General features: G+C 42.8%; 1 protein-coding gene across 1 annotated transcript; it reads left to right on the top strand.

The window, feature by feature from the left end:
- The first annotated feature begins 36,270 nt into the window (after nucleotides 1–36,270).
- Nucleotides 36,271–140,186, top strand: LOC126354365 (juvenile hormone esterase-like). Its single transcript, XM_050003949.1, has 10 exons — nucleotides 36,271–36,610; nucleotides 72,661–72,798; nucleotides 93,921–94,065; nucleotides 98,479–98,664; nucleotides 120,980–121,173; nucleotides 122,031–122,187; nucleotides 124,778–124,944; nucleotides 133,187–133,331; nucleotides 139,156–139,291; nucleotides 139,839–140,186. Exons 1-10 carry the CDS (start codon nucleotides 36,386–36,388, stop codon nucleotides 140,017–140,019), a joined length of 1,674 nt encoding a protein of 557 aa, XP_049859906.1. The 5' UTR covers nucleotides 36,271–36,385; the 3' UTR covers nucleotides 140,020–140,186.
- The last annotated feature ends 3,993 nt before the right edge of the window (nucleotides 140,187–144,179 follow it).

Raw genomic sequence — 144,179 nt, 5'->3', positions numbered from 1 at the left:
TACAAATATGGAAAGTCAGCTGCTATTTTATTTAATTCGTCGTCTTTCGGCTCATCCGGATCAGCTTTTCCGTACAGTCTCGCGAACAACTCTTCATTTCTGCGTAAGTACTATATTCTTTATACACAGTTACCTGTCTCTCATATATCAGTCTTCGTCTTCTACAGTACCTGTCCATTCCTCGGCCACATTACCTCATCTTTCACCTAACAATAAGTGCCAAACAGACTGAAATCCAAAAAGGGCACATCGCATTTTGTATTCAGTTGTATGTCACCTATTTATTAATTATTATTTAACAGTGATGAATAAAGTAATTTACTCTGAGTCAGTAACAATTTGTCATTTTTGTCTGTCCCCTTTTGTGCAGCTTTCGTTTCAAATGAAACCTTGCTACGGGATTTAGAACTAACAGCTACAGACTGATTCCTTTGTCGCTATCATAAATCTCCACAACAGAAGACCATCACTGAGAAGATATACGATTTCTGCTCCCCAACAGGAGAATAGCCTTCAATACTCTGAATTAAGTATTACTTGATCAACTTGATCTTATCATTTAACGGTGACTTCCACTCTGCGTAGATATCATTTGTCTTAGTCTTTGTGATTATATGACAACAACAATGAATAAGTAATAACCTAAACATATGGACATATTACTGCGATTTAAAAGTTAGTTTATGTCGTTATTATTCAGATAGAAATTAAGTAATCAAAATTCGACGAGCGATCATATTATTTACTCCAATTCCTTTATTTCCCAACCTCACCCCGGGATTTTTTTCGCTAAAGTTTTCTGTTAACCTACACGCATTTTCGCAGTTTGTATTTCTCGTATCCAGCAAAAAGGATAATGTGAGGATGAAGGAAGTTGACACACCAAGGAAGAAAGAAATAGCTCTTCCAAAAGTAAGTACAAGATGGAGATTTGAATGGATGACTATTGAATATTAAGTTACCCAAGAGGAAGCCGTCATGATATTTTTAGCAGAAAACTCAATGAACTGGAGCAAGATAACCGAGCGGGGTGGCGCAGTGGTTAGACACAGGACTCGCATTCGGGAGGACGACGGTTCAATCCCGCGTCCGGCCATCCTGATTTAGGTTTTCCGTGATTTCCCTAAATCGCTCCAGGCAAATGCTGGGATGGTTCCTTTGAAAGGGCACGCAGACTTCCTTCTCCATTCTTCCCTAATCCGACGAGACCGATGACCTCGCTGTCTGGTCTCCTTCCCCAAACAACCCAGCCCAATACAAGGAGCAAGATAGCTGGTTGTCACCAGCTGCCATTCACATAACAACTGCAACCACTTAACTCATCCCTACATTAGACATACCATCTCCTTCATCGCTGCCAAGTGTGATGATCGGAAGAACCGCCGTCTTCGTCCACTGATGTTTTAATGTTACCGCTCCAAAGAGAGAGTTTTGTTGCTTCTGTTTTGTGGTCCTTATGGTACTGGTTTCCTCTTGGTTACTTTCTCCTTATACCGGTGAAGCCATCACTGGCTCTCTGCAAAAGGTCCAACATGCAGTCAAGCGGGATAACTGAACAAAAGTTATTTCAGCCACACTATCTTTGTGGTGCCATAATCTCGCCTCCCACGTAGGAGATACAATTGGTGTACTTATATTGCCTACGTAGTTGAAAAATGACGTCATTTTAGTGTATGACAGGGCGACAATTATTTTATTTATTTCTAATGTAGTTTTTCAAGAGACTTTGAAACGAGTCTGTGTCTCTACTGTTTCGTTCCCAGTTGTACTCTGACGCCACATTCAACTGGAAAATGGATGAGGCTATCAGGAAATACCTGTTTTCCTATGAGGGAAAGTACAGTTTAGAATGTACTTTAGCAGGCCAGAAAGCAGACATAGCTGAGATTATTTTTATGAACACTTTATTTTGACGTAGACTAAATAATATAACCCAACTCAAGTCATTATTAAGGTTTACTTGGATGCCAATACCTCACAACGAGTACGTGTTGTTCAGTATGTGAAACTGAGTTATCCTGGAACGCATCAAAAACGGTGGAGCTTTAATGGCCATTGTGCTTGTGAATTACTTGAAATGGAGCCGTGAAACAGTGACAAGTTGAGGAACTTTGCACATAATCTTATTCGTAAGAATATTTTCACAAGTGTAAGGTCTTCCAATAGTTAACTGAATTAGCCACAAACAGAATGATCGAAAACATAGAGAACAGCATCCACGAATATAAGAACCTATGTGGATGATCTGAATCAATTATAAAACAGTCTACATGCCAAGGCATGTTTATTAAATTGTGACCGGTTTCGATTATCACATGATCATGTTCAGGCCTTCAGCCATATTGACCGTGCATTGATTAGCACCCGCTAAATGACAATAGCCGCCTGCTGCAGCTCGATCATCACATAATCATCTTTAGACCTTCAACCATGTTGATGGTTCCCGCTCCATGCACAGTCATTGTCCATCAATACGGTTGAAGAAATAAATATCATCGTTTAATGATCGAAACCGGTCACCTTTTAATAAATGTGCCCTGCGAACTAGACTGTTTTGTAATTAATTTCAAATATTACACTGTGATCGCTGACTTTCTCCAACGATGAATTCGAAAGTAATTGTATGAAAGATGTTGGTACGATTGTTATTTCGCACAAGTTTATCAAATTTATGCTAGCATCTCGTTTTCCCAAGTGTCAGTTACACAGATAGTGGCATGCTTGAGGACAGAAACTAGGACGAAGAGAGCGACGGCAGACAAATAAGGTAGGAAACATTATTTAATGGCATCGAAGCAACATTTATCAGTATTGACTATTGACAGGTTTAATAAACACCATAGAATGAAGTTATCGCGTTAGTAAATGTCCATTTTTCTTTCGTTAAGTGACTTCACCATTACTTTCTGTTCACTATAGGGCCCCCGTGCAGAAGAGTTGGCCAAGGGTGGCAAAGAGACTTGATGTACACAGCTTTGCCGAATCATCTTCAGTCATTTGTCATCATCACGATCATCATTATCATCATCATCAGCCATTTGCTATCCACTTTCCTTTAGACTTACATTATTCTGTTAATATATACCATTCTATGAGGAACTGTTTTTTTCTCGTTGCCTGTTGTTTGTCCTTTTTTTATCTTGAACTTCAACAAAGAATTTCCGTGACTGATTTACCGTACATTACAATGGCTATTTGTCTCTAGTGCCTCGAGTTTATTTTCAACACACTCTTGTAGTGTTGATAATCTACTGAACCATTTGTTTGTTTTCTTGTCTCTCTCTGTAATGACCAATCGGTCTCTCGATTTTCACTAAGAAACCTGTAGCGCTTTGCTTAGCAAACTGTTGAGGAAGATTGCACCTGTTCTCTCTTTAAAGAGACATAGCTTAAAGATTAACCTTAAGAGAGTGTTGCCACTACGAGAAATGGATTGGTGGAGAATATTGAGTCCATCCGCGAGAAAAAATAGTTAAAATTAGCTTAGCTTCCGAGTAACAAATTTCAGTTGGCTAAATTAAAGATAATATGTTTAAGTTGGCAGAGCAGCTAGCCCCTCAGTTAACTATACCCCATTTCTATTTCAGACACATGAAGTGCGATATTGATAGCACATTTAATTGAATAGACCGTAATATTGCCTGAAACACTTGTGGACACTAAGAAGGCCCTCCACATTCCTCTTTTCGGCGGAGTGTTCGTTACAGTCCTGACATCATGGTGCAAGGGTATCGAGTGCAACACAGATCTACTGCTTTCGGGACTATATGGCCACGTATTGTCAAATGTGAAAGCTCCTCGCAGTAGTCTTTAGCATGGAAATGTCCAGCGTGGCTCTTTTTAGGTTATCCCAGCCGGAGTTGGTTATCAAGCGGCAGGTGATATTGGAGCCTGCCCGGCGGAAAAATTTGGACGGCGTACTTACAAAGTCGCCATTATCCAGTTATTAAGGTCTGATTCGCAAAATCCTCTGTTTTGAGACGTCAGTTCTCAGACGTCAGTGATCAGTGCTTAGTCTGTAGTCTTTATTCGTCCAATTCGGTGAGCTACCACCACGCCGACATGTAACTGCTTCACGAGACGTGAATCCGTCCCATCATTATTCTGCCATGCCTCATACTGTTTTTCCACTCTGTTTGGGCTCTTTAAAAGTGTGCCCTGGGGTACCAGCTGTAATAGAGCAATGTGCTGCACCTACGTCTTCCGTATAACGTATGTGTGACTCCGTGCGTGTGTGTATGTGTGTTCCATTATGCTGCTTCTTTTAATTAAATGAATCTCATTTCAATAGCTAGCTGTTAACTGGAATACGCATTTCAGTCACATTAGTTTGACTCCAGTCCATGTTCGATGTCAGTGTGCAATAACTACTCATAGACGGCAGGTGACAACGCTAGAAGCCGTGTGTCGGTCGGGGCGTGAGAATATTGCGGTCTTTGCCATAAAGCGATATAGCTTATCTCCAAAAGGGTGTGATAATTGGCTGTCAAGACTAAGGGTGGAAGTATTTCCGAAACTGCTAAGTATGTAAACTGTTCGAGTGCCACCATAGTTAAAATACATCGTGCATTCGAAAACCGGCGCCGATGCAACTGTGGTGCACCGCGGGCCATAACTAACAGAGGTGAACGGCGGCTGCGGCTATGTGTTTGAGCAAAAGAACGTGCAACTGTAAAGCAACTGAGCGCCCAGATGGACCAAGGGGCCACTAGTAGTATATCCTTAACGACCGTTCAGCTAACGGTGCAGCGTATCGACCTCTGTAGCAGATGCCTTGTTCACACACCCATGCTGACTACCTTTCATCGGCGGCGATGGCCGGAATTTGCACGCCAGTACCGACACTTGACTTCCATAGACAGCAAACTGGTGACTTTTCGAGATGAATCACGTTTTATGCTCTATCGGGCAGATCGCCGTAGGCGTGTACTACGTGAAACGCTGGAAGCAAAAAACCTGCTACAATCGTCGGAAGGGACCGAGTTGGAGAAGGGAGCGTTGTCGTCTGCAGAATGTTTGCTCTTCATTCCCTGGCTAATCTTGTCACTCTGGAAGGCACAATGGATCAACAAATGTATGCTCACCCCTACATGCAGGTTGTTTTTCTCCTGGGCACGATAGTACCTACCAGCGCACAATGCACCGCGTGCGTGGTTGGAAAAGCGCCAGAATGAGTCTACCGCAGTCTTCTGGGCACTACATTTCACGCGTGTAGGCCCAGTCGAGAATCTGTGGGACCACTTCGTTCGGACTGTATGCTCCACAGATCCTCAGTGCAGAAACCAGGCGCAGCTGGCCACGGCACTCGAATCGGTACAGCTTCACATCCCCGGCAGTACCTTCCAGAATCTCATTAACTTTCTCCCTTCACGTCAAATATGGATACTCAGGTTTTTGGCAGGAGGTAACATCAATGTGGCTGAACAGCATATATACTGCATACACTTCTGGTAGATCAATGATGTAACCAATCCTAAACTCTGTTATAAAACTCTTGTTGTTGTTGTGGTCTTCAGTCCTGAGACTGGTTTGATGCAGCTCTCCATGCTACTCTATCCTGTGCAAGCTTCTTCATGTCCCAGTACGTACTGCAGCCTACATCCTTCTGAAACTTCTTAGTGTATTCATCTCTCGGTCGTCCTCTACGATTTTTACCCTCCACTCCGCCCTCCAATATTAAACTGGTGATCCCTTGATGCCTCACAACATGCCCTACCAACCGATCTCTTCTTCTAGTCAAGTTGTGCTACAAATTTCTCTTCTCCCCAATTCTGTTCAGTGCCTCCTCATTAGTTATGTGATCTACCCATCTAAACTTCAGCATTCTTCTGTAGCACCACATTTCGAAAGTTTCTATTCTCTTCTTGTCCAAACTATTTATCGTCCATGTTTCACTTCCATACATGGCTACACTCCATACAAATACTTTCAGAAACGACTTCCTGACACTTAAATCTATACTTGATGTTAACAAATTTCCCTTCTTCAGAAACGATTTCCTTGCCATTTACCAGTCTACATTTTATATCCTCTCTACTTCGACCATCATCAGTTATTTTGCTCCCCAAATAGCAAAACTCCTTTACTACTTTTAGTGTCTCATGTCCCAATCTAATTCCCTCAGCATCACCCGACTTAATTCCACTACATTCCATTATACTCGTTTTGCTTTTGTTGATGTTCATCTTATATCCTCCTTTCAAGACACTGTCCATTCCATTCAACTGCTCTTCCAAGTCCTTTGGTGTCTCTGACAGAATTACAATGTCATCGGCGAACCTCAAAGTTTTTATTCCTTCTCCATTGATTGTAATACCTACTCCGAATTTTTCTTTTGTTTCTTTTACTGCTTGCTCAATATACAGATTGAACAACATCGGGAAGAGGCTACAACCCTGTCTCACTCTCTTCCCAACCACTACTTCCCTTTCATGTCCCTCGTCTCTTATAACTACCATCTGGTTTCTGTACAAATTGTAAATAGCCTTTCGCTCCCTGTATTTTACCCCTGCCACCTTTAGAGTTTAAAATAGAGTATTCCAGTCACCTTTATCAAAAGCTTTCTCTAACTCTACAAATGCTAGAAACGTAGGTTTGCCTTTTCTTAATCTTTCTTCTAAAATAAGTAGTAGGGTCAGTATTGCCTCACGTGTTCCAACATTTCTACGGAATCCAAACTGATCCTCCCCGAGGTCCGCATCTACTAGTTTTTCCATTCGGCTGTAAAGAATTCGCGTTAGTATTTTGCAACTGCGACTTATTAAACTGATAGTTCGGTAATATTCACATCTGTCAACGCCTGCTTTCTTTGGGATTGGAATTATTATATTCTTCTTGAAGTGTGAGGGTATTTCGCCTGTCACATACATTTTGCTCGCCAGATGGTAGTTTTGTCAGGACTGGCTCTCCTAAGGCTGTCAGTAGTTATAATGGAATGTTGTCTACTCTCGGGGCCTTGTTTCGACTCAGGTCTTTCAGTGTTATGTCTGACTCATCACGCAGTATTATATCTCCCATTTCATCTTCATCTACATTCTCTTCCATTTCTATAACATTGCCCTCAAGTACATTACCCTTGTATAGACCCTGTATATACTCCTTCCACCTTTCTGCTTTCCCTTCTTTGCTTAGAACTGGGTTTCCATCTGAGCTCTTGATATTCAAACAAATGGTTGTCTTTTCTCCAAAGGTATCTTTAATTTTCCTGTAGGCAATATCTATCTTACCCCTAGTGAGATAAGCCTCTACATCCTTACATTTGTCCTCTAGTCATGCCTGCTTAGCCATTTTGCACTTCCTGTCGATCTCCCAGATACAAACAGCATTCATATCACCAAAAGACGGGCCATGAATAAACTATAATGCTACTCGAAAGACAAATGCTAGTGTCCACTATACAATTTATTATAAATAAAAGTCCAGCAGTAATAAGTGTCTTCTGGGCTCACAGTTGTAAAATAAGCGGACTTAACTGATATTGGGAAACATCTGACTGCTTCTGCCCAAAGTGGATAGCGCCATGTGAGGAATACCACACGATATGACGGACCTTATAAATCATACCAAAATCTAGAAGAAGCTCCTGCAATCGATTGATTAGCGTCTAACCTCAGTGGAGTAATCTTTATACTTCATACCAATAATTTTATCTCTATCTGTCCTAAGAATCCGTTGCCTTGGGCTTTATCACCGTAGCTAAATCGCTCAGGTTGAACGCAATGATGATATTCGATGTAACTGCCGCTGGTGACAAAGATGAAGACCGGCAAATGTGGTGACAGCTGCAACCGAAGACTTTAGACAGGGGACTGCTATCAATAACTGCTAAAGCAAAGCTGAATCTTGCCACTTCACTACCAGAAACAAACGCAGAACACTAAGTCCCAGCACAAGATAAAGTTCAGCAACGTGTTAAGCACAAGTGAACAACAGAAAAGCGCTCCCAAGGATTATATGCCAGATGCGCGATGGGGACTACCAACACAAAGTGGAGTACGGTATCGTCTTTAAAAGTACAACTGCTCTCTAAGACACAAGTTGTGTGTCGCACTGAAGCTAAAACAGAATTCTTTTGTGCACTCTCTAATGGACGGTGCATGTTGTTTGACCTATGTATGACTTCTCACAATTTCCGCTAGGAATCTGATACACACACGCTTTACGAAGCAGAAAATCGTCCTTTACAGAGCCGAGTAAAGCTGCAATCTTCGTGGGGGACCGGAAGATCACCTTAACACAGTGTTTCTCAAGAATACGGCCTAGCTTTGAGGAAAGAGCACCCACATAGGGCAAAACCGCACTTGATCTGAAAGAATTGCTTATGTTCTTTCCCATCGCATACCTGCATTCTATGTTTTGCATGGAATGCTCTACGAATTTGTTGCGGAGAAAATTCATTCGCTTTAAAAATTCTCTTTAGTTATGAGAGCCCCTCTTGCAAATTATCTTTATCGGATATACAGGGCGGCTGATGCACTAAGGTTCTTAAGGACACCTATGGTCTGTGAAGGGTGATGGCAGCTACTGGCATGTAAATATAGATTTGTGTGTGTTGGTTTCCGATATAACGCATGTCCTGATGTGCCATCAACTTTACGGCGAACGACAACATCCAAAGAGGGGAAGCAGCCGTCTTTTTCTGCTTCCGTAGTAAATTTCATACTAGCATGGATAGAATTCAGATGCTCAAGAAATCGATGTAATTCATCCAGCGCGTGCGGCCATACCACAAATGTGTCGTCCACGTACCTCGAAGTCTTCTACGAATAAATTGTTCCAGTGATATGATTGTCTGTCCTCATAACGGTTTTCGATGATGAGAGGTGCTTCTCGCTTTATCATGTAGGTATGCTCAGTCTAGCCTTCGCTTACCTATTGACTGTCCACACTAGTACAGAATATTTTCCTGTCTCGGGATTACGGTACCTGCAGTCCCTTTCCGCGTGTTGTCCACATTAGCTGGCCTAGCACATGTCAGGCAAGCCAGGTGACCTCCCATTTGCTGCCCTTGCGCTCGTCTCATGGACTGCGTAATTCTTTTGTTATCGACCCGCAGAGGACGTGTGACCCAGCTCTTCATACCGCTCCGTCATTGACCCATCGTAGCAATGTCCCAGCTGCGCCGTTCATTTCCACTCCCCTCAGCTGCCGTCTCGCCCAAGGTCGCATTTCGTCTGCTTGTATCTGTGTGTGACTGTCCGGCACCGCGTGCCTTCTTCATGTCATAATACTGCCCTTCATGATCTAGACTCACTAACATTAATAAATTTCATCAACCGATACACTTACAAACGATACAATGTCATACATACATAAATCATGAAGCAAAATTTAAATCAATACTTTACGGATTTATTTATAGAACTGAGGTTCCCTTTTTGCGGATGATTCCCGGTATGATGTACAAGATCTTGCAACATTACACATGCTCTCTTCAGTGGCTCCCTCCATGTGTGAACACACAAAGCAAAGCTTGTACATCAGAGGCCAGTGCGATGACAACTATAAATCAATCTGCCCAATGACTTGGGATGCAATGTATTTCCTTCATCGCTTTGGTGACGGAACTTTCATACCGACATGGAGTGCTTAAATTCAATGATTCCTCTCCATTTCTTATCGGGTCTTGACAGTACGTTTTCTCTTTCTTCAATTTCGACATTGCGTACGCTATCATATGCACGTTCTGCCATCTGTTCACAGCTACTGTCGGCACTGGTAATGTGTCCAGCAGTTCGCCGCAAGGGGCTGCAAATTTTTAACTCCACAACGCGCCATTGCAATACCGTGCGCTCCTTCCTTGCATCACGTTATAGTTGTGTGCAGACCCCTGGCGCATGCTACTCGCGAGTACCCTGCGTTCTACTAGACAATTTTGTGGATGAAGCTGTCCTGATGCTCTGCTGTAGTAGATCAGGCTTCTGCCAGAGAGAACACGAATTGGTTGCCAACAATTCAAACTAGCTCCGTCAGTGTCTGACGTGTCTACGTCACTTATCTCTCTTCCTGTAGCAGTACTCCGGCTCGTCCACGGTTTTATTTCAGTCTCTATCAGCTCTTTGAAACTGGATAGTTCAGCCGTCAATGCATCACTATTTCCAGTTTCACTCTTTCGTGACTAAGAATCCTCCATCTTTATTTGTGTTTGTTATCTGACAGTACACTCTTTCAGACTTTCGTGGTGCTGAGTACCTCTTCCCGCATTTCGCGTGCACTACATTTATCACCTCTCGCTATCAATTTCGTATCGTTTATTTCTGCAACTTCCCACTCGAGTTTCGTGCACAGTGCTATTACTACATCCTTAACTACACTCACCTCTCTTTTGATGGCTTTTATCTCCCCTTGACTTCGCTCTTTGCTTCTTGATCTCGTTTGGTGCTTCATTACTGACCATTTTGATTTCGTTCCGTGTTTCGGTATGCAGCTTTTCGATTTCATTCCATATTTTGGTATTGACCTTTTCGGTACCGTTCTGTGTTTCGGCCGGCCGAAGTGGCCGAGCTGTTCTAGGCGCTACAGTCTGGAACCGCGCGAGCGCTACGGTCGCAGGTTCGAATCCTGCCTCGGGCTTTGATGTGTGTGATGTTCTTAGGTTAGTTAGGTTTAAGTAGTTCTAAGTTCTAGGGGACTGATGATCTCAGAAGTTATGTCCCATAGTGCTCAGAGCCATTTGAACCATTTTTGAATCCGTGTTTCGGAAGTGACATTTTCGATTTCGTTCCTTGTTTTGATACTGAACCTTTTGATTTTTTCCGTATTACGGCACTGCTCTTATTAATCTTTGCAGATATATGTTCAAGATATTGGAGAATGCTCGACATGTCATCTCCTAATCCCTGTCCATCATTTTGTCGTCCTCTGTCTGTACTTGCTGAGGATCTCCTTCCCTCTTCCACTCCAAAATCTGCGTGTGCATAAAAGTCATCTCTGCACACGTCAATCAGACCGTTGTGAGCCAATGAACACGACGATGGTCCAATTTAGTGGGAGTAGTAGCTTTTTGTCCAACTGGGCTCCTGACATGATAATTTCTAATTTTAACACTTGCCTCTACGTGCCTTTGCTCTTCATCTTCACGGACCAAATGACCACCCAATGTATGTCCAAGCTGCTTGTCTTCACAAAATTCCGTATGATGAATATCCACTTCAAAAGTCCTAAGAACTTTTTGGAATTCTACCTCGTGGTCTTCCCATAGACTCTTCTTACAGTCACGCATGTCTTCCATTTCGGGACTGTTGATAAACTCTTTCTCCTGAGCTGCCATGCGGTCTGTATAGCTAATTAACATATGAAAGTTAACACTACCCTTGCAAAAATACCCCAAAGTAACCATTCTCTAATCTATGTCAAAGGTATAAATTTCGCGATACATTCAGCTGTCTGCAATCGTTCACAAATATGCGTTGACCAACAGTACAAATTTCATCGTCGTGATAACGTCCATTACAGCAAAAAGTTTTCATCATAAAGTACACTCAGTAGATAGAACAGGCAAGAAAATCGAGGCATGACAGAAGTCGTCAACCAGTGGGTTGATGCCCATCATTTTAACCTATAATATAAATACAACTTAATATTATTAATGATACTATTATGTGGCATTACAAGTACTTCGACGTAAAGTACGCCAATATAAAACTACGCAAGCAAACTTGGCTGTCACTTAGAACAAGCAATACATGTCTTGTGGACTCAAACGATTGTGAAATAAATGGACTAATATTGCAAAACTTCTTCCTGATCCTGTCCAAAGTGGACAACGCGGTCTGAGGAATACTACACAATATGACTGACTTTGTAAGTCATACCAAAATCTAGAAGTAGCTCCTGTAATCGATTGATTGTCATTTAACCTCAGTGGAGTAAACATTACACTTCGTCTCAAAAATGTGATCGCTAACCTTGGCTGTATAACCGTAGCGAAACCGTTCTCGCTGAACGCAATGATGATATTGTATGTCACTGCCACTGGCGACAAAGATCTAGACCCACAGATGTGGTGAATGCTGAAACCTTAGACCTTAGACAGGAGACTGCTATCAATAACTGCTAAAGCAAAGCTGCATCATGTCAATTTATTGCCAGCAACAAATGTAAGACACGAACTCCCAGCACAAGGCGGAATTCAAAAAGTCATAAGCGCAAGTGAATAACAGCAAACTGCTCCCAGCAACTGTATGCCAGATGCAAGACGAAGAATACCACCACAAGATGGAGAAGAGTATCGTCTTTAAACGTACAACAAAGTACAGTGCCCCAACTGATCTCTAAGACAGATGTTTTGCGTCGCACTGACGCTAAAACAGAATTTTTCTGTGCGCTTGGGAGCAAAGACAAGTAAATGTTCCTGCTCTTTCGAGAGCTGAGACAGAGTCTCCTGCTCCTTCCAGAGTTCAAACAAGACCCCAGTAGCTAAAACTGCCGGTTCACCATCTCACCTCTCTTTTCCTCCTGTCTAGGCACGAGCGAGAGACTTATAGCTTAGAAGCTACAGTGCATAATCCCTCTCTCCACATGCTAAACGGCTCCGGCCAATCGCATTCAAATTTTTGTCGAATTTTCCAGACAGCATACCTCCTACCAACGCTTTAAGCAAATCTGCCAATCCGTTACACACGACTCAAAAATTTGATGGGAAAATTCTGGTGTACGTACCAAAACAAAAGAGCTAACGGCTCGAGGAGCTACCCTGTCGGCTGACCGCTTCCAGTTCGCCATAGTGTTGCAAGAGAGAATTTGCGTCCGCTACAAGGCACCACTCAGACTGCACCTGTCTTTATGGAACAGTTCTTGCCAGTCATACAACGGCCGCACCCCTCGTAAAACTTTGTGCATTGGCCATCATCCGTGTCGGTGACAGCATTCGTACACTGTCTCGCGTTTCGGGAACCGCCCAAGGCGAGCGTTCATCCAAGAAACAGCTACTACCGCCTGAGACACCCCGCTGGGAGCCTTGCCAACCGCCGACTGTCGCTTACGCCCTTGGGCTCACAGCTGCGCTAGGCTTATGCACCCATTCTATACAAAGGCCCATGACCCAACAAATAAGTGAACTGCAAGTATTAGAATACAGGGTACCTGACGATGTCTGATATTCTTTACCTTCAATAAACTAATCCAGATGTCTGTTCACTATATAATCACATGTATATGAAAGGGACGGATCATTTATAATGTACCAAAATACTGCCCCCTCACAAAATGTACATTCTCAGGAAATCATTCTTCAAATTAAGGGCTATGTCTGGTGCTAGCCGACTTCTCTTGGCCAGGAATATGCCCTTTTCGCCAGTGCTATTCTAGTTTTTACATCTCCCTTACTCTATCTGTCGTTGGTTAGTTTGCTGTCTCATCGACTTTTATCCCCAAATCTGATGTCAAGTTTCTCACTGTTCTCACTTCTGCTACCTTTCATCGTATTCACTTTTCTTCGATTTATTATCAACCCACATTCTGTACTCATTAGACTAATCATTCCATTCAGTGATCCCCTAATTTTCCTTAACATTCACTGAGGATAGCAACGTCATTAGTGAACCTTATTATTCTTATCGTTTTACCTTGAATTCTAATCTCAGTCTTGGATCTTCCTTTTAGGTCTATCATTGCTTCGTTGATGTATAGATCGAACAGTGGGGGTGACAAACTACATCCTTGCCTTACACCTGTTATAATCCAACTTTATTCTTGGTTCTAGTAAATATTTCATACTATCCATCTTTCCTTATAGCTTACACCAATTTTTGTCAGAATTTCGAGCACCTGCACCAGTGTACATTGTAGAACGCTTTCTCCAGGTCGACAAATCACGTGATGTGTGTTGATTTTTCTTTAGTCTTGCTTCCTTTATCAACAGCAAAGTCAGAAATGCCTGTCTGCAGCCTTTACATTTCCTAAAGCCAAACTGATCGTCATCTAACATATTCTCACTTCCGTTTTCCATTCTTCTCTGTATCATTCCTGTCGGCAACTTGTATGCATCAACGGTTAAACTGTTTGTTCGGTAAACCTAGCACTTGTAGGTGCTTACTATCTTTGGAATTGTGTGGATGATGGTGTTGCCAGTCTGCAATAGTCGTTTTGCGGTCAATTTCCCCAATTATTTTACAAATTCCGATGGAGTGTTATCTATCCATTCTGTCTTATGTGTGGTTAAGTTGTCCGAAGATCTTTTAAATTCTGATTCTAATAATGGATCCCATACGCTTGTTCTGTCGACTCTTGCTTCTTTTTCTATCACATCTTCAGATAAGCATTCTCTGTTAGAGGCCTTCAATGCACTCTTTTCAAATATCCGCTTTCTCCTCTGCATCAAAAAATTGAATTCCCATTGCATACTAAATGTTACCGCCCTTGCTTTTGAGTTCACGGATGGTCGTTTTCATTTTTCGATATGCAGAGTCCATCCTTGGGACAATCATTTCCCTTTAGATTTCTTCACATTTTTCATATTGTCATTTCGCTTTACCTGCCCTGCTTTTCCCATTTATGTCGCAATTAAGGGACTTATATTTCGGTATTCCTGAATTTTCCTGAACTGTTTTGAACTTCTTTCTTTCATCAATCAACAGAAATATTTCTCATGTTGTCCATGGTCCCTTTGCAGTTACCTATCTTGTACTACAGTTTTCTTTCCAGCCTCTGTGATTACCCTTTCCAGAGATGTCCATTTATCTTCAACTAAAATGCCTGCAGAGCTGTTCATCTTCACAGTATCTATAGCCTCAGACAACTTCATGTGTGTGTCATCAATTCTTAGTCTATCGTACCCCACTTCGTTGCTCATTGATTCTGCCTGACTATTCGCTTGAACTTCAGCGTTTTTTTTTTTTCATCATTACTATATTGTGATCTGACTCTATATCTGCTCCGGGTTATACCTTACAGTCTAGTGTCTGGTTCCGGAATCTCTGCCTGACCATGATGTAATCGACAGTAACTGAAATCTTCCCCTGTCTCCCGGCTATTTCCAAGTATATGTCCTCCTCTTGCAGTTGTTGGACACATTTAGTGCCCCTCGGCTCTTATAACTATCGTCACATTTCTGTACAAGTTATAAACAGCTTTTATACTTTACGTGTTGAGATAGCAAAGTTACATTAACAAACCACTGAACTGATTAACCTCTTACATATGAAATAAATCTATCATTATATCATAACATAAAGAGCACGGAGAACTGAGGACTCAAGTATTTCGTGTTGAGATTTTCAGTATGCTAGCTTGTGCTTTTCTTGAACTTCACAATTTGATGGCTACGTGCTGATAATATTTGTAGGTTACCGTGACCACTTAGAATCGCACGAAAATTAGAAATAATCTCCTCACTGCCGTGCAGTTATTTTGTCCAGAAGGGTCACTTGACGTGATTATAAGTCGAGATTATACGTTTTTTACAATGGAGTCCTGGAAATTTAAGACTGTTACTTGCTGTAACTCCGATAAATGCTGATCTGATTCAGGGAACGGACGATTTCGATTCCCCCTTTCGTTCAGTTTGTGAAGGCGCCTATTTACCATGCATACTTTTAGTTATGTCGAACTACGTATCTATTTGCATTTAGTGGATATACCTTCCAACCGGCACGTTGCTGAATATTAATTCCATTATCATGCCTTCTCTCACCAGGCATTGCAGTCCTGCATACCTATATTGTATTACGTCAAAACTAATCCCGAAATTTGCAGAACTCTTTTTCCGAATAAAACCCCCTGTAAAAAATACATTCCAATACGACTCAATTTGGACAAACGTGTTACTCTACCTGTCTACTGCGTCGCCTTTTTCTTGTATTGAAACTTCCCAGTTTTCTCCCATCGAGTTTATTCCTGTCGGTAAATGGGTCTTACATCCAATAGTTCACGATAAAATTTTACAACAGTAATACTTCTTCCAGAATGAGATTTTCACTCCGCAGCGGAGTGTGCGCTGATATGAAACTTCCTGGCATGGCTAAGCCATGTCTCAGCAATATCCTTTCTTTCAGGAGTGCTAGTTCTGCAAGTTTCGCAGAAGAGCTTCTGTAAAGTTTGGAAGGTAGGAGACGGATACTGGGAGAAGTAAAGCTGTGAGTACCGGACGTGAGTCGTGCTTCGGTAGCTCATTTAGTAGAGCACTTGCCCGCGAAAGGCAAAGGTCCCGAGTTCGAGTCTCGGTCGGGCACACAGTTTTAATCTGCCAGGAAGTTCCATATCAGCGCACACTCCGCTGCGGAGTGAAAATCTCATTCTGGAACCATCCCCCAGGCTGTGGCTAAGCCATGTCTCCGCAATATCCTTTCTTTCAGGAGTGCTAGTTCTGCAAGTTTCGCAGAAGAGCTTCTGTAAAGTTTGGAAGGTAGGAGACGGATACTGGGAGAAGTAAAGCTGTGAGTACCGGACGTGAGTCGTGCTTCGGTAGCTCATTTAGTAGAGCACTTGCCCGCGAAAGGCAAAGGTCCCGAGTTCGAGTCTCGGTCGGGCACACAGTTTTAATCTGCCAGGAAGTTCCAGTAATACTTCTTGTTTGTAAACTTCAAGGACACTTACTCTTGTTACACTCTTAACTTTTAAATAAGTGAATAACCTTATAAGAACTTTTTTAATTAATGTGTTTTCTGATGACTGTAATCTGTACTAATTAAATTCTGTACTAATTTAATTCCTTCCCACAACTATAATTACATTTATATCTTCGATATCTGTGTATTAAAAAGCTTCGTGAAGGCTATGAAACTGAGACAGCCCTTTATTAGTGAACCATTCACTTTTCGTCACAGTAGACAACAAAGTCCAACCTCTAGAAGAACGGGAAGAGGTAGTATGGCTTTGCAGTGATAGCGGAAGTGTTTTGCTTTAGCGGTCAGCTATTAATGCGCCAAAGACTCGTTTAGTCTGCACGAGGGTTGGTGTGCATTCGTGTCGTGTGTTTTAGTTGTGGTATTAGTGAAAGAGATGTTCAAGCTTGCGAAAGTTAACGGGCAGTTAGAAAGCATGGGTGCTTCAGCGCAACGACAAGGCAAAAACGTTGTAATAAAAGAAAGAAAATTTGGTGGTACCAAAACATGGAAAGCTAGTGAGTGTGATACTGTTCATGTTTACGAACGTCATTTTGCACAATTATGTCATAGTTGACGACGGTACTACACACTACTTTCAGGTGAACCTCTTCTGGCTATCCGCTGTTACTCCTACCTGCTTTCTGCAAGTTATTTGGCGTTTTAATGGGAGGGTGCCATAGACAATGCTAGTATTTTTGTTTGTTCTGAGCATGTAGTTTATCGTTAATAATGCAGGTGAAATTAAGAAGGTGCCCCATGCCACTGCCCTTCCGTCAATCTATATCCTGTAGAACATGCAAATTTATGGAACTGTCAGTTATAGGAAGCAACATCGTTTTATCTTCCGCAGAGCACTAAAGGTGATATTGCCCAGTTGTGGACATGGATATCGTAAATGTACACTAACCACTTTATATATCTTCTATTAATTGAATTTTGAATGGGCTGAAATTTGCTGTCCATTTTATTACTATTCAAACTGCGACTAATCGACAGACGAGCTGAAAAATATGTTACAAATGTTTGTCATGGAGATGAGCTGCTTTAGTTATTTTTACACATTACTTTCTGTTCAATAACCAGTGAACTGACACAGAAACATAAAAAGAAGGTGAGATTAATGACCATACTGTGGACAAACTTCTCAGAAACTGGGTAAGCTTCGTAATTATTCTTAAAATAGGGAAATTGTTTAGCAGACCCATCACGAATCTGCAAACTTTCAGTACGTAGCATTGTCTTTACGCTATGTCGTCCATGTTGGACTGTTATACGCAACTGCGACTGTCTGTGAAAATAAAATTTCAAATGAAACAAGTATCTGCGGCAGACACTCTATTTGTATCATCCCACGACGCGTTTAGAGAGTTTAACCCTCTCATCTTCCGGTGGAACAATGATATGTTAAATTTGTAGCCTGTTGTTTGTTGTGGTTTCATTTTGCTATAAATTCCTATAATAGGCACTTGTGAGCGTAATGTAGCACTGATATTATAAATTTTAAAGTTACTTGTTGTAGGCTCCAGTGAAAAGAAACCTGTGGTTATCATAAATATACATTTTTAACTTACTTTGTCTCGTAGTTAGAAAAAATGTAGCATAATACCATTGTTCTACCTCAAGATGAGAGTGTAAAATCTCGAAAAGAGTCATGGAATGACATAAAAGAGATAATTATTGTATTTCAACTTTTGTTACTCAGCATTGCGCCGCTATAGAGGAACACATTCTTTTTTGTTCAATATTTACTCGAACATAGAAAATTTCGAAAACTTCCGTGTATAACAAACAGTGTACAGTACGAGCAGGCAATAGTTCAAATCGTGAATGTAATGTAGTTTAGTGGTTCTACATCCATAGCTGTTTGTGAAAGATATGTAACATTGCCACTCCCTGTTCGTCTACTTCAAACATTTCGTCCAGAACGGCAAAATATACTTCACCGTAAACTGAAATATTGTGTAAATTTTGTTACAGACAGGTCGCGTCGCGTAACTTCTGTATGCGATGAAACAAAGAAAACAAAATCGTTATCACATACACATGATAAAATTAAATTTTGTCCTGAATATTTCACACACTAACTTATAGGAATCCGGTAAACTGTTGCAGTGGCCAAGAATAGCTTCGGATCGAAAGCTGCAATACCTCCACATTGGCGAGACAGTGTAGCTTACGGAAGGCCTTTTCCAGCAGCGAGTGGACTTCTGGAGGTCGTCGCCTCTGAGGGAGATGGCATACGTGAACGCAATGAAGGATGAGCTATGAAAAGAAGTGTACGTATGTGTGTGTGGAGGGGGGGAGCGGGGGGGGGGGGGTTGTGTATGTGTCATTTACTAGCAATCATTTATAAGTAATAAATCGAAGAGATTCCTCAGTGATGCAAAGAAAGTGTATAGTATTTTGTATCTCTATACGGGAAAATAATCTCTTGGAACTGGAGTCGATTTCTGATATGATATTGGAAAATAAACTATTGGATTTGTTGTCCATGTACCTGGATGCAGCTTTTGATACCTCGGCAGACAGGAACTTCAATATTTTGAACATAGCTGCACAACAGCAAGTTTCTGTACAGAATAGTTCCTTCAATTTCAACATTTTCCGTAAGGAAACGTATTCAGATAATGTCATCCCTGCTTACTCAACTCATCCAAAAGCTCAAAAACTGGCGCTTTTTCATTCTGCCATTCACCGTATGGTAACTACTCCTTTATCACGTGCCGACCAACAAAAACAATTGAATGTCATCAAAGCGATTGCGGTTCATAATGGGTACAATCAGAATATGATTGAGTACATGTTCAGTAAGAAAACTTCCCAAAACTGTTTGAGTTTGAGCAACAACCTCCCCACTGATAGCAAAGAAAGGAAAAAATTTATTTATATTCCTTTCTTGGGCAATATATCGTGTAGGATAAAACGTCTTCTAATGAAAAAATATAACTGTAACGTCTCTTTCTATACAGAAAACAGTTTAAAGAGAAATCTTGTACATTCAGTAGAGATTGCTGGCGATTGGGTTTCCAATTCAGGGGTTTACAAACTAACCTGTAACAACTGTCCTTATTATTATATTGGTCAAACAGGCAGAGCTGTGAAAACAAGATATAAAGAACACTTATTAGGTAAAAAAGGGGCGAATATACACAATTCTACTTTTGCTGAACCCCTCCTGATAACCAGTCATACGGCAAAACATTTAGAAGACACTGTTATGCTACGCAGAGAAGACAAATGGCGTAGATTAGATGTGTTGAAGAGTTACAAATTTTCAAACATCTTGAGCTCAAGGACGGTAATATACTGAACGACCAGTTGAACCTTGCTTGTAGACAATTTCTCGAAGGCATTAAACCTGTACTGTTTACGGTATAACATTAATGCAGGTAACCTTAGTGGTTTATTTCCTCAGGAAGCTATGATGCACCTTCAGTGGTTTAAGCTCACTAACCCTTATGTAATGGTGGTTTTGTCATGATGTATGTTTGCTACTTCATCGACACTTATGTGATTTTGCCTGGCTCATAAATTTTGGTTTTCCCTTTGAATATGTATTAACAGGATCGTGTACCAGTGTTCGTAATTCTTTCTTGATAAGAGCATTTATTGTCAATTTTAAAGTTCTGACAGGTATACCGTTTGTGGACTTCACTAATATAGTAATGTAATTTTTTATATTTTGGCTGTATATGCCATTGGGCGTAAATTTCTCGGCGTAAGCGCCACCTGTTTTTTTGATGTATTAATACATTATTTGTACCAATGTCCCCACACTGTTATAACGGGAGTGTTAATTTCCTTCCTTTTTTATTGTTGCTTTACCTAAGGACGTTATTAATACTGATAATTTATATGTTGCCTTTGTACGCCAATTGGCACATGTTTCTCGGCACGAGCGCCACCTGCCCTGTTTTCAGAGTAACTACGCTCGCCAATTACACTCAGTCGGTTATCCATGAGCTATTTTATATTTACGTGACAAACCCTAATTCTAGGGCTATATTTTATTTTTCACACATGGATCTATGCCGACGATTGTGAAAACAGCGATGGTACGTTAGTCTTTACTAATGTAAAATTAAAGTACCAGTCGTCGTTATCATGCAAGAGTTCTCTAATTTGTGTTAAAATTTATTCTTGGCTTCAAAGTTTCAGAACAGCTTAATTCCCCTTGCTCCGCAATCTTCCTCTCCCTGGACCTCGAACGTACTTATGACTGCGTATGGCATTCTGGTCTCCTCTTCAAACTCCAAACCTTCGCCCTTTCCATTAATTACGTCCGTCTGATGGTCTCCTTTCTCTCCCAACATCCTTCCTACGTCACCATCCATAACTCGGATTCCTACACCTTTTTCCCTCCGCCGGTGTGCCCCAAGGCTCCGTCCTCTCTCCCCTTCTGTACCTTTTATATACGGCGGACATGCCGCCGCCGTCACTCCCCGTCCACCTTCTCCAGTTTGCCGATGACACCGCCTTCCTGGCCCTTGCGCCCACCCTGCAGCGTTCCCAACGCCTTCTCCAATCCCATCTTGACCGGTTCACCGCTTGGTGCAACCAGTGGTTGTTCAAGGTCAATCCCTCCAAAACCCAAGCGATCATTGTAGGCAAAACCACCCCTTCCTTCCGCCTCCTTGATTTCTATCTCACCGCCTATGGCCGTCCTATCGCCCTCACCACCACCCTTAAGTACCTTGGCGTCACCCTCGACCGTCGACTCTCCTGGACCCCCCATCTCCGGACAATTCCAAGCCAAGGCATGCTCCCGACTCCGTCTCCTCAAGCTCCTTTCCGGCCGCACGTGGGGTCTGGATCCCTCCACCATACTCCACACCTATAAATCCCTCATCCGCCCTATCCTTCGTTACGCCCATCCGGCCTGGATCTCCGCCGCCCCCTACCTTTTATAGATCTCTCCAAATCCTTGAACGCCATGCTCTCCGCCTCGCCTATCACATCCATCTCCCCTCCCCCACACAGATCCTGTACGATCTCATACCATTCCCCCATCTCCTCCTTTCCCTTGAAAGGATATGGATCCTGTACACCTCCTGCAAACTCGATCCTCCTCACCCACTTGTCTCGCCCATCCTCTCCAGCCCCCGTCCACTGCCGCGCCTGTTTTCCCACGTCCCACCCGGTCTCCATCTCTCCGGCCTCCTTACCGTCTCCCAAGATGGCTTCTGCCAGCTAACCCTCCCTGATGATGCCCTCCTCCCATCCATATACCCCTCCTACCAACTTTGATCCTCCCTCCCTCTTCCTGTGTCTGTCCCTTTGGGCACCCTCCCTCCGTCCTCCCTTTCTCCCCACCCCACCCCCTGGCTTCCCCTCCCCTGTCACTCTCTACCTCCTCCCATCTCCTCAGCCATTGGCATCTTTGTTCTCCCCTCCCCACCCTCTCCCCCCTCACCTTTCTTCCACTCTTGGCAGGTCCCCAGACTCGCACACGCTACGTGGACTTTCGCGCACCGAAGATCATCGCCATCTGTGTCTCATGTGTGCGACGTCGTTTTGTGTTTTTAGTCTCCGCCGTCACGCTTCTACGTTCACTTGTGCCGTCGGATTCATCAGTGTTCTGTGTGCCGTGTCGACGTGTTTTCAGTGTCGTTATCGTCGAGTGTGAACCGCTCCGTGTTTTTTGTGTATCTGTGACCACTATTCTTTAGCCCGTCACTATGTTCATTCTGTTTCTCCAACCTGTGTTCTGTCATTGTCAACACTATGGCTGAAGAGCGGAGTAGCATGCCGCTGACAGCCTACCTGACTGCATGGGTATTAAAATAACAATAAAGAAAAAAAAGGTTTCATACTTTTGTAATGTAAGCTATGATGTTCATTGTCCTTAGGCTACCTTCTGAAGAAGACAAATTTATATTTGTCGAAACCTAGGTAAATAATTTCTTTATCCATTACAACTGGTCGACTGTTTATAATTTTATTATTGTACTTATTTCCTAGAGCTCCACACTTTCAGAAGCATAAAAAATATCTCGTCTTAAGGACGAGTGAATATTCATAATTTTAACTTTGTTGCGGCTCGATAACGCGCTGCCTAAAAGCAGCGAAGCAGAATACTACGACAGCGAGTAGGAAGCTGGTGACGAGTGGGGTCGAGCGAGGTGGTGAGTCGTGTAAGCAGGGAGAAGCGCGGAAGTCCTGAGAGCGTATCTTGCTTGGAACTGAGTACGTAGGGGAACCACAAGTGTTCTGCTACGAAACTCAGCATTTTCTTTCTTAAATATTAGTTATTTAAGTTCACTTTTGACATAGCAAAGTACTAGGAGGAGCCCATGGGTCGTCAGGGCTTTAATACCATAGTATCGCTAGGCAGTAGGACAGTTAATTCAGTAGAAAGATACTGTTAAATTATGGTCGATGTACAAAGAGCTGCGAAGTTTTACAATGCAAGTAAGAGATCTTGACCACGCGCCAATCTCGCCACTCGGCGACAGGAAGTATCCGCACAGTGACAGTCGGCAGTATCATACTCTAGAAATTTATTTTTAATGTACTGCTTCAGACTATTAAACTGTTACTGTTTTACGGTGTCTGCTAATCAACGCATCGTAACGGCATCTCTGGACTCATTTCAATTAAATTAGCTACCTGCGTGTGCCCATTTCTAATCACTGGCAGCTTGATTGCACCTTCTTACGAAACCAGTGCTCTACAAGACCTGCTTCGAGGGACAAAATCTACGAGTGATTCGCAGGAAACAGATAGGAGGAAATTCCACTTACTGATTCATCAAGATAATCGACGAAAGGGTCAGCTTAACATCTACAGGCATAATCAGTTATAATGTACGGCAGCTATACCAGTTTCTATGATATCGTGGCTAAACCGAGAAACTTAACGGTTTGGTATAACGAGGGGATCTTACACATGGCATCCCTTGTGTTCGCAAAATGCTGTTAGAAACTCTGTGTTGTGGGCAGAGATACACATTGCAGATTTTGCACATCACATCCCTATGCTACTTTTGCAAGCCGAATGTCAAAGAAATACTATCGGAATGGCTACGTGCCATTCCGATAGCATTTCTTCGTCATTCGAATTGCAAAAGTAGCATGTCTAACTTCTCATTGGTTTACATATCTGCATGTGAAGGATGCTGAGGAAGAAATGACCTGCAGACAAACGACACAGTTCCTGCTTGATCTGCAGTTCAGACAGGTATAGAGTCGAAAGGCTTTATACAGCGACGTGGACCAGCATGAGCGTGTTTACAACGCAATAGCCGATTCGGGATGCCTTGCCATCCAGTTTTGGAGTATGTCTCGGATTATTTTCCGAAGAGTTTCAACCTCTACACAAACAAGCATTATATCAGTGTACTCGTCTTTTTAACACCTTTCAGATACCGCCAAAAAGCTGTATCATTCCATTTTAATATACAGGGTGGTCCATTGATCGTGACCAGGCCAAATATCTCACAAAATAAGCATCAAAGGAAAAAACTACAAAGAACGAAACTCGTCTAGCTCGAAGGGAAAACCAGATGGCGATATGGTGGTCCCGCTAGATGGCCCTGCCATAGGTCAAACGGATATAAACTGCGTTTTTTAAAATAGGAACCCCCATTTATATTACATATTCGTGTAGTATGTAAAGAAATATGAATGTTTTAGTTGGACCACTTTTTTCGCTTTGTGTTAGATGGCGCTGTAATAGTGACAAACATATGGCTCACAATTGTAGACGTCATATCTTGTGAACGTGCTTCGACGACCAATCCACCTGTCATGAAATATGCTGTTCAGTACCGCTTCAACCGCACGAGAGCAATGTGCCGGACACCCACCATCTTAGAAGTACATCGCCATTCTGTCATGCAGTGAAGCATCTTGTAGTAACGTCGGTAGAACATTACGTAGAAAATAAGCATACGTTGCACCATTTAGATTGCCATCGATAAAATGGGGGACAATTATCCTTCCTGCCATTATGCCGCATCATACATTAACCCGCCAAGGTCGATGATGTTACACTTGCGCAGCCATCGTGTATTTTTCGTTGCCAAATAGTGAATATTATGCCGGATTATGTTACCGCTGTTGGTGAATGATGCTTTGTCGCTAAACAGAACGCGTGCAAACAATTTGTCATCGTCCCGTAATTTCTCTGGTGCGCAGTGGCAGAACTGTACACGGCTTTCAAAGTCATCGCCATGCAATTCCTGGTGCCTATGCACCAGGAATTGGTACGGGTGCAATCGATGTTGATGTAGCATTCTCAACACCGACGTTTTTGAGATTCTCGATTTTCGCGCAATTTGTCTGCTACTGATGTGCGGATTAGCCGCGTCAGCAGCTAAAACACCTACTTCGGCATCATCATTTGTTGCAGGTCGTAGCTGACGTTTTACATGTGGCTGAACACTTCCTGTTTCCTTAAATAACGTAACTATCCAGCGAACAGTCCGGACACTTGGATCATGTCGTCCAGGATACCGAGCAGCATACATAGCACACGCTCGTTGTGCATTTTGATCACAATAACCATACATCAACACGACATTGACCTTTTCCGCCATTGGTAAACGGTCCATTTTAGCACGGGTAATGTATCACGGAGCAAATACCGTCCGCACTGGCGGAATGTTACGTGATACCACGTACTTACACGTTTGTGACTATTACACTGCCATCTATCACAAAGCGAAAACGTGGTCCAACTGAAACATTCATATTTCTTTATGTACTACACGAATATGTAATAAATCCTGCCTCGGGCATGGATGTGTGTGATGTCCTTATTTTAGGTAGGTTTAAGTAGTTCTAAGTTCTAGGGGACTGATTACCACAGCAGTTAAGTCCCATAGTGCTCAGAGCCATTTGAACCATTTGAATTTTTGTAATAAAAAATAGGGGTTCCTATTTTAAAAAACGCAGTTGATATCCGTTTGACCTATGGCAGCGCCATCTAGAGCGCCAACCACAGCGCCATCTGGTTCCCCCCTTCATGATAGACGGGTTTCGTTCTTTGCAGTTTTTTCGTTTCATGTTTATTTCGTGAGATATTTGAGCCGGTCACTATCAATGGACCACTCAGTATACTTGCTTCAGTATCTCGGTAGATACGTGAGTTTATATTCTTTACCACATTGCAAAGTACATGCCCCTCAGCATGCTAACATTTGCCGAAACCCTGGCTTCTACGTAAGGAACCGTTCACGAAATAGAAGGCGCTATACGTCTTACGTAACTGATCCTGTACAATCGACTCCAAAAATCCAAGATGTAGATGGTAACAGGAATGACACTGCACAAGGACGCTCCGTGGATCTGTTGACGGTAATCAGGAGCCAAGGTCTAGTCTCTTGGCACAGCGTTAGTGTAACACTGCAGCGAGTCGGCAAGTAAACAACCGAACGACGGGGCAGGCCCCGAACCAGGCGCGCAGCAGGAGACCTGCTCAAGGTTAACTGGCGCTGTAAGATACTGGGCGTCTCCCCACCTTCCCATCAGCTAACCCATTCTGTTGAAATAAAACCTCAAAATTCGGATTTAATTTGCTTTAAATAATATCAGATACAATGTTTCACAGTTGCTTTAGTAGCAATCGTGAGGTTTAATCTAAAAACTGAGAGCCAACAAAGAAACTGACAAAGTCTCAAAATTATGAGAACTACATCTATATCATACTGCGCAAGCCATCTAATGGTTTTCTGCCACACGGTACTCTGGTACCACTGCCGCAATCCCTTGGGAATTATAGTTGTCGATAAGTCTCTGTATTTGCCTCAGTTTTTCGAATTTTCTCGTCTTGATATTTTTTGGCGAGATGTATATGGGAAGAAGTAACATGTTTTCCGAATCTTCCAGAACAGTGTGTTCTCAAAATTTCTGTAGTTAACCATTCCGTTATGCACAACGCGTCTCTTATAAGTCTAGAGTTCGTTGAGCATCACTGTAAATCTCTCGCGCCGTATAAACCATCCCGTGACGAAACGCACCACTCTTCGTTGGATCTTGTCTGTCTCTTCTATCTGTCCTACCTGGTAGGGACACCAAAAAGATGAACAATACTCAAGTATTGGCCGAACAAGCATCTTTTTCTATTATCTTTTATGTGGTCATCCCACTTAACTCATTGTGGATAGTTGCTCCAAGATACGTTATAGTATACAGTATTCCCAGCAATTTGTTGTAAACAGCATAGCTATATAGTCTGTAAGTAGGCTGTTTAGGTTCTTATATTGGTAATGCCACCGCCACCTAGCACTCTGTATGAAAGTCACTGGCTGTGCTGAGTGCAGTCTGTGGCTGGGTGGCATTGTTGGGCAGTTGGTTGTTAACAGCACGTAGCGTTGCGCAGTTGGAGGTGAGCCGCCAGCAGTGGTGGATGTGGGGAGTGAGATAGCGGAGTTTTGAGAGCGGATGATCTGGACAGAGACAGTAAATTTTGTAATATTGGATATCATGGACTGATATAGATATTATGACTTTTAAACACTATTAAGGTAAATACATTGTTTCTTCTCTATCAAAATCTTTCATTTGCTAACTATGCCTATCAGTAGTTAGTGCCTTCAGCAGTTTGAATCTTTTATTTAGCTGCCAGTATTGGCACTCCCTGTATTGCAGTGGTTCGAGTAACGAAGATTTTTGTGAGGTATGTGACCTGGATAAACTGAAAGACGAATGGAAAAACTAGTAGAAGCCAACCTTGGGGAAGATCTGTTTGTATTCCGTAGAAATATTGCAACACGTGAGGCAATACTGACCTTACGATATCTCTTAGAAGAAAGGTTAAGGAAAGGCAAACCTACGTTTTTAGCATTTGTAGACTTAGAGAAAGCTTTTGACAGTGTTGACTGGAATACTCTCTTTCAAATTCTGAAGCTTATAAGGGTAAAATACAGAGAGCGAAAGGCTATTTACAATTTGTACGGAAACCAGATGGCAGTTATAAGAGTCTCTTTCAAATTCTAAAGATGGCAGGTGTAAAATACAGAGAGCGAAAGGCTATTTACAATTTGTACAGAAACCAGATGGCAGTTATAAGAGTCGAGGGACATGAAAGGGAAGCAGTGGTTGGGAAGGGAGTGAGACAGAGATGTAGTCTCTCCCCGATGTTATTCCATCTGTATATTGAGCAAGCAGCAAAGGAAACAAAAGAAAAATTCTGAGTAGGTATTAAAATCGATGGAGAAGAAATAAAAACTTTGAGATTCGCCGATGACATTGTAATTCTGTCAGAGACAGCAAAGGACTTGGAAGAGCAGTTGAATGGAATAGACAGTGTCTTGAAAGGAGGATATAAGATTAACATCAACAAAAGCAAGACGAGGATAATGGAATGTAGTCGAATTAAGTCGGGTGATGCTGAGGGAATTAGATTAGGAAATGAGATACTTAAAGTAGTAAAGGAGTTTTGCTATTTGGGGAGCAAAATAACTGATGATGGTCGAAGTAGAGAGGATATAAAATGTAGACTGGCAATGGAAGAAAAACGTTTCTGAAGAAGAGAAATTTGTTAACATCGAGTATACATTTAAGTGTCAGGAAGTCGTTTCTTAAAGTATTTGTATGGAGTGTAGCTATGTATGGAAGTGAAACATGGACGATAAATAGTTTGGACAAGAAGAGAATAGAAGCTTTCGAAATGTGGTGCTACAGAAGAATGTTGAAGTTTAGATGGGTAGCTCACATAACAAATGAGGAGGTGTTGAATAGAATTGGGGAGAAGAGGAGTTTGTGGCACAACTTGACTAGAAGAAAGGACCGGTTGGTATGACATGTTCTGACGCATCAAGGGATAACAAATTTAGCATTGGAGGGCGGAGTGGGGGGTAAAAATCATAGAGGCAGACCAAGAGATGAATACACTAAGCAGATTCAGAAGGACGTAGGTTGCATAAAGTACTGGGAGATGAAGAAGCTTGCACAGGGTAGAGTAGCATAAAGAGCTGCATCAGACCAGTCTCAGGACTGAAGACCACAACAACAACAACAAGTGATTTGTGAAAGGTATAGGTTAATGTTAGTCAGGGCCATTATTTTGTAGGGATTATTGAAAGTCAGATTGCGTTGCGCTAAAAATATTGTGTGTCAGTTTAGTGTTGATCAGAATAATGTAAGAGGTTTATCAGCACAGGAATTCATTAATTTTTCTAAGGGGACGTTTCAAACCTAAAGTAGTTCCTAAGTCAAAGAACACGGAATCAATCTGAGCGCCGTTGTCTACAGCGCTACGGACATCATGGAGGAAACGAGTGAGCTTAGTTTGCAAGATTTCTGTTTGCTGAATCAATGTCGATTTTTATAGAGATCTTATTTCTCCAAAAACTCTTGAGTATAAAATATGTTCTATACCCCCCCCCCCCCCCCCCCTCGTGCTTGACCGATCTTTTTTTCCGACTGCTTTAGGGGCTGATTTCGTCGGCCTATCTAGTATGGTTTACTTGAAGCCGAAGATGTAAACAATGGCACGCAGTTTGATGTAACAATTGAAAAAGAGACCTAGAAGCCTCTTCCATTTAGCGAATAAAGTACAGAAGAAACAACTTTACTTACGAATAAAATGATAATATTCGCTGAGGCATGAGCGATGTGTGCCTTTTTTAGCACTTTCCCTGCAGTGCGTATGTAAGATTTTGTTTCTAGTGGCAATTTGCAAAGAGATGGTGTTGATAATTAAGCGATGAACACCGAAGGAATACTTGAACATATTCTCATTAGTTGCAAATAGTGAGAACCTTACGACAGTCCCTTTTATTATGCAATTGCACGTTTTCGATCTGGATGAACGCTTCTCCCCCATTTTGGCTTTCTTCTCACTTGTGATGTGGAAAGTGAACAAACATTAATTAGGCAAATGTAATAATGTACACGAAAATAACGTCTGTGGATTCATTCACAATCCATTCTCTCATACAGTAAGAATATAAATGTTACGGTCAGCAGATTCAAACAGATATCGAAATCTAGAATACTCAGATTCATTTCTCTTTCTCCAAGGTGCAGAGAACAACTCTGCCAAAGACTGAGGAAGATGCTTTTTCCTCACCAATATGATTTATTCTGAGGCACTAAGCGTATGCTTCTGCCGCAATCTGAAAAAAGCATGAATTTCATAACAGTGTTAGAACTTAGAGTTGTGGGTTTGTTCTAAACTGTTTGCTTATATAGGAAGTTAAATCTTGAAGAAACGAACTGGTGTTTGCAAATAGCCAAGGAAACTGCCGGAGTAGAAGGAAGAATCTGCTCTCGAGCTTGATAATCTGTCATAACTATATTTAAAGAAAAAAATGAGCTCCTGTTGCTAGTTCATGAATTTTTATTGTTTACGTCCTGTTTCTGAATCCTATAATGCCATCATTCCCCACTTGCTTTCCTCGCACTTGATTTTATTGATAATATGTATTTCACCACCAGTTCATAAGTATTTCACAGGACTATCAAAACCCAATGGTACTCGGTCGCTGTAGCAGAACAGCTTTAGGCGTTGTCATGAGCCGCCAAGACTGTGTTCGTGTCCCCCTTGGTTATCGGTGTTAGTGATGTCTGTAGATTAAGCTACAATAAGTTAGCACTAAGCTGTCTCAAATGACCTCATTGTCAACAAGACGTAAAACAACAACGTAAAAACAACGTAGGCTTCGCATTTTTTGCTTCTCAAATTCAGTGAAACACGACAGTGATAATGTAAATCACCACTGTAGTAGGCCTAAAAGTGGATTTGAGAGAAAAAATATCAGATATTAGAAACTACTGCGAACCGCTAAAGTCAAGAAGGTTGTGTTGAGGTGCGGTTTGACTGTTAAGAAACTGACAGCTTGCGAACACTTTGGGTGGCCAACGGCATCAAGCTCAATATCCCTCGTATACCTCGCCACGGTCGACGCTAAGTTTATCGTGACTACCCTCAAACAAATTCGGCAGAAGAATATTACAGAGTAACAGTCTATGCTCCCCTACTGGACTTCATTATAACTGATTTACGAGATAGATTCTCTGCTGAAACTTTGGACGTGTTCAACCTTTCAGTTTCCAGTCCAGAAAGTGTTGCGAAGATCTCTGCAGGTGAAACTGAAAAAAATGCAGAGTCCCTCACCAACCGCTTCAGTTCGTTGCTTGACGTGGACAAAGGCATTTCTTTTCTTGTGTTACGGGATGAAACGTTGTTGTGGCGAGAGAAATGGAATCAAGAAAAGAAACGACAAAAAGAGCTTCCAACCATCGCCTTTGGCATATTGGCTAGATGTGATAAGGATGCATATCATATAATACGCAAGCTTTTATTGGTCCTGGCAACGCTTCCAGCGACAACTGCATCTGCTGAAAGATCGTTTTCCTCGTTGCGGCACCTGAAAACTTATTTAAGAACATCGATGACTGAAAACCACCTCCTTGGTCTTTCACTTATGCATATTCATTACCAGATTCCGGTAGATGCAGAAAAAGTAATTACAAGATTTTAAAAAAGTGGGCAGAGAAGGAGATTAGAATTTAATATTTAAGAGCAGTATTTTGAATATACATATGTAATATTAAAATTCATTTTATAAATATTTTTTCATTTTTATTTTATTTATTATTTTTTTTACAAGAAGAAAGAAAGAAATTTATTATTGTTATTATTTACATTCATGAGAAAAAACAGCTTATTATGAGCATAAAATGACGTAATTAACAATATGATTTCCTGAACACAATCAAATATCCTTTTATAGCTTTACGCAGTCGTTCTAAAATGGTTCAAATGACTCTGAGAACTATGCGACTTAGCTTCTGAGGTCATCAGTCGCCTAGAACTTAGAACTAATTAAACCTAACTAACCTAAGGACATCACACACATCCAAGCCCGAAGCAGGATTCGAACCTGCGACCGTAGCGGTCGCCCGGCTCCAGACTGTAGCGCCTAGAACCGCAATGGCCACTCCGGCCGGCTTTCCGCAGTCGTATCGTCATTGCTGCGTATAAACACATGCGCGAATTCGATGGTAACGTTCTGTCAAATAGAAGAAATTGGTGAACAAATTTCGAAGATTTAAGAATGGAAACAAATGAACATTAGCATTCATATAGAGTATTTTACATTAGCAGACAAACAGAGTATTTCAAATGCACGTGTCGTATTTGAAGAATATTTTTTAGGTAATGCAGTAAGTTATTCCATTAAACAATTAAACACACTTAACACGTAGCGATACACAATTAAACTAAAAACGGAACATATATATATATATATATATATATATATATATATATATATATATATATATATATATATATATTCCTGGAAATTGAAATAAGAACACTGTGAATTCACTGTCTCAGGAAGGGGAAACTTTATTGACACATTCCTGGGGTCAGATACATCACATGATCACATTGACAGTACCACAGGCACATAGACACAGGCAACAGAGCATGCACAATGTCGGCACTAGTACAGTGTATATCCACCTTTCGTAGCAATGCAGGCTGCTATTCTCCCATGGAGACGATCGTAGAGATGCTGGATGTAGTCCTGTAGAACGGCTTGCCATGCCATTTCCACCTGGCTACTCAGTTGGACCAGCGTTCGTGCTGGACGTGCAGACAGCGTGAGACGACGCTTCATCCAGTCCCAAACATGCTCAATGGGGGACAGATTCGGAGATCTTGCTGGCCAGGGTAGTTGACTTACACCTTCTAGAGCACGTTGGGTGGCACGGGATACATGCGCACGTGCATTGTCCTGTTGGAACAGCTAGTTCCCTTGCCGGTCTAGGAATGGTAGGAGGATGGCTCTGTGACGGTTTGGATGTACCATGCACTATTCAGTGTCCCCTCGACGATCACCAGAGGTGTACGGCCAGTGTAGGAGATCGCTCCCCATACCATGATGCCGGGTGTTGGCAATGTGTGCCTCGGTCGTATGCAGTCCTGATTGTGGCGCTCACCTGCACGGCGCCAAACACGCATACGACCATCATTGGCACCAAGGCAGAAGCGACTCTCATCGCTGAAAATGACACGTCTCCATTCGTCCCTCCATTCACGCCTGTCGCGACACCACTGGAGGCGGGCTGCACGATGTTGGGGCGTGAGCGAAAGACGGCCTAACGGTGTGCGGGACCGTAGCCCAGCTTCATGGAGACGGTTGCGAATGGTCCTCGCCGATACCCCAGGAGCAACAGTGTCCCTAATTTGCTGGGAAGTGGCGGTGCCGTCCCCTACGGCACTGTGGGTCTGACACACCGGTGTCAATGTGTTCTTTTTTCCATTTCCAGGAGTGTATATATGCGCGCTTATAGAGTATTAATGGTTTTATTTAGAATTAATTTTTTGGAACGCAGGTACCAAAAAATTTGCCAAGCCCCCCCCCCCCCCGCCCCCCCGCCCCGACCAACGTCCTGTCCACCCCTGGACGTATTGCGTATTTGTTTTCGTTTTAATGATTTCTCTGCTTCGTCAGCATATACAGCTGGCGTTGTCCTTCACATTCCCAGTCTTACACCAGGATTAGAGGGCAAATCTTTGACAATTTCAATATCTTGTGGTGGCGCAACGCCAGGAAAATCATTAAACAAACGTCGGATGGAAACCACGAAACGGAAGTGAACAGGCAAGAAGCCAATAAAACTATAGTAATCACTAATCCCCAGCTGCAACATGCAGACATATCAGTACTGCACTTGTTTCTACGATGGTAGTAGCAATTTACAATTAAAATCCGTTTGTTAAATTTACTCTGGAGTGCACTCAAAGCGCTTCAAAGTTCAAGTGCTGACATTTAGTACATATGAGTCAGTAAGAGTAGGGGTTACACTTGACAACCGGAATAAATGATTAATTTGTTCCTTTTACAGACACCCATCAAGACTCAGAGGCGACAGTCATTGAACAGTTCAAAGAAATCTTAAGAATCATATCAAATAGATATCCCACTCACACGTGAGGCAATATTGACCCAGCGACTTATCTTAAGAGATAGTATTTGCAGACTTACATTAAGCTTTTGACAATGTTGCCTGTAATATTGCCTTGGAAATTCTGGAGGGAGCAGGCGTGAAAAACAGGAATAGAAAGGCTGTTTGGATCTTGTACAGAAACACACGGCAGTTATAACAGTCGAAGGGCGAGGTTATAGCCTCTCCCGAGGTTATTCAATCTGTACATTGAGCAAGCAGTCAAGAAAAATTGGGAATAAGAATTTATGGAGAGTATATAAAAACTTTATGGTATTCCGATGACATTGTTATTCCGTTAGAAACAGCAAAGTGCTTGGAACAGCAGTTCTTCGGAATGGACAGTATCTTGAAAGAAGAAGATAAAATGAAAATAAACAAAAGTAAATAAGAATAATGGAATGTAGTCGAATTAAATCAGGTGAAGCCGAGGAAATTTGATTGGGAAACGAGATAAAGTAGTAGATGAGATTTGCTTTTTGGGTAGCAAAATAATTGATGATGGTCGAAGTAGATAGGATGTAAAATGTAGACTACCAATGGCAAGAAGAGTATTTCTGAAGGAGAGAGTTACGTTAACATCGAATGTAAATTTAAGTAAGTCTTTCCTGAAAGTATTGGTCTGAAGTGTAACCGTATATGGAAGTGAAACATTGATAATGAACAATTTAGACAAGAAGAGAATAGAGGATTTAGAAATGCGACGCTACAGAAGAACGCTGATAATTAGAGGAGTAGATCACTTAACTAATGAGGAGATACTGAATGGAACTACAAATACGAGAAATTAGTGGCACAACTTGACTAAAATAAAGGATCGATTGATAGAATGCATTATGTGACATCAGATCAGCGGTTTATTACTGGAGGGAAGTGTGTGGGGGTAAAAATTGTAGAGGGAGACTGGGACATTACTACAGTATGAAGGTTCAGAAGACTGTGGGTACTCACAGTTATTTTGAGATGAAGCGGCTTGCAGAGGAGAGAGCAGCTTGCAGATCTGCATCAAATCCGTCTTCGGACTGAAGACCACAACAGTAACAGCAACCCCACTCATAGAATTACACTTGGTGACTTCAATCTACGCTCAGGTATGTTGGCGAAAATACATGTTTAAGGACGGTGCTAGGAGTAAATCGTATTGAATGCTTTGTCCGAAAATTATTTTGAGCAATTAATTCAGGAGCCCATACGAAGTGTAAATGTTTGCGGAACTATACTTAACTTCATAGCAACAAATAATCCTGAACAAATATAGAGCATAATGACGGTTATGGCGATTAGTGACCACAAGGTTCTTGTAGCGAACCTGAATACTGTAACACCCAAATCCACCAAAAGTAAACGAAACTATGTGTATTTAAAAAAGAAATAAAGATCCGCTGGACGCCTTCCTATCTGTGTATCCGTAGATCATGTGTGGTTTCAGTTCAAAGAAGTAATATCTACGGCAGTTGAGAGATACACTGTACAACAAATAAAGCAATAAGGGATGGTGCAGATCTCTGACGGTTACACGAAACGGGTCAACACACTATTGAAGAAGGAATGAAAAACGAGTGCCAAAGTTAAAAGAACACAAAATCGCCTAAGAAACACGAACGTAATGAAAAGTAGCAGAAATGAGAGCAACGAGAAACAGGGTTGATGGTCACGGAATAGATGAGGTTAACGAATCGTGCTACATAGGCAACAGAATAACCAATGACGGACGGAGCAAGGAGGAAATGGTTCAAATGGCTCTGAGCACTATGCGACTTAACTTCTGAGGTCATCAGTGGCCTAGAACGTATAACTAATTAAACCTGACTAACCTGAGGACATCACACACATCCATGCCCGAGGCAGGATTCGAACCTGCGATTGTAGCCGTCGCTCGGTTCCAGATTGTAGCGCCTAGAACCGCTCGGCCACGCCGGCCGGCAGCAAGGAGGACATGAAAAGTAGGCTACCACTGGTTAAAAGGCCATTCTTGACCAAGAGAAGTCCATTAGTATCGAGCATAGGCCTTAATTTGAGGAATACATTTCTGAGATGCACTTTTGCAGTGCAGCATTGTATTGTAGCGAATTATGGATTGTGGAGAAACAGAAACAGAAGAGAGTTGAGGCATTTGTGGCCTGGTGCCACATAAGTATTCTGAAAACTGATAAGTAATGAGGAGATTCTCCAGAGAATATGTAAAACATTGACTAGAAGAAGGAACAGGAGCAACGGTCGCCTGTACCACACCAAGGAGTGTCTTCCCTGGTACCGGAAGGAACTGTTGAGGGGAAAAGCCGTAGCGGAAGTCAGAGATAGAAACACATCCAGCAAATAACTGAGGCCGGCCAATGAGGCCGAGCGGTTCTAGGCGCTGCAGTCTGGAACCGCGCGACCGCTAGGGTCGCAGGTTCGAATCCTGCCTCGGTCATGAATGTGTGGGGCGTTCTTAGGTTACCTAGGTTTAAGTAGTTCTATGTTCTAGGCGACTGATGACCTCAGAAGATAGGTCTCATAATGCTCAGAGCCATTTGAGCCAAATAATTGAGGGCATAAGTTGCAAGTGCTACTCTGAGATGAAATGGTTAACGCAGAAAGGGAATTCGCGGCGTACCGCTCAAACTGTTCAGGACCGGATGGCAAAAAAAAAAAAAAAATAAATAAATAAATAAATAAATAAATAAAAAATTTGGACTGCGAGACAAACTATACGAGAGAACACTAAATGAATCGTTGCTTGCTTCAGACGGCAGATTTCCCTGTCTATTTTCTTTATATGACATAAAAAGCGAAAGCAGTCGCTAACATCTGGCTCGTCAGTGTACGCAGCTTGCTTCATAAGCCGCGCTCTTCAGCAGCGCAAAGAAGTTGGCACGGTGGGAGGTACCTAGTTAGCGGCTCAGCGCCACAACGGAACACAGTTGCGCTGTCGACCGTTTTATCAGACGGGAGATGGCCGCGCGCCTGTACGCTTCGATGACGTCACTGCTGCTGCTGTTGCTGCTGCTGCTGGCAGGCTCGCTGAGCAGGGCGGGCGAGGGAGAGGGCGAGCGCGTGGTGCGGACCCGGCTCGGCGCAGTGCGCGGCGTCTGCAAGGCGTCCAGCGGCGGCCGCCGCTTCCTCGCCTTCTACAACCTGCCGTACGCCAGGCCGCCCGTGGGACCGCTGCGATTCAGGGTGAGCACTCAGAGATGGAGTCTTAAGAAAACCACAACAGCTGTTGTTTCAGGTGCATTAATTAAGCAGCGACCGGTTTCACCGTATGGGAACGCTGTCTGTTGACCAAGTGGGAGCTGTCACCTGAGGCTGTTGGTATAGAATGAAAACAACAGTGCGTTAATACGTGCACCTAACATAACAGCTGTGGTAGTTTTTTTGTGTTCGTATTAATCAGCTGAGGAAGTACAACGTTAGCACTACTCGAATGTGTCTCTTTGCTCGTGCATGGAGCCATAAAGAGCAGTAAGTAAGGCGACCTACATCATTCATAAGACTGCTATGCACTTTGTTGAGCACTTTACTACGCCAGCTGACGTACAGAGTGTAAGGAAAGCTTCAGGTATGTTTTATGGTCTTAACCACATTTAGGAGCACTTGATTACTAGTTCCGGCATGGATAAGCTGTCATCTTCAGAACCTCAGTGTACAGTGTATGAAATCATGCTGTACGATAAACCGCACGTTTTTCTTTGTACCATAGTGTAGGACTCACAGAGACTAAAACATTAAGCCCTTTATAAAATGTATACAGAGTGTTACAAAAAGGTACGGCCAAACTTTCAGGAAACATTCCTCACACACAAATAAAGAAAAGATGTTATGTGGGCATGTGTCCGGAAACGCTTAACATCCATGTTAGAGCTCATTTTAGTTTCGTCAGTATGTACTCCAACGTGGTCAAATTGTAAATTTTCACAATCAATATGTGTGAGCTGACGAGAATCCGCACGCAGTTGTGTGATCACGTCATCAACACAGATTTTCTGTGAACGTTTGGGCAGGCATTGTTGGTGATGTCTTGATTGGGCCCCAAGTTCTTCCACCTACGCTCAATGGAGCACGTTATCATGATTTCATACAGGATACTCTACCTGTGCTGCTAGAACATGTGCTTTACAAGTACGACACAACACGTGGTTCATGTACGATGGAGCTCCCGCACATTTCAGACGAAGTGTTCGTACGCTTCTGAACAACAGATTCGGTGACCGATGGATTGGTAGAGGCGGACCAATTCCATGTCCTCCACGCTCTCCTGACCTCAACCCTCTTGACTTTCATTTATGGGGGCATTTGAAAGCTCTTGTCTACGCAACCACGGTACCAAATGTAGAGACTCTTCGTGCTCGTATTGTGGACGGCTGTGATACAATACGCCATTCTCCAGGGCTGCATCAGCGCATCAGGGATTCCATTCGACGGAGGGTGGATCATGTATTCTCGCTAACGGGGGACATTTTGAACATTTCCTGTAACAAAGTGTTTGATGTCACTCTGGTACGTTCTGTTGCTGTGTGTTTCCATTTCATGATTAACGTGAATAGAAGAGAAGTAATAAAATGAGCTCTAACATGGAAAGTAAGCGTTTACGGACACATGTCCACATAACATATTTTCTTTCTTTGTGTGTGAGGAATGTTTCCTGAAAGTTTGGTGGAACCTTTTTGTAACACCCTGTATATGTCCTCGTAGCAGCACAATCATACATGTGTGACACATCAGGAAGTGACAAATGTATCTGAACTGACTGCCAGCACACGTGTGTGACTGTGTTGCGATGTTAATGTTTTACTCTCTTTCCAGCATGATTTCAAAACCTAAACCGAAGATCTGAAGACGGCATCTTAGCCCTGCCGAAACTACTAATCCAGTATAACTACATGTCATCAAGGCAATAAAAACTTCATTTTTTTTTCATTGAATTCATGATCGGTCTCCAGCTGACAATGCCAGGTATTCATGATATACAGAGTGTTAAAAAGAAAAGAAAGAAAAAAACCGGACGAGTGTGAGTAGGACTTGCTCTCTGAGTGTCCCGTAAAAATTTAGTTATGAATGTAGAGGGTGTTCAGAGACAGTCTGAAAAGCTTGTAAATGGACTTTCAGGGTACACCACTCTGTCCTCAGTCCTAATCCGTGTACGAGTATACCCTGTCTTCACGTGCTGGATAAGCATTTTAGCGAGGGGTAGGGGGTTATATAGTGCTAGCTATATTTTCCAGATTCCCTTTTGACACACTGTCAATCGGTAAAATTACTCACACAGGGGAGCAAAATAATGATTAGATTGTAGTCAGATCGTCCCGAAAGACAAATCACGATACCAAAAAGGTATTTTTGAAATAGGTATCATGACAACATTTTATTGGAGCTGTTTTGCGAATGAAACCTTTGATTAAAGTATTGGGATCTGTAACGAAGATTGAACATTAAAAATAACCCAAGAAACTTATCAGCAAGGAATGTATCTCTTCATCTTCAGTTTGTGACGTCGGCATGTGTACCTGAGATATCTTTGTCGGGTTTGGTTTGGTGTCGAATCCACTGAGAACAACTCTATATCTGAACTGTTGACAGCAACTCATTTTCTGATTACTGTCCTATTCATAACGAATCCCACTCCAGTTAAACCATTTTATGCAGCTGTTGATACTACAACATATTCGTCTGACCACAAATTCTTATCATCTCTCCAGTTCACTTCACTGGCCCTCACTGCATGTGTACTGAACCTTTGGAGTTCGTTTTTCAGATCTTCCTGCTTTCCTAGTATTTCAAAACTTTTCGAGTTCCATTGCCCCGACTAGTAGAATGTTATTCCAGTGTCGGTTATTTCATATTTCCCTCATAGTCACCTCCTCTTCGGCAGAGCTTCCCCTCCCCACTGGGGACTGATCCGGAATCTTATGCCAATGGAGAGATGTTCTTGATGATGATCATTACATGTCTCGTGTCCTATGGATTTCTACAGAGGATATATTCGGTCTCCAGGAGTGTCGTAACATTCTAGCAAGGAATGTATTATAGAATTCTACAGCTGACCGATGTAAAGAGATTCAGGTATATAGTTTTGTACGTCTGTACGACGACCACAGACAACGGGAAAGACTTGTGCTTTTTTCCAATCATTAGGAACGCTTCTCTCCACCACTGACCTTCGGTGCACTGCTGCTGAAAGAGGGGCAAGTTCTTTTGCATATGCTTTGCAGAATGGTGTTCCATCAGATCTAATGCACTTTCCTGTGTGGATTGATTTCAATTGTCTTTTTTTAATCCCAATGTCACTTATTACAATGTTTTTGTGACGATTTATAAGGGGAACAACAGGGCGATCAGTTTTGATACAAATTGTTTAGTATTTCGGCTTTCACTGTGTCATTCTCGTTTTCGATGCCACTATCGTGATGGTGCTTGGAGAGATGACGTAGATTCGTTAACTGATTTAACATAACACGAAAACTTCCTAGGATTTTCTGTCAGGTAGGTAGATGGAATTTACACACATCAAAAAACGTTTATCATTATTCTGGTTCCCAGAACTCCTGAAGATAGACGTTGACTGCGGATATTTTATCACAGACACAGACCTTTTGACTGTTCACAAATGTCACTAAACCTGCCCAAAGACGAAAATAACCATGCATGACCAGTGCTTATTAGACCCCCAGGTCTTACAGACAATCAGTTTCAGTCATTCCACCAGGGAGGAGTTAGTCATACTCAAAAGTATCCGAACGACCTGAATTTCATTTCGCCTGCTTCGCATGCAACCGGCATAACGCATCTGTCTAGCAGGTCCTCTAATCGCTCCTTGGTACAGTCGTTTGACTATTGAAAATGGTTCCAACAAGTCACCACTAGAAAACACTGCTCTGTATCGCAGTAACTCATGATGTAAAGTAATACCACGATGCTACAAATATCAGGGAACACCTTATCACAGATAAGACTGTCCTTAAGGCTTGTAAGCACACATTTATTACAATAAATGACATACCTGAAATGTTACCATTCTCATTATTACGACAGATAGGTAATGCACGTAGTAAGTTCGTCGTATTCATGATTTCCTCTTCAAAGTAACATTCAGTACTTATGATTTAACACAAAAGGATATTAAAAATTTAAGTTATCCACGAGCACCTAGTTGAGAATACGTATGAACTTCAAATGACACGACGAACCGTCTCGTTCTGCATATGGATTCAAACCCATGTCAGGCAGACTAAGCAAAGATTCCGTTACTGACGCAAACTGACAGTCATTCCTGATTAGGCATACAGACAGTGATATACCTCGATTTTAGACAGTATCAGTTAGCAAATATCATCTTTAAATTACATAACTTAAACACTGTTAACGGACGCGAATTCCTACCCAGCATGTCTTGTCCCTGTTAACGAACTACGAGAGATGGTAAATATCGCTTCTTCACAAGTAACTTACTTGTGTTGGACAGGGATTCGAACCAAGAACCTAATCGGATTAATATCGAAACACAACCAACTGTGACATATCGGATTTGCTTGCCAGTAGCTAGATGTTTTAACTGAAATGACGAGAAGAAACATTAATTTTCTCCTTCCCAGAACTCCAACCCGGAACCTATCGCTGTTATATTCTAGAGAAAACGAAAGTTAAATATGGGTTTGTTGCACCAGCAGTGACATGTGAGCATGTTTCAACTAGAAATAATATGACGAAGTGTTTAGTGCTCTCTGGGAATAGAGCCCCACACATATCGTTGTTGACTACACGCAAAGAGACGTCCGCTACCGAATTTTTCTCCACCAGCAGCACGGAATAACATCGTGAACTTACAGTGATCTCGCAAATAGTTCTGTGTCCCACTGGGAGTCAAAAACGTCAGATATCGTTAGTGTCGACAACGTATGAAAAAGCATTAAAAATCAGAATTATTATCCACCAGCAGATAGGTGCTCTCATGCTAGACCGTGATAATACATAATGAAATCTTTAGTGCCGGGCCAGGATTCGAACCCATTCACACGTAATATGTGGAGATGTTGAGGAATCTGCAGTTTTGAGCAAACAACAAATTGTAGCCGAGCTGTATTGCGACGAAGGGATCAAATTCCGCGTCAAGGGCGGTCTGAGTTGCATTCTCAGTTCAGAACCAATTTTGTCGACATACAGAAGCTCAGATAAAAGATGAAGTAAGTGTCCTGTGACACTACATAGCGTTTGTATCCTCACTAGAAATAAATAACTAACATAAGAAAGGTTAATGGTGATAGAGTTTCTACATGTCGCCACTCCAGACTTTATTGTGGTTCAACCTAACGTCTACTTGGCAGAGAAGGAATATCATCTTTAATGTGAATTTCAGACCACACTGCCATTATATCTTCTTCACTTGGTGTAGTCAAAAGAGAATGGAATCTTTCTCTCCCTATCTAAAATCATTGACAGAAGTGGTAATCGAACCCAGACCATAGGTATAAGAACCTACCATCACTCCAACAGATCACCAAACCCTGTTTCCTGTGACTCATTTTTCTATTTGCAACGGCGTTGCGCCACACTGGATGAGAATTCTGACACACAGGCTCCCTGTAGTAAATTGCAGCATGTTCAGTAAATTAATTTACTTGGTTGACCGAATCACCATGAACTAGCTGCCTCGGCTACCCAGTGCATACATTCGACTGTATTTTGTAATTACCGAAATAAAATCACGTAACTGCGACCTACACAGAAATGCCAACAGTGTAGGATGCACACATTATTTTTTTTTTAGTTTTATGTTGTGCTCGACTATCGGCGAGGCACGAAAACGCCTGTGAATGAGTTTCCTAGTTTTGAGTACCACGTAAATTAAAAAAAAAATAATAAGTATGAGCAATGTAAAACACGGAAGGGGCACCGTACCAAGGCATTCTGTCTAGATTTGTGACGTCTGCTGCATTAAAACAGTAGAGTAGCACACAGCGCGATTGGGTAGCAGGCATCAGATAAATCGCGAATGACGTCTAAGCTCTTCCCACTACGCAAATATCTGTGTGACAGCCATCAGACAATCCGCGAATGGCGTTTAAGCTCTTCGTAATAGAGAAATATCACAAAAAATTGACAAAATACAGAGTTGTGACATTTACCTAGCGATTACTACATACCCACGAAATACTGGCTTGGTACGTTAAAACATTCTTAAACTGAGAACACAGTCGGACATTTTCCTCGTCTTTTCTCATCTCTGCGAAAAGTCTGCTCGGAATTATTGTGTAAGAATGGATATGGCTACAAATGCCTTAATCGCACCTTAGGGAACTGCAATCATAATAAAGGTTTTGCTTTTCTAGGAAAGTTAAAATGTCAGTCTATCAGATTTCTCTGTTGATATTTACCTCACGCTGTATAGGGCCATCTATAAGTTATCCTGTACTGAGTTGCACTACTTATTATTGCTCAGTACTACAGGAAAGATAACTGCATACACACTATGTAATGTGATAAACCACAGTGGAAGTCAGAGCTGAGGGCAGAGCGCCAAGACAAAGAGGCAACCCAGAGCGACCGCATTTCAACCGCTCCTTCACCTCCTCCCTTCCCCCCAACTCCCCTGATTGTCGGACAAGCACGTTATTGTCGAAGAGCTGTGCAGTGGTATAACATACAGTTTGCGCTGATCGATATGGTATCGCTGACACTGCGAATCTGCTATTGCCGACCGACCATTTGACCTGTCTGCTTCCAGATCGTCCGCGAGTTCAGGCAGCCCAACACTCTTAACACCTGCACGAAACGGATCTGTGACTATGATAATAAGGTAGCTCTGCGTCTGGTAATGTATCGTTGGACTACTTGTTCTCCATGGATGGCACATCGCAGCCTGACGTGTTCACAGGGACAACTGTGTTCGCCAGCCAGCCATGTTGTAGGCCAGGCTGTAACGCGACGCTTTTCCGACACATCACCAGCAGCCAGTGCAGTAGTGCCAGTGTAGTGCTATCACCTTCAAGAGCAGGCCGGAGGTCGGCACACTGCCAGATACCGTTGCAACATTTGTGACTCACTCTCTGTCGACGCTAGCAGCACTCAAATGTGATGGATCTAACAAACAGCAGTGAAGAGGTATCGATGCACTCCCTTCTTCTGCCGCACCTGTATCCGTCTTCAATACCACATTACAGTTGATGTCAGAAGTTCTGCTGAACACGGACAACTAGAAGACAGCAGCCAATGCCATGGTTCGGCAGCAGGAACATTCTACGCAGCAGTTTCAGTATGTGCCTATTTTAGTGTCGTTTTGGGCATGTACGGTTGTCTCTGTATTCTTTCTTCGTCTATTTTTATGTTCTGAGTATTCGATTTAGTTATGGAGGTAGTAAGTAACAATACGAATGAAAAAGTACTAGGTCAGAGTGCGATTCAGCAGGTGATAGATAAGCACGAGGGACGTTCAGTAAATGAAGAGATACTTTTTTCTCGGCCAGTTTCGGTTGAAACAAATCGTAATTTGTTGTGGGACATCATCCAATATTCCTGTTTGAACGCCGGTAGTTTCATGAAGTTCTGATTGCTGGCAGCCCTATACGTAGCTTTCAAAATGCCGTCCGTAACGGAGGTGCCGTCCAAGCTGTGAGCTGTCATTGAGTTTCTTTTGCCGTGTAATCAGTACATCGCACATATTCAAAGGGACTTGCAGAATGCCTATTGAAACCCGTCTGTGAAAAAAAGCACGATGAGTTGGACGAGTCGTCTCTCTCATCTGTACAATGCGGTCCGCCACCGTTAGCTGAGTGGCCAGGGCGACGGAATGCTACGCCTAGGGGCCCTGGTTCGATTCCCGTCTGAGGCAGGAGATTTTCTCCGCTCAGGGACTGGGTCATTCTGTTGTCCTCATCATCCTTTCATCCCCATCTCCGACGCGCAGGTCGCCCAATGTGGCGTCAAATGCAATAAGAACTTGCCCTCGGTGGCCGAACTTCCCCGAATGGGAGACTGACAGCGCACAATGCCGTACACCCATTTCCATTTCAACAACGCCGCAGAATTCTGTCCGATCTCCCGCTTGCCAGCTACTATAACTCCGGCAATGTTGGAACGTCTGGACACTCTCGTTCGATGTGATCGACGGATCACAATCAAACACCTCATTTCTGAACCACACGTCTCTGTTGGTCATGGTGACACACTCGTCCACCAACTGGGGTACTCAAAGGTGTATGGCCCCTGTTTTACTAGCTGCTTAACAGAAGAAAATAAAGAGGAATGCACGAGCATCGGTGCGGAATTGCTTGCGCGTTCTGAGGCTGATCGTGACAATTTTTTGTTCGACATCATCACAATCGATGAAACATGGGTTCATCATTTCGAAACAGAAACAAAACGGCAATCCGTGGAGTGGCGCAGTACCACCTCAGCTCCATATAAAAAGTTGGTACCCGCACCCTAAACCGGTAGAAGCATAGCGACGGTCTTTTGGGATTCCGAAGGGATATTCTGTTTGCTACAAAGTGATGCAACGATCAACTCTGAAGTGTATTCTGCTACCATCAGGAAACTGATAAAACGACATCAGCATGTTCATTGCCACAAAAATACAAACGAACTTCTTCTTCTTCCCAAAGACAACGCGAAACCTCACACTAGTCGGTGCCCCAGAGAGGAGCTCGCAGAACGTCATTCGACCGTTGTCCCTCATCCACGCTACAGCCTGGATCACGCACTTTCCATCTGTTTGGCCCAATGAAGTAAGAATCCTTGGGAACGAGTGGATGATGGGGATTTTATTGATGGAGCAAGGCGTTGGTTCCGACGATGACTTTCTGGAGTGGTACCATCTGGACATACAGGCCCTGTCAGTGAAGAGGCATAAGGTCATCTTACTGAACCGAAACTAAGTTGAAGAACAGGATCTCGTAACCGAAAGAGATGGGAAGAACTGGTGTATTGTAATCCTGAATAGAACCAACCTGTTATCTGAATATGAATATGCTGTATTCCGTATTGAACAGTCAGTGTAGTTCGGTTGCAGGCAGATTTACGCCAGCTAAGGAAAGAAAGAAGGGAATGGTCACATCCTAATGAACCTATGATACTAGCAGCGCTTTAGTGCCACTCTGTTAGCTGGGAAATCAGGGGAAGATTGCTTCGTGTTTCTTGATATATAATTTAGGTACATCCACCAGTTTGGGAAATTGGAATAATGAGCTGTTATTTACACTTGCTTAACTGAAGTTTGTGGGAGATGCTAGGGCATATTCAATGTGCACTGGAAATTAAGAGAAACAAAGTCATCTTATGATTCGAGCGAAGAATTAGTGGACAAATAGAGGAAAAAAATACAACGAGATGCTACTGTGTGCAGTTTAACGGGATACTTGATAACCACAGGGATTTGGACTGCATTCATGAAATTAAATGGCTCTGAGCACTATAGAACCTAATATCTGAGGTCATCAGTCCCCTGGACTTAGAACTAACTAACCTAAGGACACCACACACAAAATGTCTTCTCTCAGAGGCAATTAGAGAGATCACCGGGTCCCAAGCCTTGTCCAGTTGAAAACCGCCATCACGATTTATAAGATTTTGCGCTAGGCGTATCTCCTCAGTTTCTTTAATTACTGAATCCCAGAAAGTTTCGCTGGCAGAAAAATCCATAGCGTGTCCTGTGGTAATACTGTGCTGAGCTACGGCCGACTTACTGGGCTGTGAAAGGGGAGTGTGGCGTTCGTGTTCAACGCACCTTTCATGTAGTGTGTGTGTCGTTGGACCGATGTAAGCTTTGCCACATTGGCAAGGAATTTTATAGATCTCGGCCTTCCGCAGACCCAGATCGTCCTTCACTGAACCAAGAAGGGCACTAATCATCACCGGTGGCCGGAAGATCACTTTAAATTGATGTTTCTTTAGAATCCTGCCTAATTTAGATGAAAGGTTGCCGACGTATGGAAGAAACGCCCTGGACTTGAATAGCTTCTTATCTTCTTGATTTTGTAGGTGGTCACGTTTCTTCCTTCTCAGCGCTGTTCTAATCTGATGTGAAGAGTAACCATTACCTCTGAACACCGACTCTAAATGTTCCGGCTCGTTTGTGAGGCTGTCTCCATCAGAAACAACATGAGCCCGGTGCACCAACGTTCTAAGGATGCCGGTAGTTTGTGCAGGATGATGGCAACTCGACTCTTGCAGGTAAAGGTCCGTATGTGTTGGCTTACGGTAGACAGAATGCCCTAATAACCCATCCACTCTCTTAGTAACCAACACGTCCAAAAACGGCAAGCAACTATCCTTCTCTACTTCCATCGTAGACTGGATGTTCTTGTGGATTGCATTCAGATGTTGCAGGAACAGTGGCAGTTCTTCTTCACCATGGGGCCGCACTACAGAAGTGTCACCTAAATATCGCCACAAAACTTTCGGTTTGAGTTCTGCCGAGTCTAGTGCCCTTTCCTCAAAGTCTTCCATAAAAAACTACCAAAAGGGAGACACTCACCTGAAGATGGCTGGACGATTGCCAGCCTAAATATTGTGGCAAGAAGTCAACGTGATCCGGCTGCAATCCCGAAATCTCATCGAACATTCAATACGCCGGGAAAACTTCAAGAATCACAATGTCCTGCATTGTTCGTATGGATTTTCCAAAGGTTGTGAATGAAGCAGTAGAAAGCGCGACAGCACTGGCAGAAACTGATGTGGTCATCAAAACACGGGAAGATAAAGTCACATTTAATACATATATAAATGGGTTAGATGTAGTCATGCAGGGCATATGAGGCATAAGTGCAAGGAACAACAGTGTCAAATATGTACACATTTAAGACGTTGTGAACGGAACTTCAGTAATAATGGTTTACAGAGACAGGAAAAGTGGTTAAGGGTGGACCTTCCCGCTGAGTCAGTCAGGGTGCGGTGTGTCCATCGTACAACGTTTCCATTGAAGGTTATCACATGTCACCTCTGTGTGGGAACAGCGAAAGGCATTTTTTTGACTGATTATGTGAGAGGACGGATTTGGAAATTATGATTACATACAGGATCTCAAGAACCTGTGGCAAATATGAGTATCCTAGCTAATGTACCAATAAACCCACTACACTGGAGATTAAGCAGCATAGGGGAGGGCGTCATGTTGGTTAACTCTGTTTAGTGGATTCACAGTTGAGCGGGGGTGGGGTGGGGGTTGGGGAGGGGGAACAAATGTCTGGCTTAATGCAGAAGTCCTCCCTATGATTGACAGAGGCTACCAAATCATACCCGATTTAGATTTCCTTGTTGTGCATCAAGCCAGAGGTGACTTAGAGCGGCATATAGTAGAACTGGACGCAACCCCATTTCATTTCGTTTTTACGGGCAGAAAATCATTACTGTCGCTAGGATAACTCCAGGCCAGGGGTGGCCACCTTAATTGTGTGCAAGATCCCTTAAAGGCAATTCGCGGAGTATAATACCGAAACGACTGGAAAATGAATATGGTGTGACGTAATGCCTGGTCTGCTTGTTAACTCTTAATCTGTTTTGAACCTTTGCTTGAGAACGAAAAGTCATAAAATGCACAATATTTTCCATGTCGTTGTCCTACATACAGGAAATAAATGGAAGCAGTGTTGTTCCTGTCACCAATGATAATTTTAATTATTAAGAGATGGATCAATCATTTTGCACTCTGATAGACCACCTGGAAGCATTGGAAGGGGGTTAGTTAGATAGGAATTCCAAACTAGTCCATGCAACGCTAGGGCAGCCTGTCAATTAACCATACTCAGGAAGAAAGTATCAATTCAAGAGAGATAGGAGAAGGTGTAAATGGAGAGACTATTGGAAGAACACATGGTGTTACTTGATCCTCCTGGATCATTACCTGCGACACCGCTAGCTTTCTATCTTACTCGAAATGAGAGTGAGTTGGCTGTCTACAGAGAAGTACACAGACTTCCACACTATTTGTAAACACTCGCAGAAGAGTTTATAAATCAACAACTTCACGATGTTATCATAGAAGAGAATAATAGTCCGTGGTCTGCATGGGTTGTCATTGCTCCAAAGACATCATCAGATGGCAGTAAGGCATTTATACGTTGCAGTGACTCTATATATAGGGTGATTATAATTAAAGTTAAACCGGTGAAGAAATAACACCACTGATCAGAATGACGTCAAACTGCAACGGAATATTATCGGAGAAGGGAGAAAACGTATGGCAGAAGAAAAATAAATAGTTACAAAATCTAGGAATAGATGGCATGTTGACTACAAATGACAAGTGAATAATACAACAACGCCTAAGGTGTAAGTTTGACATTAAACAAACTGTACTACTCAGGGTGCACGGGTGTACAGGTGTGATACTGTTAGCTACATAAGCCCCTAAGCCCATTCACCAAGGCAAGGTTATATCACATCCGATGGGAAAAATCGGTTTTTAAGTGTTCTGAGGCCGAAAACCGCATAAAAAGCATCACTCACATCGGTTTTAAATTGTCCTGAGGTCAAAAATCGCCTAAAAACATCAATGACAACGGTTCTTAATAATCCTGAGGCCAAAAACCGCATAAAAATCATCAATGAAAATCAAATCGGATTATTAATTTCGGTGTCTGTGGCGCAAAACATGTTCAATATGCTGTCGACCGTTTTCTGCAACAAGTTGAAATCGGGAAATAGCATCCACAACTGATCCAAGTGGTTCTTGGGCTACGTTCAGAATGTGTTGCGCAATGCGTGCCTTCAATGCAGCTAAGTTTTTAATCTGGAATACTGAACACATCTTTCAGATGCCCCAACGGCCAGAAGTCACACGGATTAAGATTAGGTGATTAGGACGGCCACGCTGTAGGGAAATGGCGGCTGATAATTCTAGCATTTCTGAAACCGCGCTTTAGCTGCTGCTTAAATACACTCCTGGAAATTTAAATAAGAACACCTTGAATTCATTGTCCCAGGAAGGGGAAACTTTATTGACACATTCCTGGGGTCAGATACATCACATGATCACACTGACAGAACCACAGGCACATAGACACAGGCAACAGAGCATGCACAATGTCGGCACTAGTACAGTGTATATACACCTTTCGCAGCAATGCAGGCTGCTATTCTCCCATGGAGACGATCGTAGAGATGCTGGATGTAGTCCTATGGAACGGCTTGCCATGCCATTTCCACCTGGCGCCTCAGTTGGACCAGCTTTCGTGCTGGACGTGCAGACCGCGTGAGACGACGCTTCATCCAGTCCCAAACATGCTCAATGGGGTACAGATCCGGAGATCTTGCTGACCAGGGTAGTTGACTTACACCTTCTAGAGCACGTTGGGTGGCACGGGATACATGCGGACGTGCATTGTCCTGTTGGAACAGCAAGTTCCCTTGCCGGTCTAGGAATGGTAGAACGATGGGTTCGATGACGGTTTGGATGTACCATGCACTATTCAGTGTCCCTTCGACGATCACCAGAGGTGTACGGCCAGTGTAGGAGATCGCTCCCCACACCATGATGCCGGGTGTTGGCCCTGTGTGCCTCGGTCGTATGCAGTCCTGATTGTGGCGCTCACCTGCACGGCGCCAAACACGCATACGACCATCATTGGCACCAAGGCAGAAGCGACTCTCATCGCTGAAGACGACACGTCTCCATTCGTCCCTCCATTCACGCCTGTAGCGACACCACTGGAGGCGGGATGCACGATGTTGGGGCGTGACCGGAAGACGGCCTAACGGTGTGCGGGACCGTAGCCCAGCTTCATGGAGACGGTTGCGAATGGTCCTCGCCGATACCCCAAGAGCAACAGTGTCCATAATTTGCTGGGAAGAGGCGGTGCGGTCCCTACGGCACTGCGTAGGATCCTACGGTCTTGGCGTGTATCCGTGCGTCGCTGCGGTCCGGTCCCAGGTCGACGGGCACGTGCACCTTCCGCCGACCACTGGCGACAACATCGATGTACTGTGGAGACCTCACGCCCCACGTGTTGAGCAATTCGGCGGTACGTCCACCCGGCCTCCCGCATGCCCATTATACGCCCTCGCTCAAAGTCCGCAACTGCACATACGGTTCACGTCCACGCTGTCGCGGCATGCTACCAGTGTTAAAGACTGCGATGGAGCTCCGTATGGCACGGGAAACTGGCTGACGCTGACGGCGGCGGTGCACAAATGCTGCGCAGCTAGCGCCATTCGACGGCCAACACCGCGGTTCCTGGTGTGTCCGCTGTGCCGTGCGTGTGATCATTGCTTGTACAGCCCTCTCGCAGTGTCCGGAGCAAGTATGGTGGGTCTGACAGACCGGTGTCAATGTGTTCTTTTTTCTATTTCCAGGAGTGTAGATTTGCAGTGTGCGGACGTGCACCATCTTGCATTAAAATGATCCTATCCACACATTCACGCTGTGGGAGAGTTGCAATGACGGTGATACGCAGAAGACACTCATATCTCTTACCAGTGACAGTACAGGTAACAGGACCGGAAGCACCTGTCTCTTCGAAAAAATATGGCCCTCTGGTAAATGATGCCGTAAACCCGCATCATAGAGGGACCTTTTCGTAATGAAGTGGTATTGGTCGATTTGCGTGTGGATTTTCTGTTGCCGGTATTCGACAATTCTGTGTATTAATATATCCTGTCAGATGGAAGTGGGCTTCGTCTGTCCACAAAATCCTCCACGGGAAACCATTATCCACTTCCAGGCGAGCAAGAAATTCAAAAACAAAGGTATCTCTTGCTGGCAGTTCAGCAGGAAGCATCTTGTGCACATGGGTAATTTTGAATGGATAGCAATGAAGGGTGTTCCGTAGGATTTTACGCACCGTGCTCACGGGTTTGTCCAATGATCGGGCGATTCTTCGTGCACGCCATTCGTCTCCTCCTCCATTGCTGTGGCTACTGCTTTCACTGTCATAGAACCAATTCACTTCCTTCCTCTTCCAGGTTACACACCCAAAGAACCTGTCTTTTCGAATATCCGAATCATTCTTTCCAGCCCCTCGGCAGTCATCGGACCAACACCTTCTTTCAAACCCTTCAGTGTCCGGAACTTCTGCAGAGCGACACACAGTCATCATTCCTGTAATAGAGCCTTACAAGCAGGGCGCGAGCCTGCATTAGGACAGTCACGGCGAACGTTGCAGACGCAAAAGGAGGAAAAGCCATGTAGCCTGCGTGTTTATTCCAACTTCAATGGGTCGTGCGCATGACAGGTGTTTTCATTTACATATTCTGACACATACGGCCCCACCTAGTGATCTATTTTCACACTATTGTTTTTCTTCTGCTGTAGGTTTTCCACCTTCTCTAATTATATTCCGTTGCAATTTGACGTCATTCTGATCAGTGGTGTTATTTCTACAGTGTTTTGAAAGTTTAACTTTAATTACGTGGCTTGACTGAAAAATAATGCCTCCACCTTCGTAACTCTTCAACAGCTGGCAGCATTGGTATGCGGCAGGTACTGGCTTGTTCCGTAGCCTCTTCTCTACAGCTCCAGTTGGCGGGAAGCCTTAGCATTGAAAGATTGTGTAGTAACAGTGTAAAGTATGGAACCCTGCTCAGACGGTCGGTCAATTAGATATAAGCAACGTGCAGTCATTGAATTATTGACAGCAGAAGATGTCAGCCCAAAGGCGATTCATCAGAGAATGAAAGCAGTTTATGATGATTGTGTTGACTGAGTACTGTCTGAAAGGAAAAGGGAAATGTAGTCCTGCATCATGACATTGCCAAACCGCACCCTTCACGTGCCATCACAGCAGCACTTCAGGGACTGAATCTCGCCACCATATGGGATCCTCCATACAGTCCAGATTTAGCACTGTTTGGCTTCCAGCTGTTCCCGATAATGAAAGACATCTGTGGGGACAACATTATGCTGCTGATGGAGATGTAGAGAAAACTGTGAGATTGTGGTTGCGGAAACAGAGTGTCGACATCTTCTGTGACGGCTTCAGGAAACTTGTTCATCATTGGCATAAATGTATCCAACTGGCTGGAAATTATGTGAAAAAGTGAATATTGGTAATTGAAGATCACATTCTAAGGATTATTTCTGCGTTTGATCTATTAATATATTCCCATCCAAATCCAATAAACGAAGGTGGTGCCACTACTTTTCATTCAACCCTCGTATAATCACCCTTTATATTTTAGCCAGAAAACTGTTAACATGCCAACCCTATGCCTAACGTAAAAGAGACTGCAGATAATCCAGCTCATTGATGTTATTTTACAATTATGGATCTGTGAAGTGGGTACATCTACATCTACATGATTAGTCTACAATTCACATTTAAGTGCTTGTGGTTCATCGAACCACAATCATACTATCTCTCTACCATTCCACTCCCGAACAGCACGCGGGAAAATCGAACACCTAAACCTTTCTGTTTGACCTCTGATTTATTTTATTTTGATGATCATTCCTACCTATGCAGGTTGGGCTCAACAATATATTTTCACATTCGGAAGAGGAAGTTGGTGACTGAAGTTTCGTAAATAGATCTCGCCGCGACGAAAAACGTCTTTGCTTTAATGACTTCCATCCCAACTCGCGTATCATATCTGCCACACTCTCTCCCCTATTACATGATAATACAAAACGAGCTGCCCTTTTTTGCACCCTTTCGATGTCCTCCGTCAAACCCACCTGGTAAGGATCCCACTCCACGCTGCAATATTCTAACAGAGAACGAACGAGTGTAGTGTAAGCTGACTCTTTAGTGGACATTTTGCATCTTCTAAGTGTCCCGCCAATGAAACGCAACCTTTCGCACGCCTTCCCCACAATATTATCTATATGGTCTTTCCAACTGAAGTTGTTCGTAATTTTAACACCCAGGTACTTAGTTGAATTGACAGCCTTGAGAATTGTACTATTTATCGAGTAATAGAATTCCAACGGATTTCTTTTGGAACTCATGTGGATCACCTCACACTTTTCGTTATTTAGCGTCAACTGCCACCTGCCACACCATATAGCAATCTTTTCTAAATCGCTTTACAACCGATACTGGTCTTCGGATGACCTTACTAGACGATAAATTGCAGCATCATCTGCGAATAATCTAAGAGAACTGCTCAGATTGTCTGCCAGATCATTTATATAGATCAGGAACAGCAGATGTCCCAGGACGCTTCCCTGGGGAACACCTGATATTACTTCAGTTTTAGTCGATGATTTGCCGTCTATTACTACGAACTGCGACCTTCCTGACAGGAAATAACGAATCCAGTAGCACAACTGAGACGATACCCCATAGGACCGCAGCTTGATTAGAAGTCGCTTTTGAGGAACGGTGTCAAAAGCTTTCCGGTAATCTACTTGAGATCCCCTATCGATGGCGGCCATTACTTCGTGCGAACAAAGAGCTAACGGTCAATTGGAGGTAATACTTGAAGATCGTCTGAAAAACACATTCTCATCTCCGTCTGGTAATTATCAATGTCATCACAAGGCTTTTGATGCTAAAACACTCTCGAGAAACCTTCGAACACCTATTAGATGGTGTATTGCGAGGATGAAAACCAAAGCAGTGCATGGTCTAGACGATACAGCTGTGTTCTCCAAGGACGCCCAGGAGCCTATATTGTGTTAAGACGCAATATTTGACCATTTATGAGCAGCGTCATTAACATAGCCCAGAAAAATGAAATTTTGTATTGCAAGAGTCTTTTACTTGACCCATATTTTTGGCCAGAATGGTGTACACATTGATCTACAACTTCAGCACGCCATAAAAAATTTCCCAGTGCCCACTAAAGAGAAGGAGTTGCAGCCACATCGAAGTATAGGCCACTTCTATAGAAAATACCTTCTAAAATTCGGTGAAATTGTAATAGCTCTCACACAGTTCTTAAAGAAAGGAGTAAAATTCCAATGGTCTTCTGATTGTGGAAGAGCGTTTCTGAAACTATAAGATTTAATGTCTAGTACTGCAGTTCTCACTTTTCTAGGTTACCAAAAGCGGTCTGTACAGCTGTGTAACAGCAGCAGTTTTCCCTTGGTATGAATTTTAAGACTGGAGATAAGCGCAAAAGCCCATTTAATAGCATGTGCACTGCGACGACTCATTAAGGTAAGGAAAAATAATTGAAACTACTGAAACGGAAATGCTAGTGCTAATATACAAAAAACTTCTATATGCTGTTATTTGTTGATAATGCAGCATTGAAATGGTTACAAGTTATTTAATTCGATGGCGTTACCACTGAGAGAATTCGATTCTCAAGTAAACACCGACCAGGAAAATCACTTGGAGGCACGGATAGTCTCAGTCACAAAATACAAACCTTTGATAGTGTTGGGATGGATATGGAAAAGTGGGGAGAAGCACAAATTGCTGCCTAGATGGTCAGTGGTGTGGTAGGCAGCTACAGGTCAGCACAAAAGACGGGGTTGCTGTACAGGAAGACAAGATGTGGGTTATGGATAGTGGTACCAACAGTTTTGTGAAACGAATTGTTGAGTCACGCTCATGATCCAATCGTCGTCGGACACGGTGGGTACTCTGCTATGGAATGCAGAATCGTACAGATTTACTGGGGGTACCAGACAAATAAGATGTCGACCATTACACCAAAATATTGTCCCTTTCTTTTCAGGAGCGTAACTCATTTACCTAAATATTACAACGCAGTGGTTATTACAGGCAGATAAACCGCTTCGGGTGATAGCTATGTACATACTCGGACCATTCGCTCATACATCAACAGGAAACTGTTACATGCTCAAAATAATTAATCATTTCTCGCGTTTGATGTCTATGATAGCAATACACAACCAGCAAGCAGAAACAGTGTCACAAGTGATGGTTAACCATTGGGTACCAATGATTGTGACATAGGAGACGTGATAACAGACAGAGGAATGACTATTATGTTGGGATTTAATTAAGCAGTTGTGCCAATTATTATGCCTCAAGATATTCAGGACCAGTGCATTACACTCAAAGGGGAACGGACAGGATTAGATTCCACCGTAAGATAGGAAAACTGGTGGGTTGCTATATCAAGTCATCACAACGATTGGGAAGCGATATTCCCTTATATAGTAGCACCATATAACTAAGAAATACATAAGAGTACAGCCTTATATCTTAACGTTTTCAGTGAGAACATTGTCTCCTTTTGATGATGATGATGATAATGATGATGTTTGGTGTGTGAGGCGTTCGACTGCGCGGTCATCAACGCCCGTACGAAGTCCAACTTCTTTCACAGTACAATTTTTTTCACAGTCCAACCTACCCACATTCACGAATGATGAGAGTGATGATGAAATAATGACGACAAAGCAAACACTCAGTCCTGGGCAGAAAAAATCCTCAACCCGGCCGGGAATCGAACCCGGAACCCCCTGATTGTCTCCTTTTGAGCTTTCTAGAACCTATCCAGGAAAAGATACATCATCAGCAATAAAAGTGGCAAGTTTAAAAAAATGTTAGGGGCCACGCTAAAAGGATAAACACTAAATTCTTGCAACGACACGAAAGCACACGTAATAAAAATCAGTATAACTATGTCGGCCATTGGATTATGCTAACCAAACCGTATGTATGAAAGGGAAAGACTAAAATATCTGTTACGCGTTACCAATGACCCTATCAAGTGACAGAAATGACGTCAGCTATCTATGTTAAATTAAAACTTCCAATGGGCACCACAGTGGTTGCACGCTAGTCGTGTCTGACCTTTTAAAGGTACTTCACAGGTACTGGAAGATTCTTATGAGGAGGGGAGGAGGGCGTTAGAGAGTGCAGTGCATGGGAAAAGGAAGAGAAGAGTAACATTAGGTAAGGAAAGCAGGACACTCCTACAATTAATCCTTCAAATTCCTATACATTTAGACCAGGTGCAGGAATAATAAACAGGATATCCTCTCCCGTTAGGGCACCGTACAGTTCTACTGAAAGGCTGGAGGGAGCAGCGACAGGCATCGAGCGACAGAAGAAACGAAGAGCGCTGGAAGCCTTGTCGTAATAAGACTATTGTGCAGTTTCATGGCAGCAGAAGCCACCAAGCTATGTTCTTTAACGAGTGTCAAATTGTTTGCACGATTGCCGGATGTAATAGTGTCAGATCATTAATGGACTCCAAGGTTGGTCTATAATAATTGGGCGGTGGAGAAATTTAGCGGTCAGAAGACACTTTTGGCAGTTTACAATTCATGATGGAAACCCAGACGAGATTCAGCGATTCGCAGGGAGAATATCAGTTGCTACAGTCAGCATGTACTCGATTACCTACGTCAAACTACTAAATTAGTCCCGCAAGCTTGATGAAAAAAAGTTGGCTTGATGCAAGAGTTCGAATCTTGAAAACCGGTTTTGCTGCAGCCGACAAAGAGGACACAGAAAAGACGAATAAGGCAGTACAGCACGGGCAAACAGAATCTAGAAGTCAAACAGGGAACTATATTCCTACACACTACACATCTCGTTAACCTTCAAAAAGATGCAGTAAGCACACAACACAGCTACACTTCTTGGCTACATCGCAAATGTGCCTCGTTCAGGCATCGGCAGATGGCACTAATCAAGAATTGGACGTACTTAGGGAGCATCTGGGTTTTCCGGAGACTGCAAAGTGCCGAAATATGTTCTTAGGACTTCGCATTACAAGGTATCGCCTTAACTCAGCACGGAATAATATGCAATCGTACATATAGCTAAAATATGATAACTGCAGTTTATTTAATGTGTTTTGTAAGTTATTGTGTATTAAGTGCTGTAAAGATAGGGTACGGAAGAAATGTCTTTTCACTCACTAATGGTGTAAGCTTTACCAGACAACAACCTACTGAGCGGCAACGAATGTGCTCCTGTATCTCTCCGCAGCTGACAGGCTTTGGTTCCCAAATACTTTTAGTCAATCCAGATATAGTCGGGCTTGATTGTGTTAGGTTCTGCAAGTCAACGTAAATGTTTGAATGCTAATGAATATCGTGATTCAATCGTTGGCATTACCGACTTTCGGAAACACTTTGTTGATCTTCCAAGCGATGTTTTACTCTGTGTTCCAGTTACCTGTGCTACTAGTTCTATATCGAAGAAGCATCTTTTTTCAATAACGTCCTGATAGTATGCTCTCCTAAGGAAGAGTGGATTCCGATTGTTGTACAATTTAGCACTGAGGTTGTAGGACGAGTCAAGTGAGAACGTTCTTTGGCTGGCCCTAGATAATTAATTCTGGAAATAGTGATTTGTAGTACCCCTCGTGAAGACAAGATCTACAACCAAATTAAAGATTTGTTATATACATGATGCGAACATTAATTTGAATGACGTTCAGCGTTATTTCACAACTTAAAAAATATCTGTGGCGAGCGACGAAAGATACTGTGACATACTTGGGAAAAATGATCGTTTAGATGCCAACACCTGGGAGGAAGAGCTTTCCTTTTCTCTGTTGAGGATGAGATTAAAGTGGCGGTGAAATAGTTTTCTTTTTGCAGGATATACTTTCGTTAGTAGTTGCGGCACGCTGGCACTCGTATACTGTGGCGTGCCATTGTATTCACATGTGGTAAATAACGATTTATGTGTTTCAGATTTGGTCCCAGGACCTTGTGGAAAATAAATAGAATCTCAAGGAAAATAAACTATAAAAGAAGGAAGGGAATTATAGACTCAGAATTAAAACGGATAGTTACGAGACATCGTAGGAAGGAAGGCTAGTATGATTCAGCGTAAAGAGCAGTTTTAGAAAGAAAAGTATGTCAAAGACACCCTTTGCGTTTGAAAGGCAAATACCTTTACCTTGTTCAGTTGTAGCTGTGAAGTCATAATAAGAGAAAAACATACTTAGGATAGGGTGGAATCTTTCCTACTGAAAGAAAATTAAGTAAAACTGAATTGTTCTTTCTCTCACTTGAAGTAAAGGGAAAACACTATACATATAAAGAAATGTAAACTAGAGTATTTGTCGTTGAAACAGCGTGCTACAAAATGTATCCCTGATTGTAAGAATAAGTAACTTTTTGTTTCCGTGGCGAAAATTTTGGAGAGCAAAAGGGAGAGTGTCTAGTTTTAATTTGCTAAACTGAAATATTTAAGTAGATTTCTAAAAGATAATTTCACATAGTCATACTAAAATAATTTGAGAGTTTTCTGATAAGTTTTTAAGTGTTTTCTTAGAAGAGAAGGAGTTGAATCAATTTCTGCTCTTTAGATCAGAGATAAATGGTTTTAAGAATGAGCTTAATTAGAATAGTCCATATACAACGTTTTCCATAATCCAGTACGACGATCAGTTCAGAAACGCTCAAATTAAAAAGAAAATAGAAAACTGATATTTAGTTTCATTTTGTACCGAATCTAGTAGTAAAGTTGTCTATTTTGGGCAGAACCTGGTTATTAAACTAGATACTTATAATTAAACTATACGGGAGTATTCAAGTCGCTAGCTTTCAACGGTACAGTAGTTACGCTTAAAGTGATTTTAGTAATTATTGATAGAGACGTAACTAATTTCAATGAACGAAGACAATAATTTCCTACGAGAATCATGAAGACATCAAAAGTGTAATTTTTTATTTTCTTAGTCTACAGCGGTGCGCTGCCATTAAGTAATACCGAGAGCGTGGTCAGAACGATGATCTCGTATTCGGAGGGAGGTTCAAACCCGCGTCCGGCCATCCTGACGTAGGTTTTCCGTGATTTCCCTACATCACTTCTGGCAAATGCCTGGATGGTCCCCTTGAAAGGGCACGGGCGACTTCGTTCTCTTCTAGGCGCGCAGTCCGGAACCGCGCGAGTGCTACGGTCGCAGGTTCGAATCCTGCCTCGGGCATGGATGTGTGTGATGTCCTTAGGTTAGTTAGGTTTAAGTAGTACTAAGTTCTAGGGGGCTGATGACCACTGCTGTTATGTCTCATAGTTCTCAGTGCCATTTGAACCATTTGACTTCGTTCTCCATCCTTTCTTAATCCTAGCTTGTGCCCCGTCTCTAACGACCTCGTTGCCGACATTACGTTAAACACTAATCTCTTCTCTTGTATTATGTATAGTTGCAGACGCCATTCGTCAGAAGTAAACCAGATGTCTAGTACCAGTTAGTACTTTCCTCTTACTAGGAATGTATCGAATAGTACAATGTGCTGGCAATCCCATAAGAAACCACGTACTTGGAATCTTTTATTAATTTTACAATATCAGCTACCGTAGAAAACTCGATTGCTGGTACATGCGGTTACAAAGTTTTGTATTGGGATGATGGGAGTAGCTGTTCCAGGGCTTATTGTTACAAAATTTCCCTTCGACGCTCTACAGAAATTGGCGACCCAGTTAACGATCACAAAGCTACACCGCACCCTTTCTGACAGTATTAAGCACGCATCAAAAACACTGAGTTACAGGAAACCCTATTGCGTGCTGTTCGCGATCGTTTAACACGAATACTACTTTCTCGGAATCAATTCCTACCAGAATTATGTAAGGTTCAAGCAGAATTACCTACGCTATTAGAGCTATTAACAGCAGTGGGGGAGGTATTTTTTTCGATATTGTATGGCTACTGTCGTTAGTACACAAGAGGTTACACAGCTGAAAATTCGAATACAAACATCATTAACTTGCAGATACTGCCGATTTCAATTTTACGCCTCCATACTAGCCTATTAGTCTGCGAAGCTCTTCAGAAGTCTCTACATTTCAATGTATACGAAATACGCTTGTATCCATGAACAGAGTGTCACCTGCCCTTGTCTCCATACAGGAATTAATGCACTACCGAGCCGGTAAATCAGCATCACCCCTTCGCAATGAGTACACACCGCCCCCAAGTCGTGTGAGTTCACCTTGTTCCGCTCCCAGAAATGTGCAACAGAATGTCCTGAAGTGGTAATTACAGAAAAAAGCAGAATTTTGGCAAAAAGTGGGTCTGAATTTGTTGTACTCCACGCCAAACACAGGGACCATCATCCTTGCTTGTTGAGAGTAAGGACGATATAGTGACACACAGCGCATAAGCCGCAGAGTCAACGAATGTCAATCAACAGTACCTGATGTGATATTTCTGGACCAGCTTTTCGATTATCCGACACAATTATTGGAAGCATCACCACAAATATCACCCACACATTAATTTATCTACGCGACCCATCCTTTGAAATTCTACCCACTGAAAACCTGACCTGTATGGCCCAAATTCCTTGCTTGCCAACCTTCAACCAGCAGGTTAAAACTAGTACTAACAGCAACAACGAGAATCAGTTTGCCGAAGGCCAGAATCAGTCACATAAAACAAACTCTGTGTATGAGCAAAGGGCTACTAATTTAAAACATGAAATATGTTTGTGCAAATGTCGCAGTTGATGAACCAGATGACGCAAAGTGTAGATATTTGTAAATAAATCAATGCTTATGGTACACCCGGTTTTCAGTGGTAATCCGGAAAGCCGGTTTTGTCTTATGGGGGAGGAATAGTAACGGGACAAGCCACAGAGCACCAGGACCCGGGAATTAACTGAAGGTAGTCGTCAATCTGCTTGTTCAGCACACTCAGCAGCTCCGAGCTGCATCGGTGACTCCATGTACGTGTGTCAACACCCTTGGGGTGGACCGCCCTCCCTGAACCTCCAGTGAGTTCGCCAGCTACCAGGTGACAACAACTGGACCTCTGTCACCGGCATCTTTTCCAGACATTTCCTCGTGACACAAATGTAGTCTCTCCTGCAAAGTCAGCTCATAACAGCTGCATTTGAACCTTACCCCTCGGATCAGCAAGTCTTTCTCGAACAGCTGGGCAGTAGTATGACGTCAGTCTTTGCTGGTCAGCGTCGTATCGATGACAGTGCCACCAATACTGTCGTTGGACCTCAAACCTGTGTCCATTGCCTGAGCAATTGGGTATACGGGAGATTCGGCACTCTCCCACGTTCACGGAAGTAGGGTGTGGTGGACTAGCTGCCCCTGTCTCGGTCGAAGTATAAACAGAGAACTTCCTAGTCTGGCATCAGTAGTTGCGAATAGTAGCGTGATGTTTTCACAGTGACTACCGTATTCGACTGGCTGACCGCGCAGCAGGCCAGATGGTAGCGCGAGACTTCTGGGACATGTCAGCAGCAGTGCCACAGGTCGGCGCGCTGGAAAACTCCGTGGCGGCTGTCGACGACAGCAGTATCAAAGTTTAATGTGTGTGAATAAACATCAACGAAGCGGTTGTTTTATCTAAAAATGGCTCTGAGCACTATGGGACTTAACAGCGGACGTCATAAGTCCCCTAGAACTTAGAAGTACTTAAACCTAACTAACCTAAGGACATCGCACACATCCATGCCCGAGGCAGGATTCGAACCTGTGACCGTAGCAGTCACGTGGTTCCAGACTGAAGCGTCTAGAACCGCTCGGCCACACTTGCCGGCTGTTTTATCTAAGAATTGCCTTTTTATACTACACCTATACCCATCTCCGGCGGAGAACTGGTGCTCACTCTCAGCGAGCCCAGAGATCCCTTTACAGTACAGATAGAATTTCAATCCAGCCAATTTCTATGCTGCTTTCACTCGCTGCATTGCACTGCTTAAAATTTACAGAGTTGCGCTGCTTGACATTACCCAAGACTAGAGAAGACATAACTAGAGACACTGCAACCCTATATGGGGTTATCAATAATCACGATTTGATTTACTCTGCGCAGCTCGACGTATCACTCTGCCTTCACCTTTCCCCAAAAATTTTTCAGCTTCCCTGAACTTTGTCATCTTGCCCTGTAACTCTGTCAACTCGCGCCTAAAATGTGTCAGCTTGCCTCAAAAATGAGAAGAGCACAAAGATTACAAATTACTCTCTATACTTCTGGTGACATATCATAGAACATATACACTGATCAGTCATAACATTATGACCGACCCACTATAGACATAAACCCATCCAGGTGACAGCAGCGTCACCTGGAAAGTAATCACTGCTAGTCAGACACATACACGCTGCATGTAGTGTCAGTGAGCGTGTTGTCCATGTGGGCAAGGCGTGAGTTCTGTCTGTTTGATCGAAGGCGGATTTTGATGGCCCAGAGGCTCGGCAAGAGCATTTCGGAAACTGCACGATTCTTCGGGCGCTCGAGGAGTGCTGTGATGGGTGTTTTCAACACGTGGTCCAACCAAGGCGAAACCACGTGCAGATGTCGTGGGGTTGGGCGGTCACGCGTTATTTCTGATGTCGGACATCGTAGGCTGGGCAAACTGTAAAACAGGATGGGCGGCGATCTGTGGCCGAACTAACATTAGACTTTAATGCTGGGCAGAGTACGAGAGTGTCCGAAAACACAGTGAACCACACATTCCTACCGATGGGCCACTGCAGGCGACCACCAATGCATGCGCCAATGTTAACACTACGACACGGAGAATTATGACTGATATGGGTACCTGACCATCGACACTTGACGTTGGCGTAGTGGTGGAGCATTGCATGGTCTGATGAATCCCAATAACTTCTTCATCTTGCCGTCAGGAGGGCGTGAATCCGTCGTCTTCCAGGGGAACAGTTCCTTGACACCTTTAGAGCTGTATAGGGACAGCGGTGGCTCCACTATGCTACAGGATAGGGTCAGGTGGGCAGCCAACGGATTAGTGGGGCTCGTTCAAGGTACCATGACGGCGGAGTATCTTACACGGGTCGCACACTACGTACACCCCTTCATGACGATTATTTTTACCGACGCCAGTGTCATTTTTCAACATAATAATGCGCCATGTCACAGTGACGAGCTAAAATTGATGTACTAACCCCCCTCCCTCCAACGTGCCAGATCTGAACCCGATTGAACACATTTGGGATATGATGGAACGTGACGTCAGAGCTCGTCGCCCCACTCCCAGGAACGTACAGGAATTAGGTGACTTGTGTGAGCAGATGTGGTGCCAACTCCCACCGGTGACCTACTAAGACCTCATTGTTTCCTTGCCGCGACGTATTGCCGTTATCTGTGCCAAAGGTAAACCTACCGGGTATTTGGTAGGTAGTCACAATGTTGTGGCTGAGCAGTGTAGTGTTTCAAGCAATAAACTATCTGTCTCACTGAGTGGTACCACTAACAGTGGTGTTTGGCATTACTCTCGTATATTATTTGGTGGACTAATGGTGCACATAATCTCGGATGCGGCCTCTTACACAAGCCCACCTAAATTTTTTTATCATTTTCAAAAAGTGTCTGTCTGTCTGTCTGGTGGAGACCAGTGTGGGCGTTGTCTCCTTATGTCTCAGGCGTCTGATAACACACAGGCCAGATGAGTCTCCTATCAGATAGGAGACAAATGATGCATGTCAACTCGTTAATGTTATGTGAAGCACAAACAGTATATTAGAGCGAATGGGGAAGTTAAACAAAATAAGTACTGCAGACATAAATATTTTAATATAGTTTTTTCATATAGGCTTTTTTGTACAGTGTTTTTAGATAAAATACTTTTTTTTCCACACAGTGTTTTTACGCTCACCCGATTCATATTCAGTGTTTTTAAATTCAGTGTCTCTACATTCAATGCTTTTTACACATTCATTACCTGAGCATTTACAATTGATCACTAAATTTCCTTAGAAAAGTAGACTTTAAGATAATGACAACATATTTCAAGGAGTAAGTGAATTCACATCAGTTGCGAAGATGGTTGTTGCTGTTGTTGTTGTTGTTGTTGTTGTTGTTGTGGTCTTCAGTCCTGTGACTAGTTTGATGCAGCTGTCCATGCTACTCTCTCCTACGCAAACTCCTTCATCTCCCAGTACTTACTGCAACCTACATCTTTCTGAATCTGCTTAGTGTATTCATCTCTTGGTCTCCCTATACGACTTTTACCCTACACGCTACCCTCCAGTGACAAATTGGTGATCCCTTGACGCCTCAGAAAATGTCCTACCAACCGATCCCTTCTTCTAGTCAAGTTGTGCCACAAACTCCTCTTCTCCCCAATTCTATTCAGTACCTCCACACTAGTTATGTGATCTACCCATCTAAACTTCAGCATTCTTCTGTAGCACCACATTTCGAAAGCTTCTATTCTCTTCTTGTCCAAACTATTTATCGTCCATGTTTCACTTCCATACATGGCTACACTCCATACAAATACTTTCAGAAACGACTTCCTGACACTTAAATCTATACTTGATGTTAACAAATTTCTCTTCTTCAGAGACGCTTCCCTAGCTATTGCCAGTCTACGTTTTATATCCTCTCTACTTCGACCATCATCAGTTATTTTGCTCCCCAAATAGCAAAACTCCTTTACTACTTTAAGTGTCTCATGTCCCAATCTAATTCCCTCAGCATCACCCGACTTAGTTCGACTACATTCCATTATCCTCGTTTTGCTTTTGTTGATGTTCATCTTATATCCGCCTTTCAAGACACTGTCCATTCCGCTCAACTGCTCTTCCAAGTTCTTTGCTGTCTCTGACACAATTACAATGTCATCGGTGAAAATCAAAGTTTTTATTTCTTCTCCATGGATTTTAATATCTACTCGGAATTTTTCTTTTGTTTCCTTTACTTCTTGCTCAATATACAGATTGAATAAAATCGGGGAGAGGCTACAACCCTGTCTCACTCCCTTCCCAATCACTGCTTCCCTTTTGTGTCCCTCCACTCCTATAACCGCCAACTGGTTTCTATACAAATTGTAAACAGCCTTTCGCTCCTTATATTTTACCCCTGCCACCTTTAGATATTGAAATAAAGTATTCCAGTCAACATTCTCAAAAGCTTTCTCTAAGTCTACAAATGCTAGAAACGTAGGTTTGCATTTCCTTAATCTTTATTCTAAGATAAGTCGTAAGATCAGTATTGCCTCACGTGTTACAACATTTCTACGGAATCCAAACTTATCATCCCCGAGGTCGGCTTCTACCAGTTTTTCCATTCGTCAGTAAAGAATTCGCGTTAGTATTTTGCAGCTGTGACTTATTAAACTGACAGTTCGGTAATTTTCACATCTGTCAACAATGTCTTTGGGATTGGAATTATTATATTCTTCTTGAAGTCTGAGGGTATTTCGCCTGTCTCATACATCTTGCTCACCAGATGGTAGAATTTTGTCAGGACTGGCTCTCCCAAGGCCGTCAGTAGTTCCAATGGAATGTTGTCTGCTCCTGGGACCTTGTTTCGAATCAGATCTTTCAGTGCTCTGTCAAACTCTTCACGCAGTATCGTATCTCCCATTTCATCTTCATCTACATCCTCTTCCATTTCCATAATATTGTCCTCAAGTACATCGCCCTTGTATAGACCCTCTATATACTCCTTCCACCTTTCTGCTTTCCGTTCTTTGCTTAGAACTGGATTTCCATCTGAGCTCTAGATATTCATACAAGTGGTTCTCTTTTCTCCAAATGTCTCTTTAATTTTCCTGTAGGCAGTATCTTTCTTAACCTGTTGTGAGATAAGCCTCCACATCCTTACATTTGTCCTCTAGACATCCTTGCTTAGCCGTTTTGCACTTCCTGTCGATCTCATTTTTGAGACGTTTGTATTCCTTTCTGCCTGCTTCATTTATTGCATTTTTATATTTTCTCCTATCATCAAATAAAATTCAATATATCCTCCGTTACCCAAGGATTTCTACTACCCTCGTCTTTTTACCTACTTGATCTTCTGCTGCCTTCACTATTTCATCTGTCAAAGCTACCCATTCTTCTCCTACTGTATTTCTTTTCGCCATTCATGTCAATTGTTCCTTTATGTTCTCCCTGAAACTCTGTACAACCTCTGATTTAGTCAGTTTATCCAGGTCCCATCTCCTTAAATTCCCACGTTTTTGACGTTTCTTAAGTTTTAATCTACAGTTCATAACCAATAGATGGTGGTCAGAGTCCACATCTGCCCCTCGAAATGTCTAACAGTTTAAAACCTTGTTCGTAAATCTCTATCTTACCATTATATAATCTATCTGATACCTTATAGTATCTCCAGAATTCTTCCATGTATACAACCTTCTTTCATGATTCTTGAACCAAGTGTTAGCTATGATTAAATTATGCTCTGTGTAAAATTCTACCAGACGGCTTCCTCTTTCATTTCTTACCCACAATCCATATTCACCTACTATATTTCCTTCTCTCCCTTTACCTACTCTCGAATTCCAGTCACCCATGACGTATAAATTTACGTCTCCCTTCACTACCTGGATAATTTCTTTTATCTCATCATACATTTCATCAATTTCTTCAGCATCTGCAGAGCTAGTTGGCATATAAACTTGTACTACTGTACTAGGCGTGGGCTTCGTGTCTATCTTGGCCACAATAATGCATTCACTATGCTGTTTGTAATAGCTTACCCGCATTCCTATTTTCCTATTCATTATTAAAGCTACTCCTGAATTCCCCTATTTTATTTTGTATTTATAACCTTGTATTCACCGTGACGAGAAATCTTGTTCCTCCTGCCACCGAACTTGACTAAGTCTCACTATAAGTCTCTTTAACCTATACATTTCCCTTCTTAAATTTTCTAACCTACCTGCCCGATTAAGGGATCTGACATTCCACGCTCCGATCCGTAGAACGCCAGTTTTCTTCCTCCTGATAATGACTTTCTCTTGAGTAGTCCCCGCTTGGAGATCCAAATGGGGGATTATTTTACCTCCGGAATATTTTACCCAAGAGGATGCCATCATCATTTAACCATACAGTAAAGCTGCATGTCCTCGGGAAAAATTACGGCTGTAGTTTCCCCTTGATTTCAGCCGTTCGCATTACCAGCGCAGCAAGGCCGTTTTGGTTATTTTTACAAGAGAAGGCCAGCTCAGTCAATCATCCAGACTGTTGCCCCTGCAACTACTGAAACGCTGCTGCCCATCTTCAGGAACCACACGTTTGTCTGGCCTCTCAACAGATACCCCTCCGTTGTGGTTGCACCTACGGTACGGCCATCTGTATTGCTGAGAACAGCAAGGTCTATGGTTCATCGGGGGGGGGGGGGGGGGGGGGGGAGGGTGAAGATGGTAGTGACCTCAAATTACAATTTACATTTTTCGCATACATTTTCAGCAGCTGTTTACAGTCTATAAGGGGGTTCAAAAAAGAAACGTGCCTGAGGCATAATTACAGAAACTGGTACCTGTATGTTAGAAGTTATGACCCTGGTTGTTGAGACACTTGTCCCACTGTGACACAAGGCGGTGAATGGCTGTCTCATAAAAATTCACGTGGCTGCGATGTTAACCAATTCCGCACGTACAGCAGGACGCCGTCGTCCGAGGTGAATCAATTGCTCCTATGCGGACGATCTTCTTTGACCAATGTGGCACCCTTCTAATTGACTTCTTGCAGCACGGGGTAACAGTGAATGCCCATCGTAGCTCGCAAACCTTGATCTACCTCTTGCCTCTTCTTTTCGCCTGTGTTTTGTGAGAAATTTGCTGCTTTCTTTTTGCGCTTAGGTGATAACGGATTCAAGATAGGTGATACCAGATTCAAGATTGGTTCACCAGTAAAGTTTTGCAAGGATATTCCTGACATCGGGTAATTCTCAAGTGTGTTCTTGGATGTGGTCTTCCATCAATTTTATGAATATATCAGTGCAGTAGCGTCTGCATAAGTGAAGAATAAAATTCGTCATCTTACCCTCTCTAGAGGATCGGGGTGAGATGCCACTTTCAGTAACTAGAACAATGTGTTTTGAGCATGGAAAATGCGGATGGAAACATACACTACAATGTAGCCACTATGCTCAAAATGTTTAACACCTGCCTCTTCTACTTCATTCATGCGTTCATAAGGAGTTGAAAATATCTGTACATCATCAAAAAGCCGTCTGCTTTAGCTCTTACCTCGTCTTTGATTTTTAACAGCGGAGAGACAACGAAGGCAGCAATAAATGCTGCTGCATACCCGTCACATTACAGTTAGAGTGTGCCCTACACGATGATATCGACATTTGTACCACACTCATCAGAAATGGCAGGTTTACGCATCTTGTCCCTGATCCATTCTATGCTCGTTGAACTCCTGCACCGAAATCTTACTTCCATCGTTATCTGAATTTGCAATGCAATGAACATTCCTAGCGGATATTATAGAGCACTACACAGTTTTAATGGCCCCATTGACAATTATGCCAGTTTAAAAAAGATTTCTTCTGGGGCTGGAGAAAATTGTGGAGATCGCATTCAGTGCCCTTCATCTAGTCATATAAAACCGTCAATCGCCCATCCTTACTTATACCAAAGCGGCATTGACTTCTGCTCCTTCTATATCATATCAATCCATCAAAATCAGCGATCAGGATGCAGTATGCCTTGTTTTTTGTATCTCTGTACCATATCTCACTCGCATCCTATACCAGTTCAAGTTCCCCTATCTCCTCAAATTACTGGAGCACCTTCATCCTTCCTACGCTTCCTGTAGACTTGAGTCTGTAGCGATACACGTATTACAACCGGTACCAGTTTGTCAAAATCCATTTTCGTTTCATACATTGTGAATCTGTGTCTGTGGGTTGGGCACTCTGTCATAGGTACAAGCGAGTATGGCTTTTAGTTGGCTGCAAGCTCACTACATCTGACAGCAGTGGTGAAAATTAACGCAGTGAGAAATTATGCGCTAATATTGTATAGCAAGGTGCTGCTGCCTAGCGCCAAAGGTTTGAATGAATCCTTTAGATAACAGTTGTTAATGATGAACGTGTTTAGTTCCTAAATTATGTTGAATATGAATCAAACCATAGTATGTCATTACCAAAATGTGTATGTAATCAATGATAGTAATGTGCAACGAAATACAAATGACATCAGTTACTGTATTTAAACCCGGACATAGAAAGCGACACTATCTCGCAATTTCGTTAGTTTTGTGAGACGTTCTGTAACTGTCTTGGTGTAAAAGTTGCCTAAGTCAGCGTTTTGTGTGTAGACGGAGTAAGCCTCGGTAAATTGCGCAAAAATGTTACTTCAGGAATCGACGTTTATATAGCTGTCGTGCATCGTCGTGATGGAGTATTTTGGCTTAATTGATGACAAACGGAGAGAGGATGATTTTAAAAAATCACTGAGAACTTACAGGACCTTACAATAGAATAAAATTTGAATTGTTAACCTTATTAGAAAGAAATCAGAACGTATTTTGATACAAACCTGGGCTAGTTAAGGACTTTGAGTGCTGAATCGAAACTTTGGCAAATGATCCTTTTTTTGAGACCTAATTCGATTCTCTTGTCTAAGAAATAAGCTGTACAGACAGAAATAGATATAATGATTGAATGGAAGGGAGGAATGAATGAATGAAGCAACAGCGAATATAACAGTCCTGTCATTATTGTGAATAAGAAAGATGGGGATGCACGAGTGTGATTGATGCACGAACCTTAAATAAGATTGTCCAAAGAGGCGTAGACTAACTAGATTCTGAAAAAATTTCATAATTTCCGGGACTTAACAGGAATTGATTTAACTGTTGGGTACTGGCAGATTCCCCTGAACGCAAAATCTCACAAATTTACCGCGTTTTTACTTGCTAAAAAGTGTTAGCAGTAAAATTTGTCCCTTTGGTCTTAATACAACTGTTTCGGTATTTATCAGGGTTTCGGTATTTAATAGGGCTTTATATTCAGTATTATAACCGAAACTAAGTGCTAGATTGACATATTTGTCGACAACTTGTTGATTGCAGCAGAAGAGTGGCAAGAGCACAGCAGCTTGACACATTTGTAGACAACTTGTTGATCGCCGCTGAAGAGTGGCAAGACTACATCAGCAAGCAGGGGCATACCACTAAAACTGAAAAAGTTCCTGGGACATATCATTACCACTTCTATGACTGGAAAGGACCCAGAAAAATGACCTCCAACTGATAACAAAAATCATCTTAAAGCATTCCTTGGACTTTGCACATGGGAATCGTAAATTTGCAAAGGGGCAAGCATTTAACAGCTCCCATTAAAACAACCTACTTGGAAAGAATGGTGATCCATTGGGGCTTAAGAAAATCAGAATTAATTCAAAAAAATTAAAAATCGAATTAATGAGGACTAATGTTTTACATCATCCAGTATTAATGGAACCCTTTCACATGAATGCAGATATATGCGCATGTGCAATCGAGCCTGAAATTTTCCAAATACCAAAAGAAGCATGTAACAAAACAATAGCTTTCGCAAGTAGAACGTTAATTAAATTCGAAAGGAATTACACTATATCAAAAAAGGAAGCCTTGGAAATTATATTTGCTTCGAAAAAGTTCCTGAATTATTTATGGGGAAATCAAATAATTTTTATATACAGACCATTAAACACTGAAAGACTGCCGGTTCGCTTAGGAAACTTATTATATCAAACGGACTGAAAATTGTGTAGCAGATGCCTTATCTAGATTACGGGAAGATCTAAACTGTGTAATAACAGAAAGTAATGAAGACGGTACTTTCCAAATGAGGTTCATTAAAGATGTGAATGGGAAAAGTAAAACAGAACAGAGTTGTAAAAAGTTGAGGTATTACCAAAATGAAGATAAAGTTTCGAAATAAGTGAGAGTCAATTTTGATGGTGCATGTTATCCCCAAATTGCTAAATATTACCAGGTTTCTAAGGCGTATTATATAAACTAAAAAATCTGGATAGGGAGGATTGAAAACTATGTCCGCCATCTCAGTTCGAGGCAGCGGTGATAGACTACTTTCCTCTTGCATCATGACACTGTAGATTCAAAAAACATGTAGGAAAGCTTTCATGTATAATAGCAATAAGCAGTGATATGTCCAAGAAAGTAACTGACAGTATAAAGTCACGTGACATGTGACAATGAGCAAAGGTAGGGAACCGAATTAATTCAGATCCATTGCAAAACAACATAACGGAAGAGACACTGGACTCACTGTTCGTGTAATTATACGGCCCCCTTCCTAAAAATTCTGGAAATTTTGCATATGTTTAAATAATATTAGAAGTGTTTTCAAAATTTATAAAATTTTTCCCTACCAACAAGGCAAACGCTGAAGCATTATCGAATAAGATGTTAGAATACTTAAATACCGTAGAAAAACATAAACCAACGCTATCAGATAATAAGTTTCAGTTTATTTCGAAGATATGGAAAGAGGTAAACTATACAGAATTTATTACCACCACAACCACACACCAGAAGAAATTTTATTAAATAGTAAAAGTAAAAGAACAGTAGAAGAGACCTTAGAATTTGCACCACGTGCAGATTTGGGTCTGGATCGAAAACATAACATAATAAAAAGGAGCACTGTTTGAAAACGTAAGATGAATAATTTGGAATGAGGTGTTGTGGATGTTTCACGGGCGCATCCCCGGCAGGAAACATCACTGAAACATGGGGCATGTGTAACAATATTTCTGATATTGTCTATAATGCTCTTACCTAACTTCTTTGTCTGGTTTTAATCAGTTTGATTTCTGTGTCACCTTGCTCTTTCGTGTAACATCGACGTAAATGTTTTATTCATTATTTATGATAAATTATGTAATTGTAATTGATCTTTGGCTGTAATTTCGAAACTAATATACCGTCAAAGAATGTCAAAGTTAAAACTTTAATTCTAATACTGGTTCATGCATAGTGAAAATAGGTTTGTAGTCGAGTAAAACTTGGAGGCAAGTCCCTCGACAACGGAACTGTCTAGGCGGGAATAGAAAAGGTGGATACGGCAGTCGAACTGCAAGTCTCCTGTGTGGCATGAGTCAGTCGGTGGCTAGAAGGCAAAAAGTACGCATCTTGTGAGGTGAAAGGGGGGAGAAGAATTGAAAGATTGTATAATATAGCTTCGGATGCGGGTGTAATTCGGCTTATTATTCATAGCATACTTTGGTAAGCTCTGTACTAGCAGATACAGGTTCTTTCATTTAGTTACGGTCGTGATAAGTGTAAGAATGGTTATTGTTAAAACTGTGATTTGTATGATACAGCCAATCGCTTGCAACAGGTTTTGACTTGACCTGGTTTCGATAATGACAGTATGTGACTTATGAGAAAAACTAAAAGCAGCTACATGTAGTGGCAGATGCTAAAACTCAGACGTCAGCCAGTTACAAGTTTTTATTAAAACAGGACTTACTAGTCATAAACGCCATGAAGCAGCTGTTTGCATGCTTTTTTTCACTTCTGTAAAACCTGTCACAAGCCCATCAATCTCATAACAAAAGAAAAATAATACCTTTCCATGGTCAAGACAACCGTTTCGCACTACCAGCAAGAAACCATCGAATCCAGAGTTGTGACGCCAGGATTCGTAGATTGGTCTTGCTTTCAGGGCGACTGATGTATTCAGGTAGCAGAATGAGCTAATGCGGCTGTACGAATTTCTGTTTCTTTTTGTTGCAGAGTCCGCAGCCTCCAGATGCGTGGGTCCACATTCGTGATGCTACAGTGGCAGGGCCAGTGTGCCCACAAAATTCAGCCTTCTCTCCTTCACCGATTGGGACTGAGGACTGTCTCTACCTTAATGTGTTCACACCAGCGGTAAAGTATAGTCTCGATTGTGTTGCTTGGACCATAACTCAGAACTTTATTTTTATTATTGTGTGATAACACAAACTCTGTCCTTCTTTCGACCCATTAAAGCCGTCCTCCAACGGTATACATCTCTTATTGCGTTATGTCCCTTGTTTGTCAGCCATAAATTTTTGGAAATTTGTGTTAAGGTCTTATGGGACCAAACTGTGGGGTTCATCGGACTCTATGGAGATGTGTTGCACATTAGCGAAGATGAACGAATGGTCATAGCTCCTCAGGTACGCAATTTAGAGAGCACGTTTATTGGACATTTTTTCTCGTTTTTGTCCGCACTACCACCACTGAAAGTTACCAACCCTCCACTCTTCACAACACAAGAACCGGTACATGTATTCAGCTGTCAGAGGTATCAGAACGGTTTTCGTTTATTACTTTCGACTCTTTTGTTTCCGGTACAGAGATCCTTACTTCAAATTAATGCTTGCAAGGCCATCATTATATCTGATAATAAATCTAAATAAAATAATATTGTAGAAGATTCACAATTTTATGCTGTTCGATTGTAGAGAAAACTGAACAGAGAAAATGATGTGTTATCGACGATTGCGCTCAGTAAATTTTAACTCGAAACAAGAGGAACAATGGCGTATAAAACTCGTAGAGGAAAGCGAAGAATACGAGAATATGTTAAAGTTACTATTGAGGCTGTTGAGCGTAGTCAACATGTGTAAGCGGAATAATATACACAACGTTAGGAGTGGTGAAAACAGAATTAAAGAAGTTGAATGGTAGATAACTCCACGTCTGTAAATCTCAAGGCACGTTGTGTTGTGCAACATGGGGTGTTTGGGGGAGGGGTGTACTTCCTGACTCCCCACCTTTCCTGTTCGTTCATACGATCTTGAAGTCTATTTGTACCTTTATGGTCTTTGTGTGGAATATATGTAGGAGACAGCAACGCGTTAGTTGACTGTTCGAAAAACGTATGCAGTACAAATTTTAACGCTAAGTCACACCGTTACGCACAACACGTCTCGTTTAGAGACTGTTTCGGAATTTGAATTAGTAGCTCTGTATCGGTTCCGCTCTTGCTAAGACCCAGCTCAGGGCTTGGTTACCGTTCACTGACACAAGCTCCCTGTGCTCTAGATAAAATTTGAACTTTTCCTAGATGAAAATAACTGTTATAGCGTCCCACTCGTACATGAAGTTCTTGATCTCCTTTGGGGATAGTCTCTTCGGTGAGTAAGTGACTCGGTAGGGTTCACAGTGATGCTCTCGCAGGAGGATGGATGAAACACCAGAATTAGATACATCGTTTTAAACAGTGAATGAGAGCTCAAAATTGGGAATTGCCAGCATAGCAGCTTTGCTGAGATCCGTATTAATGGCTTGAAAGAAGGCCTGATGACTTTCATCACAGTTAAAATTCCTCGCCCTTTCTACGCAAGTTATTAAGAGGAGCTGTCGAACGGGCGAAGCTGTGCGCGGATTTACGAAGAAAACTGGCTGTTCCAGTAGACCTGGGCACCCATCTCTCATTCTTAGAGAAGGAAATATTCAAAAATCCCGAGTCCGCTCTTGGTCGATCATACCGTCTGCTGAGACCAGGTGTCCCAGAAAGAAATCTGCCCCCTAGCCAATGTGATTTCAGATAGCATAATGGTGAGCCCAGCTCCTATAAGATAAAGCAAGATTCATCCATATACTGAAGTTGCTCAACAAGTGTGAAATTATAAAGAACACCATCCACGTAATTAAAGCGAGACTTAAGCTTCAAATCACCCAGCACAGTATCTAAGATGTGTGACTGCAGCTCCGGCTAACAACATCAAAGAAACCCAGTTGCACACATACATATTCCAAATATCAGCGCACACTCCGCTGCAGAGTGAAAATCTCATTCTGGAAACATCCCCCAGGCTGTGGCTAAGCCATGTCTCCGCAGTATCCTTTCTTTCAGGAGTGATAGTTCTATAAGGTTCGCAGTAGAGCTTCTGTAAGGTTTGGAAGGTAGGAGACGAGTTACTGGCAGAAGTGAAGCTGTGAGTACCGGGCATGTGTCGTGCTTCGGTAGCTCAGATCGAATTCTCGCTTCGCGCGTAGGGCGACTAGGTTGTGCTCTTAGTTCCGCCTCAACCTTAGCGCAGCGTGTTTTCCTCCTGTCAGTTTAGTGCCGTGTTGGTCTCCGTGCGCGTCGCATCGCTGGTTGTCGGCTGGTGTTTGGTGTTCGTGCGGCCCTTCCTGTCGCGGCGTCGTCTCTCGCCGTGATGTCCACCATGGTTCCCAGGAAAGTTCCGCGTACAGGTACAGTCAGTTTTACCTTTGACAAATCCACGCGTCACGTCCAGCCCGGTTCTTTGGAGATACATGACTGGTTAGTCGATACAGTTAAGGTCACTACTGATCAGGTGCATACCGCATATTTCGACAGCGAATTATATGTGTTTTTTGTTAAGTTTCTTGACCCGCTCCAGGTTGATAGGCTACTTTCTCGTCATGGTTCTCAGGTACCCTTTACGTACCGTGATGGTTCCACTAGTATGGTTCTCTTGGCAAATGCAGAAGTGATATATACGAATGTTCGGGTATTTAAGCTTCCGCCCGAGGTTGACGACTGTTTTCTGAAGTCCGTTTTGCTTCCTTATTGGGACGTACGCCATATTCGAAAGGAACGCTGGTCTGCTCAGCACCGCTTACAGGTATATAGTGGTATTCGGTCGGTGGAAATGGTGGTCAAAAAACCTATTCCTTCTCACCTACAGGTATGTGGTTATAGGGTCCATATCACGTACAGTGGCCAGGAAGGAACATATTATTGTAATGAAACTGGTCATTTCCGTACTTATTGTCCGCGGCGTGTGGTGGTATTAAAACCTACATACGAACAGCGTAAAAAATTGACTTTAGCTGATCTTCTCCCGCACGGCTCTCGGACTGAATCGCTCACTGTTACTGAGGGACGCAGTGATCAGTTGCCCGACAACGGCCGTGATTTTCCCCCGTTGTCCTTGCGTAGGGATGTTGCTGCCCTTAAATCCGATGTGCCCGCGCTGATTTCTCACAACAAGCGTCGGCGAACACACGATGATGCGGCTGATGAATCTTCCTTATTGGCTCGCCCTTCCGATGGGCCTCCGGTAAAGGACTCTCTTTCTCAGTCGGAAATCGTGGATGAGGACGCCACAGGTGCTATCATGCCTTTGCAGAAGCTCCCTGACACCTTATCTGACGTTGTTCCTGCTGCCGCGGCAGCCTCTTCGGAGACGCCCGTGACGGAACCTGCTTCTGGTTGCCACGTGTCTTCTCCGGTTCTCTCTGACACTTCTCCTATTGACTCTGTTTCGCATCCCCCTTCTGGAATTTCTGTCGCCCCCTCTGGGTCACAGCCTCCTCCCATCAAACAACTGATTGATTCTCCAGAGCCAGTGGATCCCGTTGTTATTCACCAACTGTCCCACCGTGAACCCATGTCTGCGGACGAGTGGGATGTAGAGGCCTCTCTCCCGCAATGACACCGAATGTCTACATGATGCTCCCACGCAGCCGAACGCTGCAGCGTCGGCACCGCGGAGCCGCAGTCGAATCCGTAAACAGCCACAGAGAGCCGCGTCACGGCCGAAGATAAAGCAGTGGGAAGATGAGGGTTCTGTTTCGTAGTTTTTCTCTCTGTGGTTCAGCGCTTGTTTCTGGTATGATTACTTGTATGTTGCTCCGTCAGCTGACGGCTCTCTACCGATCTTTGTTCTTCTTTCTGGGTTGAAGTTCCATGCAAGCATATACATTTCTTACTCTGAATATTAACAGAATATGTTCTGAGCTTCGGCTCGCCGCTTTGCGACAGTTTATCTATCAGTCTGGGGCAGATGTTGTTTTTTTACAGGAAGTTCTATTCGACCAGTTTTCCATTCCTGGGTTCTCGACGTTTTTTAATGTCGCTTCCGAACTTTCTACGGGCACTGCCTTGTTTTATAGAGAAGGCATTCCGTTTATGAATTTCGAAGTACTCGACAGTGGAAGGGGGATCGGGTGCACGTTTTATGATCTCAGTTTACTCCTTCTTTATGCCCCTTCTGGTTCGGGTTGTACTACCGCACGTTCGAGTTTCTATAAAGAAGAAGTCATTTACCTGCTTCGTAAATCCCCGACAAAGATAATTTTAGGTGCGGACTTCAATTGTGTTCTACGGCCGGTAGATCAGTCTCCTAATTTTAATTTCAGTAAAGAACTCGACGACCTTGTGCGCTCCTTGCACCTGCGTGACGTGTGGGTTTCTCGCTATCCTACAGTTGTGCGACATACCTACTTTACTCCCACGTCTAGCAGTCGCCTCGATCGCTTTTACCTTTCCGATTCCTTGTGTGGGCAACTTCTGGCTGTTGATGTGATACCAGCCTGTTTTACTGATCATTGCGCTGTAGCCGTTACGTTTAATTACGAGCGACAACCGGTAAAATTGTTTCGTCCTCCTTGGATGCTCAATATCGCGTATTTGCAAGATACCTCCCTTGGTATCGTCCTGGAAGACATTTGGACTCGTTGTTCTCGTACTATGGACCGGTACCCGTCTATCGTGGCACGGTGGACACTGTATGTAAAACCACACATCCGTAGGGCTCTCATGCGTTTTGGGGCTGCGAAGGTGGCAGAAGATCGACGAACGCAAGAATTTTACTATTCTGTCTTACGTCAACTGTACGATAGTGCTACGCATGCTCCCCTACGGGTTACTGATATACAGCGCATCAAAGCCAAATTGCTGCAGCTCAAACGCATTCAAATGGAGGGCCTGCGGACGAGGTCTCAACCACGTTCCCTTCTACAAGAGGAACTGACGTCACTCTACCATCTAGTCCGTTTACGGTCGCGCCGGAAACGTGGGTGCCTTGCCTCCCTCACAACCGCTGACGGCCGCGTGTTCACCTCTCACCGTGACATTTCTGACTTCGTTTACACCTATTTTACTGATCTGTACGATACTCATGTCCCGGCGGAAACCTCTCTTGACGACTTTACCTCCTTGCTGCCTCGCGTCGTCACTCCTCAATTAAACGACGCCTTTCTGCGTCCCTTTCAGAAGGATGACATATATGATGTTGTTGCAGGATCGCAGTCCCGCAAGTCGCCTGGATTAGATGGTATTCCTAAGGAGTTTTATGTTCAATTTTGGCCGCTCATTGGTGACACCTTAACGTCAATGGTAAATGAAGTGATGCGGGGAGTCTCACTTCCTGCTCCTTTTCAGGAAGGCAGAATGGTCCTCCTCCCGAAATCCACAGGTCGACCTGCAATTGATTCCCTCCGTCGTATTACTCTCCTTAACTTTGATTATAAACTTGTCACTCGAGCAATTAATATCCGTCTCTCTAAGCTGCTCGATACCATTATTGCCGCCCACCAAAGCTGTGTGCCTGGTCGCACGATACTGACTTCCGTTCTCAAATGTCGCGATGTAATCTCGGTGGCGGCTGCCGCTAATATCCCAGGGGCTTTGCTTTTTCTTGATTTCCAAAAAGCGTTCGATCGCGTCAGCCATGATTTTTTATCGAGAGTGCTCACCGCTGTCGGCTTTAATAATGATGCTCGACAAGTCTTAACTAATCTTTTTACCGGTATCAGTGTCTCGGTGATTGTGAACGGTCACCCTACCCCCGGATATCGATCAGACGGGGGTTACCCCAGGGAAGCCCCTTATCCATGTCACTTTTTGTTCTATCCTTAGAGACCTTACTTCGCCATCTCACCATGCAATTACGTGGCTGGAATATATTGGGGGAAATTTTTGCAGTCCGTGCATACGCCGATGACGTCATGGTTTTAGTACGACATGCCGAGGACATACCGCGGCTTAAGGATACCTTGGATTCATTTTGTGGTCTTGCTGGTGCTCGCATTAATGATCGCAAATGCACGTTCCTGCCGTTGAGAGGCTTTGATCATGTCGTCATTCCTTGGGTGACGGTTGTCGATCGCCATAAGACCTTGGGGATCATAGTGGATCGTAATCCGATCAAAATGGCGGCACTAAATTGGCGTGAGGTTACGAGTCGTGTTCACGGGGCGATCCTTGAACATGACCGCAGTTCCCTTAGCCTCCTTCACAAGGCACGGGTTTTAGAGACCTATGTCTTCAGTAAAATATACTACGTTGCGCTGGTCTTCCCGCTTCCCGCGATGATGGCCCGCAGGCTGAAACAGCTGTCTAGTCGATTTCTGTGGCGCCGCCATGTCTTCCGTGCCCGGTATGAAGTTGTGGCCAGGCCTCGGAAGCTTGGAGGATTGGGTCTTTCAGATATCAAAGTGAAGACGTCCATCTTATTTGCCCGCCGCAATGTTTTAACCTGTACGCGGGCTCCGCATTCAGTCACCTCTCGTTTACTTTCCCGCCTCCGGCCGGCCAGTCTGACCCCTCCTGTTGATGTTGGACGGATTAATCCTAAATTGCGGCACATTCGTGAATACTTTGTACTTGTCCGTGTTCTGGGTGCTGATATACTTTCTATGACGCATATTACTACCAACATGCTACAAATCCGTTGGGGTACAGCATGTTTCCCTTCTTCTGTTGAACTTGCTTCCCCGTCAACGTCATGGAAAACGGTCTGGTCTCATCTTAGTCTTCCCATTTTGCCGATGGAGACTGTTTCAACGTGGTATAAGGTCATTTACCGTCTGATACCTACTGGTGATCGTCTTTTTCGTATTGGCCTTCGTCCGACTGATCGGTGTGAGGAATGTCATCAAACTGACACCTTACTTCACAGGCTAGTTGCTTGCGGACGGGATCATTGGCTCTGGGTCCGCCGTCAATTAGCTTTTCTTACTAGAGGGCCTGAAACCGCATTCCCAGACGACATCTTCTTACATCCGGACATCTCTTATTTTCCTCAGACGAAAACGAACACGATTGTCTGGCTCTTGGGTTACTATGTCCACTACGTCATTGAAGGCGGTAATGACCCAGATCCCCGCGTTTTTCACCATTACTTGTCAACTGCGCATTGGAAATGGCAGCGGTTACCACAATACCGAACGCTTTTTGCGAATATGCTTTTTCTTGTGTTTAACCGTCAAGGTGTTGAGTAAGTTCCGTTAAGTTCCCCTGTGATTCTTGTTTCTTCCCTGAGCTTGAGTCCCCTCCCTTGTTGTATTTTTTCGTAATTTTTTTTTCTCTTTTGCATGTATATATATATATATATACACCCAAATTCATACGGGTGGGATAACGGGTTGGTCTTCCCCTTCAGAAGTAATGTTTTATTTGTGTTTCAACTAATTTGTTGATTTTCTTTTTGCAGCTAATATTAAATGATGATTTGACTATGGTTGTCTGAATTCTCGTGAAATATACCAAGTCAATCTGATAATAATAAAAAAAAAGATGGTAGAGCACTTGCCCGCGAAAGGCAAAGGTCCCGAGTTCGAGTCTCGGTCGGGAACACAGTTTTAATCTGCCAGGAAGTTTCATATCAGTGCACACTCCGCTGCAGAGTGAAAATCTCATTCTGAATACAGATTCCAGTTTGTACAATAGGCAGTAACTTGTTTAGAATCTTCAGCCAACGGCATCTGGTAATAAGATCGGTGGTTGTCAAGCGCAGTCAATAAACACCCCCACACACAAAACCAAATAAAAATATTATGGAGGTCGAGAAAATGAAAGAATTCCAGAACTACTCTTTTTATTTATCACGCTATAGCCCCTAACCCCTTAGGCACAAGAAATATGGGGGAGCCACATGAGTAGGCTGAAGATCTAATCATCCCATCACAGAGAAAGCCATTCACTAATCCGTGTAAACTCTTCTTCCTGCCGGCTGGGGTGGCCGAGCGGTTCTAGGCGCTGCAGTCTGGAACCGCGCGATTGCTACGGTCACAGGTTCGAATCCTGCCACGGGCATGAATGTGTGTGATGTCCTTATGTTACTTAGGTTTAAGTAGTTCTAAGTTTTAGGGGACCAATGACCTCAGAAGTTAAGTCCCATAGTGCTCAGAGCCATTTGAACCACTTTTTCTTCTTCCTGGAAACGAAAACCTATACAAAGTTTACCGCACCAACATCTCATCGTTTGGCGGATCTTATAAATTTTGTTGGTAACCCTTAATTTACTAGTAAGAGCATCAGGAAAATGACAAACAAATACCAAAAGTTGATCAGTTTCTACCGGCCTTTGGTGACTAACCTTCAAATCCAAGTGCCGAGTTGAATACTGTGCACCTCCAGAAAACCTTCACAAGAACTTAACACTACCCTCTCACTAGGGAGGGTGAATTTGCAAAAGAAAACTCTATCAGGCTAATCAAGAACCAGACCAGTCCACTGTATGAAGTGAAACCCCAAACGAAGTTGCCACACAAATTAACGGGCCATGAGAAATCGTGAATTCTAAGCTTCCTGTGCAGTTTACCTAACAGAGATAACATTTATTCATTGACAGCCTAACATCTCAGATTTAAGGGCATCTTGCAAATTGCTCTAAACTCGAGAAGACAATTGTAATCCAGTACGGAGACGGGGGGAATCATACAAGGTGCATACGGGTTTCTGATTAGGCTCTGCACAAATCTAGGGGAATATCTGTCCTTTTATCACTCTAATATGTGCTCACGGCCTCGGCGGCGCAGGGGTATACCCTATTGCCTGTTTCTGATGGCGTCCACTGTTCCGCCGTGGCCCATACTTTACCGGACACTCGCACCTAAAATATCGCCCATGGCCACACCAGAAAGAAACCTCCGCCTTAGACTCTCTCGGAATGGTGATCACAGGTACCTTTCGGTTTATCTATGGAGATGGGCAAGACTCTCTAAAACCGCACGTTGTTCATCAGCAAGCCACATGCCTTTGATGAATGAAACGAAGGCCTCTAAGTCCTTAAAAATAGGGGTGTTCCGTGATAAGATCACTCGTAAACGATCATCTTTCTTCATGCCTTCTGATATATTCTTGTCGACTTCACCCTCTGCGACCTGTAGCTCTAACGCAGAAACCGTCCCGCAAATCTCTTCGATATGTGTTGTCAAGGTTTCACCAGGGGACTGCACGCTCTAGTAAAGTTTGCGCTCAATTTCACTTTAAATACGGGAGGATGATTCCAGCAGGATAATCCGTGTTCTCAAGTCGCGAAACTATCACTTCCCTGAAAATATTTTCAGCTGGATAATCCGAGACGCGGAACTATATATTCCCTGAAAATTTCAGAAAATTATCTGCTCAACAACCCACGAGTTATACAATATCTGGAGAATAGCACTTGAGGTACCCAAGATATCGGGCTGACACTCAAACCACGCAGTAAACCATAAGATAAACTCAGACTGCGCAACCTGTTCAACGGAAAGTTCGGCTATCCCATGAAGCAAATGGACAATTGGTGAAAGATACGATGGCGGGTCCATTTTCGGCTCGTACCCCTTCCAGACCCACTAAGTTGTGCTAACTCAATAATAGCCGAAGTGCGCTCTTCACTCACCCCCACCATGTCATCTAAGCGCAGAACACTCAACACAACTGCAATTTTGAAGTTGGGTAAGCAACACATGGCTTAAGATGGTGTTTTCCATGCTCACTTTTAGCTGTCTGAAATCAGTAACATGATTATCCGAATGAGTAACTTGATCCTGGACCCTACACACATGCAGTTTTGGTCGATTGACTAACTAGAAAAATTTAATGTTTTGACGCAACGCTACCAGAGCTGTCGCATAAGCAGTAAGTGCTGCATCTACCTTGCCGGTGCACTCAGGAGCGAGACTTAACAGTCGATCCATAACTGCACGCATACGTACTCCTAAATCAGGTCTGGTCGTGAATCGTCTCCGATAACCGAAGTGTTAAGGTGATCGCTCGCGACAAGCGGGAAATCCCGGTTCGTGTCCAGCCGGGCTGAAATTTCCGATGCTGTTATTCTGTGCGACAATCGGATGTTGCCCATATTTCGCAACTGCAAATACAATTCCTGTATTTAATATCGACTGCAGCCGCCGCAGTGTCAGCTACTTTGAAAGTGCACGCGTGTTCGAAAGAACACTGCATCATATTTTTACAAACACAGGCACTACGATATCGTATTTATCCGCCGATTGTAGGCTATCGACTTTTGATCAGATGTACGTGAATCTAAAGTAACTATCCGAATGGAGGTTAATGACACATGGACGATGACATATGGAAGTTTGGGTGGCCGCAGCTGTGTCCGAGCGGTTCTAGGGGCTTCAGTCCGGAACGGCGCGACCGCTACGGTCGCAGGTTCGAATCCTGCCTCGGGCATGGATGTGTGTGATGTCCTTAGGTTAGTTAGGTTTAAGTAGTACTAAGTCTAGGGGACTGATGGCCTCAGACGTTAAGTCCCATACCGCTTGGAGCCATTTGCACCATTTCTGAAGTTGGGTCTATACCTAAGAGGGCACGGGTAGCCGAAATTGTTATGCGACCGCTCGCTTCAAATGCATAATTCGCCAAAAATTCATCTCAAGGCACATCGTCAGATTTTTCTCCTTTTTTTAGCACCTACCGTATTCAGCACCTTATTTAATGATATCATCTATGAATAACTTGTACAACAAGACCTTTGTATTGTTTGTGCTCGTAATTTTGTTTCTCCATAGCAAGGAGTTCAGTTGGCCATTCTTTTTTCCTCGTTCATTTTTATGTGCGTGTTCTTTCATTTTTGTAAGAGCTGCGCCGAAGTTTTTAAATATGCACACAATTTTATTTTGCAGAATCGTACATCCATGTCGTTTCTTCCATGTTTACCGGATACCATGTATTCCATCTTTATCTATTTATTTTTAATCCCCATTTTGAGAATTCTTCTTGTCGTTTCCTGAACATGTAACTTGAGTCGTCTTTGTCTGCGCTATCAGGACCTGTCATCGGCGATGCGTGATGTTTCCCGTACTTGTTGTATTACTCTATTCCTGTTCCACGACATTTCCCTTCCATTTTTCAAAACTTCTTCTACGTATACTTTAAACAACGTCGGGGTCTTAGACCCTTAGTTACAATTCGCGGGAATTTTTTTACCTACTGTTACCATACTGTAACAAGCCCCATACAAGTGTCATCGTCTGGACGTAACTGTGGTCGATACCAAAATTTTGAGTTGCTAACCACAACTTTCTTATCGTATTGTATACATTCTGCAGATCAATAAATCTTAAGCGAATCGTCATTCCTAAATTCATTTTTATATTAATCTAATACACACCATCGAGTGGACCCTAGGCGCGGTCTCTATTACTGCCTGTCTATCTGGTCGTTGAGTGTTAGCATATACATTCGTGCACGCCTTCTCAGCTCACTCACAATGCTGATATGACCATCTCTATAGAGCTGTATACTCTTCTTCCACGGAGACGCACTGTACTGGGCATACTTTCTCGGGTCGGTCTTTACTGATATGTGATACGAGACTTAGGTGTTTCCAGTGACCAACACATCCACTCTCAGTAATTTTCCAGGCTTGCAAATCGGCCTCTGTCACTACGGATGGGGCACCCCATTGGAGCTCTGATGTTTTGCTAACAGTGGACAGCCTTTCGAACCTGTTGCCAGAATGGTTAAGGATACAACTATCCATCCAGTTCACACCATCACCTTCAGTTCAGAGATAGGCTAACCTAGAGCTCTCCAGTAGGGGGGACACCGATCATATGTTGCACGTTATAAGGCTCCGTGATATAGAAATTTCCAGGAGTCACAGGCCTGTTAGCCATTTTTGGTCAATTCACTTTCTATAAACACAGACTAATCTCAGGCCCTGTACATTTTCCACTGCGTTAAACCATTTAAAATCACGTAAAAGTTATTTAACCGAAGCATTTAGAGACTAACACACTACCAACAACCCATAACGAGATATTCAACTGTCTAGTGTGCCGATGCACATGATGGAAACATGCGCTAGTACAAATACAGTATACACAAAATACAAAGGAGAAAAACAAAAATTAATTCTGGACTTTTTTAGATAGCCCTAAATGTGGTACCAACAATAGTATCACAAAAAACCAAATCGCAAATGTCTTAGGTGCAATAACTCACTGACCACAGCTGGACAGCACATAGAAACATAACTAATGAGGAAAATAGTGTATATGCTATGGTTAAAATGACTTGTAAACATTAACATCGGATTCGAGTGTGTGTTATTAATTTCCACACGAGATAGTGCCAAAATCTTCGGGATCAAACTGGTGCGGACGGTGAAAGCTGCTAATATGTTTTGAGATAAGAGACCAACCGTCGGAAATAAAGCGTTTGAGTCAGAATCGGTGTAAGTGGCAGTACATAAACACATAAACTACAATCTTCTATGATGGGTGCATGATGGATATGGTTGCTGGTGTACCAAACACCTCCGGAAACTGAAATCGAACACGTTGTAGAACCCTAGATGCTTGTCTGATTGAGAAAAACATGCCTACTATTTTTGTGACTATAAAAAAATTTAATGTGCCATTGTGATCACTAGATTCAAATTGGTGGTGCCGCTTTGAACAATTGGTACGGACTAAAATTTTGACGCTGTCGACTCCGACATTTTTCTTGCCAAAATTATCAGCCTAAGCTTCTTACCAAGTGCAGTGCAATAATTTCACTCGTGCCTGACATCTCGCCAGAAATGCGTCGTGTCCGCCACTATAAAGTCACAATGGAGGCAGGTAGTATCAGGAATACTCCAGGATCGGTCCTATACTGACTTATACCATATGTACGCTGATGACCTCTAGTTGTCACACATGTACGCTGACGGCCTCTAACTGTATCTAAGTGCAAAGCCAATAAACCTAAAAACAGCTAACGAGATTCTCAATACCGATCTCTGAGCACTATTAAAATGGGCAGGGGATATAGGGCTGCAGTTCGACCCATCCAAAACCCAAGCTGTCTGGTTAGTTATTCTATGATGATTAGCCCGAAATATCGGGACTCCCAACCAGCTGTAACCCTAAATGGAAAATACATACCTCTCTCCTTCAGCAAAGACGCTGGGAGTAATAACAGATGAAAATCTAAATTGGTTATTGGTCTGAGCACGCACGTAACAACTGATGCCTTTTTACACATTGCCTACAGAAATATAAAAAGCTCTTCCTTCTCGACCTGAAAAATAAACTTGTATAATCACTTACAAGTTTATTTTTCAGGTCAAGAAGGAAGAGCTTTCTAAACTAGTATAATCACTTACACCCTCCCCCCCCCCCCATGAACCATGGACATTGCCGTTGATGGGGAGGCTTGCGTGCCTCAACGGTACAAATAGCCGTACCGTAGGTGCAACCACAACGGAGGTATATCTGTTGAGAGGCCAGACAAACGTGTGGTTCCTGAAGAGGGGCAGCAGCCTTTTCGGTAGTTGCAGGGGCAACAATCTGGATGATTGACTGATCTGGACCCGTAACACTAACCGAAACGGCCTTGCTGTTTTGGTACAACGAACGGCTGAAAACAAGGAGGTAAAATAGGAGTGCAGGTAAGCTACTACAAACAGCATAGTAAACACATTACTGTGTCCAAGATAGGCACGAAGCCCACGCCTACTACAGTAGTACAAGTTTATATGCCAACTAGCTCTGCAGATGATGAAGTTCATGAAATTTATGATAAAATAAAAGAAATTATTCAGGTAGTGAAGGGAGATGAAAATTTAAGTCATGGGTGACTGGAATTCGACAGTAGAAAAGAGGAGGAGAAGGAAACGTAGTAGGTGAATGTGGATTGGGGCTAACAAATGAAAGAGGAAGCCGCCTGGCAGAATTTTGCACAGAGCATAACTTAATCATAGCTAACACTTGTTTCAAGGTTCATGAAAGAAAGTTGTATACATGGAAGAACCCTGGAGATACTAAAAGGTTTCACATAGATTATATAATGGTAAGACAGAGATTTAGGAACCAGATTTTAAATTGTAAGACATTTCCAGGAACAGATTTGGACTCTGACCACAATCTGTTGGTTATGGACTGTAGATTAAAACTGAAGAAACTACAAAGATGTGGGAATTTAAGTAGATGGGACCTGGATAAACTGAAAGAACCAGAGGTTGTACAGAGTTTCAGGGAGAGAATAAGGGAATAATTGACAGGAATGGGGGGAAGAAATACAGTAGAAGAAGAATGGGTAGCTTTGAGAGATGAAATAGTGAAGGCAGCAGAGGATCAAGTAGGTAAAAAGACGAGGGCTAGTAGAAATCCTAGGGTAACAGAAGAGACACTGAATTTAATTGATGAAAGTAGAAAATACAAAAATGCAACAAGTGAAGAAGGCAAAAAGGAAAACAAACGTCTCAAAAATGAGATCGATAGAAAGTGCAAAATGACTTAGCTGGGATGGCTAGAGGACAAATGTAAGGGTGTAGACGCTTATCTCACTATGGGTAAGATAGATACTGCCTACAGGAAAATTAAAGAGACCTTTGGAGATAAGAGACCCACTTGTATGAATATCAAGAGCTCAGATGGAAACCCGGTTCTAAGCAAAGAGGGAAAAGCAGAAAGGTGGAAGTAGTATATAGAGGGTCTATACAAGGGCTATGTACTTGAGGACAGTATTATGGAAATGGAAGAGGAGGTAGATGAAGAGGAAATAGGAGATATGATACTGCATCAAGAGTTTCACAGAGCACTGAAGGACCTAAGTCGAAACAAGACCCTGGGAGTAGACAACATTCCATTAGAACTACTGACAGCCTTGGGAGAGCCAGGTCTAAGAAAACTCTAGCATCTGGTGAGCAAAATGTATGAGACGGGAGAAATACCCTCACACTTCAAGAATCCCAAAGAAAACAGGTGTTGACAGATGTGAAAATTAACGAACTTTCAGTTTAATAAGTCACAGCTGCAAAATACTAACACGAATTATTTACAGAGGAATGGAAAAACTGGTAGAAACCGACCTCGGGGAAGATCAGTTTGGATTCCGTAGAAACATTGTAACACGTGACGCAAGTCTGACCCTACGACGTATCTTAGAAAATAGATTAAGGAAATGCAAACCTACGTTTCTAGCCTTTGTAGACTTAGAGAAAGCTTTTGACAATGTTGACTGGAAGACTCTCAAATTCTGAAGGTAGCAGGGGTAAAATGCAGGGAGCGAAAGGCTATTTATAACTTGTACCGAAAGCAGATGGCAATTATTAGAGTCGAGGGACATGAAAGGGAAGCAGTGGCTGGGAAGGGAAAGAGACAGGTTTGTAGCCTCTCATCGATGTTATTCAATCTGTATATTGAGCAAGCAGTAAAGGAAACGAGAGAAAAATTCGGAGTAGGTAGTAAAATTCATGGAGAAGAAATAAAAACTTCGAGGTTCGCCGATGACATTGTAATTCTGTCAGAGACAGCAAAGGACTTGGAAGAGCAGTTTAATGGAATGGACAGTGTTTTGAGAGGAGTATATAAGATGAACATCAACAAAAGCAAAACGAGGATAATTGAATGTAGTCGAATTAAGTCGGGCGATGGTGAGATTAGGAAATGAGACACTTAAAGTAGTAAAGGAGTTTCGCTATTTGGGGAGCAAAAGAACTGATGATGGTCGAAGTGGAGAGGATATAAAATGTAGACTGACAATGGCAAGGAAAGCGTTTCTGAAGAATAGAGATTTGTTAACATCGAGTATTGACGTCAGGACGTCGTTTCTGAAAGTATTTGTATGGCGTGTAGCCATGTATGGAAGAGAAACATGGACGATAAATAGTTTAGACAAGAAGAGAATAGAAGCTTTCGAAATGTGGTGGTACAGAAGAATGCTGAAGATTAGATGGGTAAATCACGTAACTAATGAGGAGGTATTGAATAAAACTGAGGAGAAGAGGAGTTCGTGGCACAACTTGACTAGATGGAGGAATCGTTGGTAGGACATGTTCTGATGCATCAAGGGATTACCAATTTAGTACTGGAGGGCAGCTTGGAGGGTAAAAATCGTAGAGGGAGACCAAGAGATAAATACACTGAGCAGATTCAGAAGGATGTAGGCTGCAGTAGGTACTGGGAGAGGAAGAGCCTTGCACAGGATAGAATAGCATGGATAGCTGCATCAGACCAGTCTCTGGACTGAAGACCACAACAACAACAACAACAACAATCACTTATACTTACAATTATTGACTTCACCAAGTTATCCTGCAAGTCATTTCAAAGGAAAGCTTAAGGCACCCCTGGAACTGTTGAGAATGGCTGTGTTCGTTATATCTGTAATTCGATCATATTTCACCGTCATATGCACAGCTCCCCCCCCCCCCCCCCTATGAACCATGGACCTTGCTGTGGGTGGGGAGGCTTGCGTGTCTCTGTGATACAGATAGCCGTACCGTAGGTGCAACCACAACGGAGGGGTATCTGTTGAGAGGAAAGACAAACGTGTGGTTCCTGAAGAGGGGCAGCAGCCTTTTCAGTAGTTGCAAGGGCAACAGTCTGGATGATTATCTGGCCTTGTAACAATAACCAAAACGGCCTTGCTGTACTGGTACTGCGAACGGCAGGGAAACAAGGGGAAACTACGGCCGTAATTTTTCCCGAGGGCATGCAGCTTTACTGTATGATTAAAGGACGATGGTGTCCTCTTGGGTAAAATATTCCGGAGGTAAAATAGTCCCCCATTCGGATTTCAGGGCGGCGACTACTCAAGAGGATGTTGTTATGAGGAGAAAGAAAACTGTTGATGTACGGATCGGAGCGTGGAATGTCTGATCCCTTAATCGGGCAGGTAAGTTAGAAAATTTATCAAGGGAAATGGATACGTTAAAGTTAGATATAGTGGGAATTAGTGAAGTTCGGTGGTAGGAGGAACAAGACTTTTGGTCAGGTGAATACAGGGCTATAAACACAAATTCAAATAGGGGCAATGCAGGAGTAGGTTTAATAATGAATAGGAAAATAGGAATGCGGGTCAGCTACTACAAACAGCATAGTGAACGCCTTATTGTGGCCAAGATAGATACAAAGCCCACACCTACTACAGTAGTACAAGTTTATATGCCAACTAGCTCTGCAGATGACGAGGAAATTGAAGAAATGTATGATGAAATAAAAGAAATTATTCAGATAGGGCAGGGAGATGAAAATTTAATAGTCATGGGTGACTGGAATTCGAGTGTAGAAAAAGGGAGAGGAGAAAATGTAGTACGTGGATATGGTTCAAATGGCTCTGAGCACTATGGGACTCAACTGCTGTGGTCATTAGTCCGCTAGAACTTAGAACTACTTAAACCTAACTAACCTAACGACATCACACACATCGATGCCCGAGGCAGGATTCGAACCTGCGACCGTAGCAGTCGCACGGTTCCGGACCGCGCGCCTAGAACCGCGAGACCACCGCGGCCGACGGTGGATATGGATTGGAGCTAGGAAATGAAAGAGGAAGCCGCTCGGTAGAATTTTGCACAGAGCACAACTTAATCATAGCTAACACTTGGTTTACGAATGATGAAAGAAGCTTGTATACATGGAAGAACCCTGGAGATACTAAAAGGTATCAGATAGATTATATAATGGTAATACACAGATTTAGGAACCCGGTTTTAAATAGTAAGACATTTCCAGGGGCAGATGTGGACTCTGATCACAATCTATTGGTTATGACCTGTAGATTAAAACTGAAGAAACTACAAAAAGGTGGGAATTTAAGGAGATGGGACCTGGACAAACTGAAAGAACCAGAGGTTGTGCAGAGTTTCAGGGAGAGCATAAGGGAACAATTGACAGGAATGGAGGAAAGAAATACAGTAGAAGAAGAATGAGTAGCTTTGAGGGATAAAGTGGTGAAGGCAGCAGAGGATCAAGTAGGTAAAAACACTAGAGCTAGTAGAAATCCTTGGGTAAGAGAAGAAATATTGAATTTAATTGATGAAAGGAGAAAATATAAAAATGCAATAAATGAAGCAGACAAAAAGGAATACAAACGTCTCAAAAATGAGATCGACAGGAAGTGCAAAACGGCGAAGCAGCGATGGCTAGAGGACAAATGTAAGGATGTAGAGGCTTATCTCACTAGGGGTAAGATAGATACTGCCTACAGGAAAATTAAAGAGACCTTTGGAGATAAGAGACCCACTTGTATGAATATCAAGAGCTCACATGGAAACCCGGTTCTAAGCAAAGAGGAAAAAGCAGAAAGGTGGAAGTAGTAAATAGAGGGTCTATACAAGGGCTATGTACTTGAGGACAATATTATGGAAATGGAAGAGGATGTAGATGAAGATGAGATGGGAGATACGATACTGCGTGAAGAGTTTGACAGAGCACTGAAAGACCTGAGTCGAAACAAGGCCCCCGGAGTAGACAACATACCATTGGAACTACTGACCTCCTTGCGAGAGCCAGTCCTGACAAAACTCTACCATCTGGTGAGCAAGATGTATGAAACAGGCGAAATACCCTCAAACTTTAAGAATAATATAATAATTCAAATCACAAAGAAAGCAGGTGTTGACAGATGTGAAAATTACCGAATTATCAGTTTAATAATCCACAGCTGTCAAATACTAACACGAATTCTTTACAGACGAATGGAAAAACTAGTAGAAGCCGACGTCGGGGAAGATCCGATTGGATTCCGTAGAAATACTGGAACACGTGAGGCTATACTGACCTTACGACTTATCTTAGAAGAAAGATTAAGGAAAGGCAAACCTACGTTTCTAGCATTTGTAGACTTAGAGAAAGCTTTTGACAATGTTGACTGGAATACCCTCTTTCAAATTCTAAAGGTGGCAGGGTAAAATACAGGGAGCGAAAGGCTATGTACAACTTGTACAGAAACCAGATGGCAGTTATAACAGTCGAGGGACACGAAAGGGATGCAGTGGTTGGGAAGGGAAAGAGACAGGTTTGTAGCCTCTCATCGATGTTATTCAATCTGTATATTGAGCAAGCAGTAAAGGAAACAAAAGAAAAAATCGGAGTAGGTATTAAAATTCATGGAGAAGAAATAAAAACTTCGAGGTTCGCCGATGACATTGTAATTCTGTCAGAGACAGCAAAGGACTTGGAAGAGCAGTTTAATGGAATGGACAGTGTTTTGAGAGGAGTATATAAGATGAACATCAACAAAAGCAAAACGAGGATAATTGAATGTAGTCGAATTAAGTCGGGCGATGGTGAGATTAGGAAATGAGACACTTAAAGTAGTAAAGGAGTTTCGCTATTTGGAGAGGAAAATAACTGATGATGTTCGAAGTAGAGAGGATATAAAATGTAGACTGGCAATGGCAAGGAAAGCGTTTCTGAAGAAGAGAAATTTGTTAACATCGAGTATAGATTTAAGTGTCAGGAAATCATTTCTGAAAGTTAGTGTAGCCATGTATGGAAGTGAAACATTGACGATAAATAATTTGGAGAAGAAGAGAATAGAAGCTTTCGAAATGTGGTGGTACAGAAGAATGCTGAAGATTAGATGAGTAGATCGCATAACTAATGAGGAAGTATTGAATAGGATTGGGGAGCAGAGAAGTTTATGGCACAACTTGACCAGAAGAAGGGATCAGTTGGTAGGACATGTTCTGAGGCATCAAGGGATCACCAATTTAGTTTTGGAGGGCAGTGTGGAGGGTAAAAATCGTAGAGGGAGACCAAGAGATGGATACACCAAGCAGATTCAGAAGGATGTAGGTTGCAGTAGGTACTGGGAGATGAAGAAGCTTGCACAGGATAGAATAGCATGGAGCGCTGCATCAAACCAGTCTCAGGACTGAAGACCATAACAACAACAACAACATGCACAGCTATCCTGTCTGTGTGCAGACAAGAGCAGAGGTTTCCACACCCTCTGGCTTCTCCATTGTCTTATCAATGTACACTGTTCCCCAAATCTCTGGTCGAGCTTAACCCTCTTGTGTAAACAATGATGGCGGAAACGCCCATTCGCATCAGAGCAAAATCGTTTCTGTCGCACTGCATTGTTCACCCATTTTCTGAAAGCGATTTCCAGTTGCAGGAACCCGTCTCTGGAGAGAACTGTTATCGAACTGTGTAATAGTTAATAACATATCTATTAAAACAACAATAATGTTCGCCATTGTTCCTGTACGCGCTCGTTACATCCTTCTTTCCAAACTGATCTTCCTCATTTCCCAGTATTCTCAGCTTGTGCAGTCTCCTTAAATTTCATTTCCAACATCTGATTTGTTCATCCACAAAGTCTTTTTATATCTGCCAAAATCATTATTTTCATTATTGCCATTATTATTCTTATTATTATTACTATTAAGACTATTAGTAGCAGCAACAGCAATAGTACCAAGTACTGCCATTATTAACTTTATTAGTTCATAGTTAGTATTATTTACTCACATCGTCACTTTAGAGACTTAGAGTAAAATTGATATTTATGAGGTAACTATGATATGAAACATACTATATGTGAAAAACCCAGGTTCAGTGTAAGAGTGGGTCTGGCAGCCATAATCAGATGTGGTTATATAAATAAATAAAATAAACTGTTATTGTTGTTGTGAGTTTCAATGGGAAGGCTGGTTTGTTGCAACTCTCCACGCTAATTTATCCTGTGCTAGCGTCTTCATCCCCGATTTACAATTGCATCTTTCATCCTTTTGAACATGCTTACTGTATTTATGTCTTGTTCTACCTCTACAGGTTTCAACCCCTCCAGCCTCTACACGCTTCTCTCCAGTCCTAAATTGGTTATGCCTCAGAATGTGTCCTACCAACCGATCATTTCTTTTAGTCACGTTACGCCACAAATTTCTTTTATCCTCAAAGCTGCTCAGTACGAGTTGTACATAATCTTTCGCTGTCTTTTTTTACCCCTACACAGTTGGAATATCAAAGAGTGTATTCCTGGACTGTTGCTATAGGGTGCATATTACTGTTGTCAACAGAAACATTAATACTTCTTTCGGACAATCTTAAAGTTCTATGTGAAGGATCTCTTACATGTCGGCCTTCCAAATACAAATAGCCCCCCCCCCCCCCCAACCGGGAAGAGAGGTTAGAAGAATTAATTTCCGTATCGCGAAGAGGACACTTGCTTTTCAAACCTGAATATGTTCGTCTATTATCAATGTCATATTATTTGCGCAAAGCCTGTTGGGTGTTGCATGAAGTTTTTTGGAATCTTTCGGCAAATTAGTGAGATTACAGATGCTAACGTTTTACTTCCACAGCTGAATCCAAAGCAGCCGCTACCTGTGATGTTCTGGATCCACGGAGGTGGCTGGTTCGCCGGTTCCGCCGTATGGTATGAGCCTGACTACCTAATGGACCACGGCGTCGTCCTCGTTACTATCAACTACCGCCTCGGCCCTCTGGGTAAGTAAACTCAAAGAAAAATGGAATACCAAATGTCCGAAGCAGCAGTACTCAGTCACAAGTCTTCATGTGGACGTTTGACCTGGCAAAGCGATTTAACGTGTATTTGTTTAAGAGTACACATTTCTTTTTTGTGATGTCTACCAGAGTAAATTGTAAAAATATCCTCAGCTGTGGGCGTGGTCATATTTTATGAAGAAAACATGAGATTTATTGAAAGGATGTTCGACAGAACGAAACGATCGGAGTGTATGTACTGAGATACATAAATAACATATTTGATGCCCACTGACCAAAGAGAAAGCATCATTCAAGTCATAGTTGTTATGGTAACCGAAATTTGTGTGAAAGGTAGGAATAATATTAGTTTGGTAACACCGAATTCTTCGCTGCATGCTTGCATAGGTTGTTTTTGGCTTATTAGTTATCTAGTGATTTCTTCAATGCGCGGTAGTGCTTTGGCAGAACGTTCAGTCGTGTGCGGTGGGCTGTTAAGAAAAATCGTAAACCTATCACGTACGTAGGCGCGAGGAAACAGCTATGCCGTAGGTATAGTATTGTTTTAATATGAAGATAAATGCCCGTGTACCCAGAGGTCCAAATGATTGAGTTATGGAGAGCAATTGTTTCATGAAGAAACGAGCACGAGTCTGAAGTAAGTAGTATATTTCGTTACGTGCCCAAAGTACAGACAGTTTTAAGCGTCGTTTTGTAAGACTGAGACTAGAGCTAGAATTACATTTCGTATGGTATGACTGACAATAGAAGCATGATGGAAATTAAATCTCGCGAGATCGTAACTGTATTGAGCGTTGACTTGAAGAGTGGATGAAGCAAATGCAGTGTTCATACCGCATGCTTTTACTTTCGCATTGTACAGTTTACGGTGGCGCTGCCATTTGAAGTAAACTATGCTGCCCTACAATCAGCTAAGCTCTACTTTCCTTATAGTCCGATGCCTATTTTGGAGGGCGTATGTTCGTGAAGCGGGTTGAAGCCTCCACAGAGTACTTGGTAGCACACAGTTTATACATTGAAAGTTCTGATTTAGACAATGTTTACAAATAATTTACATGACACATACAGCACATGTGTACACATATCGTTGGGAATGAGTAGTGTTTGTGTGTCATGCCGTACAGGGTGACAATTATTGAATTGTATGAAATAAATCGCCATAATTTCTGAACAATTTGCGTTAGGTCGTTGAAACTGCACAGTTCTCCGCAGGGCATGATGGGAATTAATATGCGCATGAATGGTTTGGTTTATCGTCTAAGCCCACTTTCATGGATTCGTCAATAAGCAACACTGGCGCATTCTGGCAATTGAAAATCCACATTTCATGATCGAGAAATTTAATTACTCTCAACTGGTGACTGTGTGGTGTGCAATCTGCAGTCAAAAAATAATTGGTGCGATATTCCTCGACGTCACGGTGAGTACCGAACGCTACATGAAGGTTTTGGAAGATGATTTCATCTCCAGAACCCGAAGTAAACCTGATTTCAACCATATGTGGTTCATGCAAGACTGAGCTCGACGCCATCAAAGTAGGAGAGTGTACGATATCCTGGAGGAGCACTTTGCGGACTGCATTCTGGCTCAGGTGTAACCAGAGACCACTGGCATGGGCCTCGATTGGCTGCCATATTCTCTGGATCTGAACACATTCGACTCCTTTTTCTAGGGCTATATTAACAAGGTGTACAGCAACAGCCCCAAAACCACTGTTGAGCTAAAAACAGCATCGATGTTCCGAGAATTTCGTTATTTGGCAGCGCCACATCATCGCCAATGATGGCAGACATATCAAAAGTGTCGTAACCTAAATCCGAATATCTGTAGTGACGTTTAAACGTTGAATAAAGTGTGTGCACGCCGTGGTTTATAACTGATTTACGTTTCTTTCACGCAGTTCAGTAATTGTCACCCTGTAAGTACTCACCCCCACATTTCCTACTAAAACTGGAGAGACAATGTAAAAAGTTAGACGGTAAAATTGAATTCACTGTGGGAGAAGAGAAAAATGGTGAACTGCAATTTCTCGACCTAAGTATTAGGAAACAAAATCGTAGGCATATTTTTAACATATTTAGGATACCAACCACAACCGATGTGTTGATACAAAATAATTCCTGCCAACTTAATATCCAGAAGCTTTCTACTTTTAGATCTTTGATAGATAGAGCCTTTAGAGTCCCTATGATTGAAGAAGGCAGAATGACTGAGCTGAACATCGTGAAACAAATAGACAGAGCTAAAGGATATCACCAAAACGTTGTTAATAAATTAACACGACAGAAACAGCGCGCGAATGCAAGGAAGAATATCGCAAACAATATTACGAGAGTCACAATATTATACGTCGGTGATATTTCGCTAAAAGTGGCTAACATTTTCAAAACTTTTAAAGTTAATACCGCTTTTCAGACCAATAATACGCTGCGGTTTAAACTAAGAAATAATTTACAGCAGGAAAGCGATAAATATGAGACAGCTGGCGGTCTATAAAATTCAGTGTAAGACGTGCAAGGCAAGCTATGTAGGCCAAACTCGTAGGTCCTTTAAAGTATGTTACAAAGAACATAGCGATGCTTTCCGGCTTAATAATTTCGAAAAGTCAGCTGTAGCCACGCATATTTTGGAAACAGGACACCCCAAGTTGGGAATAGATCAGGATCTAGTTATTTTACATAGACAGGACAAAGGCAAAAAGTTGGATCTACTAGAACAGCTGGAAATTACGATACATAGCGTGGATAATCAGAACACACTGAATGAACAGCTAACTGGTGATACAAATAACGTTTTGAAACATTTCACTGGTTTCTTTTAGTAACTACATTTTTAGCAATTGGCAGGATACCATCATTTCATGAGGTCCTTGGAACATGTATATGTTATCTGTTTGTATAGACATCTCTGTGACTTCCTTGTTTACTTGCGCCTGAGCTCACTTGCGTTTCAGTGTCGTGTTTTGCTACGTGATGTGTGGTATCAACACAAAAGCACGGGTGGTTTACGACGATAGAGGAGAGAGCCATGAGGTTTGATGTTGATCACCATAGGCGACACGATTTTAGAGTTTTTTATATTTTGACGACTATGTGGAAGACACGGCTGCAGCAAGGGAAGCAGCCACGATGTTTTTTAAGTTCATTATCAATTTTATTGTGTCTGGTGCATGTTCTATTTTAGCGAGTTTAAACAGGTTCTTTTACTTTTTATTATTCTGATGATGGCAGCTTGACTTCAGAAACGCGTCAATCTTAGTGTTTTACACTATAAACAAGTAGTTGAACCGATATATTTTTTAACATACGAGGAACCTTTTGCCAATGGCGACTGTTTGTCGCACTGCGCTAAATGGAGACTTTGAAGGTTATGGTGCTACCCCACTATGATTTAGCACGTGTAACTTGCAATTGAATAAGCGATAATTATTTGAACTTCTTCCCTCTCAATAAGTCACAGATAGCGTTCCCACTTCTCTTGATCTGTAAATCAAATAAATATAGCGGTGGATCCGTTATTCTGGATAGATACTTACTAGTTATATACTGTAGTATCTGGAATCGGGGAGCGTAGATGTTATTGCACAATACAACTAACACCATACACAAAATGGCGACATGGTCAATCGACACCTCGCCATTTCTTCCACTTTTTGATTACAATTCTACTAAGAATAAGGGGGAAAACATTCAATTGAAACCCACTACTTGTTGCGTTCCTGGTACGTCATATACCGACCGCTTCATGGATACATACAGCTGGGTTTGCTGAGCTCGTTTTTGAGTCTGTAGTAGCTTTCTGAGAAAGCCTCTGATAAAGTCTCCCGTGGTCGAAGAGGAAACGTTAAGCAGAGAATTATGCCTTGGCCCACGGCCTTATGACCGTAAATCAAGAATTAGCAATATGTTTTCTTGGTTACGTTTTCCAGCTGTGTTCCCCATCAACGAAGATTTTATTTTTATTATCGGTTTAAGAAATGGACATTGTATGATATAAAGTAAAGTAATTCTTTGCCCGTATTTGTGGAAAATTTCACAGTGAATAAAAAGAGCTTTTTGTAACATTGAGCATATTAGCAACTGAAAATTACGTTAAGATATGCTGTAGTTGGTCGTTCTTATCATGAATATAAAAAGCCCGGAGCGCGTATCAACTCAACAGAGGCAGGAACATGTTACTGTATTGTATTATCGCCTTCTGCTAGTTTTGCAGTAATAGTTAACAAACTGTTCGAAAAAAAATACGAATTTGGCACACGCAGACTTTGCGAAGAATATAGGACTGCGGGACATCTATAAATACATGGTTATTTGGCTGTTGTATTTTGAGATGTGATGTAGGTCTATACTGTACCTGAAGTGATGTAAACATTACTGAAATGTTTTATTTGTAAAGGTTTCCTCAGTACTGGAGATGAAGCTGCTCCAGGGAACTTCGGATTGAAGGATCAGGTGGCGGCCCTAAAATGGGTCAAAGAAAACATTGAATCCTTTGGTGGCGATCCCAACAGCGTGACCATATTTGGGAACAGTGCAGGAGCCGCCAGCGTGCATTACCTCATGCTGTCTCCTAAGGCGGAAGGTAAGAAAGAGCAATTTGTTGAACATCGAGAGATTATTGCCAAATGTGTGTTTACAACTGTAACTTCAAGATTCTGTTCAATATACACAGTGATACGGGTACAGACGCATCCATATGTATCATTTGTGCGCAACCCAATCTCTAGAAACTGCAATGAACTGTCACTCCAAGTGTCTGTTCTGAAGTAACTCCTGTGAAGGGACACTTATGGAAGCTGTTCCCCTTATCAGTAGACCTAATTCGTGTCGTTCATACAATCGAACTTGTGATGGTACTCAACACATTGTAACCTCCCTCTTACTAATCGGCCTATCCTGCTTGCGATGTAAAATATGACCGTGGGTCGCGTGTATGCCTAATGGATTTTTTTCTAATTGTATAAGGCTATCTTTCCTAAGGAAGTGATGAAGTGATACCGATAAGTAGGAGGAAAGTGCACAACCCCGAAAGTCTACTAAAAGTAAAAGTAATTGAACCGAACAGGGCTATAATTTGAAAAAAATGAGTTATTTTGTGCATTCACTCACGAACTGCACTGAACAGAAAGGGGTACCACTGATCATGTATCCAAAAGTTACACTAATGAACGAAAAGGAAGTAATTAAAGGTGGCCAGCCCACTAGGGCAATTTAAATCCAAAATACTGTACAAGATTATGGGAAAGAAAAACATGTATTATTAAACACTGACGTGGCAAGTAAAGGTTGTCACCATTTTTGTTTTTTTTTACACTAATTTTGAGTTTGTAATGATAAAGATAACTCAGAAGTCACTCTCAAGTTATGTTTGGCATTAAATTTTGAAAAAGGGCAATGGAGTAATGATTTGAAAATAAGCAATTAAAGTGTATGTTAGTACTGAACTTCGTGACGTGAACTATGACTTTGTGACCTCAGCATGACGTCCTCAAAGAAATTTAGAAAAAAAGCAAGCACTTTTTACTTTTACCGTCACTTATTTTCCAAATTGGATTTCATATTATTGTCTGAACAACTGCCCCTTTTTTACTGACTTGAACAGAATTAAATACTAGAATACGTACCAAACTAAACAGCTATGTGCTCCAAGCTATATGTAAAATAAATAAAACTTTCGCACTCTTAATTTTTACATTGCTTTAGATTTGGATTTTTTCCAGTGATTGATTCTCAGACTTGAAAAATGAGATTGCTTTACTTTAGTCATATACTGAAACCTCTGTTGTACAGCAGTTAATTGAAAGTAGACTGAGGCGAAAATTCTTAAGAGAGAAGTTAGTTTATTAATGAATGACTGTAACTACACAATTTGTTTCTCATGACACTTAGTTAGCATATTAGGAAAGAAAGGAACAAGGATCCTACTTGGTAACAATCTCTGGGGGCAATGAGGACACAATCGCCCTGAGTTCAACTGATTATTATTTAAATAAATCTTATCAATCAAATCACATTCAGTTGTGCTGCTTGGTTAGCCGTTAATACTTTCTACCAATGAACAGTGTTACTTCAGTGCTGTGCATACGACGAAACTCGCAGCCGACGACGAAACTATGTTGCTGAAACTGCTGCTGTTGTTGAAGGCGGTAGCATCTTGTGGGGCCACGGCTAATTACAGGAATGGGCAATCGTAATTAATACAGCCTCTTCCGCCTGTCCACCGTCCGTACTCCTGCTCTAGACATCTGGCCGGCGTGCGTACATGATGTGGCCGAAAATCGTACTCTCTACTGCGAAAGTGTTAACACTACACTTCCGCACACTACTAGCGCTGGAACCTCTCTCTCCCTCTCTCCGCGCGCTCTGCGCAACAACTCCCTACCCAAAGATTTTACAACGCACAAGCATTGCTGTTATCGTTGCTAGTCGATTCAAATAACAACTCCTTTGGCTTTTCTCCAGAGCTTATACGTTTTACAGTGAAACACAGATAAATACAGTGAAACGTCAACAGACTTATACCTAAATGTACACATACAGTGAATCAATGTCCTTACTTGTTAAAAGAAAGCATTTACATTACAAATATTTAAATACAATTCAAAAAAATTTATATATTGGTAGCAGGTGCCATGCATCCTGCGTTTTCGGTGTTACAACATGCCTACGGATATAATTGCGAAGGCTGTTCGGAAAGTGAGGTCCTATCAGACGGAGGGAGTGGAAACTACAGTGAAAAACGGACGAAGCTTAGCACTCGTGTGTTTGACAAAGCCTCTAGCAAGCCCGTCGATCACGTCACGTCGCTCTTTTTAGTTCTGAGTGCGCAGTGAACGCGTAAATATGCCTAGAAAATAGCGGCTCTCGCAAAATTTGGGTGCCTGGTTTCATGCACCCCCACATGCATTTCCTTCTTCGTGACAATTCTCGGCCGCACACTGCAGGGTAATGAAGACACTACTGTAGCCTTTTTGATGAATAGTGTTTGATCACCCACTATACCGCCGGGATGTGTCCCTTCCGATTTATATCTCTCTCATCTGGCTATGAAGAAAACAATTTGGCACAGACAACGAGCTAGAGACCAACATACAAAATTGGTGGAAAGCACAGGCGGCGTTCTTTGACGGGGTTACTGGAAAGTTGGTACAATGACTATGTAGAGAAGTCCCTGGAAAGTGCAGCTAACTGTTGCAAATTTATTTGTGCTTATCGTTTCGCGACAGAACGGACTTTACTTTTTGAATAGCCGTCGTGATTTGTCAGGCGGTGTCGTTAAGTTCAAAGACGATGTGAGGGCGAATGCAGGAACGGCTAGACAGAGAGGGAGGCTAGCCGAAGGTTTCAGGAGACGTCAAATATCTTTGAGAACGGGCAGGTGGGATGAGGCTCGAAGTATGTTGCTGACGGGTTGGCGAGAGGCTCAATCGTTGGTCTGGTGAGTCTTGGCGGCCTTGACCTGGTTCCTCAAAAATGGTTCAAATGGCTCTGAGCACTATGGGACTTAACATCTATGGTCATCAGTCCCCTAGAACTTAGAACTACTTAAACCTAACTAACCTAAGGACAGCTCACAACACCCAGTCATCACGAGGCAGAGAAAATCCCTGACCCCGCCGGGAATCGAACCCGGGAACCCGGACGTGGGAAGCGAGAACGCTACCGCACGACCGCTCCTGGTTCCTCCACAAACTGACTTCACGTCACACTGCATTATATTTAAATTGTTTATCACATTTTATATTAAAACTGCCTCTCAAATTCAAGACATACGCAAAGAGAGTTGGTTCCGCAGCGCATCATACAAAATAAAACTGACAAAACAGAAATTCCGAATATTATCTGGAAGCGGGCGTTGAAATAAATCCAATGAAATAAATCCAATGTGCCGTACCGGGACCCGAACTCGGATTATTCGCTTATAGTGAGCGGTCACCTTAACAACTTCGCCTATTCGAACGTACTTCCCCTTGTATGTACCGGGACCCGAACTCGGATTATTCGCTTATAGTGAGCGGTCACCTTAACAACTTCGCCTATTCGAACGTGCTTCCCCTTGTATCCAAATACTCGTATGCCGCTTACTACAGACGCAGTACCCCCTGTCCCTCATCATCACTGCTCGCACCAACGCCTAATTTCCACAAGAGATCCAACAAAGAGTGCCTGAACACTGAAGGTATATTTATTTGCCGTCAAGGCGCATATATTTGTATGTGTGCTGTCTGTTCTTTCAGAATTGTCCGAAAGACCAGCCACCACACAGATAAACTCATACAAAAAATTAATTACTGCTACAGAACCGCAGTTACAATAAAATATCAAAAACAAAAGTAGCTTACAATGGGGTACTTCTGCTAATTCTCTAGCACAGACAAGCTCGTCTAGTCACTAACAAAAGACACTTACCTACTGCTATATACACTACTGGCCATTAAAATTGCTAAACCAACAAGAAATGCATATGATAAACGGGTATTCACTGGACGAATATATTATACTAAAACTGACATGTGATTACATTTTCACGTAATTTGGGTGTATAGATCCTGAGAAATCAGTACCCAGAACAACCACCTCTGGCTGTGATAGCGGACTAGATACTCCTGGACATTGAGACAAACAGAGCTTCGATGGCGTGTACGGGTACAGTTGCGCATGCAGCTTGAACACGATACCACAGTTCATCAAGAGTAGTGACTGGCGTATTGTGACGAACCAGTTGCTCGGCCACCATTGACCAGAGGTTTTCAAATGGTGAGAGATCTGGAGAATGTGCTGGCCAGGGCACCAGTCGAACATTTTATGTATCCAGAAAGGCCCACACAAGGCCTGGAACATGTGGTCGTGCATTATCCTGCTGAAATGTAAGGTTTCGAAGGGATCGATTGAAGGGTAGAGCCACGAGTCGTAACACATATGAAATGTAACGTCCACTGTTCAAAGTGCCGTCATTGCGAGGTGACCGAGACGTGTAACCAATGGCACCCCATACCATCACCCCGGGAGATACATCAGTATGGCGATGACGAATACACGCTTCCAATGCGCATTCACCGCGATGTCGCCAGACACGGATGCGACCAACATGATGTTGTAAATAGAACCTGGATTCATACAAAAAAATGACGTTGTGCCATTCGTGCACCCAGATTCGTCGTTGAGTACTCCATCGCATGCGTTCCTGTCTGTGATTCAGCGTCAAGGGTAACCGCAGCCATGGTCTCCGATCTGATAGTCCATGCTGCTGCAAACGTCGTCGAACTGTTCGTGCAGATCTTTGTTGTCTTACAAACGTCCTCATCTGTTGCCTCAGGGATCGAAACGTAGCTGCACGATCCGTTACAGCCTTGCGGATAAGATGACTGTCATCTCGACTGCTAGTGATGCGAGGCCGTTGGGATCCAGCACGGCGTTCCGTATTACTCTCCTGGACCTACCGATTCCATATTCTGCTAACAGTCATGGGATCTGGACCAAGGCGAGCAGCAATGTCGCGATACGATAAACCGCAAACGCGATGGGCTACAATCCGACCTTTACCAAAGTCGGAAACGTGATGATACGCATTTCTTCTCCTTAGACAAGGCAACGGCTGTGAACTGCTGTTCGTGTGTGAGAGATCGGTTGGAAACTATCCTCATGTCAGCACATTGTAGGTGACGCCCCCGGTGCCAACATTGTGTGAATGCTCTGAAAAGCTAATTATTTGCATAGCACATATCTAATTCCTGTTGGTTAAATTTCGCGTCTGTAGCACGTCACCTTCGTGGTGTAATTTTTATGGCCAGTAGTGTACATGCTCCACAAGCCATGGTACAGTACAAGGCGGGGGTGCCTTCTACCACTACTACCCTTTTCCTTTCCTTTACTACTCACAAATGAACCGTCTGTACGCCTCAATACGAGAATGCTCCTAACTTTAAACTTACGTTCGCGATAGTAGACTCATTCTGCAGTCACCCGCAAATGACGTTTCCCTAAATATTCTCAATAGTGCCTCCCGAATAGTGTGTCGTCGTCCCTCCAGTGATTCCCATTTTAGTTCCCGTCGACATCGAGGTCTTAAGAGACGCAGCACAAGCTCGCATTGTTTGAAGGCTGGGGAAGGGAATCAGCCGTGCCTTTTCAAAGGAACCATCCCGGCACTGGCCTGGAGCGATTTAGGTAAATCACGAAAGACCTAAATCTGGCTGGTCGGACGCCGATTTGAACCGTCGTCCTCCCATATGCGATTCCTTTGTGCTAACCACTGCGCCACTTGCCTCGATATCTTCCTTTTAGCATACCTGGTTGGGATCCAAAACAGTCCATCAATAGTCACCAAATGGGTACACTAATGTTGTGTACGCACTCTCCGTTACGCAAGAACGGCGGTTTTTAAATGCGCACTGATTTATGTACAGAAGGTTTTCCGTCTTTAGGAACTTTATGATATTCGCATTCATAATATGTTCAATAAAAACTGATGTCAAGGATATTGACCTGTAATTATGTGGACCCGTTCACCTACCCTTCAAATATACGGGAGTCACCTGCGATTTTTTCCTGTACCTTCGGTTGTTGAGCTGTGCGAGAGACTTGCGGTAGGTCCCAATTAAGTAAGGGACAGTGTCACAGCAATCTAACTGTAACACCGAACTGTTACTCCATCCGGACCTGGCGACTCATTTGTTTTCTTCCTGGTGCTTCTCAGTGCCAGGGTTGCCTATTACTATGTCCTCCATTCTGGAGTTCGTGAGGCGGTCAAACGACGGTGTGTTTGTACGATCCTCTTGTGTGAATGATTGCTTAAATGCAAAATATAACATTTCAGCTTATCATTTAATATCTTGTATTGCTACACTAACTGGATAACGACCGGCAGGATAAAGGCCTTCCACCCATTTCGCGACTTTACGTAGGACCGGAATTTTCTCAGGTTCTCTGCAAGATTTCCGCTGTGGTTAGACAGAGCAAGCTGTATGTTTTGCTTACAGACGCGCGACTACTTACTCTTCCTTACCAACATCTACTAAAAGGATTCTCAAACTTTTCGGCCTTATTTGATGGTCCCCTGTTCGGTTTGACCTCCATCTCTCAAAATTTTCCGAAGAGCGTGTCGATTGGGGAAGGGCGCCTTACTTGACACATTGTGTCTATCTTGCGATCAGACCTTTCGCCAGCTTCTACACCGTTGAATTGCAGTCCTGTCCGCTCTCCATCTTTTGGGCATGACTCTGTTTCTGCGTGCAGATTACACCTTGCATTGTGCAATGCCTCTTTCTGCACCGACGGCGACCATGGACCACACGTTACCTAACATCCAGCACGGTAGCCAGTCCGTTGTGGTGGGGCCGCCATGTACCCTGTTGGTTGTAGCCCCCTGACAACACAGGGATCGCTCTACTGATGCCTGCGCCGTTAACTCCCCACGTATGCCAAGGAGTAGATGCCTATCCTCCTGGGGTATCGGGACTCCCGGCAACGGCCATCCTGCCAGGTGGTTCTTGCCGTGGCTGTGTGGCGCCCGTGGGGAGGGACCTTGGTCGGAGTAGGTGGCATCAGGGCGGATGACCCGCAATGAAGCGTGGTACATCGTCTCTCGCTGGTGGCCAGCCGCCAGCAGTCACTAAGCGTTCTCGGGCTCAGTTTAACGCTTAGAAGTACGATCCGAAAACGTTCCTCTCCCTGGCCACACAGTGGGAGGAACTAAGTCTCAGGATGGCAGCAGCAGTTATTCTTAGTTTGTTCGAGAGCTGATGGGGAGTCTTTTCTCTCCACAAAGCCTCAGTTCTTCGTCGAGCATTTAGAGGACAAGTTTGGGGAGGTGGAGGGCTTGTCAAAAATGCGCTCTGGGTGAGTCCTGATACAAACGGCATACTCTGCCCAGTCACGACGGTTACTCGCTTGTGACAAGTTGGGGGATGTTGCCGTTACGATCACACCCCATAAGAGTTTAAATATGGTCCAGGGAGTTATTTACCATAGGGATCTTCTTTTGCAGTCTGATGAAGAGCTGCGCGCCAATTTAGATCGCCGAGGTGTACATTTCGTCCGAAGGAAAATCAGATTGCTACCGGTGCCTTCGTCTTGGCCTTCGAAGGGGATGCGTTACCTGAAAAGGTCAAGGTGATGGTCTACCGATGTGACGTTAAGCCCTATATCCTTCCCCCGATGTAGTGATTTAAGTGCTGGAAGTTCGGCCATATGTCTTCTCGCTGCACTTCCAGCCTCACATGTCGAGATTGCGGCCGCCCATCACGTCCCAATACTCCATGTGCCCCGCCTCCCATCTGTGTCAACTGCGGGGAGCACCATTCACCTTGCTCGCCGGACTGCCGAATTTTCCAGAAAGAGCGTAAAATCATGGAATACAAGACCCTGGACCGACTGACCTATACTGAGGCCAAAAGGAAATACGACCGACTCCATCCTGTGAGAATGACATCTTCTTACGCTTATGCTACAACACCTGTGCCAGCCCCGTCTGTTTCTCAAATTGTGGCCGGATCGATGAGTAGTACAACTCCTCCTGCCCCCTCGCCAGTGGAGGGCTCTACCCACCAGGTTTCTCCTGCGCCACCTACCTCAGGAGCAACACCATCCCACCGATGGGGGACGTCCGTCCACACTTCTAAGCCGGAGAAGTGTCCAATTTCTTCAGCTTCACACGGTCGCAAGGGGTCCCTTGGGTCCCTCCCTTCCCAGGTTTCCGCCAGCGAGAAGGCTGACGACCGATAGTGGCGTAAGTGCCCACAATCAGCTGGTCGCAGGGCTTCACGATCCTCCTCCGTCTTGGAGACTGAATTGGTGAAGCCCTCCCAGCCAGTGCGCCCCAAGGAACGGCGTGAGAAACCCAAGAAGAGCTCTCAGCCCAAAGAACTCGCGGTGGCAGCCATCCCACAGCAACCTTCCAGCTCTGCGTCTGTGGATGAGGTGGAGATTCTGGCATCCGCTGAGAACCTCTATCTCGCCGGTCCCTCAGACGCCATGGAAAACACTATCACAGGTGCTCAATCGGAGGAAGTAGGTGACCCAGCGGCGTAATCTGCCTTCCCAGTCCCGTCACGCCTTTCTCAGCCATGGACAGCACCATCCTCCAATGGAACTGCGGCGGTTTCTTCCACCATCTAGCCGAGCTCCGCCAACTTATCAGCCTTCACCCTTTCGTCTGCATTGCTTTGCAGGAAACTTGATTTCCGGTAATGCGAACCCCCGCCCTCTGTGGCTATCGGGGTTATTATAAGAACCGGGCAGCTTATGAAAGGGTGTCTGTTGGCGTCTGCATATATGTCCTGAACTCTCTTCACAGCGAGTCTGTACCTCTCAAAACGCCTTTAGAGGCTGTCGCTGTTCGGGTGTGGACGCCACAGGCTGTTACCATCTGCAGTCCACTTCCACTGGATGGTGATGTCGCGCAGCATGTCCTGGCTGCTCTGATAGCCCAATTGCCGCCACCTTTCTTGTTACTGGGCGACTTTAACGCCCATAACCATCTGTGGGGTGGGTCAGTGGCAACAGGTCGAGGCGCCATCGTTGAGCATTTATTGGCGCAGCTCGATCTCTCGATATTAAATGATGGTGCATTCACACACTTCAGTGTGGCGCATGGCACATACTCCGCCATTGACCTTTCGATCTGTAGCCCTAGCCTCTTACAGTCTGTCCAATGGAGAGTGCATGACGACCCGTGTGGTAGTGACCACTTTCCGATCTTTCTGTCAGTGCCACAGCGTCAATCTTCTGGGCGCCCTAGCAGATGGGCTCTGAATAAGGCTGACTGGGACTTGTTCTCCTCCTCTGCCGCTATTGAGCCTCTCTCTAACGATGACATTGATGCAGTGGTTCAATAGGTCACCACCGGCATCATTACTGCCGCCGAATCTGCCATTCCCCGTTCTTCTGGGTCCTCTCGGAAGCGGACTGTGCCCTGGTGGTCGCCTGAGATCGCTGAAGCGGTTAAAGCTTGCCAGCGGGGGCTCCAGCGTCACAAGCGACATCCGTCAATTGAACACTTTATCGCCTTCGTGCGCAAGCCCGCCGCATAATCTGCCAACGCAAGCAGGAGTGGTGGGAGCGGTACGTGTCCACCATTGGCCTCCATGTCACTCCATCGCAGGTCTGGGCCAAGATTTGACGCCTCTATGGCTATCGGACCCCTGTCAGCGTCCTAGCGCTCTCACTGAATGGAGCAGTTTGTGCTGACTCCGACGTCATTGCAAACCGCTTGGCAGAGCACTTTGCCCTGAATTCCGCTTCTGCCAACTACCCCTTAGGCTTCCGCTACATTAAAGAGCGGATAGAACGTCGGAGTCTTTCTTTTCGCACCCACCATCCTGAATTGAACAATGTTCCATTCAGTGAGTGGGAATTCCGCAGTGCCCTCGCCGCTTGTCCTGATACCGCTCCTGGGCCAGACAGCATCCACTCTCATATGCTGAAACACCTTTCAGTGGACTGCCAGCGACGCCTTCTCGACCTTTACAACCGCATTTGGGTCGAGGGTGAGTTTTCGTCGCAATGGCGGGAAAGTCTTGTTGTCCCCATTCTGAAACCGGGGAAGAACCCTTTAGAGGCTGACAGCTACCATCCCATTGGTGCGCCGGCGCTTGAATTGGGTACTGGAGTCTAGGGGCCTTCTGGCTCTGTCTCAGCGTGGGTTCCATAAAGGCCACTCCGCCGCCGACAATCTGGTGAGCCTGGAGTCGGCCATCCGTACTGCCTTTGTCCACCGTTAGCATCTGGTCGCTGTCTTTTTCGACATGCGGAAAGCGTATGATACGACATGGCGTCATCACATCCTTTATACTCTTCATGGATGGGGTCTTCGGGGCCCTCTGCCGATCTATATCCGCAATTTTCTGTCGTATCGTACCTTCCGCGTGCACGTCGCGGCCTCGTATAGTTCCTCCCAAGTCCAGGAGAACGGTGTGCCACAGGGTTCTGTTGTAAGTGTCTGTCTGTTTTTAACAGCCATTAACGGGCTTACTGCGGCCGTGGGAAATTCTGTCTCCGCTTCCTTGTATGCTGACGACTTCTGCCTTTACAACCGCTCTATTGGCATTACAGCTGCTGAACGTCAGCTACAGGGCGTAATCCGCAAGGCGCAGTCTTGGGCTGTAGCGCACGATTTTCAGTTTTCGGTAGCCAAGACCTCCGTTATGCATTTCTGCCGGCGACGCACTGTTCACCCGGAGCCGCGGCTGTATCTCGACGGCGAGCTTCTTAAAGTGGTGGAGTCACATAGGTTTATGGGGTGGTTTTTGATGCCCGGTTGACTTGGCTGCCTCATATTGGGCAGCTTAAACGGGCGTGTTGTCGGCATCTAAATGCTCTGCGATGCCTGAGCTACACCAGGTGGGGCGCCGACCGATCTGCTCTCCTACGGCTTTACCAGGCGTTAATCCAGTCCCGTCTGGACTATGGGAGTCTGGATTATGGCTCAGCATCCCCATCTGCGCTGCGGGTGCTGGACCCAATTCTCCACAGCGAGATACGCCTTGCCACTGGTGCCTTCCGGACCAGCCCTGTGGACAGCATACTTGTGGAGGCAGGTGTTCCTCCACTGCGGTTACGACGCCAACAATTACTGCCTGCTTATGCTGCCCATGTTTTTAGCTTGCCCGGGCATCCAAATTATCGTGTCCTGTTCCCGCAGTCAGTCGTCCATCTGCCAGAACGTCGGCCCCGGTCGGGTTGTCCGATCGCCATACGCTTCAAAGAGCTTCTCTATGGGGTTGGGTGTTTCCCTCTTCCACCTCCTTTCTGGGCACCTCTGCGTACACCCCTGTGGTGTGTGCCTCGCCCTTGCCTTCGGCTCGACTTGGCACAGGGCCCGAAGGACTCAGTCCCTCTGGAGGCCTTCCGAATCCGCTTTTATTCCATCCTGGCCACGTATCAGGGCTCTGGCATTCTCTACACCGACGGTTCGATGGTTGCTGGTCGTGTCGGTTATGCACTACCTCTAGGGGACCATTCTGAACAACGTTCGTTGCCGGCTGGCTGCAGTGTTTACACTGCTGAGATGGTCGCCATCTTTAGTGGCCTAGAGTATATCTGCTCCTGCTCAGGTGAGTCCTTCGCTATCGGTAGCGATTCCCTGAGCGGTTTACGAGCTCTCGACCAGTGTTTCCCACGTTCTCGTCTGGTGATGGCTATCCAGGAGTCCCTGCATACTCTTGCCCGTTGCGGCAGATCTGTGGTCTTTGTTTGGACCCCGGGCCATGTTAAGATACCCGGAAATGAAACTGTTGACCGCCTGGCGAAAGAGGCCACCAGTGCACCATCTCTGGAGATTGGCCTCCCGGCGACTGATTTGCGGGCACTATTACGCTGCAAAGCTTTCGATTTATGGGACACTGATTGGCGCAACCTGCCCGTGGCTAACAAACTCCGCCGTATCAAGGAGACGACTACTGTGTGGCGGTCATCCATGCGCGCCAACCGCAGGGACTCAGTCGTCCTTTGTCGGCTCAGCATTGGCCACACCCGACTATTATTTTTATTTTTTTTTTGTCATCAGTCTACTGACTGGTTTGATGCTGCCTGCCACTAATTCCTTTCCTGTGCTAACCTCTTCATCTCAGAGTAGCACTTGCAACCTACATCCTCAATTATTTGCTTGACGTATTCCAATCTCGGTCTTCCTCTGCAGTTTTTGCCCTCTACAGCTCCCTCTAGTACCATGGAAGTCATTCCCTCATGTCTTAGCAGGTGTCCTATCATCCTGTCCCTTTCCTCTCCGATTCTGCGTAGAACCTCCTCATTCCTTGCCTTATCAGTCCACCTAGTCTATAGCACCACATCTCAAATGCTTCGATTCTCTTCTGTTACGGTTTTCCCACAGTCCATGTTTCACTACCATACAATGCTGTACTCCAGACGTACATCCTCAGAAATTTCTTCCTCAAATTAAGGTCGGTATTTGATATTAGTAGACTTCTCTTGGCCAGATATGCCTTTTTTGCCATAGCGAGTCTGCTTTTGATGTCCTCCTTGCTCCGTCCGTCATTGGTTATTTTACTGCATAGGTAGCAGAATTCCTTAACTTCATTGATTTCGTGACCATCAATCCTAATGTTAAGTTTCTCGCTGTTCTCATTTCTAGTACTTCTCATTACCTTCGTCTTTCTCCGATTTACTCTCAAACCACACTGTGTGCTCATTAGACTGTTCATTCCGTTCAGCAGTTCATTTAATTCTTCTTCACTTTCACTCAGGATAGCAATGTCATCAGCGAATCGTATCATTGATATCCTTTCACCTTGTATTTTAATTCCACTCCTGAACCTTTCTTTTATTTCCATCATTGCTTCCTCGATGTACAGATTGAAGAGTAGGGGCGAGAGGCTACAGCCTTGTCTTACACCCTTCTTAATACGAGCAGTTCGTTCTTGATCGTCCACTCTTATTATTCCCTCTTGGTTGTTGTACATATTGTATGTGACCCGTCTCTCCCTATAGCTTACCCCTACTTTTTTCAGAATCTCGAGCAGCTTGCACCATTTTATATTGTCGAACGCTTTTTCCAGGTCGACAAACCCTATAACCGTGTCTTGATTTTTCTTGAGCCTTGCTTCCATTATTAGCCGTAACGTCAGAATTGCCTCTCTCGTGCCTTTACTTTTCCTAAAGCCAAACTGATCGTCACCTAGCGCATTCTCAATTTTCTTTTCCATTCTTCTGTATATTATTCTTGTCAGCAGCTTCCATGCATGAGCTGTTAAGCTGATTGTGCGATAATTTTCGCACTTGTCAGTTCTTGCCGTCTTCGGAATTGTGTGGATGATGCTTTTCCGAAAGTCAGATTGTGTGTCGCCAGACTCATATATTCTACACACCAAAGTGAATAGTCGTTTTGTTGCCACTTCCCCCAATGATTTTAGAATTTCTGATGGAATGTTATCTATCCCTTCTGCCTTATTTGACCGTAAGTCCTCCAAAGCTCTTTTAAATTCCGATTCTAATACTGGATCCCCTATCTCTTCTAAATCGACTCCTGTTTCTTCTTCTATCACATCAGACAAATCTTCACCCTCATAGAGGCTTTCAATGTATTCTTTCCACCTATCTGCTCTCTCCTCTGCATTTAACAGAGTTGCACTCTTAATATTACAACCGTTGCTTTTAATGTCATCAAAGGTTGTTTTGAGTTTCCTGTATGCTGAGTCTGTCCTTCCGACAATCATATCTTTTTCGATGTCTTCACATTTTTCCTGCAGCCATTTCGTCTTAGCTACCCTGCACTTCCTATTTATTTCATTCCTCAGCGACTTGTATTTCTGTATTCCTGTATTCCATGTTTGTACTTCCTCATTTCATCAATCAACTGAAGTATTTCTTCTGTTACTCATGGTTACTTCGCAGCTATCTTCTTTGTACCTATGTTTTCCTTCCCAACTTCTATGATGACCCTTTTTAGAGATGTCCATTCCTCTTCAACTGTAATGCCTACTGCGCAATACCTTATTACTGTATCTATAGCGTTAGAGAACTTCAAACGTATCTCGTCATTCCTTAGAACTTCCGTATCTCACTTCTTTGCGCATTGATTCTTCCTGACTAATGTCTTAACTTCAGCCTACTCTTCATCACTACTATATTGTGATCTGAGTCTATATCTGCTCCTGGGTACGCCTTACAATCCAATATCTGATTTCGGAATCTCTGTCTGACCAAGATGTAATCTAATTGAAATCTTCCCGTATCTCCCGGCCTTTTTCAAGTATTCCTCCTCCTCTTGTTTGTGATTCTAGAATATGGTATTCGGTATTACTAGCTGAAACTTGTTACAGAACTCAATTAGTCTTTCTCGTCTTTCATTCCTTGTCCCAAACCCATATTCTCCTGTAAACTTTTCTTCTACTCCTTCCCCTGCAACTGCATTCCAGTCGCCCATGACTATTAGACTGTCGTTCCCCTTTACATACTGGATTACCCTTTCAATATCCTCATACACTTTCTCTATCTGTTCATCTTCAGCCTGCGACGTCGGCATGTATACCTGAACAATCGTTGTCGGTGTTGGTCTGCTGGCGATTCTGATTAGAACAACTCGGTCACTGAACTGTTCACAGTAACACACCCTCTGCCCTACCTTCCTATTCATAACGAATCCTACACCTGTTATACCACTTTCTGCTGCTGTTGATATTACCCGATTCTCATCTGACCAGAAATTCTTGTCTTCCTTCCACTTCACTTCACTGACCGCTACTATATCTAGATTGAGCCTTGGCATTTCCCTTTTCAGATTTTCTAGTTTCCCTACCACGTTCAAGCTTCTGACATTCCACGCCCCGACTCGTAGAACATTATCCTTTCGTTGATTATTCAATCTTTTTCTCATGGTAACCTCCCCCTTGGCAGTCCCCTCCCGGAGATCCGAATGGGGGACTATTCCGGAATCTTTTGCCAATGGAGAGATCATCATGACACTTCTTCAACTACAGGCCACATGTCCTGTGGATACAAGTTACGTGTCTTTAATGCAGTGGTTTCCATTGCCTTCTGCATCGTCATGCCGTTGATCATTGCTGATTCTTCCGCCTTTAGGGGCAATTTCCCACCCATAGGACAAGAGAGTGCCCTGAACCTCTATCCGCTCCTCCGCCGTCTTTGACAAGGCTGTTGGCAGAATGAGGCTCACTTCTTATGCCGGAAGTCTTCGGTCGCCAATGCTGACTATTTATCAAAATTTAGGCAGTGGCGATGATCGAATCCGGGACCGAAGGCGTTTTGATTATGAATCAAAGACGCTACCCCTAGATCACGCATAGAACTTGTGCTGATAGAACACGCGACTCACACACAGTTATTTACTGTCTCGTGAGGATCCCCCGTCTTTGTCGTTGTGGGGCATCCTTGACGGTGGTCCATATTCTGTTGGAGTGCGTCCCTTTTAACTGCGCTCAGGCAAACTTTTGCGCTGCCTGATACGCTCTCTGCGATTTATCTGACGACTCTTCCATTGCGGACATAGTTCTGCGTTTCATTCGGGCAGGGAGATTTTATCGCTTAATGTAAGTTGTGTGTTTTTGTGTTGATTCTGGCCTATAGCCTACGATTTGTCTGATTTTTTTTTTCCATGTGTTTCTCGGTGGTTGGCTTTTCCCTCTATGTTTGCATGGTCGGCCAACCACCGTCACATTCTGTGTGATTTTAGTTCGTCTTGTCTGGTCTTTGTGTACGTTTCTCTTGTTCTGTGTCGTCTGTCTTATTGTCTGTTGATCGTTTTTATTCTCTGTGGGTGTTTTTAGTATTTGGAAAAAGGGACCGATGACCGTAGTAGTTTGGTCCCTTTAACCCCCACAAACCAACCAAGCAACCAACCAACATCTACACTTTGTTTTTTTAGCAACACACTGCTTCATCGGTGTTCTACAAATTTTATTATTAAACCACATAGGATCTTTCCCATCCTTAATCCATTTATTCTGCACGTATTGATCAGTGGTGCGATTTATAGTCAGTTTAAACGTTGCCCTTAAGTTTTCTACATCCATCATCCTGGATATATAGGATATCCATTCATTGTCTAAGTGGAATGCTAACAACTGTGTATCTGCTCTTTCTGGAGGAAATACTTTCCTAGCATTCTTGATTGATTTATTAACTTTAGTAACCAAAGTCGCCATGATGTCATCATGGTCACTAATCCCTGTCTCAGTACTGACGCCGTCAATTAGGTCAGGCCTGCTTGTAGATAGAAAGTCTACAATATTTCCATTGCATGTGGGCTGCCGAACTAGCTGCTCAAGACAGTTTTCGGAAAAACTGTTCAAATAATACTTCACAAATCTGTCTGTCCGTTGCACCTGGAAGGAATCCATGTGCATATCATTGCATTGTATTGTACTGCATTGAACTGGGGGCCTAGAAACGACGGAGGAGCTTCTTCCCCGCCGTAGCCCTCAGTGGTTCACAAACCCACAACAGGCTACAGCACTCCACTCATCCAACCGCTGTCCCATAACGAACCCAGGGTTATCTACATCTACATTGTGCGGTACGGCCCCCAGTGGATCCCTCGCCTCTCCCCCCTCCCCTTGAACGTCTCACACTTGACGAGTATAACCCCAAATGTTCGAATGGTAGGGTAATTGTGCTATACCCGTACGTGGAGACAGTGTTCGCAGCAATAGCCGCCGACATAGTGTAACTGAGGCGGAATAAGAGGAACCAGCCCGCATTCGCCGAGGCAGATGGAAAACCGCCTTAAGAACCATCCACAGGCTAGCCAGCACTCCGGACCTCCACATTAATCCGCCAGGCGGATTCGTGGCGGGGAGGGGCACGCCTTCTCGCCCGGAAAGAAGTGAGTTAGACCGCACGGTTAACCGGACGGACCATGTACAAAACATACTGGGCGGGCTTAAGTCACCTCCAACGGATAATGAATGATCTGGTTTTTTCCGCACTAGTGAGCGTAGACTTCCTTTGAATTATAGTTAAACTGTTACAGGGCCGGCGGAAACAACCAATAGTTAAGTTTAATTCAGCTAGGCATGCTACTTCCGTCTAGATAACTTGACAGTCAGACTCATTGGCACTGAAAGCTTGTTTATTACTGACATCAATAAACAGCCACAGCAGAACTGACCTCCTGAACGGAGGGTGTAGTTATTTATACAAACATTCAATACATCGGAATGTACGGACATAAGATGTTTCAAGAACCTTCCAGTACTGATAATTACTAAATAAATTGCTGTTGGTAAGGTTCAAACTGATGTTCCACAGCACAGCAGCCGGTGACGTTAAGTACTACGCTGCATTGCAGACGTCACAGCTCGCGTCAGTACAAACAGGGCTTCCGAAAGATGATCAGTGTGTGATGTGTATGGAGTATGACAACTTCTGTAAAGGACTGTCTCTCCATACAGTACGCAGCCACCACCAGACGGTACTTTGGCCTGTGTACGTCCATTCCGAATAAGAGCGAAAACCCTGCTCCCAACTCCACCACTACCGCCCCAGCATTGTGGAACGCAAACGAAGTTGACAAGGAACACCTGGGATTGAATTTAGATTAATGTCGTGATCGTCTCTTTACCAAAAAGAGGAAGTTTTTTCTAATGACCACCGTAGAAGAGTGTGAAGGCGCCCAGATAACAACGAAAGTCTCACGAATGCAATCTCATGGGATCATCACGGAGATATGTCAGTAATATCGGATATCAGACGTGTCTTGTGTTATCGAGGGTAATGTTTTCTGTGACACATTGCTCAGTTCTATAGGCTGGATGTGTTCGATTCCCGGCCGGGTTGGATATTTTCTCTGCCCAGGATCTGGGTGTTTGTGTTGTCCTCATCATTTCATCATCACCAACATCATTTGTGACAGTGTCTTGGACTTTGTTCAAATGGTTCAAATGACTCTGAGCACTATGGGACTTAACATCTGTGGTCATCAGTCTCCTAGAACTCAGAACTACTTAAACCTAACTAACCTAAGGACATCACACACATCCATGCCCGAGGCAGGATTCGAACTTGCGACCGTAGCGGTCACGCGGTTCCAGACTGAAGCGCCTTTAACCGTACGCCCACACCGGCCGGTTTGGACTTTGTAAAAATTGGACTGTGTAAAAATTGGAACTTCGTATTGGCGCTGATCACCGAGCAGTTGAGCGTCCCACAAACTAAACATCATCGTCATCTTCCGTACTCTAGATGATCTCATGAGGGAATCCATTGGGACAGGCTTAGGAAGCAACATCTCAGTCACTAAGAGGAAAACATGCTAAGCTCGATGAAAGTAAATTACATTGAGTGGGGTGGGGCAATTTTATTCCTTGTTACCCCTCACTGAATGCCTGCACGCGTTTGCAGACACACATCTGGGATATGAATAGTTTAGCTTTCGAAAGCCGAAGAAATCTTCCATGTACAGTATATACCGGAAGATGGAATCATATTATTCTCAGGTCTATTACATTCCGAACAGAACACGTGAATTCCAGGATCGCTCCAGCCGAGTTCCTTCCCTATGCTATAAAATTGTAAATACAGGGTGAACCTCTATTTTCCTTCCTACACTTCTAGAGACAAAACGTATCACAAGTGTCTTAGATGCTCTTCGCATTTACACTACAGTTGTTGTTGTTTTGGTCTTTAGTCCTCAAACTGGTTTGATTCAGCTTTCCGTGCTAATCTATCCTGTGCAAGCTCCTTCATCTCCCAGTACTTACTGCAACCTGCATCCTTCTGAATCTGCTTAGTGCATTCATCTCTTGGTCTCCCTCTACGGTTTTAACCCTCCACGCTGACCTCAAATGCTAAATTTGTCATCTCTTGATGCCTCAGGACATGTCCTAACAGACGATCCCTTCTTCTAGTCAAGTTGTGCCACAAACTTCTCCGAAATCCTATTCAGTACCTCCTCATTAGTTACGTGATCTACCCACCTAATCTTCTACATTCTTCTGTAGCACCACATTTCGAAAGCTTCTATTCTCTTCTTGTCCAAACTATTTATTGTATATGTTTCACTTCCGTACATGGCTACACTCCATACAAATACTTTCACAAACGACTTCCTGACACTTAAATCTATACTCGATGTTAACAAATTTCTCTTCTTCAGAAACGCTTCCCTTGCCATTGCCAGTCTACATTATATATCCTCTCTGCTTTGACCATCATCACTCATTTTGCTCCCCAAATAGCAAAAACTCCTTTACTACTTTAAGTGTCTCATTTCCCAATCTAATATCCTCAGCATCACCCGACTTAATTCGACTACATTCCATTATCCTTGTTTTGCTTTTATTGATGTTCATCTTATATCAACCTTTCAAGACACTGTCCATTCAATTCAACTGCTCTTCCAAGTCCTTTGCTGTCTCTGACAGAATTACAATGTCATCGGCGAACCTGAAAGTTTTTATTTATTCTCCATGGATTTTAATACCTACTACGAATTTCTCTTTTGTTTTCTTTACTGCTTGCTCAATATACAGATTGAATAACATCGGGGAGAGGCTACAACCCTGTCTCACTCCCTTCCCAACCACTGCTTCCCTTTCATTCTCCTCGACTCTTATAACTGCCATCTGGTTTCCGTACAAATTGTAAATAGCCTTTCGCTCTCTGTATTTTACACCTGCCATCTTTAGAATTTGAAAGAGACTCTTATAACTGCCATCTGGTTTCCGTACAAATTGTAAATAGCCTTTCGCTCTCTGTATTTTACACCTGCCATCTTTAGAATTTGAAAGAGAGAATTCCAGTCAACATTGTCAAAAGCATTCTCTAAGTCTACAAATGCTAGAAACGTAGGTTTTCCTTGCCTTAATCTTTCTTCTAAGATAAGTCGTAAGGTCAGTATTGCCTCACGTGTTCCAACATTTCTACGGAATCCAAACTGATCTCCCCTGGGGTTGGCTTCTATCAGTTTTTCCATTCGTCTGTAAATAATTCGTGTTAGTATTTTGCAGCTGTGACTTATTAAACTGGTACTTCGGTAATTTTCACATCTGTCAACACCTGCTTTCTTTGGGATTGGAATTATTATATTCTTCTTGAAGTCTGAGGGTATTTCGCCTGTTTCATACATCTTGCTCACCAGATGGAGGAGTTTTGTCAGGACTGGCTCTCCTAAGGCTGTCAGTAGTTCTAATGGAAAGTTGTCTATTCCCGGGGCCTTGTTTCGACTCAGGTCTTTCAGTGCTCTGTCAAACTCTTCACGCAGTATCGTATCTCCCATTTCATCTTCATCTACATCCTCTTTCCATAATATTGTCCTCAAGAACATCGCTCTTGTATGGACCCTCTATATACTCCTTCCACCTTTCTGCTTTTCCCTCTTTGCTTAGAACCGGGTTCCATCTGAGCTCTTCATATTCATACAAGTGGCTCTCTTTTCTCCAAAGGTCTCTTTAATTTTCCTGTAGGCTGTAGCTATCTTACCCCTAGTGAGATAAGCCTCCACATCCTTACATTTGTCCTTTAGCCATGCCTGCTGAGCCATTTTGCACTTCCTGTCGATCTCATTTTTGAGACGTTTGTATTCCTTTTTGGCTGCTTCATTTACTGCATTTTTGTATTTTCTCCTTTCATCAATTAAATTCAATATTTCTTCTGTTACCCAAGGATTTCTACTACCCCTCGTCTTTTTAATTACTTGATCCTCTGCTGCCTTCACTACTTCATTCCCCAGAGCTACCCATTCGTCTTCTACTGTATTTCTTCCCCTCATTCCTGTCAATTGTTCCCTTATGCTGTCCCTAAAACTCTGTACAACCTCTGGTTTAGTCAGTTTATCTAGGTCCCATCTACTTAAATTCCCACCTTTTTGCAGTTTTTTCACTTTTAATCTACAGTTCATAACCAATAGATTGTGGTCAGAGTCCACATCTGCCCCTGAAAATGTCCTACAATTTAAAACCTGGTTCCTAAATCTCTGTCTTGCCATTATATAATCTACCCGATACCTTTTAGTATCTCTGGGATTTTTCCATGTATACAACCTTCTTTTATGATTCTTGAACCACGTGTTAGCTATGATTAAGTTATGTTCTGTGCAAAATTCTACCAGACGGCTTCCTCTTTCATTTTTTAGCCCCAATCCATATTCACCTACAATGTTTCCTTCTCTCCCTTTTCCTACTGTCGAATTCCAGTCACCCAAGACTATTAAATTTTCGTCTCCCTTCACTACCTGAATAATTTCTTGTATCTCATCATACATTTCTTCAATTTCTTCGTCATCTGCAGAGCTAGTTGGTATATAAACTTGTACTTCTGTAGTAGGCATGGGCTTCGTGTCTATCTTGGCCACTATAATACATTCAGTATGCTGTTTGTAGTAGCTTACCCGCACCCCTATTTTCTTATTCATTATTTAACCTACTCCTGCATTACCCCTATTTCATTTTGTATTTATAACTCTTTATTCACCTGACCAGAAATCTTGTTCTTCCTGCCACCGAACTTCACTAATTCCCACTATTTCTAACTTTAACCTATCCATTTCCCTTTTTAAATTTTCTAACCTACCTGCCCGATTAAGGGATCTGACATTCCACGCTACGACCCGTAGAACGCCAGTTTTCTTTCTCCTGATAATGACATCCTCTTGAGTAGTCCCCGCCCGGAGATCCGAATGGGGGACTATTTTGCCTCCGGAATATTTTACCCAAGAGGACGCCATCATCATTTAACCATACAGTAAAGCTGCATGCCCTCGGGAAAAATCACAGCTGTAGTTTCCCCTTGCTTTCAGCCGTTCGCAGTACCAGCTTAGCAAGGCCCTTTTGGTTATTTTTCATGACCAGATCAGTCAATCATCCAGACTTTGGCCCCTGCAACTACTGAAACGATGCTGCCCCTCTTCAGGAACCACACGTTTGTCTGGCCTCTCAACAGATACCCCTCCGTTGTGGTTGTACCTACGGTACGGCTATCTGTATCTTTGAGGCACGCATGCCCCCCCCCCCCCCTCCAACGGCAAGGTCCATGGTTCATGGGGAGGTACACTACATAGCCTCTGAAATTAACAGCAAATATTGGGATTCTCCACCTCCACTTTCCTATTTACGCTCATGTCTGCTGGGGTCTTACACTGCAAACCTCTCTTGTGTATAACTGTCAAGAAAAAACGCTGCCACGGTGCAGAACAGACTATCTGACTTTCTTCATCCAATAATATAAAAACTTTCGTAAATCTTTTAAAGGTTTTTGAGACTTTTTGTAAAAGCATTTATAACATTTTTACCAACTTTATAAAGTTGTTAGGTGTGAAGTTTTTCAATACCAAGTTTAAATTCATATTAACGTTACACTAACTCTAAGGCAGTGGAATATAAGTTTCCCCATGAACCTCATAGATATCTCAGAAAACTTTATATCTGGAATAACAATGTTATACGAAGCTTGTTTTGTTAATATTCTACATGGTTTTTCGATGGCAGGCCTCTTCCATCGAGCAATCTCTCAAAGTGGTATGGCGTTGTCACCGTGGGGGTTGCCAGATCCGGCCGCAGCGGAGAAGGCGCACAGGTTGGCTACGCTGGTGGGATGTCCTACAGAGCCGACTGCTGCACAGGTCGAATGTCTCAGGAGTGTCGACGAATACGAGATCATCGCCACTGAAGACAACTTTCATGTACGTTACCGTTTATTGTACGGAAATTAGTAAGCGTTTTCTGCTCATAAACATAAATTACGCGGGTTAGTATAACTCAAATAGTTCAAATTGCTCTGAGCACTATGGGACCTAACTTCTGAGGTCATCAGTCCCCTAGACTTTGAACTACTTAAACTTAACTAACCTAAGGACATCACACACATCCATGCCCGAAGCAAGATTCGAACCTGTGACCGTAGCAGCAGCGCGGTTCCGGACTGAATTGCCTAGAACCGCTCGCCCACAGCGACTCTCTTTAGTGTAAGTGTAACAAAGAAAATAAAAAATAAGAAAAAATAAAATATAAAAATATAATTTTTTTGGGACGGCGTACATGAAACAGCGCAAATAAAACATAAAATTCACATTTAGAAAATGAAATTTTTATAGCAATACAGTTTTATACACAGTGGAAATTAGCCACGATTACCTTTAAATTAGACAACTCATGAATTAGTCAGTTTAGTGGTATGACTTTACATTTAAGTTAATGTAAAATATCTTGCAAATTATTTCCCCCTGTAATTACTTTTCAATCCTAGGAAGTTTCAAGCTCATTGCCACTAGTGCTCTCTTATTCTTTGTTTATAATAGGAGCACCTGTGAGCACAGTGTACTCAATTAGATATTCCATAATTATTTTCGGTAGTATTTTTAGTGGGCGAAAAAGTACCATCGAGGAAAGGAAAAAACAAAAGGAAAGTACATACGCTGTAAGTTGATGAAATTAAATTAATACGTGTTAACTGTGAAAGACTTCTGGAACTAATGTCAGTAATAGCTTATTCTTTAAAAAAAATGAGTCATTTCCAGTGGGTAATTTACTTATTTTGCAGGAATGGATGTTCCATCCCTTAATACCTTTCCGACCTGTAGTGGAAGATGAAGGAGAAGATGCATTCCTTTCTCAACATCCAGTTGATATGGAGCCTCATACTGTGGTACCATGGCTCATGGGAGCAACAAAAGAAGAGGGATGTTTAGTGACAGCAGGTGCTGTTCCCCATGTTATTAAATAATTGTAAGATTAAGAGCAACGGGAAGCAGCATTTGCCTGCACTACATGCATTACGTGCTACATACTATTGCTTTGGGATTTAAAGTCACGTATAATCTTTGTTCAGATTGATGTTCACAACTTTAGTATACGCTCTGTGCTGCTAGTTCCCCATATTATGTTGTCATAGAACAATATTCATTTTTTGTTTGAGATACGGAGCAGTTACAGTACTAGATCGATATATTCTTTGATATCGCGCATGAATGCCCGCAGATTCTCTTATACCGTCTCCTGCATGTTTACTCTTATTTCTGATGGCAGTTGTCTCACCAGACTACAATTCTACTTCCAACAAAACAAAACAGAACAAGAAAATGAGCTCTCTTTGAGTAGACTGACATTATTACACTAACGTAATGAGTACGTCAATATGTCAAACAGTACAACAGATATTTGTACAGCTACACCATACCAGATGAAACCTACACCACCTCAAATTTGAGTTATTGGACAGGAACTTTTACTAGATTCTTCTACTTCAGAACTCTGAAGTCTTGAAATATCCATTTAACTGGATAATTTCAGTCTTTTCTGCTATTGCTAAGAGACCTGTTTAGTCTTATATGTGTATATGAAAGTTGACAATTCTGGCGATTAACATGATGTCAGTGCCACCTGTGCATATACAGAAAAGTTCGGAGTTATGCCATTGTGTTGCATGACATTTGATTGGATTTAATATAAGAAAAGTCTGATATGGTTCTTGTTGTATAAATTTAATTTATGACATTCAGTAAAATCTTAAAAATATTAATCATCTGCTTTCATTTATTTTTCGTATATGATCATGGCGCTGTGTTGCAGAACTAAAACTGCTTTGTATAGTACGGATATTGCTCACTTTGTTAGATGTTTGTTACAAGAGTAATATTAACGATACCATAAATGTAAGATGCAACTAGGGTGCCTTCATGATTTTTTTCTTTTTTGGTGCATAGAATGTTGAGTAAACGTATGTGCAATAATTTATCGACTAACCCTGAGTAACACTGTTCTCGATCTACAAATGGTTTTCCTAAAGACAAAGTGAGCAGGTGACATTATTCAACTGAAACAAACTCAGACAAGTAGTTGAGAAATTTAGTAGTTAAGAAATTCGAAGATATTCAAGAAGATAGAACCAAAGAAAAACAATAAGGTCAAATAGTCGGATGAGAAGAAAAGAGCTCATTCTGAGAAAACGAGAGCTTGGAGAATCGCGAGAGAAAAGGGAAATATTTACCTTGATATGTTCACATGATCCTTAGTTGGCCTGAAACGAAATAAAAAGATTGAAAACATTCTTTTTCCATACAGTCAGCTTTAAAATGAAAGTATGAAAAATAGTCTCATTGGCTAACTGGCTGACTCCTGTATTTCATGATAATGAAGCTATGTACATATAATACATCCATAATATATGTGCCTTGAAGCGACAGATTAATTACTGAGTGTAGCCAAATCACTGAGCTTGTTTTTAAGCATGATGGTTCGAAGTCTGTTTTAAATCAGCTCTACTTTCGGAAACGATCATAAGTGAGAGTTATTTGCTACCATATGTGATATATATGTTCTCAGAGTGACCTCCATATTTGAAAATCGATATTTTTTTGCTTAATAGTTCCTAGTCTGAACTAAATGAGGTCTGTAAGATGTCAAGCTTTTTTAATAAGTGCTACGTACTTTGCCAATTGAAGTGCCACAAGTTTTACCGGGCGTCCCTGAACTTTTCATGCGTCAGAACGCAGAATTTGGGAGGCGATTGCTTACTTAATTGACATCAGCTGTCCACCAAAATTCAACCGAATAAACTTATATAAAAATTACTTTTCAGAGTATGAAGGGAGACACTATAGAATTAATATAAAGACGTTATTTTAAATTTTTGTGGTGCAAGTGCCTTTGTGGTGTGGGACCTTTGAGTGCAGTGTAGATACTACGCCCGTAAATGCAGCTACTAACTACATCCGTAGCTTTCCACAAGCTCTCTCTCTCTCTCTCTCTCTCTCTCTCTCTCTCTCTCTCTCTCTCCCTCCCTCTCCCCCCATCCCCCCTCCTTCTCACACACACACACACACACACACACACACACACACACACAAAACGATTCGTCTCATATTACTAGTTGCTGCTGCAGAAAGTGTTACCTCTACCATCTCCAATACGAGGAAAATGGCCGTGCTCATGTCCCACATGCATGCTCAGGCTTCCAAGGCTTTTCGAGGGACTACTTTCACCGACTTCTCCTTTGATCTTCATTAACATGTGCATGAGTTAATTTAACGTCGTAGGCTAGCCAGTAGAAGTGTTATCCTTTGATTCATTCCGAAGAATATTTATACCTCCACTGCTTCACTCGTATGAAATTGTTTCTCACATCAGTTTCACAAAGCAAACCGAAGTTTAAATATCGAACGTTACATGTGCTCGCCCTCTCTAAGACAATACTACATTTACTAAAATGTTACTATTGAAACTTTTATTCAGTAGTGTTACACAATTAATGTGATGATATTTTACTGTTGCCACTAACTTTTTCTGCAGCTTTCTTTTCAAATGAGACCTTGCTACGGGAGTTTGAACGCGACAGCGACAGATTGTTCCCGTTGACTTTACTATACCGTTCGTCTCCAGAAGCGAAGCTCATCACAAAGAAAATATATGACTTTTACTTCCCGTCTGGCACTCTCTCTCTTACTGCTCTAACACAAGTAAGTATTAAATCAGTATATCGAATTCACCGTTTGCGGAGGTTAGAAAAATGTTAAAAAATAAGATTTTTGTTCTTTGTGTATGAAACTTTCTTATCATAGTCAGTCTGAAATACTTGTATTGCTATGTGGTAGAATTCGGAGAGGGAGGATTTTAAGTTTTATCAGAAATCTTTAGACGAACCCCAAATGAAATTCGCCCAGAGGTTACCAATCAACAGGATCATAAAATCATTTAGAAAAACCAACATCACCTTTTATACAGCCGTGATCTAGCTGATGAGGACTAATGGCACTTCAAACCAACAACCAGGATATGCAACGTGTGATAATTCGGAGACACAAATTTCATCAAAACGTTATTGGCCTGACGGTCGTCTGGCAGCCAAGAGACTTGCCCCATACGGAATACTTTAAACATTTTGAACAATCCAGAGACAATACACTGAAGTTGCAGCTGCTTCAAACAGTATATTATTTTCGATCTTGTTGTTGGTGAACATAATCCGCCAGACGATCTAAATACGTGCTACGCAGTGATCAGGGTGTCCATCGACTAGAAGAGGGAAGAATACTTAACCCAAACAGATCTCCCTCTGTAGGTCTATGGCAGGTCACTACATTTCCTCTTGTAACGTATTGCTGCGCGTGATGTACATTGAGAAAAATGAGTCGAATATAATTTATCTTTCTGTCTCTGGGGTGAATGAAACAGTAGACGCTAGGTGACTAGGGCATTAACAAAACGCAGTGTGAATGAAAGTTATGCTGAACCAGTCTCTCTACATACGGAAGACCCACGATCGAAGTGACAGTGGATAATTTAATTAAGAAATCAGCCACTAAATATTAAAAATGCCAAGAAAGAAATGGACAAGTTAGCGCTATAAATCGCTTAGTAATGAAATAGTACATGCGAAGACGGAAAATCAAAATGGAAGAGACAGAGATATAAATAAATTTACAAATGGAAATTGTGGCTGAAATCGTGTTGTGTAGTGGAAGAATGAGCATACTGTCGTAGGGCTATCGTAATTACAAGAAATGTATTCCCAATTGCGAATCCCTGGAGATTGCATCTATACAATTTATTGGCTACATACGAAAGCTTGTGCCAGACCCGACTCGAACCCGGATTCGCAGCTGTAGGCGAGGGGTCGCCTTAACCACTTCGGCTGTCTGAGCACCCTTCCAGGGCCGATACAAACCTCCATGTGTCACCGTGTGTCTACATCCTGCACTCGCACAGTCACTTTGATTACCAGACAGATAGACTTTTTTATTACTACCACAGCCTTTGCCTAGGCATGTAAATACTACATGCACTGCTGCAATCTACAGCTGTACGAAATACAAGAAATGTATCCACAACAGCAAATACGATAAGACTCCAGCTGTATAATTTATTGGCGACATATGAAAATCTGTGCCAGAGCGGGATTCGAAACTGGTTTTTTACTTTACACCAACAGTCGCCTTAACCACTTCGGCACATATTTCATAGCATAAATTTAAAAACAAATACTGCGAATAGTGTTTACAATGACAGGCAAATCTGCGACAATGACAAGTAAGTCTTTTCCTGTGTGAGAGTCACAATAATTGTGCGAGAGCAGAACTTGGACATACGCTAACATATGGAAGTTTGGTGCAGTCTTAGAAGCGCACTCAGATATCCAAAGTTGTTAAGATGACCGCTCGCGTAAAGTTGGAAATAGAGTTTCGAATCCTGATCCGACAATATTCGTGTGTCACCGATAAATTGTACAGCTGGAGCCTTATCGTATTCGTAATTGCAAATACATTTAATGTATTTCATACAGTTGTAGATTGTAGCATTCCCTTCAAACATGAAAGCATGTCTCAGTAACATTTCATAATAGATCGGTAAACACTCATGACAAATAGTAAAATAAATAAATAAATGTTGTGCAGCTATCAGTCTGCTGGTACACTTTCGTATTTTATGCCACTTGGACTTGAGTGTGTGTTTGGCTGCCTGTTATATCAAGTGGCGATTTATTTGTCCTCAACAGTCGGACTTCACCAATCTCCAGACTTTTCCATCTCCAAACAATGTGAAATGGTTGTCGAGATTGGAACCTGCGGTATCCGCATCAGCACATGCTGACCCTACCCACTAGAGAACCGAAACGTTTCGTCCACGTGAATAATATGAATCCATTGGCTAATATATTTTAAATGTAGGAAACCGTGCAGATAATATCGCAGGTAAAGTTGTGCTGTTAAGTGAGCAGGTAATGACTGACAGAGCACTGTATGGTAGAGAAAGTAGGTGAACTCTATTATGATTTATAAAGTAAGTAAAAAAAGGCATTTGAGCTTGTGTACAAAATCTGTGCAACTGACATCAAAATCCAAAGAAAATCACTGCACAAAAAGTGGCACGAATGGAATATGTGAAAACTGTTTGACGATCACAACCTACTCTTATACACTACTGGCCATTAAAATTGCTACACCAAGAAGAAATGCAGATGATAAACGGGTATTCATTGGACAAATATACACTCCTGGAAATGGAAAAAAGAACACATTGACATCGGTGTGTCAGACTCACCATACTTGCTCCGGACACTGCGAGAGGGCTGTACAAGCAATGATCACACGCACGGTACAGCGGACACACCAGGAACCGCGGTGTTGGCCGTCGAATGGCGCTAGCTGCGCAGCATTTGTGCACCGCCGCCGTCAGTGTCAGCCAGTTTGCCGTGGCATACGGAGCTCCATCGCAGTCTTTAACACTGGTAGCATGCCGCGACAGCGTGGACGTGAACCGTATGTGCAGTTGACGGACTTTGAGCGAGGGCGTATAGTGGGCATGCGGGAGGCCGGGTGGACGTACCGCCGAATTGCTTAACACGTGGGGCGTGAGGTCTCAACAGTACATCGATGTTGTCGCCAGTGGTCGGCGAAAGGTGCACGTGCCCGTCGACCTGGGACCGGACCGCAGCGACGCAAGGATGCATGCCAAGACCGTAGGATCCTACGCAGTGCCGTAGGGGACCGCACCGCCACTTCCCAACAAATTAGGGACACTGTTGCTCCTGGGGTATCGGCGAGGACCATTCGCAACCGTCTCCATGAAGCTGGGCTACGGTCCCGCACACCGTTAGGCCGTCTTCCGGTCACGCCCCAACATCGTGTAGCCCGCCTCCAGTGGTGTCGCGACAGGCGTGAACGGAGGGACGAATGGAGACGTATCGTCTTCAGCGATGAGAGTCGCTTCTGCCTTGGTGCCAATGATGGTCGTATGCGTGTTTGGCGCCGTGCAGGTGAGCGCCACAATCAGGACTGCATACGACCGAGGCACACAGGGCCAACACCCGGCATCATGGTGTGGGGAGCGATCTCCTACACTGGCTGTACACCTCTGGTGATCGTCGAGGGGACACTGAATAGTGCACGGTACATCCAAACCGTCATCGAACCCATCGTTCTACTATTCCTAGACCGGCAAGGGAACTTGTTGTTCCAACAGGACAATGCACGTCCGCATGTATCCCGTGCCACACAACGTGCTCTAGAAGGTGTAAGTCAACTACCCTGGCCAGCAAGATCTCCGGATCTGTCCCCCATTGAGCATGTTTGGGACTGGATGAAGCGTCGTCTCACGCGGTCTGCACGTCCAGCACGAACGCTGGTCCAACTGAGGCGCCAGGTGGAAATGGCATGGCAAGCCGTTCCACAGGACTACATCCAGCATCTCTACGATCGTCTCCATGGGGGAATAGCATCTTGCATTGCTGCGAAAGGTGGATATACACTGTACTAGTGCCGACATTGTGCATGCTCTGTTGCCTGTGTCTATGTGCCTGTGGTTCTGTCAGTGTGATCATGTGATGTATCTGACCCCAGGAATGTGTCAATAAAGTTTCCCCTTCCTGGGACAATGAATTCACGGTGTTCTTATTTCAATTTCCAGGAGTGTATTATACTAGAACTGACCTGACATGTCATGACATTTTCATGCAATTTGGCTGCATAGATCCTGGGAAATCTGTACCCACAACAGCCACCTCTGGCCGTAATAACGGCCTTGATAGGCCTGGGCATTGAGTCAAACAGAGCTTGGATGGCGTGTGCAGCTTCCACACAATACCACAGTTCATCAAGAGTAGTGACTGCCGTATAGTGACGAGCCAGTTTCTCAGCCACCACTGACCAGACTTTTACAGTTGGTAAGAGATCTGGAGAATGTGCTGGCCAGGGCACCAGTCGAACATTTTCTGTATCCAGAAAGGCCCGTACAGGAACTGCAACATGCGGTCGTGCATTATCCTGCTGAAATGTAGGGTTTCGCTGAGATCGAATGAAGGGTAGAGCCACGGGTCGTAACACATCTGAAATGTAACGTCCACTGTTCAAAGTGCCGTCAGTGAGAACAAGAGGTGACAGAGACGTGTAACCAATGGCACCCCATACCATCACGCCGGGTGATACGCAGGTATGGCGATGACGAGTACATGCTTCCAATGTGTGTTCACCGCGATTTCGCCAAACACGGATGCGACCATCATGATGCTGTAAACAGAACATGGATTCATCCGAAAAAATGACGTTTGTCATTCGTGCACCCAGGTTCGTCGATGACTATACCATCGTAGGCGCTCCTGTCTGTGATGCAGCGTCAACGGTAACCGCATCCATGGTCTCCGAATTGATAGTCCATTCTGCTGCAAACATCGTCGAGCTGTTCGTGCAGATGGTTGTTGTCTTGCAAACGTCCCCATCTGTTGACTCAGGGATCGAGACGTGGCTGCACGATCCGTTACAGCCATGTGGAGAAGATGCCTGTCATCTCGACTGCTAGTGATACGAGGCCGTTAGGATCCAGCACGGAGTTCCGTATTACCCTCCTGGAACTACCGATTCCATATTCTGCTAACAGTCATTGGATCTCGACCAAGGCGAGCAGCAATGTCGTGATATGACAAACTGCAATCGCGATAGGCTACAATCCGACCTTTATCAAACGTGATGATACGCATTTCTGCTCCTTACACGAGGCATCACAACAACGTACACTAGGTAACGCCGGTCAACTGCTGTTTGTGTGAGAATTCGGTCTGAAACTTTCCTCATGTCAGCACGTTATAGGTGTCGTCACCGGCGCCAACCTTGTGTGAACGCTCTGAAAAGCTAATCATTTGCGTATCACGGCATCTTCGTCCTTTCGGTTAAATTTAGCGGCCGTAGCACGTCATCTTCGTGGTGTAGCAATTTTAATGGCCAGTAGTGTAGATTTTCTACTGCAGTAATACAGACAAGAACGGGAAGATACTGAAAGGAATTCAGTATACCTTAACGAAAGGTACAGAATGTGCAGAAACAATTTTGTGCCCCAAGTAACAAAAATAATGGATAAAGAAAATTAAACATGTTCATAAATATTGTTCTCCTAGAGAAGCATTTAACTTTGTAAAGCTGAGCAGCCATGCGATATCCTGAAGATAATGAAGAGAAAATACGAGTAATCCCCAGAAAGTAAGATCCGATCGGTCGCAAAATGGAAACCACAGCTAAAATTAGAAGTGTTTTATTTGGCACGAGTTAGCTGGACCTTCCCGCTACTGCCTTATATAGTTACCGCTCCGACTTTGACATATATGTATCACAGCGTTGTACCAACATTCTAATAGCCTCGTCATAAAAAGCACCAGCCTATGCTTTCCACAAAGTCTCAAAGCTGGTCTTCTCGGTGCCAAAATGGTGTCTTCATAGTGAGCGGTTCACGTGAGCAGAGATGAAAATCAGAGGGCGGCACGTCCGGGCTGTAGGGCTGGTGATCACCTGATGGTTCAAATGGCTCTGAGCACTATGGGACTTAACATCTGTGGTCATCAGTCCCCTAGAACTTAGAACTAGTTAAACCTAACTAACCTAAGGACATCACACACATCCATGAGGCAGGATTCGAAACTCCGACTATAGCAGTCGCGCGGTTCCGGACTGAGCGCCTAGAACCGCTAGACCACCGCGGCCGGCTGGTGATCACCTGAAAACGCTACGAGAGAGTCTTCATGGCTCCTGCAGTGTGCGGCTGATAATTGTCGTGACTAAGGAAATGCGTGAGAGCTGCGTTCAGTGGGGTTGTACGAAATTTCTCTCCAGGCACACATGCTTGGCGGGAAACAGTATTTTCTAGGCGTCTTTACATCCTCGACGCGATCGACTGACACACCACAGATACTTCCCAACAATCTGAGCAGAGCTTCATCGGATTTTCTGTCGGTGGTTTTCATTTCACGACTGATCGGAACTTATTTTCTGGATACCCCTTTGTACATAGACAGATGAACAATCTAGTATGTCACTAAATCTCAAATATCTTCTAAACATTCATGGTGGTGTCTGTTTGTTCTATATCGTGTCTCCCTACCACTTTCGCGCAACGACGCTCTCAGCGTGTTTTTTAGGGAATTGACTAGTTTGAACCTGGGACCTGTTGCTGGTAAGGAGACGCCAGACCACACATGACATGTAGAATTCAGAAGAGTTCAGTGAGACTAGCGATGATATAACCAAATCCTAAATGATCTCAGCGTCAGTTCCACTGCACTCCCTGTAAAAGAATCTTAATACTAACTAAATTTAGTGGAAAGGGTTCAAGGCTTTCCTATTTTTAGTTAGCTGGTAAAATAACGTCAAAAAAGCAGTTAAGTTTACCATTGGAAATTTTATTCTACTCTCAAAATATCGTTTATAAATTGCACTATTGATAAAAGGAAATGTTTTACTACAGGATGGCAAAAACCAACTGCATTCAACAAAAATGTGAACGAATATTCCCTGAATGGGTTTCCAAGTTCTACAATCGATCGAAGGAGGACCTAGACCATATCACCTCTATAACTAGGTTTAAGTTTCACAAAAGAGAAAACTATCAAAATGGTCTACAGTGACCCTCAATTATCTTTAATTTCTTATCTAACTTGTCGTAAATTACAGTGGCTGATGTGGCTACTCAATAACTATATAAAAGAAAAATCATCGCGTTTCAGATCTGTTCTTCAAGTGGCAAATGTGAACACCGTGAGTTTTATTTAACGATCGACACCAGTATTACGCAAAAAAGGGGGTGTAACAGATGAGACTTCTGCAGTTCTGAGATAAGCCTTATCCACTAAAAAATGCGGCATCGCGTGCGTTCATTACCTTGTCGGTGTTTAGGCAGCTTCAGGGCAGAGGGCATCTCGCCATCTCGGAAGCAACTCTCTCCTTACTACAATTTACCGAAGTTGGTTTAAAAAAACTATCTGGCTGTGTTTTCATCTGACCAATCAGGGTCTCAATGTTAACCTTAAGCTCCGCCTACAAATATTCTGTCTATCCAATGATAAACGTTATACTTTTCGTGGTGGGGCAATGTTTTTAAAGTTTGCAACGTAACAGAGACGCGAAAAAGTCTCACGCTAAAACCTGCAGCTGGTGTGGTCCTTTTAGCGTTATCGTAAGATCTATACTGTTCTTCTGGAAGGCTCTACCTTTTAACATGGGCTGGGGAGTGATCCTAATGTAACAGACACGCAAAAAGGCTCACGCTAAAACTTGCAGGTGGTAGTGGCCCTTTTTGTGTTATCGTAAGATCTATACTGTTTTTCTGGAGGGCTCTAGCTTTTAACATGGGCTGGGGGGTGGTCCTTGACGTAACAGACGCGAAAAAGTCTCACGCTAAAACGTGCGGATGGTGAGCCCTAGTGGTTAGCTGGCGACATGGGTGTCCAGTCCGTCCCTTATTGTAGGGCCTTCTAGCTTAACACGGTTCTGCTCTCGGCTTCTGTTCTCGTTTCTCCCCTCGGAACTGCGTCGGTCTCACGGTGGGAAGGTACGACATGCATTTAGGCATTCTTGTGTTAGTCTGTGGTATTCCATTTGCTCACTCTTTACTCGTATTAATTTGGTTAATTTAATGTCACGATTTATTCAGAGCTATATGACATACTACTGGATTTGCTTATCATGTCATGGTTTTCATGGAAGGTGTTGGATTTGCCTGACACCTTACAATCTAAGTGAATTACGATAATATATTCTTACAAGGTAACTTTACACCCAATGCGAAATTATTTTTATTGATATTATGGAGCTCAAATGATTACCTTGAAATGCTAAACATTATTCTCCATTTAGTTCAACAATAGTACAACCGCCTTTTTTATTAAACGTGAATTCTAAAGAGATGTACCACTTACGAAACAGTTTATTTCTCTATTTCCAGTTGTACACGGATGGCTATATTACTTGGAATACAGATGACGTGGCAAGAAAGTACAAGGGCAGAGCTCCCGTGTACCTGTACCTGTTTTCGTACAACGGCAAGTTCAGTCTGTCGGTATCGTATGGAGCTCAGGACAAGGACGTAGGTAAGACTACGCTGAATGCTGCTCTGCCCTGCAACAGTTTCAGTGACGCTATTTAAAACCTGTCGTGCTAAGCACCCTTTAAAGTTACTCTAACATATTTCATTCTTCTAGTAATACAACACAGATTAATGAGTAAGTGTGAAGTAATGCAATAGAGGATACAGTATTCTGATACGCAACACTATGGGCAAAGCTGTTACTCTTCAAGAATTTATATTTCCTATGCTAGGGTTCTAGTAAAATAAGATACCATTAATTGTTGTGGCATATTTGGGGAAATAAAACATTTTTACTTCAGCTACTTCAACTTACATGCGCTGCCATCACCACCATCATTATGACTACCATCATTTGATGTATGCTCCTGGATAAAGGCTTCCGCCAGTCTGCCACTCTGCTTTCCCCAGACTTCCCAGTGCACAACACTGTTCGCTCTAATAATCCATTTTATTCCTACATTTTTTAGCACGGTAAGTCAATAAGTTTCCAGTTTTCATAATTTAGTACAACAAGAGAACACAATTTGTTTTGACACATTCCACCATAGTCACCCTGATTTTCAGTGCACTTGGTCTTCCGTTGTACAAGCTTTCCAATATTTTCTTCAAAAGAGGCGTTCGGAGGGCAGCAAACCACGTAGACTCCGGTTCCCCACCTACTGACTCGAGCTGAACCAATGGCCTCTTGGAGCTTCTTTAACTGGACCACACAGATGGTAATCTGACGGTCATAGATAGAGACTGCGTGTCTCGCAGCGGTCTGCGCTGAAAAAGGTGTTATTCAGGATTTTGACACGTTGTCACAATAATGTGGCAGGGCGGTGTATACCCCTCCAAGGCTCTGTGAGAAACCCTTACTTTTTGATTGGTTTTCACAAGTAAGATCTACAAATTGTACGTCTATAGATCTATACCAAAAATGTTAATATACACTGATTACAAAGCTTCCTTTTCCTGTTCGTCGGAAGCGTAATTTTTAAAAATCAGTTTAGGTTACCAAAAGTACAGCAGGTCTGTAATATTCTCCTGTATGTTTCACTGACTGTCTGAACCGTTGTCGTCCGTTTTCCATACTACAAAAAGCTAGTCAGCAACTTCTAAGAGTCTATAGCTGATGCGAATTATTTACTATTTGATGTCTTGGTTTATAATTTTATCTTAGTATAATTGATTTGCATACACAGTTTCATACTCTATGTACTATGTTCTTCCATTCTTTTCTGATGATATTCGCAAAATCTGTTCGTCACTGGCAAAATGAAAGTTGTCTAGGTTATTGTACATTAACAAGATTTTCTTCTACTTTTTCCCAGTTTGCGGTTATTGAAAGTACTTTTACGATTGCTAAGAATGGTTGTGGTGATATGGACTATACTTCTCTGTCTCTTCTGTTAGTTCTGAATTTCAGTGCTCACTACACAGCTAAAACATATGATAAGCTGTAGAACTGACGTATACACTGTGTCACTAACAATTACCATCAAGAATAACTCCGAAAGTATGATAGGAAGTGAAAAGTTTGTGGAACAAAAGTTGCATGGGACAACGGGGGCCATAATATGACGTTGGTTTTTTGTTGCTAGATGGGGTCGTGTCAGAGATATGCGGGTCAAAATTGTTTTTTAATGGGATGCTATAGTTTGGTACTTATTTTCTGGTAGTGACTACCGAGACGAATCTAATGATGTGTCACAGTAAGGTCTTTTATGGTCAACGAAGGTCACAAAGGTGGCATGAACGTCCATTTACAGAAGGTGTCCGATGTGATGACCATTGGTATCAATGCAGTGCTGCAATCTTCTTATCATGGATTGAGAGGTACTCCTTATCACTTCGGTATTTATCGAAGCACATGCTGTGACAGTTCTCTCTCGCATATCTTCAGGTGTAGTTGGAACGTATTTATAATCAATGTCTTTTACGAATCCCCACAAGAAAAAAAATCTAGAGGCGTCAAGTCTGGCGAACGAGCTGGCCATGACACATCTCCTCCGTGTCCAATCCAACGACTTGGGTATTGTCTCTGCAACTCATTTCTAGCCATCAGCGAAAAATGTGCCAGATATCCATCGTTGTGATACCACATTCTGCTCCTTGTTCCTATAGGTATTTCTTCCAATAACAGACCTAATGTTTCTTACAGGAATGTTGTGTAATTCCTACCATTAAGATTAAGTCCTTCAGAATCCCACACCATACATTAACTGACCACGGTTTTTGGTGTGCAACTTGTAACAGCCAACATGGATTTTCAGTTGCACAATAACGCATGTTACGCAAATTATCATTTCCATGGTTCTTGAATCTAGTCTCGTCAGTAATTAACATCAAATTAATAAATGTGTCCTCCCTCTGTGTCTGAAGTTGAGCCCATCGGCAGAATTCAATGCGACGCATACAATCCGTACCAGTTAATTCTTGGTGAGGCTGATACGGTAAGGATGATATTTTTGGCGATGCAGAACACGAGCAATACACCTCTGGCTTATGCCAGATTCCCTTGCGATTTGACACGAACTAACACAAGGAACTCATACGAACGTGGCAAGAGTACCAATTTCCGTTTCCTTGTTAGTAACTTTCCTTTGCCGGTTATGTTTCCGATGCGTTAAAGACTCAGTTGTTCGCTATTTATCATACACATATTAAAATGTACAGCGTGTAGGGTGAGTACGTGATTACGGTGAGGATGTCTTCCAGCGTATAAGTCTCTGCTATCACTGAATTTCGTTGGCATTATCCGTAAATGAGAAGAATATCGACTTGTTTTTCGAACGAAAACATTATTCACATTCGCTTGATTCGACGATACTAGTCTTATCGTTCCTATCAGTGACGTATTGCAAAAACCGTCGAATAGTGTTTACATGTCAATTGCACGTTAGATGGATGTGTGGTATTCGGATAATATTTACTATTGCACGATATACGAAAGAAAATTGTCAGAGCATGTGCTTCGATAAGTTCTGAAGTGATAAGGAATACCACTCAATTTGTGATAAGAAGACAGCAGCACTACAGTGATACTAATGGTCATCACTTCTTATCAACTTATGTAAATGGACGATCATGGAACCTTTGTGATCTTCGTTGACCTTTAAAGACCTTACTGTTACACGTCATTGGATTCGTTTCGATAGCCGCTATCAGAAAAAAGTACAAACTATGGCATCTCACTTTTTAAAAAAAGTTGACCTTCATATCTCTAATGCGGCCCCACCTAGCAACAAAAAACCAGCGTCATATTGTGGCCCCCGTTGTCCCATTTAACAACTGTGCCACAAACTTTTCAGCTACTATCATACTTTCGGAGTTATTCTAGGTGGCAATAGTTAGTGACTCACCCTGTATATTCTTCAGTTACTAACGTACCTGGCTTTCCAACTTTTTTTAACACGGGTCTTGATAAACATTACACAAGACTTTCTTGAGATCCATGAATCCATGGCAGAAGTATACATCATACTCATTGCTCCATCGTATAATATCAAGTATGACTATACACTTGCCCATTGTTCTGTATCAACTTCAAAAGTCACCCCTTTAGTCATGAATCTGGAAGGTCCTGTGAACTGAGTTCATACACCGGAATGAATTAGAACGATAAAATCACATCTCCAGCTCTACGAAACACTGGACAGTGGTCATCCAAGTTGTGTGTGGTCTTGACACAGCAGCACTGTGAACTTGATCCAATAATGCCAAGACATCATTTATTAGGTCTACACTGAGGAATTATACGCAAGAGGCAGATCAACCACGGACAATGTTTATCGTAGCAGTAGTCAACTCCATATCTAGTTCATGGATCTTGACAAACATTCTTGTCATTGTTTGGTATGCACAAGCTTCATCCAAGGTCGGCGATCAGTATTACTTTTCTCAACTCTAGTAGATGTTATGACAAACTCAATTGAACTACGGTGTGAACTCTTCATTGTGTGATGAGACGATTCCGTTTGCAGTAAGCTTCGTGAAGGTCACATGTGTAAGAGGCAATCAGACTGGAGCTTAGCACTCAACATTCGTTAAAAGATGATCGTCCATTGAGGCACTAATAAAAGTGCACACTGGACTACTGTAAGGTGGAGGAAAATTTCCGTCGCAGATGGGTCTGAAATTCACATACAAAGTAAAAGTAGATTCTATGTGACACTAAACTATAGCATGCTTCGTGAATGAAAATGTGCCGTAAATAATTGATTTCAGCTATCAGTCGCCCTTTTTAAATTTTATTGGCAGATCTTGATTTGAGCTAGAAACTATCTACTCTCAATGCACTATATCATTTTTGATCAATGCATGTTGATCAAAAATGATAGTGCATTGAGAATGGCTAGTCTCTTGCTGAAATCTACATCTCCAATAAAATTCATGAAGGATGACTGATAGCTGGAATCTCTTATTTACAAGTCAATATAACAGTCGCTGCGTGCAACAGTCTTCTGAATGGAAGGTAACCTGAGAAAATAGTCTTGAGAAGAATGCCTGCGAAAGAGACAGTATTTTCAACAGCAGTTACATACATGGTGTTTACCCGATGAGACGAAGTTTCCAGGAAAAAGATAAATTTATCGGCTTGAGATAAGTAAGACTCGTCTAAAACGACAAAGATAAATTTTCTATCGGATAGCTTTACCAGCGGGTTACGAGGACTTACGAATGATGAGCCTGTTTCTTCTCTTTCACCTGATCACTGATCAGAGGCTACTTGATTTTTCTCTCGGTTATATATTTCGTATCAGTCATTTTCTGATCGTAGTTTTCTACGTCAAGGAAATATACTCCTATTAACCCTTCAACATCATCACCCCTAATAAAGTCCGTATTTTTAGGAGGACACTTCCAAAGTACTCGCGATGTGTGTTCCTTATTCCCTTTTCCAGCGATAAAGTAAAATATAATTAATGAATGGTTCCCTGCAATTGAGCAGAAAATTAAAAAGAAGCATATTGAGTTCTGTAAAACACTAAGACAAATGTCAACCATTACTGTACCACATGAATAGCTGTCACATTTGTGGATACGTATTGATGAAAAAGTGAGCTAATAGGAACATGTTTTTGAACTTCTCAGACAGCAAGTTTCAGCGGTTTTTCTCTTCCAATAGTTACTTTCAAGATCAAACAAATCATCATATTACCGTGCTACACTCATATAATTTTATAAGATAATTAGTAGCTTAGGAAGGAAGCACTGATTGCACAAAAGCGAGCAGAAAGACAATATGTTATTTTCATACACAGTTATCTCACGGGCATCTCTAAAAGGAGTTGGGCATTCCACATCCACAAGACACATGTTCAGTGAGAAAGCGCACAATTAAAAAAATCTGTTTGAGGAGAATAATTATGTCCATAGCTGCAACACTACAAGGTAAAAAGACCTCTTTTAATCTTGAACTGGAGTTGTCACCGGCGAAGAAGGTAGTTCAATACGAATGTCCGAGAGGTAGTAAATCAAATTTTATATCTCATCTGAAATAATTTCTTTTGTACAAATCCCGTACCACACCCTTATATCTAAATCAACATTCTCAGTATGGTAGTAAAGCAGAAAAGTGTATTTACTCTGGTGTAAAATCTATGTTTGATGTGTAACATGTGCAAGGACAAAGGCTGATTTTTTCCTTTTGATTATATTTAAAGCACTGTGATAGTATTCTCCGGCGTAAGAGATACCCACAGACAAAAGAAGTATACACTGTCTCCAAACTGGTTGCTTTCGTATTTCAATAGAAATAGTGCAGGTGACTATGCGTCATGTAAGTAATTGATTATGCATTGATTGTGCTTCATCGTTTGTAGCTGCAAAAAATATTGCAGGTGCATGCCACGGAGACGACTTATATTATTTATTTTCAAACCTCACATTCTGCCCAGTAACCGGTGAAGTTCCTGAGAAAGACCAGGAGATTGTAAGATTAATGACCAAACTATGGACAAACTTTGCAACAACTGGGTAAGTAGCATAATAATGATAAAATATATCAAAATGTAAATTTTCTTGAATCTGAACAACAGCTAAGGGATCTTGCTTTTGAGTACCTATTTGTCCCTGTGCCAGTTAGAAAGCTATGAAGTTTTGATTTCTTAGGCTATTGATTCCATTAAAACTACCATGATGAAGAAAATAAATGAATAACTACATGTTTCTGATGAAGATATATAATACAGGTTTATGGAAGTATTTACCCCTCAGACTTGATGTTTATACTTTCTTGTCACTTATTTTGAACGTTTATATAAATGAAAATCAGCCTACTAATTAAATTGAATTAACGTGTACAACAAAACTGTGTGCAACAACTAAATGAAAATTTAATGATAATACTTGTTTTCATTGTTGTAAATAATACAAGTGGCAGAAAATCTTAGCATGAAAGCTTTGACTGTTTTTTTCAAGATTTATGGTAGTTAACCCATATTATTCTCCGAAAAGTTTGCATACATCTCCAACAATCTTGTAAATGTGGCTAGTAACATGCAATTGACGCAATAATTTGTAGGAATCCAACGCCCAACGAAGAACCACTACATTGGCCAAGAGTCACGTCGGAGGCACACTTGGAATATCTGGACATAGGTCAGACGCTGGAAGTCAAGACTGATCTGATGCAACAGCGAGGGGACTTTTGGAGGTCGTTGCCTCTTACACACCATCACAGTGCAGTTAAGGAAGAGCTATAAGCAAATTTGTGACTTCTGTCGGCACTGATTTAGCAGTGACAGGTGTGCCACAGTTCTGAGTGTAAAAATGTAAAATATAAACGATGGGTGGTATGTTTGATTATGCCTGCGCTGCTGCTGCGAATGTCATCAATTTTTCGATTAAAAATTGAAAAAGTAAAAAAAAAAGTTTTGGACCTATCTTCAATTCCCTGATGTTAAGTGCAATAACGATTAGGTTTAGAAATTTATAAATACTGTTTGACATTAATGTGGTTACTGAATTTTGTAGTAGACTGCTACTGACCTTTGTATTGCCAGGGTAGTTAAAATTTTTGAACACGAATTTCAACAACATATTTTTAATGGAATAAATCCGTTGTTCCTGTGCTATTGAGCTGCCAGGAAATGACCGAAACTCGACATCTGCAGCACTCATAAATCGCAGTTGTCAGCGATACCTTGTTTTCTTGCATTTCATTTACGGGTATACACAGTGTCAATGTTTTATGCTTAAGAATGTGGTACATTCCACTGATTCAGAGTATTCAGCACGTAGTTTGGTAAAATATTTTCGTGACTGTGGTAACAGCAGTTGATTAAAACTGCACGCTATCACTGTAGGTGCAAAATGCTGATAACTACCGCCTGAAAATGGGTTGGACACAATCGCCTGAGAACTTGTATTTTTGTGTCTAATTGATGAAAATCGAAACTTGAAGGGATTTAATGAAATGGTTCATTAATTTAACAGATACTGTGTAATCTGTAACATAGACATCCTTATTATATAGTGAAATATGTTTACATCCAATAAAACAGTACACAAATGTGTATATGTTCATTTCTAGAAAAAATATTTGTTTCATTTTTATCTATGGAGATACTGAAAGGATTATGGCTCTTAAAAATAATATTCACTTATGTTTAACATCGTATTTATCAAACGAGAAGAGTGTAACGTTTATTTGGTACGTTTTCTGTTACATTATTTCGTAACATGGACCCTAAAAATGCATTAAAATGTTACATGCAAAGGATCAGTCTGTGTCTGGTTACGTACTGTTCTAGGTATGAATTATACTGTGATGTTGGAGCGTGGAGCGACAGATAAAACTATTTGGTCTGTTCTTTTTAGTTTACTTTTTGAACATTTTAATGTTTGGTAGCACTGTGTGATTTTTGGATGTCACTGCCTTTCACAAGCGTCTGTGAATTATTTGTACGAATTGCCAGAAAGCCGTACTGTTCCTTGAGGGCACAGACCCACCATTCAGCTCACCGAAACTGAAATGAAATGTTCTAGTTCTCTAAGAATAAAGCAGAGGCATCAAGAGCCACTACGATAAATAAAACACTACTGTCGTTTAAATGAGCAGTATATTCTCACAAAGGTTCACATGCACAAGAATTAGTTCGGAATATCATTAAGGCTTGTTCTATCAATCTGAGCACTTGACGCAGTCCAGAGGGAATTCTACTCTCTGTACCTGACTAAATAAAGCAATTAAGATGGAGAATAATGTCAGACGTCATGCGTTTTGCAGCGGGCCGCACACGAAACACAATATCGAAAATGAAGGACGGGCTTTCCAAATAAATTATTAATCCTAGTAAGTTCACTTATTTACAGTTTTACAAGATGTGACCAATATCTCATTAGACCGAAAAAAATGACGTTAGCCTTCATTAGTGCTAACCGAGGCTTATGCGGACACCAACATCGACAGAATAACGACACATTCTGTAGCGGAGCGTAACTCATTCCTTATGACTGACGGCGACCGAATAACTTCCTAGGTGCAGACACTGGCATTTATATACAGGGTGTCACAAAAAGGTACGGCCAAACTTTCAGGAAACATTCTTCACACACAAATAAAGAAAAGATGTTATGTGGACATGTGTCCGGAAACGCTTAATTTCCATGTTAGAGCTCATTTTTAGTTTCGTCAGTATGTACTGTACTTCCTCAATTCACAGCCATGATTTCATACGGGATACTCCACCTGTGCTGCTAGAACATGTGCCTTTACAAGTACGACACAACATGTGGATCATGCACGATGGAGCTCCTGCACATTTCAGTCGAAGTGTTCGTACGCTTCTCAAAAACAGATTCGGTGATCGATGGATTGGTAGAGGCGGACCAATTCCATGGCCTCCACGCTCTCCTGACCTCAACCCTCTTGACTTTCATTTATGGGGTCATTTAAAAGCTCTTGTCTACGCAACCCCGGTACCAAATGTAGAGACTCTTCGTGCTCGTATTGTGGACGGCTGTGATATAATACGCCATTCTCCAGGACTGCGTCAGTGCATCAGGGATTCCATGCGACGGAGGGTGGATGCATGTATCCTCGCAAACGGAGGACATTTTGAACATTTCCTGTAACAAAGTGTTTGAAGTCACGCTGGTACGTTCTGTTGCTGTGTGTTTCCATTTAATGATTAACGTGATTTGAAGAGAAGTAATAAAATGAGCTCTAACATGGAAAGTAAACGTTTCCGGACACATGTCCACATAACATCTTTTCTTTGTGTGTGAGGAATGTTTCCTGAAACACCCTGTATACGTGGTGCGGACGGTGAAAGTACCGCTCGCTCTACCCTACCTTCAGGTTCGGCATCAGAACTTTTGTACTAAAAACTGGCTATGTAGTTGTCAGTTGAAGACCTACAGAGATCCCAGTGTTTCTCTAGATACTTAGGTCTATACTCCATTTATAGTATATAAAATTCTCTCACCTATAACTTTTAAATTTTAATCTCCACGGTTGTCACCTCTGACACACTTGAACTAGCCCCTTGGACTTCCACTTGTTTGGGCCATTAAAGGATCCCATTAGTGAAAGACAATTTGAGGACGACGAGGAGGTGATTCACACAGTGAAGCACTGTCTCCGCCACCAGGACAAGGATTGGTACCGACAGGGCATACACACCCTTGTTCCGCGCTGGAGAAAGACCATAGAACGGAATGGAGATTACGTGGAAGATTGGAAGATAAAACATCATTCTTTAGTGTGTGTAATTCTCATTATATTCAAAAAAGGATTGTTCAAAAATAAAAACTGCGTTGCATTGCTTTCCGGGAAACCCTCTTACTTACGCGAGAAGAAGTGCTGTCGTTTTAGCTTTGTATCTAGCGTACTAAAGTAAGTGAAACAATACGTTTTCTAATTTTTCGCACAAAATTTGATTTTTGATTAATAGTTGAAAAATCAAAGGAGGTAACGTCACTGAAACTTCTACCATATGTTTTTAAAACTTAATTTAATTCCAAAGACAGAACACCCGAACTTCATTGTAATTCCTTTTAAGATTTCGAAAATGAAATAATTGAAAAGTGAAAGAGGTAACTTTCCATAAACCTCTACAGAATGTTTTTACAGCCAAATGAACCTAATTCCAAAATTACAGCTTTATAATTACAATGTTAAGCGCTTTTAAAATTTCGAAAAAACAGGATTTTCTATTAAACTGATTATCGGATCATGCTGAGATTTGAAACTGTTTACATTGGCTCAGTTTCACATAAGCTGGCAAAGTTTTGCAATATTTAATTCTACTTAAGATTATTTTTCTCCCTATATGCGGCGGGCGTTAGCTCTGCCAACCTGACCTTGGCTTAGCGATACAGAAAAATCAATATGTCGCTCGCCACAGCAGAGAGCAACACCTCACATACTTGTAAGTGCTTGCTTCCCAACGAGAGGTATAAACTATACTGTGCCGGCAGCGTTATCACACCTCCTGACAGTAAGAAGAATTGGAACCATTGTTCATATATCTTCAGCAACATTTCCATAATATCGACCCACTGTATTGTTCCATTAAGAAAAACAGTATGATTATGATTATTTGCCACATAGGAAAACATCCCTTAGAAAATTACTATTTATCTCCAACACTGTCTGGAAATTGTGAACTATTTATTTAATATCAGGTACATCCGATAATTACCAATTCGTAAGCTGCAAATTGTCGATGAAGAAATAAAGATTTTATTTCGGTAATGCATGTGGCATTCAACTTTACTGTGTGTTGAAGACAACCTGAACTCTTGAACCAGCAACAGCTCTGTCACGGGAGATAGTGAAGAATGTGTGAAAGTCTTCTCCAAAGATCGACTGGTTTAACGGATTCCCTGACCTGTACATTGACATGACGCAGACGGA

Source organism: Schistocerca gregaria, chromosome 3 (genome assembly GCF_023897955.1).
Source record: "Schistocerca gregaria isolate iqSchGreg1 chromosome 3, iqSchGreg1.2, whole genome shotgun sequence".
Lineage (NCBI taxonomy): Eukaryota > Metazoa > Arthropoda > Insecta > Orthoptera > Acrididae > Schistocerca > Schistocerca gregaria.
This window is presented reverse-complemented; position numbering and strand designations above follow the sequence as displayed.

What these genes read in the sequence shown, in the direction of transcription:
- LOC126354365 (XM_050003949.1), top strand. Translation starts at nt 36,386, where the DNA reads ATGGCCGCGCGCCTGTACGCTTCGATGACGTCACTGCTGCTGCTGTTG. An exon ending in CCACTGAAGACAACTTTCAT is followed by an intron (nt 121,174 to 122,030) that starts GTACGTTACCGT and finishes CTTATTTTGCAG; the next exon opens with GAATGGATGTTCCATCCCTT. An exon ending in GGGATGTTTAGTGACAGCAG is followed by an intron (nt 122,188 to 124,777) that starts GTGCTGTTCCCC and finishes CTTTTTCTGCAG; the next exon opens with CTTTCTTTTCAAATGAGACC.